Below are 106,831 nucleotides of genomic sequence, written 5' to 3'. Positions count from 1 at the left end.
GTTTTCAGGGAATTATCACTTACCTGTATGTGTAGTAAGTATGACCTTGCACTTTGCACTATTAAATTTAATCCCATTTCACTCCAGTTTCAAGGTCCTCCAGATCTTCTTTTACGATATTCTGCTTCTACTTTGTATTGGCAATACCTCCCAACTTTGTGTCAACTGCAAATTTTATTAGCACACTCCCACTTTTTGTGCCAACGTCATGAATGAAAATGTTAAATAAAATTGGTCCCAAGACTGATCCCTAAGGAGCTCCACAATTAACTTCCCTCCAGCCTGACAGTTCACCTTTTAGCATGACCCATTGTAGTCTCCCCTTTAAACAGTTCCTTATCCGCCTTTCAATTCTCATATAAATCCCCATCTTCTCCAATTTAACTACTGATTTCCCATGTGGAACTGTATCAAATGCCTTACTAAAATCCAGGTAGATTAGAGCTGCTACATTTCTTTTATCTAAAAATTCAGTTATCTTCTCAAAGAAAGAGATCAGATAGATCCGGCATGATTTACCTTTTGTAAAGCCATGTTGTATTTTATCCCAATTACCATTTATCTCTGCATGGGAAGTGCAGAGAACAAGCCAAATTGAAGAAGTGGCCAACTAATTGTATGAAAAGACTTGTCAGGAAATCTTTGCAGAGAATAGCTCTTAGGAAAGTGCTCATGCATTTGGGGAGGAACAGAAATATTGTGTGTAAGTGCAATGGTTCAAATTTATCCCTTGTGTAACTCTACTAAATTTACTGGAGTTACACTTGGAATTAATTTGACATATTATGTTTCTTCTATATGTTTGACAGTTTTCTTCTGGTAATAATTCGTATAAACTTAGAAAGACTAAATAAAAGGATTAAACACTCATAAGAACAGCATCTGCAGTGACAGAAGCATGGATGAGTATTATAAAGGTTCTCAGTCCTCATGCTTCAGCACATGAGCAGGTTGACATCTAGGTCAGGAAGAAACCCCTGCTTTCTCCCTGCACCTTCCCCCACTTCCTCATATACATGACATAGGCCACAAGCCTTCAAAAACTTACACACGTGCTTAAAGTTAAGCATGTTTGTACGTCTTGGCAGAACTGGGGCCAGAGCACATAGCACAAGTGGCCTGTGACACAATTCCATCCCAGTCTCAAGAACTCATGAGCCAATTACCACATTACAGCCAATTACCATGACCTAGACCTAGAGCCATGGTTTTCCATGGAGTTAATTCTGCTCTCAGTTAGACCTATATAGATCTAGACTAACTAACTGAAGTCTATGGAGTAACTTTGGATTTACACCGATCTAACAGAGAGCAGGATATGACCAAATGTCTCATGACATTATAAGTGCATTGTGAGCATTTTTGATAGGTATGAAATCAAAGAGACATTGGCTAAGCAGTTGGGAATTTTTACAAAATAGCCTCTTTTGACAGTGCCCGTTTTTGTAATTATTCACAATAGGGAGTGTGCTGCTGAAACACAAAAACAAACAAGAAGAAAACTGTGAGACATTCTCCAGACAAATATGCCAAAGACAAATATGTAATAATAACTAAATAATCAGTGGCATATTGAGAGGAGATGGTGTATGCACACCCATGGGTAAACAGTCCTATGCTTGGGCATTACCAATACCAGGCTGACCTTCAGAATGGTGCCGAATGGTCCAGTGGCTGCATCCACAACTCCGACTGAAGTCAAGGGAAGCTGTGGATGCTCAGCACCTTTGAAAATCAGGCCACAAGAGACTAGAGTAGACCAATGGGGACACCCGACTATGAAGAACCTTGAAGCTGAGGACAAGAAGCTTGCACTTGCTGGGTGAAGTGGAGGGATTTGCTATGAACTGGCTACGTGATGCCCAGACGGCACTGTTGATGGGAACTGAAGTGCACAGTGGGAGAAGTAGTGCAGGGGGGCATGTATGGAATAGCAGGGGAGCTGCAGGACAGGGGTGTACACGGGGAAGCCTGCACGTTTACCCATATTATGCCAGGGTTCAAGCCCAGTTTATGAACGCCAAATTGACCCTTTTATTAAATAAAAAGAATGAGTGGGGGGAAAACACCCATACAGCAACATCTGGTACATAGAGATAAGAGACAGCAATGCCTAATTATTGCTCTAGAGGCCCGTCCGATCAATTGAGCAACTTTCTTAGGTCACTTGAGAATAGGAGTCCTCCTTCCCATCCTCTACAGTTTTAATTCCTGGCTTGAGCATTGATTAAACCTGCTCTCTAGTGGTATTTCCTGTGCACCATAACAAACATGCCTGCAGGTCAGTTGTTAACCAGGAAGGCTGGTTAGGTGACTGCAATGACAGTAAGGCAAAGACATAGATCGGGGGCTTAATTCTCCACTCACTAACGCTGGTTTTGCTGTGAGTTAGTCCTGATTTACACTGGGGTAAAGGAGATCAGAATCAGGCCCCACATCCTAGGGAAAAAGGAAAGAAAATCCTAGATTTACTAGGGAAACTGTTGTATGAATACTGCCATGACAGGGACTGTAAATTCTGTTGGAGACTCGGCAGGGGAGGACAAGGTGAGTTAAGTACTTTCCTGTGTTTAATTTCTCTGGACACGATCCTGATCCCATTGAAGTCACTGATTGATTTGCTGCTGATGTCAGTGGCAGCAGATTCAGACCCACAGTGAAAATTCAAAGCTGCCATAAAAGTGACTTACAAAGGAGGAAAAATTGGGCTTGTGTAGTTTAAAGGTGTAGGGGGACAGCTTTAACTTAAAAAGAAAAGGAGTACTTGTGGCACCTTAGAGACTTTACAGGGACATTACAACAGTGAGGAATTGGGCAGAAGAGAACCTAGCTCTGCCATGCCCCCTCCTTTTCCCTCCCTACCATCTTCCTTCTCTGATGGTGGGCTGGGCAGTGCAATTAGTCTAGGAGTCCACATGGGGAATCTCTGGCTGGTTTACATTTACTTTGAGCTGCTTAGTGGATCAGAGAACGCAGCCCTAAGTGCTGATCCTATAAACATTTAAACACCGGCATAACTTTACTTGCTCATTGGCTTCACTGAGGCTACTCATGGGATTAAGTGTTTGTAGAATTGGGATTGAGGTTGTGAGGTTGCGGGGAGTGAGAGATATACTGGCACTAAAAGGGAATGAACCCCAGCCACAAAGAAGCAAGAATTATTTCCTGCTTTTATAACCAGAGGTTCATGGGTAGACCTATTTATCTACTGTACTTATTTGGCCCCCATTATCACAGTATCCGAGTACCTTTCTACCTTTAACGTATTCATTCTCACAACATCCCTGGGAAGCGAAAGTACTGTTATTCCTATTTTACAGATGGGGAACTGAGGCACAGAGAGACTAAGTAACTTGCCCAAGGTCACACATGAAGTCTGTAGCAGAGCAACAAATTGAACCCAGCTCCACCCTCAAGCACTAGGCTAACACCCTAACCGCTCAGCCATCCTTGCCTAACATCCTGACAAGTATTGTCTTATCACTTCCTTGTACTCATTGTCTCATTGTTTCCCCTTTGGTCTGTTTGTATCCATCCATTGTCTCTTGCCTTATACTTAACTTGTAAGCTCTTTGGGGCATGGACTGTCTGGTTCTGTATTTGCACAGTGCTTAGCACAATGGGGTCCTTGCCCATGACTGGAGCTCCTAGCTGTTACAATAAATAAATAAATTATCCTTCCATCCAGCTGTGTGCATTCCTCACCAGATATGGCTGCATTTCACTGATGGATTGAATGATTCTTGTGTATGTTTGTTAAAGACACACTCCAGCATGCTGAGTGTGCCTCGTGGGAGGGTGGAAGTGCAGATAAGGCAGTTGGGATTAAGGGTGCTCCACATCTTGTAGGAAGCACTCATGTGTGGGCCATCAATTTGTAAAGTTTTTTGAGAGCCACCATGACATAATGTGCTTTAGAAATATAAACTACATCGTGATTCTATAGTTAATGCTCTTTCCATTTCTTATGCTAGGAGAACTTCAAATCTTGTCACTAAAAAGAAATAAGGTATTAAAGGAGTACTTGTGGCACCTTAGAGACTAACAAATTTATGTGAGCATAAGCTTTCGTGAGCTACAGCTCACTTCATCACTTCATGAAGTGAGCTGTAGCTCACGAAAGCTTATGCTCAAATAAAGTGAGCTGTAGCTCATGAAAGCTTATGCTCAAATAAATTTGTTAGTCTATAACGTGCCACAAGTCCTCCTTTTCTTTTTGCAAATACAGACTAACACGGCTGCTACTCTGAAACCAGGTATTAAAGTGTAAAAGTAGCTGAATGCATCCGATGAAGTGAGCTGTAGCTCACGAAAGCTTATGCTCAAATAAATTGGTTAGTCTCTAAGGTGCCACAAGTCCTCCTTTTCTTTTTGCGAATACAGACTAACACGGCTGCTACTCTGAAACCTATCAAAAATAATGACTTTCCTACTGAGCAAGTCAAGGGCTGATTGGGAAACAAATACATCAACCATGCAGAAGCTCCAGCAGCCCTGAACTACTGCTTTAGTCAATGTCAGCCTGGCCAAAGGGGTCTGTTGGACAGCAGGGATGTGGAGGCTCATCTCTCTCCCTACCCTCTATGCCACACTGCCCCATCTTTCCAAGAATCTTACAGGACAAGTAATTTATTTTCTCTTTCGATTTAAAAAAAAAATAATTATTTCCAAAATATAAATTTTGCATGAAATGATGGAACATAGAAAACACACACAAGACTAGAGAATTACAAACCCAAGAAAGTACATATCATGGATTTTTAAGAAACAGTATTGTCCCAAGGCACCTTGGGATCATGCTGTTCCCAATTTTCAGGTGCTTTACAATGGACATAGGGTCCATTGAAGGAGCCGTGCAGAGGAGCATTTTTTAAATTGAGTGTATTCCCTCTTTTTGCTTCTTGATGACGTATAAAAGGGCCTGAAAGGTTGTTTTGTATATACTGAAATTTAAAAACTGGCAAATTCAAAACAGATAAAAGGAAATACTTTTTCATACAGCACTTAATTACACTGTGGAACTTATTGCCACTGGAAGTTGTTGTGGCCAAGAATTTAGCAAGATTCAGAAAGGGGTTGGACATCTGTATAGATAACAAGAATGTTTGGAGTGGTGATAAAAATTAGAAAGGGATGTTAAAACTAATGCTTCAGGCCTTAAGCTGATCTCTAACTCTTGTAGAGCAGGCTGAGAATAATGCGGGGAGCAGATTATCCTACATCTACTACTGCGCTGTTCTTACACTTCCTCTGAAGCCTCTGGTGTTGGCCACTATCAAAGACAGGACACTGGGCTAAATGGACGTCAGGTCTGACACAGTACAACAATTCTTATATTACAAACACACACTACACACTCATTATTTATGTTAGAAGTATCAGGAATTGAATATCAATCTGATCTTCCCTGGTTTTGCTATAGGACTTTCTTGTGGAAGGGGAAGCTGGGGTCAGAGATGTGTACTGTGAGCTCACACCTTAACTGAAGGAAAGAGGGTTGGATCCTTAACAAAGCCACCCTTTCTCTCAGGTTTCAGAGGAACAGCCGTGTTAGTCTGTATTCGCAAAAAGAAAAGGAGTACTTGTGGCACCTTAGAGACTAACCAATTTATTTGAGCATGAGCTTTCCTGAGCTACAGCTCACTTCATCAGATGTTTACCGTGGAAACTGCAGCAGACTTTATATACACACAGAAATCATGAAACAATACCTCCTCCCACCCCACTGTCCTGCTGGTAATAGCTTATCTAAAGTGATCAACAGGTGGGCCATTTCCAGCAATTGTTCACTAATCACTGGACTTCAGTAGGTGTTAACAGAAACAAACAGCAGACATTTAAAACAGTCTGAGGACTTGTGTACATGGGGAAATTTACCAGCAGAACCATACTGGTATAAGTATACCTCTATAGCTATACTGTATAAGTCCCCATGTGGACACATCTATTCTGGACTAAGGCCTTGTCTACACCGCCACTTTATAGCGCTGCAACGTTCTCGCTCAGGGAAACCCATCACGCTACAAGTTGGAGTGCTGTAAAGTGGCAGTGGAGACAGTGCACCTGTGCTGGGAGCCGCGCTCCCGCCGCTCGTAGTTACGCCCCTTGTGGAGGAGCCGCGACTACGCCGCTACGTTAAAGCGCTGCCATGGCGTGCGAAGACATGCCCTAAGGATGCCCGTTTTGGGAGTTATACAGGTATAACTACAGTGCTAGCACTATCCTAGTATAGTTTTGCTGGTAAATTTCCCCATGTAGACAAGCCTGGAGTAAAATCTTTTCCCCTCTCAATCGCCTGCTGTAAGTCTTGTATATTTAGACGTCATAATTCCAGTCACCATAACTGGGCTATCAAACAGACAGCCCAGGAGCTGGAGCTGACCTGCATGATGTATTTTTGTGGCCCTCATGACATACTCAGATTGTGCAAAATCAAGTTTCATTTTAAAAAATGTAAGCTTCCTCTTTTCCCAGACCTGAAGAAGAGTTTGGTGTAAGCTCGAAAGCTTGTCTCTTTCACCAACAGAAGTTGGTCAAATAAAAGACATTACCGCACCCACCTTATCTCTCTAATATCCTGGGACCAACACAGCCACAACAACAACGTTGCACACTTCTCATGACTGCAGCGATAACCTGACCTGATGTCGTGATATCTGCCTGAGCCTGCAAGCAGCCTGACACAATGAATTAGAGAGGTGAACTTCCTGATATCCTATTAATCTCTTTGGAGCCTCACCTGGAAAGCCCAATGAAGATCTATCAATGTCAATGTTAACTATTCCATTGCTGATCAGTTTACCAGATGGAATGGGGAATGGGGTGGGAATAAAGCCTCTGAAGGATGGGAATTGGGAATGGCTGCAGGGAAAGAAAAGCAGAGTGAACAAAACAGGAGATTCACAAAGGCGGAAAAGAGTGAGAAACAGTGAAAGGAAGGGAAATGAAGGGCAGAAATAGCAGTGGCTTAAAGAGGAGCCTACTTTCTCACTCAGACCTGACGTACACATTAAAGTTTTCATGGCATAGCCGTGTTGCTTAGGAGTGTGAAAAAATCATATCCTAATGTAGACACAGTTACCCTGGCAAAAAAGTCCTTTTGCTGGTATAGTTTATTTTGTTCGGGGAACTAGTATAAACTATACCGACAAAAGCTGTGTCTCCACTAGGAGCATTTGCTAACCCCTACTAGTGCAGACAAGGTCTGAGTGTGACAACAATATACTGAATAATAAATAATAAAAGTTGACTTTTAAAGAAGTGAGTTTTTTACCCATGAAAGCTTATGCCCAAATAAATCTGTTAGTCTTTAAGGTGACACTGGACTCCTCGTTGTTTTTGTAGATATAGACTAACACGGCTACCCCTCTGATACTTAATAAAAGTTGAGTTACTGCATGAAGGTTGTGGTCTCTTCTTGTTCTCTATTCAGACCTCCCTCTGACATCAGTGGGAGACCTGCTGTGTATTGAGAGGATATGAAGTCCTCAATATAAATCCTGGCCCATGGACCATAATTAAATATGGAATCTGGCCCTCTCCACCAAACGACTTTGACATCCCTGCCCCAGAGTCTTCCAAGGTAGATGAGACCTGAATTTCTAATGTAAAATATAAGCTGCAAATCAGTGGAGGAATGAGTGAGTCATGGGATGATTTGCAAAAAGAAAAGGAGTACTTGTGTATCAGTTTATTAGTTTTTATCAGTTTATCAGTTTATTAGTGATAAACACCCATTTTTTCATGGTTTGTGTGTATAAAAACATCTTCTGTATTTTCCACAGTATGCATCCGATGAAGTGAGCTGTAGCTCACAAAAGCTTATGCTCAAATAAATTGGTTAATCTCTAAAGTGCCACAAGTACTCCTTTTCTTTTTGCAAATACAGACTAACACGGCTGTTACTCTGAAACATGGGATGATTTGTTGTCCATTTGTGGGGGTGTGGACCAATAAAGGTTAACACAAGAACATAAGAATGGCCACACTGGGTCAGATCAATGGTTCATCTAGCCCAGTATCCTGTCTTCCAACAGTGGCTGCTGCCAGATGTTTTAGAAGGAATGGACAGAACAGGGCAATCACTGAGTGATCCATCCCTGTTATCCAGTCCCAGCTTCTGGCAGTCAGAGGCTTAGGGACATCTGAGCATGTGGTTGTGTCCCTGACCATCTTGGCTAATAGCTATTGATGGACTATGCTCCATGAACTTATCTAATTCTTTTTTGAACCCAGTTATAATTTTGGCCTTCACAACATCCACTGGCGATTAGTTCCACAGGCTGACGGTGCATTGTATGCAGAAGTACTTCCTTTAGCTTGTTTTAAACCTGCTGTCTATTCATTTAATTGGGTGACTCCTGGTTCATGTGTTATGTAGAGGGCTAAATAACATTCCCTTATTCATTTTCTTCACACCATTCATGATTTTATAGACCTGCATAACAATTAGCCTGGACTAGCTTCAGGTGTTTTAAACATGGATTTAGGTGCCTAACTATAGACACCCAAATTTACATATTTTGGCCACTGTCAACTAAAATTTTTATTATGTAAACAAACAAGTTCATTTTTTAAACTTACTGACAGTGTGATTTTTTAAAAACCCAGTGTACTTCTCACTGTTTATATTCTCCTTGTTTAGTTTTTGCATTTTTCTCTGGCTGGACAATGAAAATCATTGAAATCAATTTCCCTAATTTGTACTTACAGTCAGTTTCACTTTCAGGATCTTAGCACTGCCATATTTGTGTTGCAAACACTAAATGTTGGGATATTTTTAAAAAACAGCTGTTTTCTTTGGAATTAAAAAAAAAACGGTGGAAGGATTCCACAGGTTTTAGGTTTTATAAATGCATGCTTATACTGATTTTAAATTCTGGGCCAAATTCCGGTTGTCGGGTCCATCCATAGAATAATTCATCTGATGATAGACACCTGATCATTCCCACAGCAAAAAAAATATTACAGGATGATTGATGAAAATATGGTTGCTTTTCTTCCCTAGTTATTCACATAAGTCCACTCTCTAGTTCCTGCAGTGTTTTGGGGTAATGTGGCACAAGCAAATCAAATCCATCACAGATCTAGAAGTGAATAGCCCATCCTGGGCCGGCATGCCCGCAGAAAGTCCCTGTCACAAGACCTTATTGACAAAAATGCAGAAGGGCATCTGTTTGTGGAGGGAAAGCTAGAATATTTCCTTTTGAGTTCTGCTTCCTTCTTTCAATCCACCTCCCATCAGACACTTCCCGAGCATCTCTCTAGCAGGGAGACTGAAGCAGCTGCCTTTTTTTGTTTGCTAATCAGGGGAAGGTTGGGGGAAGGGGATGTTATTCAGTGACAAATCCAGCCCTGCAAATCTGGGAGGCGTGCGAGTGGGGAGTTTAAAGGTGAACTGCAAAGAAAAAAATTATGACCCTGCCATCACTCCTATGTTCGTGAGTATATGACTAAGCGCTTGCTGAATGCATTTCTTTTTTAAGCTTGGCTTCTGTCCTTTGCGTCTACTTTGTTTCCATGCTTGTTGTCGCTCCCCTTTGTCTTCAGTGCCTCAGGAGACCTTGATTAGTGTAGGCCCGTGACATCACTAGTGCCATGGAAATGCAAATCAGCATACTGTAATCTGAACTCCTGCTGTCCCCGCAGTCTGCCAGCTTCCTTCTCCCCACCAATGGTGCCCTGTGCTGGGAGGGTTCTGAGACAAAACAATGGTAACTGTGTAAAAGAAAAACAAACCTAGGCTGCTCCCTGCATTTAATTTCCTGCTTTCTCTCCTGGGCAGCCGCGGTACAAAGGTTGTGTCTACACTAGGTTTTTTTCTGAACTATTGCTCTCCATTGCTAACAATGATGCAGCCCCACCTGTGGGATGCAGGGCTCCAGGAGGCCACCAGCATTTTAAGCACCGTGTAATCTAAAACTACTATCTCAGAGCAAATCTAGAGACTGCCAGCACCTTGTCTACACTAGAGCGGCCACTGCAGCTACTCTGGTGGAGCTAGACAGGAGCAAAGGCTACAAGATCCATAGACAGTCTAAACTTCAGCTGCTAGGTCCCACGAGCTTCTGCCTAGGGGGACAGCCCTCATTCAGTCTTAGTTCCCCTTTCCCTGCTGCCATCCTCCTCAGAGCCTGTGAACACTGTCCTCTCCCCACATCCTATCACAGGCAGGAAGGCCCAGCCTCTGCGCATTGCTGTCCCCTCCTCTCAATGATCCGGTCCTGAGACCCCACAGTCCCTTGCTGGTGCCATCCCCGCCTGTGCTTGAAGGGTGAAATGACTGTGAATAGGTGCTTTCCCCTGCCAGGTGTGCCTCCCCAGCAATCCTCTTAGGTCAGGTCTTCACTGGAAATGTTAGTGATATAGTAATATGCATCCGATGAAGTGAGCTGTAGCTCATGAGAGCTTATGCTCAAATAAATCGGTTAGTCTCTAAGGTGCCACAAGTCCTCCTTTTCTTTTTGCGAATACAGACTAACACGGCTGCTACTCTGAAATAGTAATATCAGTTAGGGATATAGTATTTTGGTGACGTTTCTATACCAGCTAAAGTCCTAGTGCAGACACAGTTATACTGGCATAGAAGTGCTTTGGCTGGCATATCTTATTTCGCTTGCTGAACTAGTATAAGCTAGACTGGCAAAAGCACTCTGTGTACAAACTGTGTGTACACTAGGCGGGTTTGCATGTATAGCCAGGTTGGTATAGCTATACCAGCACATCTTTTCTAATGTAGACCTGGTACTTCATTCACCTCCCTCTCACTGGCAGAGCAAACCTTAGCTCCTCCCCACGCTCCCAACCCTCTCCTCCAGGTTCATTTGCAGACCCAATAATAGTTACAGATTTTTCCCTAACATTCACCCACTCCCTCCACCTGCTGCTATGCTGGAAGGAGAGGGGGGGCCAGGAATGCCAATCCCACAACCCATCGTGTTGCCTGAAAGGAGACAAAACAGTCCCAGGCTAACCCCCACATTTCCTACCCCAAGAGTTCCCTGCTGGTCTGTGGAGTGATGGTGGTTATTGAAACAATTGGACACTATGGCATGAATGGATCGAGTGGCTGCTGGCTGGTAGTGGGAGGAGTAAAGGTAGGGGAAATGCAGTGCTGTGAATAAAAAGAAGGCCTTGCGCAGGGTGGCAGGCTTGAGGAGAAGGAAAGAGATTGCACAGCTGAGCTGTCCTGTGAGTTGGTTCGGAAAGCAAACCAAATACCCGGTCAGGATGGTGTATTGTGTGTTTTCCTTTTGTACTAATGGGCAGAGTAGTGGCAAATTCTTTTACCACTTCCCTTCCAAGGGGAAAATGAGAGCAGCATGGACTGAGGTTCGCAGAAGGGAAATGAGCTGGAAGCCAAGTAAAAATAGCATGCTCTGTGAAGATCCCTTTGATGAATGTGATTTCTCAACGATGGCGGACATGGCATGATGCTGTGGATACAAAAGAAACCCTCTGAAGAAGGAAGCTGTCCCCAGACTGAGAATACGAGCAACTGCAGGGCTGGCAGCAGGGAGTAGAAGTCTGAGCTCCAATAGAAAGCATTTTTGTGTGGTAAGGGTGTATGTTCAGCGTGACAAGCCACATGGCAAAAATGGTTTAGGAATTATTTGTATTGCAGGCAAGACTCCAATGTAACATTTCTATATTGCATTTCCCAGTCATCCACGAATGCAGAGGTGGATCCAGCGCGTGCTGATGAGAATGCTAGTCCAGGTGTTTCCGAACTTTCTGGGGCAGATGTCAGGAATGTAAAGAGCACTGCAGTGCGAGGACAAGCAACAGTGAGTACAGCTGAGGAGGTATCTCTTTAAAGGGGATTCTCTCACACTTCGAGGTTTCCATAAAAGGGAAAATCAAAGTCACTATTTTTGCTATTAAAAACTATAGGGAAAAAAATGGGTTTGATATAAATAAGCAAAATGAAGCTGAACCCTCCCTATTAACACTGAACCTAAGAGACCGAACTCAAACATCCTTTCCAGATCACTCCAACAGGAGGTCACTAAAGGAAGGTCTTTGCTGAGCAACTTTTCTGTCTAATGTAATTTGTCTAGGTTTGTGTATCAGGCTCATCACCATCATATCGGAGTGCCTCTGTATTATATAAACTTGTGGGACAGGAGCTCTCTCAGCCACAGATTTCTCACTGGAACTGAGTGAATAATTGAGTTTTGGGTTTGGTGGCTGAACCAAAACTCTGGAAGAAAAAAAAAAGTGTTTCGACCTGAAATGAAGTTTTTTGTTTTATTGCTTACATTTCAAGGTTTTTTTTACACTTTGAATGTTGTTGTTTTTTTTTTTAAATATAGCTAAATTTAGAAAGGAAACATTGTTTCAGACAAAAAGTGAAAACGTTTCCTTGTGAAAATGTCAAAACAAACTATTTAGACTTTTAAAAAAAATTCAATTTTTTATTCAACCAAAACTATTCACCAAATTCATTCATCGTTTAATTGGCCCCAAAGCTGCATTTTTCAGTGTATAGACTATTTGACCAAAATTTTTCTCCCAGACCTATTTCTCATCCCTCGAAAATTGACCTGCTTGTTTGCTAATACAGCAGTAAATGTTTTATTCTATAGAGACGTACAGTTCTGTTAACTCCAAACTTCCATTTTTTGAAATCGCAGCTGTTCATATATTGTCCTATTAAGGTCCCAATGTTTCAAAACTGAGCTCCCAAAGTGTACACAGTGTGCTCCAGAGCCATGCTAGCCATGATTCTTCCAGGTAATCCCACAAAATAAAGCGAAGATGCTCACAGAATCTGCCTCTAAATTTGGAAGAAAACATTATTATTGTTATTTATTTGTATTGGATCAGGACAATTTAACACTTTTAAATGGTCCAAGTATTTGCAGCTGCAATTCTTTGAATCAAATTGAGTTAAAATAGAGGAAGGAGTGCATAGATAAGAATGTGCAATGCCGAGGGGTTTATTTGGATGATCCACACTCAGCTATTCATGTCTGCGGGTATGTGGAATGATCATGCATTCAATTCATTGAACTGCAGCCTGCACATGATTGGAATTTCACAATCACTTTTTTTAGAAATGTCAATAATTTAAAGACAAATGCTCTTAAACAGAGGTGTGCCATAGGCTATGGTTTGGGGTTTTTTTCCTGAAAATTAAAACCAATTATAAATCAGTATACAACTGAGCCCTCACATCTGTCTACCTGTCTAATCTACCTGTCTGTCTATGTTTTTTTTTCTCTATAGTGTCCATCACCACGTAATCTAAGTCCTGAAGTGGAGTGTTTATTTTCACACAGAAAAGTCATAGTTAAGTGGAGTTTCGCTATAACAGGAGAGAGCCTACCTGGTTATTGCTCCCACTTCCTCAGCCCAGGAACAGTGGCAAGGGCTTTCTTCACCCCTTGCATTTTCAGGGGGCATTATCAGTTTTGTGTGTTGTTGCTACCAGTGGGAAGCAGCTGTGGCAAGAGTAATCCAGTTCCTTTTCATTCCAGCCTAAAAACAGATGCACCAAGAGTGGGAGTCAGTGGATGCCATATTAGCCTTTTGCCATGGGATATTGTCTACTTCTCTTAACCCTCCTCTATCACCTAGGCCTGATCCAAATCCTATTTAACTTCCACAGGGTATGTCTACATAGCACACTAAGTCCAGGCTCTGATTCAGATTTGAGCCTAAGCTCCCATTCCATTCACACACAAAATCAGTCTAACTCGGGTCAGCAAGCATATAGGACCCGGGTTCTAGGATTCTCCTATTGTGTTGGGACAGAGCTTGAATCTCTCTGTGACTCAAGTCCAAGCCCTGTCATTTTGCAGTGTGGATACAGCTCAAGCCACAGACCTGAGTCACAAGGTCAGCCTACTTCAGTATGCATAGCATTACCATGGCTAAGAGACTCATATTCAGCAATTGTAAACCCAGATTTACAATGGAGTGTGGATGCTCAGGTCAGTGGTGCTGGAACAATTTTTATAGTGGGGGTGCTGAGAGCCAATGAACCAAACTGTAAACCCTGTATATAATCGAAACCTCTTAAAGCCAGCACCCCTAGTTCCAGCACCTATGGTTCACGTGTGGGCTTGGAAACACACTCTACAAGCACAGGTCTTATAGACCTGGGCTTACAATGCAATATGGACATACGCATAGATTCCCGTGTGCTGATCAGGCCCCTAGAGCAGGGGAGTGGACAGGTGGTAGTCTCTTTGGAATGCATCTATCTGGTATGTGGGAAATGCTGTACGCCAGGGGACTTAGCAGAGTGGCATCTGAGCACACTGGAGTGAAAAATTACTATTAATGGAGTGACGCTTCATTATAAGAAGATTGAAAGACCACAGAAATGTACTGATGTAATTTAGGACTTTCACTCTACTCCACTGGTAACAATCTTACCTATATGCTGCTGCACACGGTTAACTTAAGATGTGATTTTAAATGGATTTAATTAAACCAGTGCCCAAGGCTGTGTGGAAACCCTTATGTCAGTTGAAACGGCTTATTTCAGTTTATCTTAAATCAATTAGGAACAAGTCTAAGCTACATGAATCTAAGTCATTCTTAAACCAAAATAAGAGTGTCCACATGCGGGTTGGCACTGGGTTAATTAACCCAGTGCAAATCTTTGTGTAAGTAAAGCTAGAGTTTTACTATAGCTGAGCAGCGTGTCCTGCAGTATTTTTGGAAGAACAGAGTTATACACAATCTCATATACAAATTTTAATACAAACATGGTTAATGTTAGGTGCAAGATTAAGCCAAGTTGTGGCAACTTTGAAAATTTGTCCCATCAGTTTGCCTACTCCATTCTTAAGAGGGGCTAATGCAAGACTGGACTTTAGAATCTATGCTCCAAGGCTCTGCCTGATCTAGTTTTAAATGTCTCAAGTGACACGATTTTCCCCACTTCCAGTGGGAGATTATTCCACAAAATAATAAACCTCACTATCAGTAACACCGTACCAATACAAGAAAATCCTTTATCAGGCACACTTGTTAACAGCACATTGTCTTGTAACATTCAATTTGAATGACAGGGCCTATTGCTAACAAAAAATATTACTCAGTGTTCTGTGTGCATTTTCAGTATAGTGTCAGATCTGGGGGCTTATGCTGACATTTCCTCAGCTCCTCAGTTTACTTCTTTGATGAGAAAAACATAAGAAGAAAAAGCTTATTGTTCCTGTCGTTGTGCGCTGAACAACTCATAAAAAGTGTCACAGTACTCTACAGCATTGTTCCAGACACGACAGTGCGCAACATCAGTTTTGCAAACACTTGTGATTTCATTGAGCATCTGGGGATATTTCTTAAAGCCCCAGCTCCTCGAGTCATGTGATTACATAAAAATCTCAGCTTTCATTTCAAGCTCTAGCCCTAATGATTGTGTAGCAAAGTTTGAAGATGTGATCCCTATGCAACTTACAGGCTCAGCAACCAAAAGTCAAAGAAAAAGAACTTCACTTTTTTTTTAAATAATAATTTTTAAGACAACTTCATCGTATTCTAGGATTTGACAATATTGTTACTCCATTGTTTTGGGCCACTAATAAATATTTATACTTTGCACTTCCATCCATCCAAGAATATTAAGAGAACTTTATAAATATTAATTAAGTCTCACAACAAATTTATTGTTTATATTATATAGCACTTTTCATTGTGAAGGATTCCAAAGTACTTTAAGCTGTAACGAACTGATATATAAACTATTAAATAGTTAATTCATTTAAGGATGAAAAGTAAAGTATAATTAATAATTTATTAATAATTTATTAGGATACCGTTTATGCAGGGATCATTTCAACCATCACTGAAATGCAGCTATCTATGGCAAAGAATATGGCTATTGTTTAACAGCTGTTCAACAACAGTGCACATCAGATTAGGATAGGAAATGAATACTCTATTTAGTAAAAAAAATTAATTAACAATTAGATTATTTAACTAGTAAACAACTGGGATTATGTTGTTCATATTTATTATCCTTGGGTGCTGACAATATGTTTGACACTATACGAGGTAAAAGCTGATGACAGTCTCTAGCATGAAGGATTTACAGTCTTCATGTATTTTTGAAAGGCATATGCCCTGTTACTGGTGGGAGGTATCAAGGTGATGAACATCATTACAAAGCTTTAAAGATTTAAACCCTGCAAAGATTTAGATCCTGCAAAGATTTACATACAAGCTAAAGTTTAACTTAAAATCAGTGGGACTATTCATGTACTTAAAAATAAAAGGAGTACTTGTGGCACCTTAGAGACTAACCAATTTATTTGAGCATGAGTCTCTAAGGTGCCACAAGTACTCCTTTTCTTTTTGCAAAGACAGACTAACACGGCTGTTACTCTGAAACCTGTACTTAAAAATGAGACCTCTTGTGTGCGTAAAGTTAAACATGTGCAAATCTTTGCAGGATTGGGGGATTAGTTTCTGTAGAAACAGATCTTTGCTGAACCTATGACCAACAGAAATCTTTCTGCAAAATTGGGAAAGCTCCAATGAAAACAAATAAATTATCCTCCACATATTTGCAATCCAGGTATTGCACTGACAAAAAGTGAAATTAACTAGAAACTTACTATGGTATTATTATTAGTGAATGACATAGACCTGGACACTATAAACAAAAGCAAAACTGACTAATCTAGTTTCACTGGCCAGTCCAAGTGAAGGGCAAACAATAAATAGCTCATCAGGGTAGGGACTCTGTCTATTTTTGTCTCTAAAACAATGGGGTGCTGATCCCAGGATGGGAGAGATGCACCTCGGGGCTCTGTCATAGTATAAATATTAATAACAAAAATAGATTATCTCAGAGATGAAAGATAAACAACATCCTTTCAGTGCTAATTAACTCAGATGTCATGAGCAACATAGGGGAGGAAATTTGTTTGAAAGACTATATTATTTTTAACTTGCCGGCTTCCTTTAAATAAACAAATACATACTGCCTCCAAGAGTAATGTCATGACACCACGAGGTCACTTCAAGCATGGCTTTGATGGGGGCTTGTGAACAGCTTGGTCACCGGGACAAAGTTGCCTTATCCCATCTGGCAATCCCACAGAGGGTGGGGACCTGCAGCCAGTCTTCACTGAGGCCAGTTGGTCCCAGGTGCTAGAGGGGAGGGCACCATGGCATGAGGTGGGGATGTTGTGGTACGTGATGGAGGCAGGGGCTCTGGTATCATGGCCTAGCTGCCGCGATGTGAGGCCTACGGTGCGGGTGCCGGAGTGTGAAGTGTGAGCGTCACAGGGCGAGGGGGCGCTGTGGCAAGGTTGCCCGGGTGCTGCGGCGTGAGGCGGGGAGTGCGAAATGGGCGGCGGGCGTGCCAGAGGGCGAGGGGGGGTAGTGGGGCACCCGGGCGTGGGGCGCGAGGGTGGGGTACGGGAGCATGGGGGAGGCCACTGGGGCACTGTGCTGAGGCTGCAGGGGACGCCTTGGCACGAGGTGCCACGGTCCCCCTGCAGACAGGCCACAAGTGCTGCCTGGTGGAGTGCAACCCCTAACAAACCCCTCCCCCTCCCTTCAGAGCACAGAGCCCCTGGGTCTCCACTGAGGCTGCAGGCTCTGGTCCCCGCCCCCCCCAGCTCAGCCTAGAAATGGGCGCGGTGCCCTTTAAGAGGGAGCCAACCTGGACCTGAAGGAGCAAGGGGGGGGCAAGCGCGCATGCGCGGGGAGGGGGGGCGGGGGAAGCTGAGCCTCAGCGCATGCGCCTTGCGCATGCGCACTCGGCCACCCCCCCCGTGCTGGGGCTTGTCGTTGCAGCTTTAAGAGGTTGGCGGCTTGGAGGGTCCGACCAGCCTCCCCCCCTTCCGCCCCCCCGAGGGAGCGGCCTAGACCCCCCCCCTTCCCGGGGAGCCCGGTCGGAGCCCCCTCCCCCGCAGCAGGGCTCGGGGCCGACCCCCACCGCTCCGTGTCACCTCCTCCTCCGGGGGGGCGAGCGGCAGAGACCCCCCCCCCGGGGTGTGAGGGCTGCGGGGGCCCAACATGGCGGAGGCAAAGGAGGAGGGACCCAGAGCTCGTGCCAGGGTGAGCGGAGGGGGGGGCCCGGGGGGAGGGAGGCTGGGGAGGTCAAAGGGGAAGGGTCAGGGGCGGGTCAGGGGGAGGGGGCCTGTGGGAGGCGCCGGCCCGCCGAGGAGGGGGCCGCGCTCGCAGGCAGAGGGGCAGGGAGTGGGGCAGCCCGGGGGGGGGGGTATCCGGAGTGTGCTGAGCTGGTGGGAGGGACGCGCGCCCGCTCCCCTTTGTCCCTGTTAAAGGCATGGGGCAGCCCGTCTCCGCTGTTGGGGGGGCGCTGATCGGGACCTGGCCCGTGGAGGGAGGGGGAGCAGAAGCCACCTTTTAAAGTGGTCTTGAAAAGATGGCTGTCTGGAAACGATCCTTCTTTCTCTCCTCCCCCCCCCCCCCCCCCCAACCTCCCCTGCCAAAGCCTCGGCAGTCTGTGGCAGGAGGTCCTGACCGGGCTGGGGGCGAGATGCCACCATAAAGCCGGCTGGCGATGCCATGACCCAACAAGCGAAGTCCCCACTAATTGAGGGCATGGAATCCCGTAGCTAAGGTGCATTTCAAATGTTGGAAATTTTCTCGGTTTCCCTAAAATTTTCCAGTGCCAATCAGTTGAGCGATATGACCGCTGTAAAATTTTGTAAGGGAGTGTCAGTTGGTCCTCCGGGTGTCATCATTCGAACAACACAATTCAAGTTCATTAGGTTTCATCATTGGGATTTAATTGTCTGGCTTTCCCTTGTTTAAGCACACGCTAGTTGTTTTTAAAAAGTTATGTTCATTGTCCATGCCAAACCAAAGTGAGTTCTCAGCATGGCAGGCTCATCCAGTTCTTAGCTACTCGGACTGCAGCTACTATATGAGTCCTTCAGTTTCACAGTTAAGTCTGCATGAATATTAGGCATGTTATTTTACCACAGTGATAAGGGACCTCAGTCATAGATTTCTTATTCCCTGTGTTTAGTTGCCTGAAGCATAGCTTATAAAAATAAGTTTTAAAGCATTTTTCTAAATAAATGTGCAGCAAGTCAGTGGCTCTTTTCTGCACTTGTATAACTCCAGTTGAAAACTGTCAGTAATAAGTGAATCAATACTAACCTGGATTTGAGCTTCTGATTTAGAAAAGAAAGTTTGTATCCCATTACCATTCTTCTGAGCTGTCCCATTTCCATTGTCTGAAAGATGCTGTTTATGATGAAGTCCTTTCAAATTCTGGACCTTAGAGACAATGAGAACAGAAGTACTTGTGGCACCTTAGAGACTAACAAATTTATGTAGTTAGAGACAATGAGTATTCTCTACAAAACTTTTTGTTCGTACGTATAAAAGAAGATTAACTTAATTAATTTGTTTCAAATAACATGAACCTTGTGATTGCTTAGTTGTTAGGTAGCATATGTGAATCTTCTGGATGTAATTGGCAACACTGTCTAAGCAGTTTTATATTGCTCAAGACTACCACAGGGTCATGGAACATCAACATAATGTTGTCTTAGATCCCAATCCTTCAAACACTTATACATTTGTGTAGCTTTATACTCGGGAGCAGTCCCACTCAACTTGGTGCAACTCCCCACAAGTCTAAAGGTGTGTGTCAGTGACCAGGCTCTCAGATATTACCAAGGAGTTGGGAGGGTAAGGGACTTGATGAGAGAAATACATTAGAAAATACAAGGCAAAACTTCATTTCCACTCAATTCAGATGTTAGTAATATAGGTCTTCTGTGAACCTATCTTTCTCTTAGGTACATTATGCAGCGTTTATTGCCAAATGTATTCCATCTTTGAGAGGAGATGTTTGGGATACGCAGTGGTAATGTATTGTGAAAAGAGGAAAACCATGAATTCCTTTCCTTTCTGGATATCCTAATTACCTTTAAACTTTTTGGTAACCTGATAAGTTATAATGCTTGCATATTCAGAAATTGCTCTCATCTGTGTTAAGAACCTCCTCCACGCCCCCCCACCCCTCCCGGCCCCATACCTTTTGCAAGGACTGTCACTCCAGAGTGATAGTTCTGTACATGTTGAAATTGTCATCTTGCTAAATCCATTGGATGCAATCTTGCAACTTGATCCAGGAACATCTGCAAAGAATGAAGGAAAGATGAACTCTTTGCTATTGCAAAAAACAAAAAGCTGGCCTTCTATTTGCTTTTTAATAATATTCTGCAACTTTTAATATTAAAAAATCACTATAAAAGGAGATTAGTGTTCTCCCCAAAACAACACTGATACATTTTATAAGGAATATAAATAAACCTAGTTAAATTATTAGAAAACTACTTTTGTATTTATAAATGCTAAAGGTTTAAGTTGAAGGTTGTCCACTAATATATCTTCTACTAAGGAGTGAAATTCTTTTTTTTTTTTTTCAGTGCCTCAGATGTGCATGTCACTTTCCTCTTAGTTAACTGTAATGTCCCTCTCTTGAACAGATTACAATTTAAACAGGGCATGTATTTATTTAGGTTCTTATTCTGTCATCCTTACTAAAATCAGTGGGAATATTTGTGGAGTAAAGTACTAAGTGTGAGTAAAGTTAGGCAGCCTTGGGGCCATGGAAATTTAAATTAGCACTGATAGACAAGCAGGCATCTTACATCAATAAGGCAGATATCTTCAAACATTTGTTAATTTCAGTATGATTCTTGTGCCATTGAAAATAGAAGGAAATGTTCTCTCATTTGAGAATTGCTATTGCTGAACCTCCTTCAGTGGTACAAAGACATTATAAACAGCCTTTCATCTTGGCAGGGGGTTAGACTCGTGGTCCCTTCTAACCCTATGATTCTCAAAGGCATTTACTGTCACAGTCCATCTCTCAAAGAACATGTTGCTACCATTATCCTTCCACACTTGGCTGCTATATGTGAATGAAATGGGCCTGATTCTCTTATACATGAAGACCACTTTACATTGCCAGAGCAGTGTAAAGGGGTCTTCAAGTGGAAGTAAAATATACTTAAGCACACTTTAAGGCCCTTCACACAACTAGAGCTGTGTAAAGTGGCCTTGCAGTGAGAATCATGTCCAACGTTCTTGAAATGGACCTGTTTCCATCTTCACCTTCTAATAATGTCTAAATAATATTGTAGCTGATTCTGTTTACTGAATTTTCTTGAAGGACTCCTGTCAATAGCCCCCTCTATCCAGATGGCTGCTGTCTGTCCATTTTATAACGAGTTCCTAGCTGCATAGAAACAGAGCTATTGTAGCCCAGTCCTGTTCTTGCTGATAACAGCTGTGCTTTGTAATCATCTCTACCTGTTAAAGTAAGACTTCTCCAGTAGAAGACTTTTCATCAAGCCCTTGTCATTAGGGTGGCAGCTGCTCCTGCTTTCTAGTGTCTTAGCCTATTTTTTGCTTTCCGTTCTATAGTGAAAGCAACATCATGTCTCTACTGGTGAAAAAGGGAGACAGGCAGAGAAGAGCAACAGAAGTGCATTTTTTAATGTCAGATGTCTAAAGGGAACACAAAAAGGATGTGCAAGGATCCATATGGGGAATTTCCTGGAGCAGAAATTGAGCTGTGCCACAGGGAAGATTAAATGGATTATATCAGGAATGCAGTAGGAAGTCTGGCGAGTTGGCCTCTTGTGTGGAACTGGTTCCACCAGCAGGTAGTGTCTGCACTGCTAGCAGCATAGTTCACGCTGAAGCAAAGATCACATGACAGGTGAGTTTGAGAGAGATAGGAGGTCTGCTACCCTGATTTGCTGTTTAGCCATCTCAGGAAAAAGGACACCCATGTAAGCCATAAGAAAGGTTAGGGAATGGTGCTCCCCTTATAATTTAAATGTCATCTAGTTCTCTATTTACCCTTTCCTTGTTCTTAGTGCCATCTGTCTGCAAATGCTACTTTCCAGAAACTGCAAGGGAAACAAAAATAAAAGTAACTAGTTTTTTAAAGACGTCTTATCTGTAGCTTTGGAGTACGAAAATGTTCTTTGTTCAACAAATGCATGCTACTTACTGCCTTTTTTAGACCAGTTGAGAACTGGTAATGTTGTGAATACCATAGCTGCTTTGTATTTTCCATACATTTTTGCTATATATTAGAAAGCAATCTCAAATGTAATATTTGATTATCAGTGCAGAACTATTGCTTTTCTTTGGCTTTTGGCAAAAAATAAATTAGAAAGGTAAAATCACAGTTGGTCACCTATCAAAAATGTTTTTGGTTTTTCTTTTAGTTCCTCCAGAGAGAACTAGCAGTCAGATTGTAGGAATGCTTTGACAATAATATTGTCTCTAACTCAATAATACTGCAATGAAATTGCACATTTAGAAACTTTTAAGTGGCCTTTCAGAAGCATATAAAAATTGGAACACATTTTGAAGTTTCAAAGTGTCTATGTGTAACTCTTAATTTTCATTGAAAAATATATATGATATTCAAATATCATTGTAATTAAAACTTCCTTAACTGTGGTTTCAATTTTATGGAAATCATAGAATTTACCACTTGCTTCAAAAACATAAAATTCTAGCTGTCCAGCAGTTCCTCCCCCCTCCCCCCACCTCCTGTGAAAATCTCTTATTTAGGCCATGATTCATCAGACTGAGATTGGCAAAGTATAAGAACTTTGATAATTTTTCTGATTTGACAAGTGTTGCAGTCGTCTGTGTGTGCCAGTCCACAATGCAAGTGCTGAAATAACCTTTTCACACTATGTTGCACTGCAGGATTTTAAACACAGGAGCATAAGACCAGAGAATTTGGGCTGGATTCTCATTTATAACAGGGCCACTTTACACTACTCTGGCAAAGGAACTGAAAATGAGAGTAAATAATATCTATGCCAACTTTAAGTCTTGTATTGCATGTGGTACACAGAATATTGTGGCAGGCTGAACTCAGCTGAACAAAAAATTTCATAGAGCAGATGTTCCTGTATCTTTTGTTTAATTTTTTTATTGAAATTTATTCTGATTTTTTCAGTAAGTTATATAAGTTCTCCCTTTGATTCTTGAATATTTTCAAAGTTCCAACAAGTTAAAAAGTAAGTGGAAATTCTTTGCTTCTTCATTCTGGTACGTACTGAAATATTTCAGCTCATGATGAAGTATTGTTTAATTGATACTTGCTGTTAACATGAATGTTCATGAAATTTGATGTTGCCCTGTGAAAGTTGCCATGGTTCTTCATGAAAAACGATACTTTTTCCATGACAAAAAAAATGTAGCATTAGCTAGAAAATTGTTTAGGGAAATCACTAGGGTTTTAGTAAAAAACAAACAAAAAATATGTCTTTGGGAAGATTATATAATCAGCTTTTACTTCAGTCTTTAATACATTAATATTCAAAAGACTCTCATCTAAAGCTAAGTTAATAGCAAGTATACAGTGAAATATAGGTGGGAGAAATAATGTAGAAATATTCATCATGTAAATTAAAATAAATCAAGAAATGTTTAGGTACAAACAGTAACAAAAAGTAATTCCTGAAATTAGCATTTGAGACCGATTAAACATATACAGCATTCATAAAATTTCCCCCTTAGAGCTGTATCCATAATTATTCATAAATCACCAAGAGTGGAATCTCCAGTCATGCTCCAGAGACAGCGGAGGCTGGTCCAACTGAACACTGACAGTATAGCACAATGAAGTCTGGGATATGAACCACGAACAGCCTCATTATTCCTCAGGCCAAAGTACAATGCCTCTGTACTAAACACTCAGTAATAATAGAAAAATTAAACCCCAGTCTCTCTCAGTTCAGAATCAAACAATCCTTTTTAGAGCATCATTCAGAAAAAAGTCCCAATCAAACACTACAACAAACATCAGACCTATGCTTTTTCAGTTTAGATGGAAAAGCCAAAACAGAGTTCTACATATAAATTTAATTCTGTAACTAGAAAGCATAAAGTTCATCTACCTGTTTGAATTAAAAATATCTGAAATAATATATACAAATACTCAGGCTATTTATTAAAATTCCACACCAATGTTTATTAGGGCTGTCATGGGATTAAAAAAATTAATAGCGATTAATCGTGCGATTAAAAAATTAATTAATCACACTGTTAAACAACAATAGAATACCATTTATTTTTAAAAAATTTGGATGTTTACTACATTTCAAAATATTCATTTCAATTACAGCACAGAATACAAAGTGTACAATGCTCACTTTATATTTATTTTTGATTACAAATATTTGGACAGTAAAAAACAAAAACATTTTATTGTTCAATTCACCTCATACAAGTACTGTAGTGCAATCTCTTTATCATGAAAGTTGAACTTACAAATGTAGAATTATGTAAAAAAAAACTGCATTCAAAAATAAAACAGTGTAAAATTTTTGAGCCTACAAGTCCACTCAGTCCTACTTCTTGGTTAGCCAATCACTCAGACAAACAAGGTTGGTTACAATTTGCAGGAGATAATGCTGTCTGCTTCTTGTTCACAGTCTCACCTGAAAGTTAGAATAAGTGTTCGCATTGGCACTGTTGTAGCTGGCATTGCAAGATATTTACATTTCAGATGTGCTAAAGATACATATTTCCATTCACGCTTCAACCACCATTCCAGAGGTCATGATTCCATGCTGATGATGGGTTCTGCTTGATGATGATCCAGAGCAGTGCGGACATGTTCATTTTCATCATCTGAGTCAGATGCCACCAGCAGAAGGTTGATTTTCCTTTTTGGTGGTTTGTGTTCTGTAGTTTCCACATCAGTGTTGCTCTTTTAAGACTTCTAAAAGCATGCTCCACACCTCGTCCCTCTCAGATTTTGGACGGTGCTTCCGATTCTTAAACCTTGGGTCGAGTGCTGTAGCTATTTTTAGAAATCTCATATCAGTACCTTCTTTGCGTTTTGTCAAATCTGCTGTGAAAGTGTTATTAAAACGAACATGTGCTGGGTCATCATCCAAGACTGCTATAACATGAAATATATACAGACTGCAGGTAAAACAGAGCTGGAGATATACAGTTCTCCCCCAAGGAGTACAGTCACAAATTTAATTGACACGTTATTTTTTTAACGAGCATCATCAGCATGGAAGCATGTCCTCTGGAATGGTGGCTGAGGCACGGAAGGGCATACGAATGTTTAGCATATCTGGCATGTAAATACCTTGCAATGCCGGCTATAAAAGTGCCATGCGAATGCCTGTTCTTACTTTCAGGTGACATTGTAAATAAGAAGCAGTCAGCAGTATCTCCCGTCAATGTAAACAGACTTGTCTGTCTTAGCGATTGGCAGAATAAGATGTAGGCCTGAGTGGATTTGTAGGCTCTAAAGTTTGACAATGTTTTGTTTTTGAGTGAGCTTGAGATTGAGTTTAGTTTTAGCTTGTTTTCCAAAATATCTGCTCTGTAGACCAGCACCTTCTTATTTTTCTGTAAGGGCACTGGAGCATCATGTGCTTGCATTGTGGTATGAATTTCTATATCTTTTATGTCTCCTAAAATTGCTTCACTCCTGTCGACCATGGAGTGAGTTTTCTGGAAAGTATCACAATGGATGAAGAAGTTCTAGGCTGCTGGTAATAGTCATTTTGAATGCTGTCATAGGAGCCAAATGCTACAGAAGAAACAGTCTAATCTTTACCACTAGGGTCCTCATCTTGGATAGTTGTTTCCAGCATGTTTAATTTATGTTGGCTATTTTTACTGGGGCATCTTGTACAAACTGTCTTGTTTTTGTGCTCCCATTTATTTATGTGGTGCAACAATTCAAAACTGTCCTGTGGAGCATTTGCTGGTGGGTTACTGGGAGTTTTTGGGTCACATAATAATGTTTTTGGAGGTATCCAGATTATGTATAGCAGACATTGGAAACAAGGAGGAGCATCCAGTCTAGCTGCCTCTACTAAGAGCCACAACTATGTAGGAGGAGAAGAGGAAATAGGAGCCAGCCATGGGAACTAGAACCACAAGCTGGACTGGAATTTTAGCCACCAGCTGGAGGGGAATGTCCATGATTATGAGAGTAGGGGAAGGAGAGGATCAGGTGGCAAGGCACCATGTAAAAGAGAGAGGAGGAACAGGCAAAAGAAAGCATCAGCAGGGAAGATGAATTAAAGAGCTAAAGTCAATGTCCTGATTACATTGTTTCAGTAAGGACAAAACACATTGTAGTAGAGGTATCTAAAAACAAATAAAGGCTTTCCTGTCTTCCATGTAAGCAACTGTTGTAGTTGCCACAGGACAGTTTTGGGAAGGGAGGTAAAGACCACAGGTCTGTTATCTGGTCCACCAATCAATCTATTAACATAATGTCGACCACATGGTGAAAAAGTCTGAGAATCCCTGAAGTAATATTTCAGCAACCAGAGGATAGCCCATTCCTGTATTTTCTTAATTTATATGCAAAGCCCTCTTGTAGGTCTCTTATTTGGGGGTGGACTAGAGCCAAAACCAGAAGGAAACAGACTCTGTCTAGAGTTATCACTGTCTTCAAAGACTTATTGTCGTAAGTTTAATAAAACAACCTATGTTCTGTTTCAGAGTAGCAGCCCTGTTAGTCTGTATCCGCAAAAAGAAAAGGAGGACTTGTGGCACCTTAGAGACTAACCAATTTATTTGAGCCTAAGCTTTCGTGAGCTATAGCTCACTTCATCGGATGCATTCAGTGGAAAATACAGTGGGGAGATTTATATACACAGAGAACATGAAACAATGGGTGTTACCATACACACTAACCAGAGTGATCAGGTAAGGTGAGCTATTGCCAGCAGGAAGGCGGGGGGGGGGAGGCGGAAGCCTTTTGTAGTGATAATCAAGGTGGGCCATTTCCAGCAGTTGACAAGAATGTCTGAGGAACAGTGTGGGGGTGGGGGGCGGGAGAGAGGAATAAACATGTGGAAATAGTTTTACTTTGTGTTATGACCCATCCACTCCCAGTCTTTATTCAAGCCTAAGTTAATTGTATCCAGTTTGCAAATTAATTCCAATTCAGCAGTCTCTCGTTGGAGTTTGTTTTTGAAGTTTTTTTGTTGAAGAATTGCCACTTTTAGGTCTTTTTTGCCACTTTTAGGCTGTAATCGAGTGACCAAAGAGATTGAAGTGTTCTCTAACTGGTTTTTGAATGTTATAATTCTTGACGACTGATTTGTGTCCATTTATTCTTTTATGTAGAGACTGTCCAGTTTGGCCAATGTACATGGCAGAGGGGCATTGCTGGCACATGATGGCATATATCACATTGGTAGATGTGCGGGTGAATGAGCCCTGATAGGGTGGCTGATGTGATTAGGCCCTATGATGGTGTCCCCTGAATAGATATGTGGACGCAGTTGGCAACAGGCTTTGTTGCAAGGATAGGTTCCTGGGTTAGTGGTTCTGTTGTGTGGTATGTGGTTGCTGGTGAGTATTTACTTCAGGTTGGGAGGTGTCTGTAAGCAAGGACTGGCCTGTCTCCCAAGATCTGTGAGAGTGATGGGTTGTCCTTCAGGATAGGTTGTAGATCCTTGATGATGCATTGGAGAGGTTTTAGTTGGGGGCTGAAGGTGATGGCTAGTGGCGTTCTGTTATTTTCTTTGTTGGGCCTGTCCTGTAGTAGGTGACTTCTGGGTACTCTTCTGGCTCTGTCAATCTGTTTCTTCACTTCAGCAGGTGGGTATTGTAGTTGTAAGAACGCTTGAAAGAGATCTTGTAGGTGTTTGTCTCTGTCTGAGGGGTTGGAGCAAATGCGGTTTGTATCGTAGAGCTTTGCTGTAGACAATGGATCGTGTGGTGTGGTCTGGATGAAAGCTGGAGGCATGTAGGTAGGCATCGCGGTCAGTAGGTTTCCAGCATAGGGCGGTGTTTATGTGACCATCGCTTATTAGCACCGTAGTATCCAGGAAGTGGATCTCTTGTGTGGACTGGTCCAGGCTGAGGTTGATGGTGGGATGGAAATTGATGTTCTGTTAGTAATATAATTTCTGACAAAACAATTGTTAGTGTGGTTAACTAGTTAACCTCTTGGGAGATACACTGAGTAAAGGAAAGTGTGACTCTTAGATTCTGGTATGCTGGTCGTCTGGCCCCAAACAGTATATTTGTAGTCATCATTGTCAGTTGGCTGTATTAATTTAAACGCATAGTTTTTGTTTTTTTATAACGTGATCAAAACCTCAATCCTGTGAGTTACTGAGTGACCTCCTCAACTCACATTGAGTTAAATGGGAGCAAAGGGCTCTCCAGCACCTTGCAGGATAGAATCTGCTAACTGAGGAAATGTTAACTTTTTAGAAGCTGCGGACAAATTCTTCTAAGCATACACTTTCAGTCTGGAAAATACAAACATTCTAATGGGTTAATAAAATATGTAAAGTGAAACTTAGTTTGGAATATTTCATCTAATGAATATCGCATCAGTAACATTTGCTGCTAAAATGTATAGGTACTGATTTTGATTTCATCCTGGTTTTATACCATTGTAACTCTGACTTCAGTGAAGTTCCTCCTGATTTACACCGGTATAATTCTTCTAAAATTAAACGTGAGTTGCAGATGTGTTTCACCACAATCCATGGATTTGGGGGATGTGTGTATAATGACTTAAATGGCAGGAGGAGGAAGGATGTTCAGCATGTAACTGATGTAACCCCCCCAATTCCTCTCGCCCACTTCCCCCCACCCCCCTTTTTTTTTTGTTTTGTTTAAATGGTTGTAGGTTCCAGGCATCTAGATTGGCAGGCTTCCGCTCCATGTGCACCAGGCTGGTGGTTTTGCAACCAGCACAAAACTGCTGCAAACCACAGCCTTCCTATTGGGGGCCATTGGGCCAGGTAGGAAGGTTTCCCCCCATTATTGCATTTTTTTGGTGAGGATTTTTTTTATGGGAGTAGGAACCCCTTCTGCTTTTATTGGGTACAAACTACGAGTACCAAATAATTTTCAAAAATATGCAATAAAGTGTGTGTATGCATGTGAGGAAACCATTTGCCTGACCTCCTATAGCTTTGTTGCAATCTGCAACTGAGATTTCTGGGTGGGTGGGGGTGATGCCATCAGCATAATGCAGGGTTAGGCTTCATGTATAGTAGGAGCCTAGATGCTTGGGTAAAGATGCTAGCAACTCACTGTTAATCTATTAAGGATATTTTGAGAATTTTTATTTTGGTGCTTAGGTGGCCTATTAACCTTGGATGAAGTATAGCTTTACATTTTATCGTGAATAACAAGGTCAGAAGCAATATGAAACAGAAAAATGTCTTCCTTGGTATTTTTTAACATGTATGTAGAATTGTTAGGAATTGCCTATGCTTAAAAAGAAAAAAATAACTGTAATTAAAGGGACATTATCAAGGTTAGGCTAAAATCTTGATTTTAAAAAAATCTGGGCCCAATCCTATGAGTTGTTGAGTATTTACAGTCCCACTGATTTTAAAGGATACATCTCACAGTATTAGTACTTCTATGTACTTGGCAATTATTCTCTAAAATGTATGTTGTAATGCAGTTTCTTTGACTTAAAAAGTAGATTGACAAGTTCAGTGACAACCCATATATATTCCCCCCTCCCCCCCAATACATGTGGAGAAATGATAGGGTCTTGTTGATACTTCCCCATTATTAAATTTAAATTTAGTTGTATTTTTTTTTCTGTTTCAGAATAGATTTGTATCTAAAAATGCTTACAATGTAGTAGAAATTAAAATTCCAGAGACATGTTATAGCAAAACTTTTTTTCAACTATCTCCAGAAATAACACAGAAATACATTACACACCCACTGCAACTGAATGGCAGAAATAAGACGCTAGCTACAGGCAGCTGAAACTGCTGAAGCTGCTAGGGGGCTCTGTAGAATTAAATAGCAGTCTTTAATGCACTACTCTGTGGCTCTCTTATTCACAGATCTCTATGGCTCTTCTGACCTCTAGGGGTTCTCTTCCTGTTGAAGTGCTTCTTTTCCTGTAGCAGGTATTTGCAGCAGGCTGGCTCTTTGTTACCCTCTGCTCTCCTCACTCTCTAGGTGTTTGAAGGTATGAATCAATTGGTCTCTCTGTTATTCTGCAAAAGGAGCCCTAAGAATGGCCCACTGATTAATTTTAACTATTTGTATTGTACAGGTTTCAAATCTAGGAGGGGCAATGTGATTGGCTGAATGCCTAACAACCCTCCAGTGATGTCATGCACCAAGGGTCAGGGAGCACTTCCTGACCTCGTTATACCTGGGTTCAGGAATATTAATTACATTTTGAATGACCTTTTTTTAAAAAAAATTCTGTCTTCTGTAAAAGTTTTCTGTTTTCCAAAGCGATGTGGCTGTGGTGTGTGCGCACATGGGAAACTGCATAGGAGGTAGGAAACTGTGGAATCTGTGATTTAAAAAATATATATTACAGTTGACCTAGCATCCCTGCCTATAATCAGCCCTAAAACCTATGTGGTGAAAAACTGTGAAGGGAAAAAATATTTCAAGCTTCCAAGGGATTGTTACAAAGGAACAAGGGAGGGAACTTAATGGTTTGTTTTTAAAAAATGTTATACTTACCTGTTTTGCATAAAAAATGAAATTGCCAGCCTCAAGGCAGCCTTACTCTTTGTATTACACAAAAATAATTATTAGTTAAATGTTTGGTTTATGGATGTTGTTGCCATTTTGAATGACATTGTAATTATGAACAAGTTTTTAATTATTTCAAATTAAAGTGTTTAATACTAAACTACAGTTAATGCCCTTCTGTCACCTATGCCAGGCAAAAAAAGGGGCTAGTGGTGAGTTTTCTAGTGTCTAATAATTCTGATGTGCCTTGCAACTTGAGTAAAATACATTTTACACAGCAGTGTGGTTTTTTAGATGCTTAGGCTTAAAAGGAAGAATTAAACTAAAGCACAACATATCGGATTTACTTCAATTAATCTGACAATTCTGCTAAATATTTTGGTGCCCAGCTTATCAAAAGCCTTATTTTCTTTAGACAAGCTAACACCTAAGCAGGCTTCTTGTGTGCACAGCTGAAGAGCACTTTGGATATGCAGAATACAAGATAATGTAATCTTCAAACTTGAGAAAATACTTAAAATCCATATTCTTCTAAAACATCTCCATTATGAAAAATAGCAACACATAACTTTTGCTAGTTTCAGAATTTAGCTGTCATAAGCATACCTATCACACTAAGTGCACTTTATAGAAATGATGTGACATGAATACATAGCAAAATAAAACATCCTCACTTAGAAAAAAACTCTTTGGCTAGCAAAGTGGTGCAGTAATCCTATATCTTGCCTCAATTTATTAAGATCACTTTTGGAAATACACTTGGAACATCAGGCACAGACTATTGGAGCTTGGTGTGCTCCATCTTCTTCCAGGTCCTTCTAGCTATAACAAATGTGCATCATAAAGAAGTGTGGGTGATAGATACAGTACATGGAGCTCTGCCCTGCAATATGTGGGATACTTGTGATATGCAGAGTGCCCCCAATTCCCACCGACTTGAATAGGGGTTGAAGGTGCTCAGCAAGATCAGACCTATAAGCAGTAGGATCTGGTTTCCAAAATAATACTTGCTACTTATATAGAAACTTACATGTTTAAATAGCTTTACCGATATTAAGTGAGCCTCACAACATCTTCGTGAAGTACTGGCATCCTCACGCTAGTTTGGGAAACTGAGGTGCAATGTTCAAATTAACTTTCTCAGAGTAATGCAGTGGGTCAGCAGTTGAGCCATGATGAGAATTCCTGGACTCCAGTTCCGTACTTGGATCACTAAAACACATTGCCAGTGATATAAGGAGACCAAACTTAGGGCAAAGTGAAGGCAGTGTTCAGAAGAATTTAAAGTGGTATGGACTAACAATTTTCTCATGTTGACTGGAGCTGTAGATCTTACAGTAGAGCTACCGTGAAGTATTGTAGTCAGAGAGAGGATCAGAACATTGCCTTAAATGCAACGCAGCATTTTTTCCAGTATGTATACCATTTAAAGGGATAAGACTACATGCAGAAGCACCCAATAAGGCCTGTGGTAACTAGTGTGAGGGTATTATGATCCACTGGTAAGGAGTGTGTCAATTGTCCTGTTGTCTATTAAAACCTATGTGCAGTCAAGTCAGGAGTACAAAGTGATGTAGTAATGTGAGTAGCAAGAACACTCATTTATCTTATTTTATTGCTAATTTTTGCAGCTAGCTTCCTTAAACTCTGCTTTGGGACAGTGCTGGTCAAGCAGCTTTTTATGGGGAAAATCTTTCCTCCCGTCTCCTCTTGTTTGTTAATTGCAGTTGTTGTGAGTCTACTTATAATATCACACCAGAACATCTGTATTAGCATAATATGGTAATTTATAAAAACCCTGCTATTTTAGTGTCCCTATATTACTCAGTGCAACAACACTTTGGTTTTGGATATTGACTTTTTCTGTTTCCTATAAGATGGCTATGTTCTCATCCCCGTGTAGAGTAGCTGTGTACTGCTTCTTGTAATCAGTAGGATACTGTGCTGTGAGAAATTGCTCTGTACACTTACGTACTATTTTGTATATGAAAATAACCTCAAACTCTGAAGCTAGCTCTTTGTTCCAGTTATGCAACTATAGGACTATATTATTTTTCTCCTAAAATTTTCTAGAACGAAATTGTGCTCCACTCATCAGAGCTACACTAGTGGTAGAGCAGACACTTGAAGGGTGAGCCGCCTAAGATTGCACTATGACAAGCAAAACATCTGCCTTTTTTGAAAAAGCAATAGCCAATCTGCAGACTTATGTTTTTAGGTCTTGATGATGTGTGGTGCTCAGAACTCTCAACCTTCAGAGACTTCTGTGGGAGTTCATGTCACAGGGTTCTGCCCTTAGAAAACTAGGCAGTCTAGCCTCAACTTTGGAAGGTCAGAGGAGTTTTGAGGGATGGCTGAAAAGGGAAAAAGGAGAATGCAGGTGCTGTACTTGCTCGGTACTTATTCAGTGCAGAAAAAATGAAGGAAGTTGTCTTTTTATGCCCATAGGAAGAGGTAGGTACCTCTTCCGGAGACAATCTGAGCAATTTGAGCCCCTACCTCCAAATGGCTCTTGGGGTCTGTTCCTTCAACGCAACAGTGTGATGGTAAAGAAGAGCAGAAGCTTAGATAGACTTAAGGGAGATTGGATAGTTCAAGAACCAGGGCTGCTCCCCAACAAGTTGGGGCTACGCCATTATTAGGGTTTCCTTGGAAGTTCAGTGAAAATTTCTGTTCAATATTCAGGAGTGTTTTTTGTTTAAACTAAACAATATTGGGATGCATAAGGAATGGGATAGAAAAATATGTTTAATATCATTGTATAAGTCAAATATATATCCACACTTGGAATACTTTGTTCATTTCTTGGCACCTTCTAAAAGGCTAGAGCAGAATAAATAGAGGGCATTCAGAAATAGAGGACATTTGTTTGGGGCATGGAAAGACTTCCATGTGAGGAAATATTGGGACTTCTTAGAGAGATGACAATGAAGAGATAGAATGATAAAAGTATACAAAGTAAAGAAGGTATAGAGAAGGCCAGTTGGGCATTCTTATTTACCCTTTCTCGTAATACAAGAATGGGGGCGGGCACCCAAAGAAATTGAAAGCAACAAATTCAAAACTGCTAAAAGATAATTATTTGTTACAACAAAATGTATAAACATGGAAGTTACTTCCATGAGATAACATGGAGACATAGAGTTTAATGGGATTAAAAAATGGATTAGAAATATATATGAGTAGTGAGAATATCCACAGTTACATTAGTTAGAGGGGAAAAAAGGGATATAAACCCTCACCCTTCAGTGTATAATTAAACCACTGATTGATAGGGGATGTTTTCCCCAGTCGCAATAGGCTGGTCATTGAGTTGTCCATTTTGAGGATTTTTGCACCTGAGGGTTTCGGTGCTGGCCACTGTCAGAAACTGTATACCGGACTAGGTAGACTGATCAGGTATTATAGTCCCTATGTTCTGAAGCTTTATAGTTGGCCTTATTGGCAATAGGCAGAGAAGTTTCTCCAACACATCTAGACTTGGTACCTCTGTTCTCAGTTCTTGCTTCTGCCTTGACCTAAGTAGTTACACTCCAGTATGTCTTTCCCAGATCAATTACTCCTTGTTCCTGCTGTGGTTGAAGGCTCCTCCAAGTCTGCTAAGAGTCCCAAGAAGGGAACCTATCAAGAAGGATATTTAATTCTAAGGTGGATTGTGTGATATACTGTATATAAAACTAGGGCCTTCAATGGTTGCCAGCAGGGTAAAACAAAGTAGAAATAAAAACACACTAGTGATCTATTCATGTTTTCATGTATGCCTTGAATCCTGTAAAAAGAATAAATCCAAAAGGATCTACTAACGCCCAAGGAAAACGTACACATCACCTCTCATTCTGACAGCTCCATAGAGGAAAGAGACAAATCCAAAACAGGTTTTTCCTTCAAGAATAATCTGATGGTTGAAAATGTGGTAAACACTTTAAAGAGCCATTCCAAGCCGTCTAAATTGCAAATATTTTTCTGCCTGTTCAGAGAAAGAACATGGTATTGTATGTTGGCGCCTAAAGTCCCATAATGCTAGGTGCTGTACAAACACTTATTGTTTACAATCTAAGTTGAACCTCTCATTTCCCTGAATGAAGCAGTTAGTTTATTGAAGGGGCAAAACTTACAGGTGACAATTCACAGGATCTCTCAGTTTCTATAAAGTGACAAAGGATTGTACAGTACTATGTGAAAGTGCCCAAGTTAGAGAGGTCCTCTACAGGATAAATGTCTCTTTAACAGTGATTTCTTTCCAAAAGACTTCAAGGATGGAAAAATTGATGTGTTCTTGAGGTACAACTTTCCAGCTTCAGCATCCTCCATGTAGACTCCATTATCGTCTGATTCCTTGTCAAATTGATCATGGCAAAGTTTTGAATTCCATAAAGGACACATCCTGCAAATCTGCCATAAAGCAAATATCTCTCTGGCCCCTTCTTCATCTCTAACATTTTATGGTTCTGAATCCCCTCCACGGAGCAGAAGTAATTAGGGTTCTAACACTCTAGCCTCCAGGAACTACAGGACTTCAGCACTTTGCCAGCACGTATGGGACCTGGAGAGGAGGAAAAAGAGCTAGATTCTGAACACGTGTAAGATGACTACCAAAGGCTATGGTGGATCCTAAAAATTAGTTCTCAGAGCTGCTCAAGAATCACTTAAGATTTTAATGCAACTCAAGAAGGAGAATGAGTTTGATCTAATGTCTCACCTCCATTGGAAACTTAAAATGCCTCACTAGCAAGTTTTCTCTAGTATGTTCTTTGTCCTCATGAAGAAGAGTGAAAACATTGCTACTGGATCTGGATGTAGAACTGAACCTCTTACAGGAGACTTCCAGTATGGCTACATACCTGCACACCCTGAGGAAATGGCAGCAAGTGCCTACTGAGAATCTGCTACCAGGGATACTTCCAGTATTGCATCCTTCTCTCTTGAGTTCTCAATATCTAGGTACCAGCGTTAGGAAGAGTTCTGGATTTATAGATCCTGATTTTATTCTCACAGTGATTTTTACACTAATGTAACTCTGTTCACTTCAGTGGAAATACTCCTGATTTACACTAGTGTAATTGAGAAGAGAATTGGGCCCACAGACCAGCCTGAGATTTGCATCTCACCAGACTACCAAATTAATGCATCCAATGAAGTGAGCTGTAGCTCACGAAAGCTTGTGCTCAAATAAATTTGTTAGTCTCTAAGGTGCCACAAGTCCTCCTTTTTGCAACAGTAAGAAAGCTCAAACCTTCCAGGAGCTACACATTACCTAAGGGGATGTCTGTTTGTCTAATCTTATCTTCTGCTCCAGATGAGGAAGGCAAAGATTATTCTAGCCTCGATGGGAAGTTTAACTTCTTTACCTCTTACAGTTGCCTTCAGAAAGCAGATATGACTTAAAAAGGAAGCTTTACGATTTCCACTGAAAGGAAAGATATGTCACCAGAAGAAATAGTAATAATGCTGTTGAACATTCTGGTTCTCCTTGGTGGACATTCTTGCTTTGAAAAGCCTCAAAGGATGCTATCAATGTTAACATCTATCAGGGAATGTATAATGAAAACACATGTTCCGTACAATACATAAAAACAAGCACTTTTCAGTTCTGTCCCTTACTCTCATGCACTGTCAGAACTCTTGGGAAATAATGTGTTACATTATATGTGTGTTACGGAAAAGGGAAGATTCCTTGGCCAAATGGCAAGAGTATCCGTTATGGTTATGCAGCCCATAAGGTCAATGGAAGTTCTGTGTGCTGTGGTCTCTGTATTCATAGTGTGCTGGTCGCCTTAGTCTTTGGGTATGACAAAGGCTAATTTGGACTACATTAGGCCTTAGTTTCCGTTGGGTGGAATCCCTGATCTTTACTTATTTGGGTGTGTGGGTTTTTTTGTTGTTTTTTTTTTGGGGTGGGGTGGAGATTAAACTAAATTGGGGGGTTTTTTACCCTTAAGTGAGGCAGTATTATTTCTAAAACTCCATAGCTGTGCTTTTCTGTATACTACTAAAGCAGCTACAATAAATGTCACTTTGCAACTTCTAATCAGTTATATTGCAGAATAGGGTAATCCTAATTTACAAAATCTTGTATTGACAATTTTGGTGGTGGTGGGTTGTGAATTTTGTTGTAGGGTAAGTTACACCACAGTACATCACACTTGCCATGGATAATCATGTAATGCTTTCCTTCTTACAGTTTGAAGACAAATCTAATGCAGTTTTTGACATTACAGAGAAATGTAAGTGCTTCTTTTATTTATGTGTGTATTTATGAGTAAGCTAAAGTTTAATACTGTACGCATATTCTCTGTTAAACCCAAACATGGTGGTTTTTGAACACTCTTTTTCCTTATTCATAGGTGGTGATATTCTGGATGCAGAAATGTCTGAGGACACGGATCACAATTTAATACCTGCCCTTGAAAGCATATCCTATGAAATGCAGAATCGAACGGGATCTGAAAACTCACTGCTGGATGAAGATGATTATTTTCTGAACTCGGGAGATCTTGCAGGGATTCCAGTTGTTGGGAGTGACAATGAGGACGATCAAAATTTTACTCCAAAAGACAGTCTCCCTTCTACGATTCACACTGAAGATAACCTGGAGGATGGAAAGAGAGTTACAGAACACGAATTGGACAGTGAAAAAGAATTGCAAATACAAAATGCAATCCAAAAGGACATAACTTCATCATGTGACCAGGGCCCTATATTTAAACCCATTCGGAAGGATTTTAGCATAGCAAGAGATAATGGTAAAGAGACTTTTTCAACAAAAGAGAAAAGCAGAGAAGGACCTTTCCAAGAACGTGAAAAACGTTTGGAAAAAATTCCTAAAGAGTTGGATTCCAGATTGAAAAGCAGTTTCCTTGATAAAGCAGGTAACAGTTTAACCCACAGAAATAACAGCTCAGGAGAGGGGAAAAAGAGAACTAGATACAGACCACTCATAGAGTTAGTTAGGTAACTCATTATCTTGGGGAGGGTAATGTGTCCACTTGAATGCAGGGAAAGTATTTTACATTAAACCTTGAAATATGACAAATGCATATTTTATAAATTATGTATTTAGGCTCTTCTGAAAATTCTAGCCTTTAGGCATTGGGTGCTTGACTCCCTTAGCCTTCTTCGGAATATCTCAACCTAAACCCTGTTAATTGAGGCTTTATTAAGTGAGCTCAATGTCACCTTAAACTTTCTTACTGTGATTGTGATCATGTTCTTTGCAGTCTCTTTATACTTCCATTTTTCTCTTCCGTGATTTTTGTCTTTAAAAGTTTGTCAGTAATGCACTGATACTTCTGTGAAATGCATGCTATTAATATGTGTGCCGTTCAAGGAATGTGCCTTTCATAGTGGCAATGGGGGAAGGTTTATTAGAGCTACACTAGTGCCTTCAAGAAGTCAGCTAGAGAGCAGCTTTGAGACACTCTCTCTACTGGAACAAGGAATTTGCTTCTTGGACTCTCTCTCCAACCATCATGGACAGGGCCAAAGGGATGCCTGGGGATCCTCTCCTCAGTCAAGGGAGCCTGAAAGTGGTCTAGTGGTCCTGCTACCCATGCACCTATTTCAAACTTCCCAGGCTCTGGAAGCCTCAGTACAGTGTGGGATGCAAAGCTTGACAGTAACAAAACAAGCTGAAGTAACATACGATCTAATCATGTTCAGAAATCTCTGGGAATGGGGAGAAAGTAGGCTGTAAGACTGGTCCTGGAATGAGAGGTTTCTGATTGCTGCCTTTTAGTGTTCTGCACAATGTACATCTCGGGTATTTACTGCTGTGCATACCCAATCCTGCATTTTCAAAGGCTTGTAACTCTACAAGTATTTTAAAATCAATGTCTTACAATCTCAGTTTATGTCTGAATCACAAAATATTTCTGTCCCAGAGGGGCATATTTTGGAAAATTATGATGAGCTTAAAGTTGAAACTCTCAGAAACTCTTTTTGCAACCTTGAGTAAAGTGGCCACTAACTGTGACAACTATAATAAATGTTCACAAACTTGCTAGACTTATGTAACAAATGCAGTATCTTTGAACATTTTACGAAGAGCATGCACTGAATACATCTCATCATGTATTAGCTGCTAGTGCTTATGGAGTGAGGGAAAGGGGCAGAAAAGCAAGAAATAGATGAGTTGTTTTTGTTTCCTTGTTTTGAAAAAATCAATAGCCAGATATAAATGTAAATGCAGAAACATGGCAGGATCCTCAGAGTTCATTCGGATGCAAATAACCCACAGGGAGAATTCAGAATTTTATGACCATTTCACTGATGTGGGGAAATAAATTGTCTAATCGAAGAACAAAAATCTTAATTCTGCTTGAGCATTATATTTGACCTGCTTTGGGAAGGAAGAGAAGGAGAAGTTTGATTATAATACATTGGAGATATTCAGAGACCCAAGACAGATTTGAAGCAGTTTTGTCTAAGAATTGTATTCACTTTAATATACATTTTCCCCAGTTACTAATCAAGTAGAAGAAACGTTACGGACACAGTTAGCACCACAGATTCCAGAAACTAACTTCAGGGTAAGTTATGGATCTCTCAGGGGTGTTTTTTTTGGTATAGCAAAATGTATTTGTTTTGGGTATTTCCAAATAACTGTTTTATGTGTGAGTGTAACTTTAAAACTGAATTTTTAAAAAATATTTGCAGTTTGTCTCCATATACATTTTTACTACTTTGAAAGATCAAATGCAGATTATTTTAATTTTTCCCACCCTCTTTGGATGGGGGCCCTTGATAGTAAAGTTGCTGTACACATCATTTAGAGACCAACTACTACACAAGTGGTCCCTGTGTGGTGAGCTCTTCTGCAGTGCCCCGTGCCGTTTGCTCGAAGCTGGGACTAGCGATGGAAAGGATCACTTAATGATTACCTGTTCTGTTCGTTTCCTCTGGCTCACCTGGCATTGTCCGCTGTCGGAGGAGAGGGTACTGGGCCGATGGACCTTTGGTCTGACCGAGTACTGCCGTTCTTATGTGGAAAAACTGCTTAATAGATGAAATCCTGACCCTACTGAAGTCTGTGGGAGTTTTACCATTGACTTCAGCGAGGCTGTGATTTCATCCTAGATTTGTAGAGCCTGCCGGTTTTAAGTGTCTGTTGCTTTGTTCACAAGAGCCAAAGCATTTGAAGAGGGAAGGGAATAGTTACAGACATACAGGAAATGGTCATCTAAACGTTGGATATTGTGTCATTCTTTTCCATATTATTGTGCTTCAGGAGTCTAGCTACCTGTTTGCGAGTAAGGAATCCATTGGTCAGGAGCTGGGGAATTCCTTTGCATCAAATATTAGAATTAAGGAAGAGCCTTTGGATGATGAATATGATAAAGCGATAGCACCACAGCAGGGACTGTTAGACAAAATTAAAGACGAACCTGATAACGCTGAGGTAAGGCTGCCGCTACTTCTTATATTCTGGTTCCTTACACCCAGTCCTGTAAACTGGGTATGAATTAAATCTTGCGCTTGGTTGTTGGTTGAAGCTTAGTCCTACAGGCAGTACATCTTAGTGCAGGGATTCTCTGTCTTTTACTAGCCCCAGTCCCAAAACCAAACAGCTTTTTTCCTCCCATGACCCCGTATCCCAGAATGTTTCATACTGTTTGTTAGGTAAAAACAAAAATGCCGTAATACATAATTTTTTAAAACCATAGCACTGCATATAAGTTTATGATGTCATTTGTGGCTAAAGTAGACACTTCGGTCCAGCCCATGGCAATGTCATGTTTAAAAAATCTAAAGTATAATTCATGGTTTTTATTGACTATTTTGTGAATTGTCACACCTTAGCAGTATATAAAAATAGACTACATCTGCTGTTTACATCTGAAAGATTACCTTCATAAGCATAAAGGCTAGAAACAATTTTTTGGAAATAGAGCTTAGGGATTGTCTACATGGGGATAAAAAACCTGTGGGTGGCCCAGATCAGCTGGCTCAGGCTTGTGGGGCCCAATCCCAAACGTCTACATAGTAGTATTTTCAACCCCAGAGCCTGAGTCCAATGAGCCCAGGCCAGCTGCAGCTGTGCCCTGGGTCTTTTATCCCTGTGTAGACATACCCGTAGAGGCCTTGATTCACAAAAGCAATTAGCCACATGCTTAACTCCCATTGACTTGACTTCAGTTATAGGAACATTTAAGTGTATGCTTAAATGCTTTCTTGAACTTTATAGAAATTTTTGTGACCATACGGAAAAAAGTTGAATGATTCTAAGGTTGAGAACCATTGGTCTAATGCAATGGTGCCCAACCGACGGCCTGTGGGCCATACATGGCCCACCAGTGCATTTCCTAAGGCCCGCAGCCTGCTTCAGCACAATATACTAATGGCCGATTCATTAGCGTTTTGTCGTCATTTTAGTTTACACAAATGTATAAATAGGTTGTTTCTATATACAGTATTGTCGTTCTCAGTGGTTCCCAAACTTGTTCCGTTGCTTGTGCAGGGAAAGCCCCTGGCGGGCCAGGCTGGGCCAGTTTACCTGCCACGTCCACAGGTTCGGCTGATCGTGGCTCCCACTGGCCGCGGTTTGCTGCTGCGCCTGAAGCAACGAACCGCGACCACTGGGAACCGCGATTGGCCGAACCTGCGGACATGGCAGGTAAACAGCCCGGCCCGGCCCACCAGGGGCTTTCCCTGCACAAGCGGCGGAACAAGTTTGGGAACAACTAGTCTATCTAAATACATACGAAACAAACTGAACTTAAAATATAAATCAGTACAGGTGAGTTTAAATCTTATTAAAATATGTAGAATCTGTTTGGCCTCCCACACAAGACTGTGCTTAGGTTTATGTGGCCCTCCGTAGGTTTATGTGGCCCTCCTGTGTAATAAGTTGGGCACCACTGGGCTAGTGGATTGAATATGGTGGCAGGGGGGCATGGGCAGGATTTTAAAAGTTCTAACCTATCTTTGTCACTTGATCGTTTTGTGGCCTTAAGCAAATCATTTGATTTGACAATGCCTCAGTCTTCCTCATTCCTAATATTGGTATAATATCATCCTCATAGGGTAATTAGTGTTTGCCTAAGGCTTTTAAAAAGAGTGTGTGTGTGTGTGTGTGTGTGTGTGTGAGAATAATTATTCTCTAGGTAAGAGGAGAACAAGGTTAGGGTTTGTAAATACTGATAGTATTGACGCTGCTGCCTGTGTTTTGGTGGTTTTGTTTAGTGGTGGATTTTTTTGTTTTGTTCTTTCTGTACCTTTTTGTACTCTTTCTTCTCTATCTGCCCCTTTTAGTCTTTCCATTTATTTTTCTTTGAAAATCTTTATAAACTTGCACTATGGTGCCTTCTGGGTCCAAGTGAACAAAGATGTTATTCATAGATAAATGTAAAGAAGAAGTTTCCTGTGTACTGGTTAAAGCTGGAAATATCATTTGTAACAACTATTCATTCAAATTTCACCTCATTTTGTTTGTGCAAAGTTCATGAACATTTTGTGATTATTTTTTTTCTCAAGTGTATGTATTATTCCAAATTATTTGACAAAATATTTCATGAATCTCGTTTACTCTAGGACTTGTTAGTTGGTATCTGTGTCAGTGTTTGGTTGGAGAATACAACATTGATTTATTTTTTATTTATTTTGTTCACTGTAATTTAAACATTCATTCTTGTGTGTAATAATTTTCAGATTCTTATTTCAGGCTGTACGGTTTGGCTATGAAAGCAGAACTTAATGCAGGATATCCTTTGCTTATCAAAGGTCATATTGATCAATGTCAGTGAAGACTTGGAAACTAAGATATATGAAGTTTAAATTCTTAGACACACAAATCACTTGGGTAAAAGAACGCTATAGTATTCATCTTTATTTGTTACTGAGGATGTGGAAGCTGGTGAGGATTTTCTTAATTTGGCTTTGTTAAGTTGGGAATGTGTTTTTTCTTCAGTCTGAAATACACAGCAGACTTTGCTGCAAGTGATTTTCAAGGCTGATGCTTTCTAATTTTTAGCTCAATTGTATTGCTTTGAAATTTTGCTCTCTGAGAACCTAATCATACATGATGGACATCAGGATGTGATCCTGTTCCCATTACCAACAGTGCCTGCAGCTAACACTATAATTAAAGTTGTTAAAATGTCTGTTTACAGCTGATTTGTAAACCTTAAAAGCTGTAGTGGTTTTCAGTTGTTTTACAGTTGGTTTTTTTTTTTTATAGTTAAAAAAAAAAAAAAAAAAAGCTCTGTTCTGGTGCACACGGATAAAACTTCACTTTAAAAAGAGAAGAAACTTTAAATGTTGCAGTCCGTCAGTTCCCAAAGGGAACTAGTATCCCTGGGTGTTCTTGTGGGAAATTCTAAGAGACGTAACTCAGTTGTCTTAGTAAACAAGTTTGGAATTTCCTCCATCCCCAATAGAAATATTATAAAGCTTGACATTATACACAGTATGTGGATTTTACTGCCCCCACATGCCTGGAAATAGGATAAACTTTATCTGCCTTGTAGATTCCTTTATAGAACATTGAATGTGTTGTGTGTTTTGAAAATTGTTTAAACATTTATATAGTTCCATGAAACTATTGTTTTAGACTTTAGAATCTGCATATAGAATGTGCCTTGCTTCTGGGTGGTGGCTGCTGTTTGGTTTAAATGTCTGGAGAGAGCAAGTAGGGGTGCATGATCTGAATAGAAGACAGGAACACCTCATTTTAGTTCCCACATCTACTCCCTTTAAGTGACTTCCTCATGTCGTTAATCTCTGTTTTCTCATATGTAAATTGAGGACTGTACTTGCCTCTATTTTACAAGGCAAGGGCAAGAACAATAAGTTGCAACATGCTTTGTAACTGAAAAGCTCTCTAATAACTGCTAATTATTTGGGGAGAAGCATGGATTTGTTTTAAGACTTGGCCATCAAAGTGTCTTGAAAATATAACTGACGAAGGGGACATATAATTCATGCTATGAAATCTCCACACAGCACTACACAATTTGCATACACCAATGTGAGCTTTGAGAACGCAGTGGGTATATATATGGTTTTTGTATGCAACAATGTCTGGTATGTCTCTGGCCCTTGATTTTTGACATAGAAGTTTATGAAGAGTTCTCATTTTTTTTGGTTTCTTGGATCTTGTATTTAGTAGCACATTATGAAGGAATTGATGTCCTTTCATTTGTTTTAATGTCACTTTTTGTTAGGTTTGTTTATTTGGTCTCCTTTTCCCTTTGTTCAGGAGTACGGCCAGCAGCCAAAAACTCAGGAAGGGGAGCTGAAGATCAGTGCTGTATTTTCAGTCAGTGGCAGTCCTCTTGGTAAGGAACAGGAAAGACCAAATGTAATTAAATCTTCCACATGTTTCAACTTCAAAAAATGACGCCGTGGGTTAGCATGCTTTTCATTTGCTATCTAACTGCAGCAGAATGAAGTCTGGTTGAGCTTCTAGACACTCTGGACACTCTTCAGTTGGAACCTACAAAATGCTTGTATTTCAGAACCCAAGAGAGAATTAAATCTGGAAGGGGTGTAAAAGTATGTATTTAATTATAACAATGGGTGGAATTTGCTCCTGTGCAGAAGGCCAGGACAAGGCGCATATATACGTATGTATGGACAAAGCTTGTGCATTACTGAAATCCCAGTTAGTCCCTCAAATGCAGAGGCTGGCCTTCTGCACAGGGTGAATTTCACCCAGTACATACTGGCTGTTAATATATATTTCCTCTTGTTTTTCTAGCTCCACAGTTGACATCAGGTTTCCAGCCTGCTGTGGCATCCTCTGGCATGAGTAAAATGCTGCCTTCAGTTCCAACCACAGCCATTCGGGTTTCCTGTTCTGGCTGTAAAAAAATCCTCCAGAAGGGACAAACGGCGTACCAGAGGAAAGGCTCTACTCAGCTCTTCTGCTCCACACTGTGCCTCACTGGATACACTGTTCCAGCTTCTCGTCCACCAGCTTCTACAAAGAAGACGTGCTCAAGCTGCTCAAAGTAAAGCAGTGTTCTAGCTAGTTCTAGTAATAACTAACATTCAGATGAATAATTAAAGGCTTTGTTTGTGAAGAAAAGTTAGCTTGTTAGGGATCACTATTTTACATCCTCTCCTTCCTCCTCTGGCCCCCCAGTATCCACTTCTACCACCAGTCTTTCCTTTCAGAAATACATTTCATTCTCTGCCTCTGCTGATTGAGCTGTCTGCAAATGGTAGTGTGAACTGGGTTTTCTGTCACTGCAAATGGGCTGTTGTATGCAACTACATATATTTTTTAAAACGCTTACCCTGATATGCACACCTTCTTTTTTCCAGTTAAAATCGACAGGAAATAAAAGTTTGCCTCTCAAAAGGTACTTGGTCCCCTTCCCCCATTCTAAAAATAATCATATACAAAATTAGACTTCTTCAAGTTTTTAAATATATTTTGAGAATGCATTTAACAGATGCTCTTCAACTTAAAACAATTAAATTACTAAAGTCAATGAAGTAAAATCAAGTTTAGTAGTTGAATGTAATTGATAGCTTGTATTTCATGAGATTCCCTACAAATTCTAGCTCTCTAAGCTATTTATCAAACTTAGCAATAGGGGTAGTCTCTCCACTTTGCAAGGTAATGTTTTGTCCATTAAGTTTTTGACCAAAGAAGCCACCTGAGAGCACGCAGGTGGCACTTCATTATATAATATCTAACCCTTGCTGAGCTGAAGAAATGAAATTATTGAGCATGAAATAAGTTTCTAGTTATGGGGATATCATGACCTAAGTCAGATGCTCACAACTCCTGTCAGGTATGGAAAAAGAAACTTTGCCCTTTATAGGCATAATTTGAAAAACCTGTTCTGAATAAGAAAGTACCATTGAACCAGGATTTGTTGTCTACTGCTACAGAAGCAGTTTTAATGCCTATAAACCATATCTTCTTTTGTCTCCTTATCTCCAAACTAAACCAAGAGAAATTTTGGGTGTAGCTGTTCAAGCTTTCATCAATATGTAATATATACCATAATCTGAGGCAGATGAATAGCCTCTGAGCCTAATTGTGGCAGGATCTGATTATCAAGGAGAGTTATTCATATGTGGTATTTTTAGTTACAAAAGTCACTTTTCATAGTGAATGCTACTTTGTTTATATCACTGTGACTTCCTCAATAACAGATTTGTTACCTTCAGATTTACAAAGTCAGCAATTTGAGAGTAAGATTTTTAAACAAAGAAGTTTGTTTCAGTGTATTCTGCGGGTTTTATAGTTGAGAAAGGCTACTGTATTGAAATAAAGCCCATGGGAGTGAGAGAGTGTCACACTCTCTTACTACTGCACTACTGCTATTACAGAGAATGCGTTTGGTCTGCCAAGGGCCACAGATGTATCAAGCTGATCTGTCTTTTAATTTTTTTTTTTTTTAATTTAAATAGAGAGATCCTAAATCCAAAGGATGTGATCACTGCGCAGTTTGACAATACAAACTCCAGCAAGGATTTCTGCAGCCAGTCATGTCTTTCTACATATGAATTGAAAAGGAAACCTGTTGTTACTATTCATACTAACAGCATTTCAACCAAGTGCAGCATGTGCCAGAAGAATGCAGTGGTAATTTATATGTAACTTCTACTTTCTAGTTTGAATTTCCTGCAGATCAGAACAGTTTAATATCTCAGACACTAACTATTTTACTTTTTATTCTTTTAGATTAGACATGAAGTGAATTATCAGAATGTTGTACACAAACTCTGCAGTGATGCCTGCTTCTCCAAGTTCCGTTCTGCTAATAACCTGACTATGAACTGCTGTGAGAATTGCGGGGGCTACTGTTACAGTGGCTCTGGCCAATGCCACGTTCTTCAAATAGAAGGACAGTCAAAGAAGTTCTGCAGTTCAACATGTGTTACCGGGTACAAACAGGTACTTTTTTTTTGATACTCCTAAAACTTCATGTGCCCCATCGATTGAGAAGTTACTTTAATTGATAAGTGTAGACTTTAGAATAGACCAACTGAAGGCTTCTCATTAACTCTGTCCTGAATACATCTCTGCCCTTTAATTTCTCAAGCTCTGCTCAAACATGTCACTTTGTCTCCATACCTTTTTTCATGCTACCTTGCATGCCTAGAACGGCTACCAGCAGATGCTAAGCTTCCTCTGACTCCACCTCTGATAAACTAGAAATAGACCTGAACCAAAATCTCATATCCAGACATCACTAACTTTGGAGAAATTCAAATTGACATCCAAACTATATCTCAAGCCTGTCTCTAAGAGAACCCTATGTTGAACACTCAAGCTCTAATGGCTATCCCCCTTGTTTTGTTGTCTTTAGGTTGTAAGTCCTTAAGTGTAGGAACCAGTTACCTGTTTGACACCTGTTTGACACCTACCTACCACAGTATGGTGCCCTGTAGATTTGTAGCTCTGTATAGAAGATAAATAATAAGGCCCTGATATTTTAAATGTAACCTCCATTTTTGCATTGTCCATTCAGGTATCACCATTAAGATGTCAAGATACTTGACTCTGCCTGCAAATCAGGTACTTGGCTGATTAAATGGTGGCATTTGTATCTGCAGGTAATTGATGTGCAGATGCAAAAATGTACCTTCAAAAACAATGATCACTGCTGAAAATTGTAGCCTAAACCTGGATGAAAGAGCAAGGAACAGGTCTTAGATGGAAAGAAACTGGGAAAAGGGAGAAAAATGTATCTTTATGCAGTAGAAATCTGGGAAAGAATGATTTCAAATTTAAGTTTTATGTTGTATGTCATTGGAGAAACCCATTTGTACTGCATAAATGAGTTACGAACATGTATCTCAAACATTTTCATATGACAGTGAGTTGAGGGGCTTTGTTTCCTCTCTTCCCAACCCTGCTTGATTCACTGCCCTTTCTGATCCTTTTAACTAACTTTTTTTTTTAATAATAGCTGGCTAATTGTTGCTTTCTAATGTGAATAGTGAATATTTTATAGCTCTACAGCTAAAAGCCATTAGCTCTATGAAATAATTGTTTCAGTATCACTGGTATATATTTTGTTTTGACATTCCCAGAGAAAAATCTCCATTAACTGGTGTTACATTTTGGGAGTATATATCAATAACTGAAGGGTACAAAATCACAAGAATGTTTTTATCTCTAAAAAAGGAATGTGACTCCAAAAACTAGTTAAGGCTAAACTTAAGCAATCAAACAATTTAAAGAAATGTATAGCAAAGGCACCCACACAACTGTAACTGTCCTCTACTAATGTCAGCCTCCAGCCTTCCTTTTTTTATTCTTTTATTTCTTAGGTTCTGTTCCTGCAAACGATGCAAATAATCCCTCCCCCCTCACCTTCTCCCAGGACTTTAAGAAATTCAGTCTATGGCTGAGCATATTTTAAGTTTTGGTCACTTGCATCCTCCCTCTTTTTTTTTCTTTTTTTTCCTTCCCCTTAATTTTTTATCTCCCGTCTCCTTTTTAGAAGAAATTTTTAAGACAATGTAGTTGTACAGCTTGTACAGTTGCAAATCAGTGGTGGGACTTAGACTCCCTCTGCACCCTCCCATCTCTAACAAACCCACATCCCCACTCTCCTCTTCTGTTCCTCCAACTCCAGAAAGCAGTGTTGTGGGGAGCCAGTGGGAGTGGAGAGATGACTGTGTAAAGGGAGTTGGGTGAAGGGGAATGTGGGAGGGGACAATGATAGGGTCATTCATATCTCCCTATTCATTTATCTTTACCTCACGAAAGCTCATGCTCAAATAAATTGGTTAGTCTCTAAGGTGCCACAAGTACTCCTTTTCTTTTTGCGAATACAGACTAACACGGCTGTTCCTCTGAAACCTGATATTATAATGGTATCTCTTAAAGACACGAGCTTTTGATTTATAATTAAAACAAAAATGTTATGACAAATAGCATCTAAAAAAATTAATTATTTTAGAAAAAAATTCCCTCAACTGTAGCTAGAGTAAGCATGCAGTATGTAATTTGAAGAGCCTGCAGTTCCATTATTCAGATTACATAAGTCAGAAAAAGGGGATAAATTTCAAAATGATTTTTTTTAAGTGTTTGTTCTGGAAAAGTAGGAACATTTCATCCAGAAAATGACCTGGAAAATTAAATTGTCTTCCAAAGAGCTGTTGGGACAAATTAAGAAACCAAATTAATTAAACAGTGAAAAAAGGGATTTTAGTTCTGTTTGTACGAATCTCAGTATAACCTTAACTATGGAGACCTTACTGGCGCCACCATAATATTTACAAAGCTTATAAAAAAAAGAAAACGAAAGGTTAATAAATCTTTTATTGCTTGTATATAACTTATGCCCAAAATATATTTATCGCAACTGATAAACCAGTTCTAACCAACTGCTTGTCTTTGATGGACTATATACAATGTAAGCATTTAAACTATCTTTCCCTTGTGTCCTTCCACAAAATTCCAATATTACTTGATTACAGAACAAAATGCATTTTTAAGGATAGGAGATGGTAGTTGACTCTAGTCTCAGCCCTGCCACTGACTGTGTCCCATGGCAAGTAACTTCATCTGTCTGTGCCTTCATCTTTCCATCTGCAAAAATGGCAATATTGCGTACCTACTTCACTGGTGTGTTGAAAGTTAACGTTAGCAAAATATTTGAGACACTCCAACCAAAGCTACTAGATGAATGGAATTGTTGGTGTTGCAGCAGTGGCTAGAGGCCCCAGAACTATTATGCTAGGTACTATTTAAACACATAAAAAGACGGGCTTACAACCTAGACATAAAACACGGAGTACAAACAAACATGAGGGAGCATAAGGTTACAGTGAAGAAATACATTGTAAGTAATAAACACTGCAATAACTTCATAAGAAATCAAACTTCACATACACTGGCTCTCATATTTAATCACTCTAGTACATAAATGTGCAGGTTAGATACAAATTTTAAGCTCCAGATGAGTGACTTATTTTATTCTTTCCACAGAAATCAGCAAAAATCACACCCTGTGCACTGTGCAAGTCTTTGAGATCTTCAGCTGAGATGATAGAGAGCACAAATAATTTAGGAAAGACCGAACTCTTTTGCTCTGTTAACTGCTTGTCAGCCTACAGAGTTAAAATGGTTACATCTGCAGGTAACTGTATTCCTTTGTTTTTGTTTTACATCTGTAGTTCCATCTAGTTTTAGATCAAACTTAGTTCATCCTGAAAACAAAGCTTAAAAAATCATTAGAATAATAGGCTGAAATAAAAGCTATGTTTTTTCCTTGTTGTATACACAACTATTAACTTTGCAGTGCTTCCAGTTTAAATATTATCTTATTTTGCCAGGAAAAAAGAATAGAAGCTAAAGTTTTATCAACTTTTAGTTTACTACCTCTTTTTCTTTTTGTGTACTTGGGTGTAAACTTACTTGCATGCTTTGAATGCTGATAGCCCTAAAAGTGGATCTATCTGCTGTGTTGATATCGAATTCACATCCTGTTCCCTGTCTGCTAGAATAACAACCTGTGCAGAATTTCCTATGACTTCAGAGAGCAGGAAGATACCTGTAAATCTTAATGTACTTCCTCTTCACAAGCATGAAACAGACAGGTGTGGTGTGAGTGGCAGGGTGCACTACTCAAGTGCACCGTTTTGTCATGGGCATGCCTACAATTGCAATGAAATTGTACATAAATTATGGTTCTGAGGTGATAACCAGTGCATGGTTTGTTGGTTTGTTTGTTGGCCTTTGTTTGTAAAACACTCCAGTTCTTTGCAGGCCAAGTTCTTTCTCCGCCAGTTAATCATGGGATTTTATCAAGGAACATACATTCTTTTGCATTCTGCATACACCGTGTTCCAGTACTACAATTATAATTTTAAAAAATTATAGCTTTTCATATAGTCAAAAGCATTGGGAAGACTTTAATCACTCTAGTACTCTGCTTCCTGTATCTTGTACATAGGTCATCATGTTTCTGCCAAACCCTTCAAATGTATTATTGTTTAAACAGCAGGTTTTGTATTTTTATTTTTTGTTGTAAAAGGGTTGAGGGTTTTACGTGTCACAAATGACAGGTGAGGGCCTCGGAGCTTTTGCATTTTAACATTCCAGATTGACACTCATTCCCGCTTTGGCTTTAGCTTCTGTCCCTCTGATGCTTCGCTTGTAAAATGGGCAAATGTTTACTGACCTGCCAGCAATACTGTGAGCATTAATTAACAATAAAGTGCAATGCAGGAACTTATGTACCACCATTGCAGTGCTCATGTCAACATATCATAAAGTGCTCAGTCTACTCTGGCTGCTGCTTTTTCTATAGGATGTTGGTCATATTCTTTCTTAGATATATCTAACTTTGTCCTTCAGAATGCTTGGTGTTTTTTTGTATGCACAGCATAAAGCCATTTGCAATGCTTTTAATCATGGGTTTATTCACTATGTTTTCTTTTTTCATTGTTTTTCCATCAGGTGTCCAAGTTCAGTGTAACAGCTGTAAAACTTCAGCAATCCCTCAGTATCACCTGGCTATGTCAGATGGGAGTATACGCAATTTCTGCAGTTACAGCTGTGTTGTAGCTTTTCAGGTATCATGTCTAGACTTTCTTTCAAAGTTCAATTAATAGAATGGCAGACTAGTGCTATAATCTCCAAGACATGGGTTTCCTGTTGCAAAATATACCTTCCTCAATTGCTTTCCAACAGAACTTGTTCAACAAGCCTGCAGGAATGAACTCCTCCTCTGTGGTGCCCTTGTCGCAGGGTCAAGTCATTGTGAGCATTCCCTCTGGGGCAACGGTATCCGCATCAGGTGGCACTACCTCGACTGTCTCCCCCAGTCCCATGAGCAGCTCAGCTGCAGCTGGTCTCCAGAGGCTCGCTGCTCAGTCCCAGCAAGTCACTTTCGCCCGCACTGTTGTGAAACTCAAGTGTCAGCACTGTAACCGACTGTTTGCAACCAAACCTGAACTGCTTGACTACAAGGTAATAAAGATTAGAGCTTTGCATGCAGATCTTTCTGAATCAGAAACGGACACAAAACCCTAACGAGGGGCAATAACCTGGCAATAGTCCTTCGGTGTCTTGCTATGGCCAGCTATCCTGGGATTTGGGTAGTAGGTTCACTACAGCAAAACCACCATCAGAATTGGCATTGATTTGCTTCCTTTTTGATTGCCTCAGAAGAAAGGCAAAGGATTAAATGACTATGTAGGCAGCTTTCCTTCTTGCCTCTAGAGATGATCCCTTCGATCAGGAGTGAAGAACATTGATGGGTGCATCTGTGGGAACCTTTCCACTCCCATCTTGTGCTGCACCTGTTCTGCGGACTTTATTCTCCAGCATTATCAAATGGTGACTTTCACCAGCACTAGAAATCCCTTACATGTGTTTTTTTTTTGTTTTTTTTTGTTTTTTAACTATTTAAAAATACTGGTTTTGGAGGGAAAACAAGATTTTGCATAATTGCATTATTCTCATGTAATTACAGGGTAAAATGTTTCAGTTTTGTGGGAAGACGTGCTGTGATGAATATAAGAAGAGAAGTAGTGTAATGGCAATGTGTGCATACTGCAAAATTGAGAAGATTATCAAGGAGACAGTGCGATTCTCAGGAATAGACAAGCCATTCTGTAGTGAAGGTAAGAAAAGGCAGGCCTGTGTGTCAGGTAAATCCTATCAGAAAGCATTCTGCCATAAAATTAGGGCAAGAAAATGAGAAATCTCATCTGTTAACCTTCCTAGGTCTTTGTCCATACTTTACGATAATATATTAAAATAGATTATAAAAGTCACAATTAACTGCAAGAGCTAAATAAACACCTTAATTTGATATAAAAAAATTTTTTTTGTTCTTCCTTTGATGTCTTAGGTTGTAAACTGCTCTATAAACACGACTTGGCTAAACGTTGGGGAAACCACTGTAAAATGTGCAGTTACTGTTTACAGGCTTCCCCCAAACTGGTCCAGAATCACTTTGGGGGGAAGATGGAGGAGTTCTGCTCAGAAGAGTGCATGTCTAAATTTACGGTTTTGTTTTATCAGGTAAGTAGCTTTCATGCGACACTTTCTGAAATTTAAATGCCATAACAAAAGAACTTCTGAAGCCCAAGAGCTGCGTGAAACTGTCTACAGTGGATCTCTGCTTCCGTTAAAATTGTGCATATCTGTGGGAGCTGAATGAAAAAGAAGTCTTTGCTCTTTGGTGTTTTTCATTTACTGTCAGAATTAGTCAGGTTATTTGGGTCTTCAGCCCTGCTTGTTCTCTGACTCACTCTGGGGCACACTCAGCTCACCACCCTGTGCCTCTTTAATTATAAAATCCTGTTTATTGTCTTTGGTGCTGCTCCTAGGCTTTGCAGAGGAGATAGCCAAAGGTAGAAAGGGGAGTTGGGTGCCAGGTTCCCTTTGTGGCTTTGAATGCCCCCCACCCCCCACAAGTTGTGAACACCAGTTCTACATATAGAGGAACCTCGCAGGAGAACACCATATAATGCTCTCATTCCTTAGGCTGTTTTGTGGCAATGCCACTAAATGTTGCGGCTATTATAAAAGTAACCAGCATATAAGCTGAAAGCTTTTTTTGGAGGTAGGTGGGAAGGGGGTCACTTATATGCATGCATTGTTATCCTGGTATTTGAGTTTTTTAATTTTTTTCCCTGTGCTGTTTTTTTTTTAGATGGCAAAGTGTGATGGTTGTAAAAGACAAGGTAAACTCAGTGAGTCTATGAAATGGCAAGGGGAGATCAAACATTTTTGCAACCTGCTTTGTATTTTGATGTTCTGTAATCAGCAAACTGTGTCTGAACCCCCACCTCAGAACAACACAGGTAAAATAGGATGTGAATTAGAACATAAGAACAGAACAATTGCTTTGGATAATGCAGTATGTACATTTCGGGGGAAACTCAGTTCAGTGGATCTTTTCATAAATAATGTACGCACACACCCCCTACTGAGAGAATAGCCATTGGATGGACTCAGGTATATCCCGCATCTTGGCAGCGGGTTAGACTAGACCCTAGCAGTCCCTTCTAAATGATTCTATGATACAGGGCCATGTTTCTCAACCTTTCTGTGCTGGCAACCCGCTTTGGTCTTTTAAAAAAATAAATAAATATATTTTTTTACCCTCTACTAAACCAAAGCCTGAGCCCTGCTGCCCGGGGCTGAAGCATATAACTTAGCTTCACAGGCCCCCCTGTGGCATGAGGCCCCAGACAAGTGCCCTGCTTGCCACCCCCTAATGCTGGCCTTGCACTTGTGATCCCTCCTCACTCAGGTTGAGAAACACTGATATAGGGCTTTTCTGCCTCTTGTTACTTGAATCCTCTCTAGCGGAGAAACAAGATTTCTCTACGTGTTAAGTAGACATAAATGCTCAATGTAGAGAAAACGAGACAAATAAGAAATTATTTTTTGAGTGTCACTGTTCGCAAAAGCACATTCGATTAGAGTAATGTCCATTGAAGAGATATCAGGCATCTGGTTTTCTTGAAGCGGCCCACATGGCAGCATTATATTTGGCAGAATCTACGTATTAATTAAAAAAAATACATTTGTAAACCTCATGATTGCGAAGACAAACTTTCAAATGTGAACTCAGTTTAACCAGTGCTGGGTTGTCTTCCCAAATGTGCAGACATTTTGAAACAATGACTCCGAGCTCCAGTTTCGTTAGGTGTTGACTCTTAAAATATTAGTGTTAAGCTTGATGTAAGCTGTAGCTATTCCTCACTGATTATTTGAGCAGATGGAATGGGAAGGAGGGTGAAAGTTCATCCCAAAGGAATAGGAACTGTGAGTTGCTGTAGGGAATGAAGTGTTAGAGGGGAGGAAGACAGGAAGAGGTAGAGAAACAAAGGGGAGAAATAGTAGTGGTCCTAAAGAGGGGCATATTCTGCCAGTGAATGATAGTGACTGCAACACTGTAAATTACTCACCAAATAATAAATAATATTAAAGTGTATTGTATGCTTCCAGGCCATATTCTACCCTTGATCCTTGTGCAAATCTCCTATTGATAGCAGTGGGACTTTTGCTGTGGATTGAGGGTAATATGTAACTCAGTAATTTAATTTATACTCTCACACCGTCACTAAAACATTTGACACTCCTGGTGTAGTGTAAAGTTTGTCAGTTAGTGTGTTTTAAGTAGTAAGGATAGTGATAGGTACCATGGCCCTGATTTTCAGAAGTTCAGAGTACCTGCAACTTCATCTGAAACAGAAGTGCTACAGGTGTGCAATACTTCTGAAAATCTGGCCTCATGTCCGGATTAGTACCAGAGACTCCTAGGAACAGTACCTTTTGTGAAATATGGTAAACGTGGGGATTATGAATGTCAAGGACTTAAACAAACCTTTGATAGTGAAGAGTCTTGTAGGACATGGTTACAATTCGCCTGAGTTGTTTAGATTATAAGGATTTTGGGCATGGTCTGTCTCTTATACTACAGTTTGTACAGTTCCTAGCACAGTGCAGTCCCATTCTCAGTTGGCCCTATGGCACTTATGTAATAAAACATAATAATACAAATAGAAAGGTCCTTTCATGCTGTGATGAACATCTGAGATGTCCCACTGATTGGGTAGCATGGTTTGCATATGGAATTTAAAGAAACAGATTTTTTTTTAATCTAAATTGAAAACCTGCAGTTGACACTTACAACAAGCTTTTAACTATAAGAGTGTATATATTGGAGTGGAGGGTGGGTCTTGCATCATATGTTAGACTAGCTATGAATACGCCCTGTTATCAGTAATATTAATGCTTACACTGTATTTCTTCTGCTTTTTCTAAACAGCAAACCTTTCCATGACACCAACGTCTTCATCAGGCCCTCCTTCTCTAAGGAAGGATTCAACTCCAGTCATAGCAAACGTGGTATCCCTAGCAAGTGCCCCTGCTGCCCAGCCCACGGTTAATTCCAACACCGTCTTACAAGGTAGAATTCCTCAATACTCAATTTCAAAGTCTTTATATCTTTTTTTCCTTGGGCTTATATTTTGGTTGCTCATAGATCTGATAGGCAGCATTAGGTCCTGCTCTCACTGAAGATAACAGGCCCAGTTCTTCATTGCCCTGCACTTTGTGCCTTCACTTATACCACTGCAGAGCCAATGTAAAATGCTACCAGATTAGAATGGCGAGGGTTTCACATTCACTTTGCATAGGTGTAAATAACTATAATGTTAATTAAATTCAACAGAGAATTGGGCCCAGTGGGAATTAAGACTTGACCTCTGTAGGAAGAGGGCCCTGCTGTTAGGCAACACAGAAATTAAGTTTATGCTGTTCTAATTAACAGGTGCAGTTCCTACTGTGACAGCAAAGATCATTGGAGATGTAAGTTTTTTGCAAAAGAACCTTTACGCTTCCTCCTGCTCTCCCTCCCCCACGCTTTGCTCAGACACACTAATTTGTTAGAGATATTATCCAAACATCAAATATCTCTTTTCCATATGTAGTGTTACAGCAGTTATTTAAACTGATCTTTTTTCTGACAGTGACTGAGATTCAAAATACATCCAACGTGTTAACATCTTCATAGATAGCTAGAATTTTTACTGCACAGAGAAGTCTTTCTTCTGGTGTACACTGGTAAACTGCTGATTTGATGTTCTAAACTACGATATGCCCATTAATGCAAATATATGTTCCCTCCCCTTAGTGGAGTCTCTACTGTAATCTGATCATGCTATTGGAATAGATGATGAGAGAGAGAGAGATTCAGCACAGTGTGCAGGAAATTAGAAACAAAACTAATCAGTCTGCTTACAGTCAAAAAAGTGATCCTAAGATTGACGGGCTTGGTGTGTTCTACTTTTATATTTTTTCCCTTTTAGTGACTTCACGTGAATTTGCCTAGTTGATGGGATATTTCTAATTGCATTCCCCACATGGCATCTGAAAACTAAGCTGTGTTCTTTCTGGGTCTTAGATATTTGTTAAACAGTTAAGGTTTCAAATCAGAACTTAGCCAGCATTATTTGTTATCTAAAACAAGACACTCTTGCAGGTTTATTCTCAGCAGTGTTGACAGCAATAAACAAAACACCCTTTGCTTCACTGACAGAAATAAGAGAGAGATGTAAAGACACACGAGGAGCAAATAAGATACCATTTTTTAAAATTTTTTGTGGTTATCACACTTTAACAGTAAAGTATGTTGCATACCAAATTCTCCATTTTTTAAATTATATCTGTCTTATATTGCAGGAGGCTTGTATCTCATATTGTAACAAAATACCATAGCCAAATGTATTGAACTTAACATACTTTCTTTTCTGTATTTAAAACCAGGCTAGTACTCAGACAGATGCCCTGAAACTACCACCATCACAACCTCCAAGGCTTTTAAAAAACAAAGCATTATTGTGCAAGCCGATCACCCAGACCAAGGCCACATCTTGCAAACCTCATACCCAGAATAAGGAATGCCAGACTGGTACGTGTCAGGTTGCCTTCCTTTTTAAAAAAAGGCCTGTATTGCAGGTGAATGAGTAACAGTGTGTGTGACAAGGATTTCTAATATTAAAATAAAAGGGTTTTGCTTGATTGCATAGTGCTTTTAAGCATCATTTTCTGTTATAACTATATAAGAATCTCCATCTGCATTTCTTGAAGTGCATGAAAACTGCATGTGGAATGCATCTTGGAATCGTCTCTAACTTTCACAAGGGTGCCATCGTCATGTTATAGACATGGAAAGTGAAGCAGGGAGGTCAAGAGACATGCTGAAGGCTACGGAGGGACCTTGTGTTGCTCTAGGATTAGAATTAAGGAGTTTTTGGCTCCCAATTTGAGTACAAGACACAAGATCGCGCAGTCTAGTATTCATTTCAATCATCCTTCTTCTGATAGAACAGCATATGAAATACCTTTCTCCGCCATTGTTCATGTATATGGTCACAGTATTGTTTACATCTGAATTGTACACCTAACAGTTTCTAATAACAGCACTAAAGTTAAAAGTCACTTCCAAGGAAGATGCAGGGGATTTGCTAGAGTAAGTCCATAAAAAGAGTGGAGTGTCAAACTTAAACCCAGTGTGGGTGAATTAAATAGTTAGATATGGAGTAATCCACTTGGCATGTGTAGGTGCAGTTTTTCAATAAAATGCTGGCTTTTATTGATGCAGACAAAGGCACAAATTTGGCATCCTCTTTGAATACTTGCCCTAAACGTTTTAAGGCTATATTCCAATTCAAGTGAAATCAATCGTAAAACTCCCATTTGACCCTTTGTGACCAGGATTTAGCCCTTGCCATAAAAGGGGGTGGAAGCTAGTCCGGTGAAGAGTGGTCTAAGTCATAGCCCTTGACTTTCTGTGATACATACATTTATCTGTCTTGACAGGAATCCTGTCCTGTTTCAGGTAAATCTGTCTTATTACCTGGCATGTAATCCTCTGTTAAGAGCTAGGGGCAGGAGGTGTGCGCTCAGCTATGTAGACATGTCAGTCACTGGGATGAACGTACAAGGTTGTGCGTGGAGAGTTACAAGCAGAAGTCACTGTTAATGGAATTATTAATAATGATTCTCCATGGACCACTCTGAGATATTACTGAGTTGTCAGACGCTCCCTTGCCTCTGGGAACCAAACCACTTTTTTTTTTTTTTTTTTTTTTTTTTAATATGACAGAGGAAGATGAAGTTCGACCCCAAATCCTTGTGGTGCCTGTTCCTGTACCAGTGTTTGTGCCCGTGCCCCTTCACCTCTTCACCCAGTATACGCCAGTTCCACTTGGGGTCCCAGTACCTGTAAGTTACCCTTTAGCTCATCTGACAACTCATGGTTATGTTCTATGGCCTGCAGTTTACAGATTGGTCTCGCTAGAACAAAGAACAGTGAGGGTTATATTTGTTCTTACTCTGTCTAAACACATCCCAGTAGGCAGTATTCGGGGGAAAAGATGGTTGCAAGAGCTATAGTCATGTCCCATTGCCTTAGAGGTCACTTAAAATTTAATACCCATCCTCAAAGAGCTTCTCTGCTACTGTACCTTAAATTATAACCCAGGGGTCCCAACTTCATTATCAAAAGATTTGAATTAGATAGAGATTTCCTAAAATCTTCGGCCTGAGTCTCTCTTATCTATAACAAAATACCCGCTTATGTAGCGTTTCTACCACTGTCCCAGGGTGCTTTCAGAACCTCTAGCAATGTAAATACTGTAAACATCCTTTTAGGAAAAGAGTTAGCATAGGCTAATCCAATGTGAGAATCTTGGGTTCAGATTCAGATCCTGGGGTCTAGGTCCCAGAGTTTTCAGAGGCTGGAAGTGCCACAAAGGCCATGTGTTCAGACATTGAGCTCTTCTGGCACTCAAATCTCTGGTCAGTTATGGGGTTTAGAGGGAATCCCATCCAGTCCTCTTCCACTTGATTCGTTTTGGTCATTATGCAGAGTCATAAAGCTGGGCAGTAGGGGAAAGAGGTGGTGGTAAAAGGAATCGTTCCGGTTATTGCAGAGATACAGCAAGTTATCCCATCTGCAGATAGACTAAAGGGCAACACAGACTAAGAGCCAGAGGAAGAAAAATAGCTGGATCCTCTTCAATGCATTTGGTACACAAAAAACTACTTCATGTACAACAAAACAAGTCATTGCTCGGAAATCTAAACTTTCCTGTGTGTGTTTAGGTTCCAGTTCCCATGCTTATCCCAACTACTCTGGACAATGCTGATAAGATCATAGAGACTATTCAGGACATCAAGGAGAAGATTCCCACAAATCCATTTGAGGCTGATCTCCTTCAAATGGCAGAAATGATTGCAGAAGATGAAGAGAAGGAAAAAACGCACTCTCATGGAGGTATGTGATCATTTTAAAAAGGATATTAAAGGAAGCATTTCTGTGAAAGGTAGGTAAATGTCAGCTTTGCCTGCATTGGACCAGATGCCCCTGCCTCATGCTGTGATAAGCCTTCCTTTTGCCCCATCAGCAAGCTGCTATTTTATTTTCCCATGGGCAAATAGGTTTTTAAGGTCAGGCTTGACAAAGCCCTGGCTGGGATGATTTAACTGGGAATTGGTCCTGCTTTGAGCAGGGGGTTGGACTAGATGACCTTCTGGGGTCCCTTCCAACCCTGATATTCTATGATTCTATGATTCTAAATGCAGTGAAAATGGCCTTCCTCCATAAGGGATTTTGGTTACCCGTCTCTTAAAGCCAGGATGCTTCCTTGAATACTTTAAACGCATAGTCCATTCAGAAATAATTTTGCTTCCATATCCTGCCGTCTGTTTTTTTGTTGTTTATTTTGAGGGCATGTTTGTTTTTTCTTTAAAATTCATTTACGATTGCTGCTCGGTTCCCATTGCAGGTCCTGATCCCCTCACTCACAAGTAGCCACATGTGATTTTTTTCAGGGGTTTATGGGCTAGAACCTTGGGTATGGTTGAGCTGTACTTGTCAAAGGACCAGAGGAGGTACAGGGGGCCAGAGGTGGCAACGTGGCATTTTTACACTTCCCTGATCTTGGGGGAAGCCAGGGGCTGGTCTCACTTGCATTGGCAGTAAGAGACCCCAGGGGGTGCGGAGCTGTTGCCCCAGAACTTTGTGCATTTTCAGGTGGTGTGCACCAGGAGAGTAGCATAGAGCTGGTTATGCCACCCAAGTGCTTCCCAGCTGTCTAAGTCGGGTTTTCATCGACTGGACTGTAGAAGGGATTGGGGGGAGAAGGGGGAAATCTCCCCTTATGAAAGATGGGAAGCAACCTGAAAAGTCAAAACAAAGATCCTGTTTGTCTGCAAATGACCCCAGTAAATAGTGAGGTGAGGAAAAAAATTAAGAAAATGGTGTGTGAATGATGGGGGGTTTGGGTTTATTTTTCCATGAGATGACTGGAGCCCAGGTTAAGGTGTATTAGTAGAGTGATAGTGGGGAATATAGAATCTGCACGCCACCTGCCCGCACTATTCTTCGCCCAAGATTGACTGATTAGTCTCATAACCTTTTGGATCAATTATATGAGCTAAGAAATTCTGCATTTCAGCTGCTGTTTTAAATAAGTAAAATACTTCATGTCCATACGAATTCTAGTTGTATTTTTTTTTTCTCTTAAGGATCCCAAACATCTGAGCATGAGCTATTCCTGGACCCTAAGATATTTGAGAAAGGTTGGTATTTTATTTGCAGAGAGGACTTGGGTCCTACTGTACATCTCTTTTTCCGTTTGGTGCATTTGGTGTACATGGCTCCTCTTAATTGCAGATCAAGGCAGCACCTACAGTGGAGACCTAGAATCGGAAGCAGTGTCAACTCCACACAGCTGGGAGGACGAGCTGAATCACTATGCCTTACGATCAAATGCCATGCAGGATCCAGACCCCGAGCTGAGGCAGTTCTCTAAAGGGGACATGGAGCAGGACCTGGAGGCAGACTTTCCCTCAGGTTTGTGTAACATGTAGAAAAATGCACTGTCACGTATTAAAAAAAAAATCTACATGATTTGCTGGGAACTAGCCTTCCGTTATCTTTAATGCAAGAAGTTAATTTGCCCATGAAGGGCTTATGTTTGTTACTCAGTACAAATGCATGTTCTTAAAGCTGCAGTACATCTTCTCTAATAGAGATACTTGAACCCTATAACATAGAGCACGTGTTTGCTTACACTTTAAAAAAACATCGTTTAGAGGATTTGATAGAGAATAGTGGTTACTCTTCATTGACTGCTTGTGAATTTGACACCTCTCTGTCCTGGTGGGAGTCTTAATGAGTCTTTCATAAGTACAAAGGATATCAGTTTCTTATGTAGAGAAGCACATCAGTGTATTGGGGCTTTTCCCCCTACCCTGAGAATTCCATGTCCCTTACATAGGAGTCCTCCATCTCCGAGCTTCCTTCTAGCTGACAACCTCAACAGAGCTGCTTTACAAACTTAATACCACTGCTTAACTATCCAGTGGTAATGCAATAGGAATATCCAGATGTGGCATCTCGAATTTTAAGATAGTTAGTAATGTCTGAAACTCTCATTTCTAGATGGCCCCGTTAAATCATATAATTAATTTAACTTGTGCTGATGTTGTTTTGACTTTAGACTCATTTGACCCGCTCAGTAAAGGACTGGGTCTCCACTCACGTTCACGAGCAAGGCGGAGACATAGAGATGGCTTCCCACAGCCAAAAAGACGGGTAAGAAAGCATCCTTCCATCATATTAAAAACTCCATGTATCTAAGGTGCTAATCTTACGTACATATTTACTTTTCGTGAGTTTGAACAAACACAAAATAAGGAAACAAAGATCAGGATTGGAAATATTTTATCTACATTTTATGTTTATTCTATAAAATTAGATATTTTTGTTAGGAGGAATCAGTGTTCTTTTTATAGGGTAGCATTTAAAGAGTGTGTAGCATTTAAAAGCAACTTTTTTGGAGCCTATATTTTTATTTGTATAATAATGCACAGGAAACTATCAAGTTTTACTCGTTTATGCATTTTAATCATGGGCTGTGGCATTGCTGTCCAGGGATTAGGGCAGGAGACTAGAAGCAAGGAGACCTATGTTTTGTCTCTGTCATTGACTTGCTGTGTGTGCAGAACCTCCCTGTGCCTTAGTTGTCCCTTCTTTAAAATGAAGTTAATATTTCTCCACTCTTTATGAAGTCCTCTGTCACTCTGTTATAACAGGAGCTTCAGGAGTGTAAGCGTTTTCTAGCTGGTCAAAGTGTAATGCACTTTTCCTGTGAGATCAGGTTAAAAGGGGTCCGTAACTGGACACTGTTATATGAGCTTTTTTGGATTTCCTGCAGGGGAGGAAGAAGTCCATTGTTTCTGTGGAGCCTCGGAATCTTATGCAGGGTTCCTATCCAGGCTGCTCTGTTTCTGGGATGACCCTGAAGTACATGTATGGGGTAAATGCCTGGAGGAATTGGGTCCAATGGAAGAACGCACAGGAAGACCAAGGGGAACTAAAATTTGGAGGTAAACTTTTTTCTGTTGAAGCAAAACCTGCTACTTGGAGGACACCTGTTGTGATGTAGCTCTCAAGATGGAGTCAGAGGCGTGCCATTGATACTGAGGCCCAGGTCCCTAGGAGCAAGGATTTTAGGAAACGGGTCTCAAGTTTCATGGCTATTGGTTTTGGGTTTTTTTAAGCATCTTTTTTGTCTATTGTTTTTAATCTATTATGTCACCTATCGAAGCAGGACTCGAAATTTGGAAGTTGAACAGTATAAATATTACAATCACTCATGTCCCTACAAGTGTTTATTTTATGCACATTTGTACTTGATTTGAAGCACAGGTGTGTTTTATAGAGGTGCAGGGTTCTGACTGAGCTAGCATAGGGTATGACCCTGTACTGACCCTTGTGTTGTCCCCATCTGTTTCTCCAGAATTTAAGTATTCATATGCCAGTTTTGTAACTCTTCACTGGTTTTATAGTGAACGATGAAGCAGAGAATCAGACCCTTCATTTCTTGCCCTTACAGTTACATAGAAAAATCTTCCAAATGTTTCCCAATGCTATGCTACAGCTCAGAAAGGCACGAAGCATTCCTTTTATATCATTGGTACGTTGGCTCTAGAGCCTAATAATGATGTCTGAAATGTCAACATTGTTAACATTTTCACTGGTGGTGATTTTTAGCAGAAGCATCCAGTAATTCTGGGGTTCTGGCAGAGGCTGAGTCCAATGCCACTGCTTCCCTTTCCCTCTTCCCTAGTCTGACCTAGGAATACACCAAGAGTTTTATGGGCATGCTTTCTGAGGCGAACTGGATTAATAAATCCATTAATTTAGAAATAGTAGTTGAGAGTTGTGGAGGGGTTTGGTTGCAGAGAAGAGAACAAATGGATAGATTTTAAAATACTTTTGGGGAAATAAATTAAAAAAAAAAAAGTTTCTGAAACAGAATGGGAGGGGTTTATATCAGAAAGGAAAAATCTTCGGATTAGGAAGAGAACTTTTTCCCTGTGCTCCTTTGGAATTTTTTTGTTATATAAGAACAGCTGGTTGTAGGTTCCCACAGAAATGCAATCCATTCAGTTTTTGTCTATCCTATGTTTTGCGGGTGAGGGAACTCCACTCATCTTCCTGCATACTCCCAGGAGCTGCCTCCATACCCAAACTGACCCCACAAAGGCTTTCTGTCTAGTCTGCAGAAGCAACTTGCCTATGGGATGGAGGGAGCAAGCCCCGTGCATTCACTCAGAGTTCTCTGACCATTTATTCTGGAACCAACTCTTATGTTTGCTCTTCTTCCCACTCTCCATATCCTGACCCTTTAAACGCTTAATTCCTTCCTCCCTTTAAGTAAAGGAGTCAAACATACTGCACCCAATTCATTTCCGGAGCTACTAGGAAATGCTCAAGATCATTCTCCCACTCAAGATTCCCCTGAATCCAGCTATAGAAATGAAATTGATTTATGAAACCTACACTGCCAGCCTAAACTATAAGTCACTATTTCATGGGTTCAGTGATCACACTACTATACAGTCTTGCTCTGTTTTAAGTACCCATTTTCTTATTGCTCAGTTAAAATTTGTATTGGTTACATATGGTGGCAGTTAAGGATGTTACTAAATACTCAGAAAACAACAACTGCGTCATAATTGTTAACTAAGATGGGAAAGTGATGAACTGTTATTTTAGACGTGAGATGAGTTGTGTGTCGGAGATGGATGTTGTAACAACTTTGCTCATGTGATGTACGGGACCAGGAAGTACAGAAGGATAGACCTGCAGAATGGGGTCTTATGTCTCCTGTATTTCTATTCCCCACAGTTCGACCTGTGAAACTCAAGGAGGATATTCTGTCATGCACTTTTGCTGAGCTGAGTTTTGGCTTGTGCCAGTTTATCCAAGAGGTGCGGAGACCAAACGGTGAAAAATATGATCCCGACAGCATCTTATACTTGTGCCTTGGAATTCAGCAGGTAACTCATTGAACCACTGCATTGCCAAGTTTGTAAATAAGACTTTTTTAATGTAGTGTCTATAGTAATTGTTGGCTTTTGGGATTTTATTTTGGAGATGAGGGCCACTTGGTTACCCCATTTTTAAGGCTTATTCTTAACCCCTCACACAAACCTCAAAAACCTGTCTGGCAGCCAGGGCAGGCCCTATCATGAGTGGTTAAGGAACACCCTTCCTTAACATGCTAGCATATCTGGAAAAAGTCTTGGACTGCCATTGCTAGGCAGTTAGTTATCACAGATAAACCACTTAAAGAAATAATATCATGAGAACAATAAAATTAGAATTAACCAATAGGAAGAAAAAATGTAACTAGTTATTGTGGCCTGCTTGTTTACCGTTAGCTGAAACAATGACAAAAAAACCCCAGAACCTTATAACTAGCTCTTTAAAACGCAAACTGACTCAGTTCAAGGTGGGGCCAGTTTTTCCTTAGGTAGCATATTTGTTCACTCTCTCCAGTAACCATTCAGAGATTTAGGATCAAATGCTTTTCTGGGCATTAAACCTCATTTGGTTGGTTGGTTGACTTGTCACCTTAACATTTTTCACCAGACATGCTTGACAAAATGGAAGAAGAACTATAAATTTGGTTTGCCTGTGACCAGCATCCAGGAAGCATCAGAAATTTCTTTGGATTGCATTTCTTTTTCAAGCTAACTTCTTTTTTTTTTCCCCAAACTGCAGTAGAATGTTTGTATCCTAGTACATTAGCCATTAAAGGACAATACTTTCATGATGAAGATTGAACTCTTCCCCCCCCCACCACTTCCCCCCGTAAAGATTACTGAGAACAAGCCTGCCTGTGACATCATAATAAGTCTGTGGTTGTGCCCTTGGTAGGCTTAGGTGCTGTCTGTGTTGGCAAGAGACACTGTGTTAGCATATTTAAGCCCAGTTCATTAGAAAGAGGCTGAAATTATTACGCTGGCATCTGTAGACAGAGCCATGTTTGGGGATGTATTTTGTTGTGTTCAAGGATGGTAAATTTTCAGAACACTGCTCTAGATCTGCGCATTAATAATAATTCGTGCCTGCATCTCCCATTTAATAAGAGAGGCCACTGTCCCTGTGTTTATCATACTTGGGAAGCCAGTAGAGTGATTTGGAAATGCACATTCATTTTTAGCATAATTGTAAAAGGAAGGCAAAGAGAAATACCGTAGGAGAGAACCAAAATAAATCTGACACCCAGTAACCTGTCAGCACTCTTCTATGTAACTATGAATTGTATCTCTTCCTTTCTTTTCTCTTGTAGTACCTGTTTGAGAATGGTAGAATAGATAACATATTTACCGAGCCCTATTCCAGGTTTATGATTGAACTTACAAAACTATTGAAAATCTGGGAACCTACAATACTTCCAAATGGTAGGACAATTATTTTTCATATTGTGTTGTTTTTATATACATGCATGACAGTGAAACCCATCTTTATAAATGAATGAGTTCTCAAGGGTGCTCCTTACAGTACATGTCATCTGAAGAGTGCTGGGGCGAAAGAACAGCAGCACTGAACCACTCCATTAAGTCTACCATGATTAGGTGCGTGATCTGTACTGTGAGGTGCTATCCTCCTCCCCTCTCCACAACATGTAGTCATTTGTGAGAGACGGGAATCCTGGATTCCATATTCAACTCTGCCACTTACTTACTATGGGACCTTTAGCAAGACACACTTAACCATCTCTCTGCCTCAGGTTATGCCTCTGTAAAATGGGTATAACGCTTCCCTTAGCCATATGTCTTGAAGCTTCATGAATTAATTTTTGAATGCTCTTCATCTAGCATCTTTTATGGGAGGCTTTCAAAGTCTTGTTATAAATCCTCCCTCTGTTTCCTGCAGAGTTGGCTGGTTGGTATACTTGAGGGGCGCTGAATGAGACAAAGGTGGTAATTTTATAAATACAACTAAAACAGCTGAACACTTTTTTTTTTTTAAACACTGTAATTTGGATAGAGGAGCTTGGTTTCAGGGTACCAAAGAACCTTTAGTGATTGTGGTGACTGCATACCTGGATCCATGACCATCTTTCTGTGTATTTCTTTTAATAAAAAAACAAAAGAAAACCCATGCATTTACATGGTGCTACATCCACCAAGACCTCTGGTTACCTAACACATCTGTGATTAGAAAAGGAGTACTTATAGCACCTTAGAGACTAACAAATTTATTTGAGCATAAGGTTTCGTGGGCTAAAACCCATTTCATCAGGTGCATTCAGTGGAAAAAACTGAATGCATCCGATGAAGTGAGCTGTAAGTCACGAAAGCTTATGCTCAGATAAATTTGTTAGTCTGTAAGGTGCCACAAGTACTCCTTTTCTTTTTGTGAATAGAGACTAACACGGCTGCTACTCTGAAACCTGACATCTGTGATTAACCTCCATAAATTCCTTTTCTTTACCTGCTCTCAAGTTCACTATGTCACAGCAGTGTATCTCCAAATGGAGGTATCACGTCACTATCCATGCTCCACGACCAAGAAGTGTTAATGTGTAAGGAGTTGATTGGGCTACATAACATGAACGTGTGCTGAGGTCTTACTGAGATAAATAATGGCTGCTTTAGACCCTTATTTCCATTTGCTTTTGAAAAGTCTCACTGATCAATAGCTTGGTCTTCCTCATGCTTGATGGGTCATATTTATCCCTTGTGTAAGTGTATGCAGTTCTGTTGATTTCAGTCAAGTTAAATGTACTTACTGTAGGTCTGAGTTTGACCTGATGTACAAGTCATTGATGCATCAGGTTGTCTGGGAGGATTTGATTTATATTATAATTTGTCTGGCAGGACCTGGCTTTTTCGTGCAACTCCTCCCCCATCCAACAGGGGTTTATTGCTTTCCTTAAACCTATGAAAATCTTCAAGGATCACATTGTGCCCCCCAGGTCACTGCTGAAACTGCTTACTCATATCTGAGAGCAGAGAGTTGCCCTTACAATGAGATAGTTGTTTAGTAAAGAGCTGATTTTTCCTTTTCCTTTACCCATTATCCTCAGGTTACATGTTCTCGAGAATTGAAGAGGAACATTTATGGGAATGTAAACAGCTCGGTGCATATTCCCCTATAGTCTTATTGAACACGCTTCTGTTCTTCAATACCAAATACTTCCAACTAAAGAATGTCAGTGAGCATCTGAAGCTGTCCTTTGCCCACGTTATGAGACGCACCCGGACTCTGAAATACAACACCAAGATGACGTACCTGCGTTTTTTCCCACCTTTTCAAAAACAAGAGGTAGAATCAGGTGTGTTGCTGCTTTCTAATGACTTGAGTGGTTTTAATTTGGATTTTTGTAGCCCCAACACCATTGCCAATGCTTCATTTTAAAACGGGGGAAAAAATGTAGTCGTGCATTTTGCACATTTACTAATATTTGGGATTCTGCTGATACTTTAACTTCCCTCCCCTTGTCCTCCCACCCCCTTTTCTTTTGGACTTCCAGCTGGGTTTAAACCAAAATTCTGTATGAGCCCCGACAGCTGATAGAAACCTGTGAATGAGATGCCCAGAATATTTGACAGCTTTTCACTAATCATTTTTAGAGCAGCAAAAGCACATCCAGCAATGCAAACCTAGAATAAGATTCATTCCCTTCCTGAAGAGCTGATAGCACGAAGGACCAGGCTCCTTAAGGTGCTGAGCACCTTTAGCCCCCATTGAAGTCAGGGGCACTTGAAGTTAGTCTGCTTAGTTAGGATCTGCTTTGTAGCATACACACCCTAAGACAGAGCAGCCGGAGGACACATAAAGCCAAGCCAGCCAGAGCTGTTGACACACATGAAATGCAGGAGGAGGGAGTGGAAACTGTCCTTTTGCAGGCCCCAGACATAGAGAGAGAATGCAGCTTTCCTTCGCTGCAGTAGTGGTTTACAGCTCATGGGTAAGCTGGGAAATGCTAAAGCTAAATCTGATTCTGTGAGGGGTGGCAATGAGCCCTGGGAGAGGAGCTGTTGGTGGGATGGTGATGTTTGACTTGTTTGTGAATTGAAAACTTGGTGGAAGCATGCTGACTGCCACTGATCAGAGACTTTGTAAGGACAGCAGGCAGGATCATCATGCTACTGGCTACTTTAGTTAATTTTGATAAGCGATGAATTCTCTCTATTAAGATAGTTGCTATTGTTGGTCCGCTTTTGCTTGGTGCTAGGTCTTCTTAACTTCTCCAGAAGGGGAGTAACACATCTACTTTTCCCTCCTAGAGTTGAAGTCCTTGATAAGATTGATAACATGCACTACTTATTTTCTAAATGAGTGACCACAAAGTCTCTTTTAAATGCCTGTCAGGTGGTTTCTGCTATTATGCCATTTTATTATTCATAGCATCTTTCACAGGGGAGGTACTTTGTAATATGTCTGGTCTGATTGTTCGATGGGCTCTGGAGGATACTGGGCCAATTTCTACATTGACTTACACCATGTGTAGCTCCATGGATTCCAATAGTGTTACAGGTCCATACAGAATTGGGCCACTATGTCTTAGGCTATGACTACACTACAGCCTATGTTGGCAAAACTTAGTTGCTCAGGGGTGTGAATATTCCACCCCCCTGAGCAACATAGGTTACAGCGACATAGCACTGTTTACATGAACACTTAGGTTGGTGGGAGAGCTCTCTTCCATCGCCATCGAGCATCTTCACCACATGTGCCACAGCTGTATAGATACAGGTGCTGTACATAGAGACCTATCCTTCGTTTCGGAACTTACCCAAAATTCATTCTGGGTCCTGGCAAAGGTCATTTGCCTAAGCAAGATATACTGTGTGGTCGATCTTTATTTCATTTTTATATAACTACTATTAAAAGCAGTGGGGGTGTCTGCTCTGAAGGTGCAGCAGAAGGAGATGGGGGAGAAAAGGATAGCGGCTGGTAAGTGGATCTGTCTTTGAAAGGATGTATACACTCTGAGGTAGATGGGGAACAGGCACACCGAGGATGACCGTGCACGGGTACGATGGTGTTCTAGCACTTGAGCTGTGGATGGGGGCAAGGGCTCTTATCAGTCCCTATAAACCAGCATTAACAAGGTGAAACTAAATATTGTTTAAGCCATTACATTATCCTGATCCAGCATTTAAATCTGTGTAGAAACAGATCCTTTCTATTATGTTGGGCTCCTTTTTAACGGTCAGCGACACAAGTGATGGCATTCATTTGACAAAGTTGTTTCCAGTGTTTGACTTGGCAGTGTCAGTTTGTGTGAAAAGCGAGCCTATCAAACAGCACGTCATGTATGCGCTGCTCAAAGCCCCATCAGGGTGCAGAACTAAACCAGACAGCTTCAGCTTACTCTCACAGAGGAGGACTGTTCTCCACTGAGCTCATGTGGTGTCGTTTTCCTGTATCCAGATAAGTTATCTGTAGGAAAAAGGAAACGGAGTGAGGACGAGGAGGTTCCAACAGCAGTGGAAATGGCTGAAAACACAGATAACCCTCTGAGATGTCCAGTCCGACTCTATGAGTTTTACTTGTCAAAATGGTGAGTGATTGGCACAGCCTAATTTTGGATTATACTTGAACCAGATTGTGCCCTCCTGCAAGGAAACTTGAGGTGGGGTAGGGCAACTCTGCGGCTCCTCTTGGGGAGTTTTCTCCAAACACCGCACAAGAAGGGGGTTCCACGCATGCAGTTACCCTGCAAAGAAGCAAGGAAATGATCCATCCGCAAATCTCTGTCGAGTTCCTCAGGACCAGGGTCACCCAGCCCTTTGCCTCTGCACAGGCTCGGAGGCTCCCTACTCCTCCTCAACAACATCACAGCTCAAATGGAGCCAGGCACCAGCAGGTTCCCCAAGGTTCAACCGGTGATGGGGAAATGCTATTGCATGGTAATACAGCTGTGGTTTGCATTAACTTTTCCAAGAGTTCCCCGGGCTAGGTGGAGGAGAGGGGCAGAGGAGGATGCAGTAACCCCTGCCATTCCTTTGCCCTCACGCTCACGGATCCTGGACCCTGCAGAATGACTGTAATTTGGCCCCTTGCTCCAAGAAGTAGAGCCAAGCTCTACAATGCAGTAATCTGTTGCTCAAGATAAGCAGCATCTCAGTAGCACTTTCCTCATAAAGTAGGGTGGAAAAATATGATTTAGAGGTAACAGCAAGAGATGTTTCAGAGTAGCAGCCGTGTTAGTGTGTATCTGCAAAAAGAAAAGGAGGACTTGTAGCACCTTAGAGACTTACAGATTTATTTGAGCATAAGCTTTCGTGAGCTACAGCTCAGTTCATCTGATGCATGCAGTGGAAAATACGTTTTCCACTGCATGTGTCCGATGAAGTAAACTAGAGATGCTGACATTTACTTGCTGAAAGATGAGATTAACTTTACTCCAGGAGTCACAAAGGAAGCTGCAGAACAAGGATGAACGTATAAATCATTCAGTCTCTCCCCCACTCTCCACTTAAGATCATTGAGCAATGGAGTTCAGTATTATTCTCTCTCAAAAGAACATACATGCCAGAGAGCGACATCTCATTAGTGCCTGCTAATAGCCCTGTAAATCATTATTTGAAACACACACACAGCCAAATTAGTGCAAAATAGCCCTGCTCAGGCAAAGCCATGTCCAGCAACTCTCTCCACTCCTTGCTCCTTTCGCACTTTCCTTGTGTTCACTCTCATACTGTCAGAAGGTGTCATTCTGAGCTATCACACATTTGCTGCACCACCTCATATGACATCATAGTTCAGCCTCTGCAGAATTGGCAGTGAAAAGCCTCTTTCACTTTCTGGATTTTAATGTGACAATTGTAAAGCCCAGCAGGGAGCAGAATCCTTTCTGCCGAGGGCTTTACTCTTCTTGCTAGGCAAGACTGCAAGGCACTCTCTCCGATTCTTAAGGCCAGTCTTTCAAGTGGATGGGTTCACCATTCTGCTATCACTAACAGGCAGGCTAGGCTCTGGTACTCTCAGTATCCCAAAGGCGGCTTCAAAAGTTATCCAGTGTCCTGGGAAATATCAGTAATGCAGTTAGTCTGCATATACTTACCAGGAGCTCCCATGTTGCCTAGAACACGAGAACCAGTTTTATTCTGAGATTGAACGTTAATTATGTTAAGACGGTGATATCATGTAATGGGATGAAACTGCAACTGAAGAACCACCTCCGTAAGGAGACGCAGCTGTTCTGTTTGGTTCTATAAACAGCTAATGCCCTTTAAACTGGAGACGGATTGTCAGCTCACTGCAGTGAAGGGCGGAGATTGAGTCACTAGAATGGAGATCCAAATTTTACTGTTTAAATTGTAGTGATTCTGTCTCAAGGTAACATCAGGTAATAGGGCTGAGCTACTTTCCCTTTGTCTCTTGAACTGTGTTGTAAACAGGACTGATAATGCTGCCTTCTGATATACAGTCTTCCTTTCTTTACACTAACAGTTCTGAAAGCGTGAAGCAGAGAAGTGATGTGTTTTACCTTCAACCTGAGCGGTCTTGTGTACCTAATAGCCCTATGTGGTACTCCACGTTGCCAATAGACCCCGGGACCTTGGACATCATGTTAACACGTATTCTTATGGTGAGGGAGGTACACGAAGAACTTGCCAAAGTCAGATCAGAGGACTCTGATATTGAATTGTCAGACTAACTGAAGTGGGGTATTTTCCTTTCAATACCCGTTGCAAGTACCAAACTGTGAACACATCCAGCCTTCAGAAAATGTTGTGTATCAAATAAGCCAAGTTAACAACACTACACAGGCATATTTTGAACCACAATGGATGTGCAAACTGGAATCAGAAGGAAGCAAACTACTTTAAGCTGCAAGAAACGCCAGTGTCCAATGCAGTGATAAATCCTCTAAACAAACTCAAGATTAATTAACCTGTTCAAGCGGTGCATAAATCCTTCATTTGTTTGGGATTAAAACAAAATTGTGAAATATTTTTAAGCAAAACTGTTGTATAAATTCTACCATAGTAACCATGGGCATAGAGAACTAGACTGTGGCTCACATGACTTTGCAGCCCAATGGCTGGCAGCCATTGCTGCCAAAGAGCCTGTGGAGATCCTAGAGATCTCCATGTGGACAGGAGACAAAGTACAGTGAGGTCTAGACAAATAGACACCTTCCGTTATGTATACACACACTTTTTTAGTTTTATTTTATTTTTTACTGGGATCAAAGATTAAGAAAGATATTAAGCCAGAAGTCAATGTTATATCTGCCAGATTACTACCCTAGTGGATGATTACCTGGGCTGCGTTCAAACAGTCACATGACCCCAGAGTCTAGCTCTTAGTCCATGCTAGTAACTACGACTCTGTTGGATCTCTGATGTGTGGGAGATGCTGTAAGTCAAGCATCAGAGCAATCACGTTATGGGACAAAAATCTCTGGAATACATATAGGAGAGCGAGGGTCTAGGGCTATGTGCAGAAAATCCCCTGAATAGCCTCTGCAATCTGTTGATGTAATCTAGCAAATGCTGTGGTGCGCAAAAATAGTTGTTTTGGAGGGAGTTGTTTTGGTTTGGGTTTTTTTTGTCATACGGCAGCTTTCCTTCCCTTTTTCTCCCATTCCCCCCTAATTCTTTGTTTTTATACCGTGCAAGTCTGGAGGGCCTTGTCATTTCAAAGTGAAGATACTCTCTCCACCCTTGCAACAGTGCAGTATTACTTTTGACAACAGAACTGTGGTAGAAAAGTACCTTGTGTGTTTTTTTACCCCACCCTACCCAAAGAAATTTAGTGATAGTGTTGGAAATTGAAATATTTTTTTCAATGGCTTGGCTGTTACTGTATCTTTTAAAAGGGGAATCTCCCATACTGTATCCAGAGGACAGGACACTGATTAGATAACATCTGTCTCTCCATTTTCTCAAGCTTAAGATGCTCATTTCTGAGGACAACAGGTCATAAATACAAGACTATTTTTAAAGAGAATTGTACTTTTTCTTTTTTTTTTTTTAAATCAGTAGTTGCAGCCAGTTGCCCAACTTCTGTAGCAGGGTTTTGATATCTGACCCTCTCACTGCAGTTTCAGGAGTTGAAAATCAACAGCCTTGAATTAAATTTGTTTTTTTAATTTTCTTTACTTTTAGCAGTAACAAAGGTAATTTAAACAATAAAATTGGAAAGTAGTCTCTTGACGTTGTGTACTCGGTAGTCCTGTCCCTGCCTGTAACAGATTTCACTGATGTATTTTTTAATACAGAAAACTGTGTGAAAAGTAAACCTGCCCCTGATTCTGTATGATCCAAGTCCATCTGTGTCTGTCATTTCTGATCAGAGACTGTTTATTTCACATCTTGTCCTAAAGCTGTGGGGGAAAATACCCTGGCCATTATTACCCTACCAATAAACTGCCCAGAGGCTTGGAGGCTTAATGATCTCAATTACATTAATTTTACAGTGTTTAAATACTAACCTTCTCCCTATAGTAATATTAAAAGTAGGTAGATAGCAAACACACAGCTTGTGTTCGAACAGCTGATGTTTTTTTAAGAAGAAAAAATATCCCCATGCCTTTAACTGACGACGACAGATACTGTATGGTTGGAAAAAACAAAAACCCACAACTCCATTGCCCCGACAGAACAAGTAGTGTCTCAGTTGCATGCAGGTCTACCCAGAACCTCACATCACAGGAGAAATCCATGAATTATTGTAATTCTTGGACATTGCTCATGAGGGCAGCTATAATGTCTTTGTCAGGTTGTTTTTTCACCCCTTTCTATTAGAGAGTTGTGTGAAATTTTTTCAATGAATAAGCAAGGGAAACAGTCAAGACATCCTGTTAGGTTTGTTTTTAAACAAAAATTTCTGCTTTTCCCTGGATAGAAGTTACAGAAATTTTCCCGTAGAATAAAATCGTATCTTTGTATATGATGGGTGACTTACTCATTTTTCTTTCTGGTTCTGGAGAACGTCACTCTTGGCTGTCTATGGAACTACAGGATGTCAGTTTGTTCCAGGTTCTTGGAATGAAAAATAATTACCCCTCATATCCTCTTAGCAAACAAATCTATACTACTTTAGCCTGACTGACACAGCAATGTTGATGAATGTTGTATTTGTCTATTTAATTTTTTGTATGATAAACAGTTCATTGCCGTTTTGGTTCTTTTTGTCCCATTAACAGGACCGTAGTTTAGTTTTTCCCAGTGTAACAACTGCTGCTTGGTGGCTCTTTGTAAGAGACAATATGCATTTCCTTGATATTCCAGTGCTGCCTCAGCCTCTCAGATCTGTCGTCATTTTGATTGGACTCAACACTGGGGCAAGACCTGTTGCCTCGAAGAGTTCAAGAGATATTAACTACACACACAGTTTCAAAGTTACTGGGTTTCCTGAAACTCTTACTTTATTTTTATTATAAATAGTTTTATCTGTACTGCTCGCTGCCCGGGCAATACTGCTCGTAACTTGAAATGTTCTATTTAAGGAGAAAATAAATAACTTTTTTAGTCTGCACTTGGCAAAGAAAGGACAGTGGTGAATGCAAGCAGGACAAACAGAAGGTGCTGCTTTCTGCCAGTAGGGTTTCTTTGCTTATTTTTAGGCCTCCTAACCCAATGACACGATTTTCAAGTGTTTCTTTTCTGGGCACAGATAGGACAGCATAGCTGTTAAGATTGTTTAGCTTGAGGGCCTGGAAGCCAGGCTGCCTGGTTCCATATTACAGAGTATATTACATAGTGAATTACAGCCAGAGCCAGTAATTTGAGACTGTCGATTTTGCAAAGATTTTAAAAATGCCTTTTTGGGGCCTGGTTGTCCTCTGCACAATTCTGACATTTTCTAGTGGGATGTATCCTGAAATATGCTGAGCACACTGTATGTGCTGATCTCCATCAGCTTCCATTGACTTTGGAATCCAGCACAAAGGAAAGATGCATGTTGCATTAATTATTCCATTGACCTCATTAGCCACTGATCTAAAAAAATCTGCATTCATCTGGCAACAGTCTCCAGTTCAGTAATGTCACCTCACAAGCTTAAAATAAAATGGCATCAGTGGTATCGGTTTCTTACTTCCTAAGGGTACAGTAATATAATGGCCAAGCAGTACTGAGGGAGCTTTACAGCCAGGGTTATGAACTGTTGCCTTACAAAACAGCTACTGTGGATAAGACCTTGTATACTGTGCTCCTCTTTTCATCTTCAGTCTCCATGCTTTAAGTGTAAAATGAGGGCATTTGGAGTTTGGCTGGCCTCAACAAAGCATGGTTGCATTCTCTTGTTGCTTTGTGTGTTCTCCTATTTAACATTCTTGATCAACCCAGTGGATTCAGAATCTGGATTTGCTCTCCTCCCCTGCTTAGCTGCTGCTCTACAGTACGTTCCAAATAGAAGGGAACATCTCTGCAGGCTCGTTTGCAGGCCTGAAAGAAGCAGGTAGCTTTGAGCAGCCAACTTAGCAGACAAGTAGCAGAGAACTGATAGAATCGACCTATCTTCACTGTATATACTGGGTATACACACCTCAACCACTACAGTGGCACCAGCCGTGCAGTTAGACGCTACCTATGCTGATGGGAGGGGCTCTCCCTTCATAAGTAGGGAGTAGCTACGTCAACAGAAGAATTCTTCCATCAACCTAGCACTGTGACACCTTGGGGATTAAGTTGGCATAGTTACATTGCTCAGAGGTGTGGATTTTGAGAGCCGTAGGTATGCCAATGTAAATTCCCAGCGTAGACCAGCCCACTGTAAATCTTTTTTGAAGTTGCAAAACTTTTTAATTCCCAGGACAAATCCTTACAAACAGTCAAAGCCTACCAAATCCTTCTCTAGTTGTCAGTTGCATCATTTGTCCAGAGAGCAACATGAATCAGGCTTTTCTCAGTTCTCAAGTGACAGACCACCTGCTGGTTTCTTATTTCATGTACTGTGGATGAGAATTTTACCTTTCTTCTGCAGTAGTAAAGCTGAACCATGGAATCCAGTTTTTCCCTTAAGAGCTGCAACCTTAGAGCCAAAAAGCCTGCTTGCATTACACAAGTATTACCAGTGCAGTAAAATTTGCACTTGTCAGGGCTCATCTACATTGGGAACGGACGCTGGCATAGTGATGTCTGTCTCCGGGTTGTGAAAAATCCGCACCCCCGAGAGAGATTGTTAAACTGACCTACCCCGGCCGTAGAGAGCTCTGGAGTGGCAGAAAAATTCTTCCATCAACCAAACCACTGCGTCTCAGAGAGGTGGATTACCTGTGTCTACACTGAAGCATTACGGCTGTTTAATTGTAGGTATATGCAAAGATAAGCAGTCTATTGCCATTTTATGTCCCTGCTCATAGATGCCTTGAAAGATGACCGAGAAAGACGAGATTTTACACCATTGCAATCCCTCAGTCTGTTATGGTCAGTACCTTGAGAACCATCTGTAGCTCAGTAAAGCCAAGGAAAGCACGTCCATGAATTAGCCCTAGCCATACATGTACCAGAAATAGTCATATATTTTTGCTCAGGGAAAATTGACCTGGAAAATGGAGGTACACATGTTTTGTGCACAATAGGGCTGGATTTATGACTGTTTGGAGTAGTTGGCTTTTAAAGCTGGGATTGCCAGCTGTAAATCTCAGAGATAATAATCTAAAAGGGAACATGATGATCATCTAGTCCAGGGATCAGCAACCTTTGGCCCACAGCCCGCCAGGGGGCTTACCGCATGTCAAAGGTTGCCAATCCCGGATCTAGTCTGACCACCTACTTTAATACAGCCCATAGAATTTCACCCAGCAATTCTCCCCAAGCCTACAGTGTCTGGTTGAGCATGCGTAAAATCTTGTGTGTTATTTTCAACAAAGAGTCTCTTAATGCTCTTTGGGTGTTTTTGTGTTGCCTTAGAAGGAAGTTCTTTTGCACTTGCCAAGGGGTAATGGAATATTTAAATAAAAGTGGAGAACCTGCAGCGGCTGCACTGTGTTCCCAAGAGCTCTGCATTGCAAATACTTTATCATGTTTGGCTTTGGGGTCAGTTTATGTGGACAAGTGATTTTTGTATAGCAGGTGAATAACGTTAGATGGACTTAAGGTGTATGCATCCCATCATTCTGCATGCAATGTTTCTTCTTCAAAGGTGGTCCAACCTAATCAACCACATGATGCACGTATGCACTTACAGCAGAGATGGGACAAGTCTATGGTAGCCCTAATTTAGACGTTCATAGGTCGAGAAGTCCAAGCTCTGTCTTTTTTTTTTTTTTGCTATTTAGATTTGAGGAAGAGGGCTATGATGGTGTTCTGGCCAGCGATTTTTTTTTTTTTTTAAATTTATAAAAGTTAGAGGCCACATCTATTGAAATCAACAGAACTACACTTATTTATACCAGCTCTAGATCTGGCCCAACATGCTGAAAAATTCTAGAACGGTTTTAAAAGTTTTAACCGTTTCATAAAATCCAGACCCCTTGGATTCTCTGATGCCTAGTTCTTAAACACCGATAAGATGGTAACATTCGGTTAAAGATTTTCAGGGCTAATTGGTGGAGGTTTGTGTTTAACAACTGGAATTTCCCAACCTCACTCTTGACTGGGGGGGGGGGGGGGGAATAAAATGCAGAGAGCAGCTCTTGAAAAGTGGTCAAGTTTTAAAAAATTTAAAATCAGATCATCATAAAGGTACAGTCCATTTCATTGACCAAAATCCAGTCTGCATTCTTGGTGTCCAGACGATCTGTGTCCAGCAGCTGGATTGGGTATGGAATGGATGGCTCTCATTGCTTATTCACAAATGAACAGACTATCTTGGGTGGAACTGCTTCACATTTTAGTATTGCCTATATGTGTTTATAACCCTAACAACCAGAATACACCAAAGGGCAGTCTGGATCTGTTGGGCAGCTAGTGTCCTTAACAAAATTCTTTAGATGTTAGACAAAAGGATTGAGACAGGACTCCTCCGTTCTATTCCCAGCAATGCAATTGGCTCATCATGTAGCCCTAGACCTAACATACATTATAAAAACTACTCCTATAATGTAGATGAAAGCCTTATTTGAGTCACTTGCCCCTCTGTACCTCAGTTTCCCCATCTGTAAATTGGATATACTTTCCTACCTCATGGGTGTTATGAGATTAAATTCTGTAAAGTGCCTTGCAGTCCTCTGAAAGGTGCTATGCAACTGTAAAGTATTACTTTAAAAGGCCTAAATGGGTAGATAGTGAATAAATACCTCTTCTAAAAATCAGCTTTTTAAAAAAGTGGAGATTGGTGTAGTTAAATGTGAGACACCTAAAGGACAGGTTATTCCCCCGCCAGATGGGCTGGCCGGGTAAGGATGTTCTTTGTTGATCAGCAATATCTGTATTCTGGAAAAATGACTAAACATTTTTCAACCTGGCTGAAAGGTTAAATCCTTGTTTCGCAAATAATGGCAGGATACCAGTTTAAAGCTTATACCTTGTAACCTGTTTTTATTTTTAAAAAATCCAAAGTTTAAGCTCTTCAGGGCAAGGACCATGTTTTCCTATGTGTTTTGTACAGGACCTAGCACAATGGGACCCCATCCTGGTTGATGTCTGAGTGCTACCGTAATTATATAGAGACACTTCCAAAGTTGTGGCACACACCAGCAAAAGCTGCGGGGGGGAAAAGGTCACTTTGTCCCCCTATTCTTCTATAACTATGTGCCACTAAGCCCAAGTCCTAGTTTTCCTTTTCTATTTCCCTGCTTTACAAGAGCATTTTCATATACATCCTATTAGAACAATTTGTAACGTCTGCCCCTGAAGGCTTTGGGGATCTTTACACTACTTATGTGGACAGATTTACAAAAGAACCAAGCGACCTGCCATAGTAATAAGCCATCCATCACTTTGCTTGATGGTAACGGTAAAAATAAAGTTGCTGAGGATATAAGTGCAGCTGCTGTGTGAGAGCACAATTGGCATTACCCATCTGCTGCTACGAATGTCATGTAATAATTCTTAACAGCCAGCTCGATTCCTTGGTACAGGACAACTTAGTTTAGCTGTTGCCCCTGAAAATCCACAGCTAAAGTTTATCCTGATCATTTAGCTGTTTGCCAGAAGCTGGGAACGGGCGACAGGGGATGCATCACTTGAGATGACCTGTTCTGTTCACTCCCTGTGGGGGCACCTGCCATTGGCCACTGTCAGAAGACGGGAGACTGGGCTAGATGGACCTTTGGTCTGACCCAGTGTGGCTGTTCTTACGTTCTTATGTTAACATCACTTTAGCTGGGGGGGGGGGGGGGAATCAATCCAAAATGCGGTTTATGCCCTCTAATAGGTACAGTGAAATTCTCCAGTTTTTCTAATTAAAGATCCACATTTCTCCTTTGTATTTAGACACATTGGGTGTGGGAGGTGAGTGGGAGTGTTTTTAAGGCCCTGATTCTGCCAAAACTTGCGTGTACTTAACCTGAAACACATGAATAGTCCCGTACTGACCCACATGAGTACACGTAAGCATGTGTATAAGTGGTTGCAGGATTGGGACCTAAGTGGTACATTTGCAGCCTACTAGCAACCCTTCCTCGTTCACAGAAAGCATCTTAAAGTCGAATGACTGTTCAATTTAAACTTGCTGAACACGACTAAGTGCTGGAAAAGGTAAGAGAAATGATACAGCACTGGTCACATTTCTGTTTAGACAAAGAGATAAATTTATAATAGTGCAGTTAACATTTGCCACACCAAATAACTGTCCTGAGAGATTTCAGAGGAGCAGCCATGTTAGTCTGTGTCCGCAAAAAGAAAAGGAGGACTTGTGGCACCTTAGAGACTAACAAATTTATTTGACCATAAGCTTTTGTGGGCTACAGCTCACTTCATCGGATGCACAGAATGGAACATAGAAGAAGAAGATATATACACACATACAGAGAACATGAAAAGGTGGAGTCAGAGGCTAATTAATTAAGATGAGCTATTATCAGCCGGAGATAAAAACTTTTGTAGTGATAATCAAGCTAGCCCATTTAGACCGTTGACAAGAAGGTGTGAGGATACTTAACATGGGGAAATAGATTCAATACGTGTAATGACCCAGCCACTCCCAGTCTCTATTCAAACCCAAGTTAATGGGATCTAGTTTGCATATTAATTCAAGCTCAGCAGTTTCTCAGAGTCTGTTTTAGAAGCTTTTCTGTGGGAGAGTATGTGTAGTATTTACACACACACACTTTTTTTTTTAAGTACTAAATATTGCACTAATACTGTTTAGTGATAAACTACTGAACCACATGGGTTTCCTCTAGGTAGACCAAAGAGTGACCAGATATTTTAGGCCCACTTCCAAAGCTGTAACCTGGGTTCTTATGAAGCCAAATCTATCAAGACAAGTTATGGAAGCTCTGTATGATTTTTTTTTGGTATCTTTGTAGCATCATTGTAAGGGAGCCAGACATAAGCATTAACAGCTGGTGTTCACTTAAGGAGACAGACATGGTTAAACCAAGACTTTTATTAAAAACAATGGCATGTGTTTTGAAAAGGTCGTAGCAAAACTATGGGAATGGCAGCTCGATGACCAATCCCCTTGGTTAATGCATTTATCCCAGGTAGATTATTGTAGAAGATCTAGTAACTGGAATACAAATGTTAGAAATAGAAAGCCTTGTACACTAATGTAGTATAAGTGTATAACACTGGATAAGGCTCCCTTTTTATACATGCTTCAAAATACAAAAAAGTGGAGTTTTGTTGTTTTTTTTTGGGGGGGGGGGGTTAAAGAAAAACCCTGTGCTTGCTGCACCTGGACACTAGGGAGGGCATCGTATTGGTGCAAAGGAAGAGAAACACAGTCCTGACCTCGGAGGCAGAACTTCTCTGAACTCTATTTCAAAGGGAACACAAGGGACATTTTTTGGCCCCAGGGAAAAGTCTCACATTAATATAAAAAGAATTTAAGATACTTTAGCAAGTCCATTCGAGTAGTACATTTTTATTGTTGCTCTTGCAATGATATTTTTCTTTTCCCCACGATTTAGGCTCAAATCCCAGAGATACTCACGGCCTTAACTTTAAACTTGTGAATAGAAGCCTAGACATGAATGAGACTATTCTTGTGCTTGAAGTGGAGCATGAGCATAAGCGTTTACAGAGTCAGGGCCTTAATTATATACAAACAGGATTTAAGCATTAGTCTACTTCCTTTATAACAAAGTGTTTAGTCAATTAACAAATGATAAATCCACAGAAGTTCTTGGGCTGGTCCATATTATTGCAATGATTTTTTTTTTTTTTAAATAACCAACAGTTGTAGGTCTGGCCTTTGCTCTCTGTGCGTGTAGTGGCTATGTTCTGAGGAATCGCAGTGGGGTAGGGAGGTTTTGGAGAAAGTGGCAGGTTTAAGTGTGTGTGTATATATATATTAAACACCTACGGCATTTGTGGGGGTTTTTTTTTATATTGTTCTGATAAAAAGTTCTCATTTCACGTATCAGTCCAGTCGGTCATCTGTCACCCTGTACAATTTGAATTAAACACTGTTTATAATAAAACTACCTACATCTTTGTCGGTGTCTCATCTGTGTGTGTGGAAACAAAGGGCTGGTCAGATTCTGCTCTTACACCAGTATGAATCCTGAGGCATTCAGGATTTACACTGGTGTAACTAAGTGCAGAACCTGGCCCCAAGTATTCTTCCCCATTTATCCTGCATGTTTAACGTGTGTCCAGCCACCCATCTCTCCCTACCCATTCTACCCCCAAAGCTGGGTCTGATGGACTCATGCAGATCACTCCCGAATTAGCGTATAGAGGTTGCATGGAGAGTGCTCTGTACAAGTTAACATTCATTTGTTCGTCAGCCCTATGTTGACTTAGTCTGGTTAGGAAAAGAGGAAAGAGCCTTTTCTTAAGCCCACCTGAAAGGAATTAGTTTCTATATGGTGCTTAGGTAGCCTTTACGTCTCCACCAGGTGCCTTATATTAGCGTGCGAGCTTTGGAGGTGCTCAGAGGAGGTTTCAGGGGGAGGTCAGCCTTTTTAGGAACAGTAACAAAGGGAGAACTTTATATTCTGCAGCCTGTAAAGCTTTGCTGCTTGGAAAAGGTGACCTTTGCCAATATGAAGGTCAAGCCAGCAGGCGCGCTGGAGAGACCCTACTGCTAGCGTGACACGCTGGACCTGCCGCTTGCATAGCCCAGGGAAGCTGCCTGGGCTTGTGTGAACAGGGTGAGGTAAGATTGTCCTGCTTGGAGATTCTTTACATCAGGTGTCACGTGAATATGCTTAACTGTGCAACAAGGCTCAGACGGGGACCCATGTGCTCTCTACTGTTGGGGTGAAAGCCAACAGGGTAATAAAGATGAGGTGTATCCCACACAGAGGCAGGGGGTTGCAGCCTGGGGTTGCTGGAGAGGAACCTGGGGTCCTTTTAGCCCCCCAGAGCTGTGGAGTCTGGAAGTAAACTTGTTTTTTCTCTGCATCAGAGTATTGTGCTACCTTTCATCAGCACATTGACCAATGAGAAGTTATCTTCTGCAGGCTTCATCTAGAAGTTTAGCATTGAAATCTGGTCCCATACCAGTTTGCTGCTGTAACAGAGTTGGTCTGCAAGGTTGTTCTTTGATTTTGGAGGGTCGCTTGGGAGCTGAGTGTGCCAATACTGCTTTGTTAACATCACACGGCTGGTTGAAAGGCTGTCTTTTTAAGAATTAAAAAGGGTGGGGGGAGATTTGGCATGGGGGCAGATGAGTGAGCAAAGTACCTTCCGCTGAAAATGTGGGAAGGTTCCCCGAGCCTTTTTATATATATTTTTACACCCACCCATCCCTTGTTTGCAGAACAAAAACTACTGCCCCTTCACTCCCTTCCTTCTCAGACTTGTCTCCCCGGCAAGGAGTCTGACAATAAGGGGTCGGGGTGAGAAGGGAAGAAGCTGATGTGCAGGCTTGTTTATAGGGCGTGAAAGAAGGCAACACTGGCAACGAACTATAGGCCTTCCCAGCGCTGCTGCAGGAGCGGGCTAAACTCAGCTGCCCTCTTGAATGCAGTATAGCATGCACCCACGGGCCAGTTTACCATGAGTGGCTGGGAGTGCCCTAAAGCTTTAAATCGGCAGCCACCCTAATCCAAGCACGTGGTAAAGTGACAGCCTCCCTGCTCTGTCCTGCCCCTCTGGGGTCCCAGAGACTAACTCTTGTGGACACCTGTGCATCAGGAACCTCCTGATCTTGTTAGCTCATTGCTCAGAGACTGCTGATAATGACTTCTGGTCAGTGGTGACGCAGGCTGGATTCTAAATAAGCTGTTTGGGCCAGGACCTGCCTTTCCATTATGTCCGTACAGTGCCAAGCACAATGAAGCCCTGATCTCTGTTTGGAATCATCGAAGAGCTGCCCTAATGCAAGTGACCCAAAATAACAACAGTGCCGACTGCCCTGTGCCATCAGTCTGTCCCCTGGCTCTCTACACACCTAACTGTGCAACCAGCTGCACTAAGTCAGCCTTTAACTTGGCTAGTGGCCTCTGTAGGTGTAGTGAGCAGTGAGACCTGGGGAAGCTGCGTGGTCTCTCCAGGATACTGGGTAAGGCTTGAGGGGCTGATCTTCTTGAAGACCAGGAGGAGACTAGGTCCTAGGCTATTTTCTCTCCATGGAGAAGATTTTCTGGATATTGAAATTAAGGGAGAGTTAGGCTCATTCTATTGCTCCTACATCTATCCCTGGCGCGTAGGGCGCTTTATGGAGCCATTACTGGGCAAACCCTGCTAAGCATTGTAAGGTGTAAAGAACAGAGTTTGACTTTTTGGTGGTTTTGAAATACGTAGGTAAAGCACTAGGCTGACGGCTGCTGCTTCCAAATCAGAAGAGTGGAGATTCTCCGGCAGAAACAGTGGGCTATGGGCTGAACTCATGGATTAGAGCAGATTAGGGGATTCCTGGCATCTGGCCACCAGTTAACTATTGTCCTCCTCCTGTTTTTGAATAAATTATGGTAAAGAACAGATGTTCCATTTTCACACAATCATGCAAAGCTGTATATTCAGAAAAACACACACCCCACAATTTCCCTTGTTTTAAAATAGCTCCAGTTACTTGGGGTAGCTTTGTGACTATGAAAGTTGGCATCAAACTTTTTAAAAGTGAATTGGTCACACACAGTGAAGTAAAGGATGAATAGCAGGTTGGGGAGGTGTCATGCTGCTGACCCTCTTGGCTGGGTAATTTGCTTGTGCGTAAGCAAATGTGGGACACAGTGAATGACAGACCCCATGAGAGAGACATGAAAATGTATCCATGCAGGACCCTCAAAGCGCGGCAGGGATGCCTTCCTTTACAGGAAGGGCTATTGCCACCTCCAGCCGTCTCATGATTCTACAGGGCAGACGCAAATAACTTTCAGTGCTAAGAGTGAGAACACACCAACTCTGCATGGAGTAATTTGACAAAAAAACCAAACGAGCGACATCCCGTAAAACGAGGGACAGTCGAGCGGTGTCTCTGAGCAACGCTGGTCTTAAAGCCTGAACAGGTGCTGGGCTCTCTTCTCTCCCCACCCCCTCTCATCCTCCAGTGGGGAGCGCTGCCAGCAGAAGGAAACCCTGGATCCCTTTAAAAAGTGCCGGCATGACCTTGCTGGAATTAATCAGGGGAGTAGTTTGAGTCAGCATGTTTCCACACTTGGGGCACAAAATGCAACCAAGACTTATGCAAATATTAGCAACTGTATGGGAGAGAGAATCTCTCACTGGCCACAAACCAGCTTTGAGCGCACGCAGGAGGCCCTGATACTTCTCCCTCAGCTCTGAAGTGAGACAGGGCAGGGTTCCCCCATCATTGCAATGCTCGGCCATTAAATAGCAGCGATTAACATATATGCATTTAAAGAACATCCTTCTCTCCAACCCTTCCCCTCCCCCCCACCATAAGCTACTTGTCTTCCCTTTCAAGCCCTTGACAGCCTCTCCCCATCCCACCCGTCATCAGGCCTTTGCTACAGGGATGTCAGCTCTGCCTCCATTGCCCATGTGTTACATTTTCAAACAAGCCCCTTTGTACTTCCACACCCCCCCCCCCGACTCCCACTGTCCCTCAGGTTTGGAGTTGCTCCTCCTGAATATAAACAGCGCTACCATTGTTGACCTTGAGTTCCTCCCTTAAAACTCTCCTTTTCTGTGATGCCTATGAAAAAAACCCTTACATTCAATCACTGGTGTGCTGAGATCACTGCTCATCATGCAGCCCAATATTATCTCCTCATATCTGTCTGTACCCACATGTTGTCTCTTGTTGCTCTCTGGGGCAGGGACCCTCACGGTGTTCTGATTGTACAGTGCCTAGCACAGAGGGGTTCGGTATGCAGTAATGCAAGTAACAAGGTTTTGCACCAAAACAGTAGTTCCTGCTTTCCTAAACACAGGTTATCACCAGGCACCAATGTCCATCAAAGGTCAAAGAGATGAAATGGCATGGGCCAGCTCCTCAGCTGGTGTAGATCAGACTGCTGTCATTCACTTCTGATTACACCAGCTGAGGATCTGGTTCTGGTCCCAGGCTGGTAGCTTTGTGCATACATTGGAGAACTAGGCTCTGATACTTTACAAGTAGACAGGTGACTGATCGGTGTTCTGCAGCATCAGGAAACCTATCAGTTCCCTTGGGAAGGGCAGCTGACTGGTCACTTCTCTGTATTTGGGGAGGGTGCTTACCAGAGACCCTCTCTATAGATGGAGTCTGCCTGAAGTAAAACCCAAATACCCAGGGTGCTGTGGAGGCAGCATGTTCGATCTCTCGGCAAGAGCTAAACGATAGGAGGCCAGGGGCTAACCTTGAGTGGACTCCCAGCAGAGCTGCTGGCTTGCTCGCTGTTTGAAATGCATCTTTAAAGTCACTGCATGGAATGCTAGTTACAGAACAGCGAGCAGCGGGAGCCACTGACCCACAGAATAACCACAGGCAACAAGGGGAAAAATGCTCTTCTTGTATACACGGAAAAAGGGGATTTCTGCAAAACTGGCCTTTTGGGGTCCTAGGTAGTCAGTCGACCAGACTCAGACTAAATGTGGTCAGGCGGCAAGTTAAAGAGATGCCTTTATCTAACTTCCAGCCCTGCAAACACCACCCCCCCCAGATCAGAGAGTGGAGCTGGGGGGCTTTCCTTATGTGCCTTCACCTGCAAGAGGTTTTAGAGGCCAAATTCCACGCACAGCGACACCTCTGCAGTCACACGCAGGCCTGGAGCCTGGTGCGCAGTTCTGCTGAGGACGCATCAGAAGGAGCTGAAGCCTGCTCATGCATCTGCAGCTAGGCTGGGGATGCAGAGCTCAGCGTAAAAGCCACATAAAGCTACTGGGTCACCACAGCAAGTGCACGCGACTCTGACCTCACACCGGGAGCTAAGGTGGGGAAGGGAGCCATGTTGGGATAAAACAGCAGGTACAAGTGTGACTCACCAGCCAGCCCAGCCCCAGGGAGCTGCTCATGGGACACAGGCTCTCCTTCTGCATCCCTTGCTGAAGGCACCGGGGCCCTGGTCTGCTTCTTCTTGCAGCTCGGTCCTCTGGCTGGGTCACGCATAGTCCCACTCCTTCCACGGTAAACCAATGGTCCGACAAGCAGTCCACCAACCTCACAGTGGGCTTTGGGTCTCACGCCAGTCTCACTAGTCCTTACACGTAGCATCAGGGGACTTCATCAGTCCTCCCCCCTTGTTGCGGGGTTTCTGCTCCACCTTCCTCAGTGCGCAGATAGGGACCCTTGAATCAGCAGCCAAGGCCTGACTACGCAGACCCCTTGCTGTCTCTGTGGAATCTCTTCCTACTTGCTGTGTCTTAGGCCTCTCTCGCAGCCTTTTCCCAGGCTCTTGGTGTATCAGGGCCACTCCCTCCAAGCCTCTTCCCCAGGCTCCCTGCAGAGCTTCCTGCTGGCCAGCTGATTCTGCAGGAGGGAAGTTCTCTCTCTCTGGAAGGGTAGTCTCTGATCCAGCATGCAGCCCTGGGCAGACTCACTCCCTGCCACTTCCCTTCCCAATTGCCTTGGGCTCCCTGTTGCAGGCCTAGCTACCTTCAGGGAGACCCTGTCTGCCAGCAGAGCTCCTAGCTCCGGCCAAGCTTCCCTACTTGAGTGAGAGCCAAGCACTTGCTCTCCCTCATAGCCAGCCACACCTGTACCAGGTTCAGCCCTTTAATGCCTCCCTCTGGGCTTGACACGCATGGCAGGTGTAGCAGGGCAGGGGCGATTGAGCTCCTCCAGGCTCTCACTGACCCCTTCTGGCCCCAGGTGGGGTTGGTACACCTCATCACCCTCCACTGAACTGGCCTTGTTTACGGAAACCTGCAGTAACCGTTCACTTTTCTGTGCACACCACCAGGGCCAGCTGCCTGAGCTGATCAAACTCAGCCTCTGTGCCAGAGGCTAATGGTCACCACGTTAGTGTAGATTAATCTCTCTCTGAGAAAGCTGGTGGAGAGTATTTTTATATGATGGTAGAATTAGTTTTTACCTTTGCATCAGATCTCCGGTCCCCCATAGCAGCTCCTTAGCGTCTTTGGTATTTGCTGAGCCAATAAGCACTGGCTCAACTCAAGGTAACAGATACCAGGAGCTGTTTCACGTGAGCATTAAGCTCTCAGACAGTTCGATCTCGTCCGGCTACACGCAAAGATCGGTAGTGTCAGCATTTCAGCAAAGGGGGGTGTAAGTCAGGCAGCGGCTTCTGATTCAGCTGCAGCAAGGGAACGCGCAAGATGTAGACGACCAGAATTGGTGATCAGATTACGCTTTGTTCCCATGGGGCGGCAGGTGAATAGTGCTCAGCACAGGGGCTGGAATTAAGAGCGCAGGGGTTGCTGGTGCACCCCCCGGCTTAACGTGGTTTCCATCATATCCAGGGTTTACAGTGTGGTTCAATGGCTCCCACGCTACACATTGTTCCAGCCCCCCAGCAATCAGGATGTGAAATAGTTTTTGTGCCATTGGGCTAGCTGGAGACGCCAGCACACTGGCCTGGACGCAGGGGACCATTTGTGATCTCCACTCCAGAGGGGCCTTATTGGCAGACACTAGTTCTTGTTGGAGCTTTCCCCTTTTGGGGCTTTGCACACAGCTGGACTGCATTGAGCAACAGAAAAGATCCCTACGAGACCGGAAAGAGAGGTAGCATCGTGCTCCCCAGCACCCTGCCCCTGAGTTAGGAATGGACACGAGCTGGAACCCCAAATGCCCTGCAACGCCCTCTTCTGGGAAGGTGCTGGGCATGAGCAGACTCCAACTGATCGTGGCTGTGGTCACGCTCAGCGAGTGTGTGTGTGTGGCATGCATGCACAAACGCCGTGGTCAGCTTCCACTCTGCCACACACTCAACAGCTGTCAGCTCTGTAACAACATTTAAATCAGCAAAAGGCTTTTATTGTTTTCTCACATTTCAGCCAGCAGGAATAACTCAGTCACCAGCCAAACCAACTGTAAAGGCTGTTTGTGGAGAAGGCAGAAGAAGCAAGCGGCAGGCTGCAGTGGTTGTTTCTGCAGGAGGAAGAACAGTCATAGCTTTCACTTTGGAAAGAAGTATGCAAGTGCTCCCCCAGCAGCTGCCAGGATACCTTTTGTAGCAAGAGAAAGTCCTGCAGCACCTGAGAGGAAACAGAGGAAATGTTACCCCAGTTCCTGAGCTCTCCAAGCAGGCCAGTTAACCCCTGCCTGTGGTACATCAATTTCCAGCAAAGCTCCTGCCGACACAGTCTGACGGGGGGCACAACAAAACAAATAACCCTCCTTCGTTTTTGGCATGGATCTAATGGATTACGTTCTTAAATCGGCCTGCCGTCACCAGGACGAGCAAGACAGCCGTGTGCTTTGTTCCCCTGTCTTCACAGAACACACTGGAATCTGCATTCCTCTAGCTTGGGTCATTTGTGTCTAATGCAGAATAATGAGTGAGCCCAGTCCACAGCTAGAGTGGAGTTAATCACGTCTGGCTTCCTTTTGCCCTCGCCTTTAAGGGCCTTCTGTGGATTTATATGAGTAACAGCAGCTACTTTCTAAGCTCTTCCCCTTCCCCTCACTCCCTTCTCCTGGGCACTTAGAAAACCAAAACACTTTCTTTCAAGCATCTGCTTGTTTGTGTTCCTCTGCAGTGGAGTGGCAGCCGAGTGTAATTGCATATACACCCGGTTCGGTGCTGGGATAAGGCTAGCGTCCCTGGCTTAATTTCTCCTGGCTGGCTAGAGCTGTGAGATTGAGGAAGCATCCCCCCTGGCAATGTGGAATTCCACCTCTTGCCTGACAGCATTTGCAGCTACAGGTCCTGCATCTGACTGTTTCCCCTTTGCAAGAAGATCGTGAACAGGATCCTAGGTGAGTGCAGGATAAGGCCAGTGCTAGTTAGGCAGTGAGCCCAGGTCCCCACTAGCGAGACCACTGATAACAGGATAGCATGGAGGACCATACGAACAGGGAGGAGCAGAGCTCATTTGCCAAGACAGTGGAGGGACAGTTCTTTACATGCAAGAGAAGTGAGAGCAAATGTGGAAATACTAAGATCATCCTTCACTGCAGAATTGTTTGCCAGATCAGACACTGATGCATATGAACGAAGCTCAGCTCCTAATGCCTGCTAGACTTACCTATGGATTGCAGGGTTGCCACAGCACTTCCAGCGGCTACCCCTCCTCCATTGGCTACAGCCGCTGCTGACATCATTTTGGCAGCAGGTGTCCCAACTGCAATGCCTGCTCCAGTAAAGCCTGCTGCCCCGAGCGCTGCTGGGACAACAACGGTGGCAACTCCTGCATGACAAAAAGTGCTGCAAAATGGGATCCCAGAGCACTGCATCTCCAGCTTCGGTCCCCAGAGCCACCCCCAGACCGGATCCCTCACTGCTTCAATTGCTCATGCTCTGAAGCACCACCCATGGCTCCATTTTTGCAGTGGCAAAATTCAATACAGGGCTTGTACATTTTCAAGCCCCCGTCCTGACTCCACCCCTTCCACGAGACCCCGCCCCTGCCCCACCCCCATTCCAACCCGTTCCCCAAAGTTCCCGCCCTAACTCCGCCCCCTCCCTGCCCCTACTCCGACTCCCTCTCCAAATCCCCGCCCCGGCCCCGGCTCTTCCCTTCCTCCTCCCATGAGTACGCCACGTTCCCGCTCCTCCCTCCCCTCCCGGAGAGGCCAAACAGCTGTTTGGCGGCAGCCGGGCGGGCAGCGCTGGGAGGTAGGTGGAGGAGCGCGGACACGGCGCTCTCAGGGGAGGAGGAGGTGGTGTGGGAGGAGGGGAGCTTGGCTGCCGGTGGGTGCCGAGCACCCACTAATTTTTCCCCGTGGGTGCTGCAGCCCTGGCGCACCCACGGAGTCGGCGCCTATGTCTCCAGCCCCTCTCCCTGCTCTCCTGTGAGCGCCTGCAGCTTCGCATGGCTTGGGGCAGGCATCAGACAGCCAAGTGCTGCAGCATTCTGCTCCACACGGGTCATAAGGGCCAACACGTTCTCAGTAGGCGAGACCCCTGTGCTTTGGGAGAACAGATGAGCCAAGTAAACCCAAGGCGCAATAAATCTCAGTTACAATCTCAAGTATTTTGCAATATTGACCCACTGTCCTGAGCTTGCAACTTACCTAATCCAACAGTTGCTCCCACAGCAATGCGGATAAATCCTAGGAAAGGAGATGTTTATACTAGTGAGCCATCAAAGACTTCAGCAGATGATCAGCAGGTCAGAATAGAAATGGGGAGAGGCCTGTGATGCTGGTTAGCGTGAGTGACCTGGATTTTGTTTGAACGTTCCCTGTCTCTAAACATGCTGGATTCCACTTTGCCGTCATCTTTGAGCATTTCTACTCGATAATGAGCTATGTACTCAGGGCTCCAGTCTCTGAAAGGCTTGCTCATTCTCTTGATTCAAGAGCACTGACCAGCCCCAGGCCTCCTGGTAGGGTGACCAGACAGCGAGTCTGAAAAATCGGGCCGGGGGTGGGGGGTAATAGGTGCCTATATAAGACAAAGCCCCCAAAATCTGGACTGTCCCTATAAAATCAGGACCTCTGGTCACCCTAGCTCCCGGTGAGGCCAGCAACGCTGGGAAGATGGCTTCTGGGATCCTCGGGGCCGGGTAGGCGCAGCAGTGAAAAGGGAAATAAAGGGATATTTTAAAAGGGATGCTCCAAAAGGGATATTTTAAAAGGATCAAATAAAGGAGAACCAAGGGACCAGTGAGATCAGTGGAATGACTCCCGATTTACACTGCTGTAGCTCACCAGAATCTGGCCCCCTCCCAGTCTTTCCAAGCTAATGCTTGTCACAGTAAGCCTTTCTCTGCCTTAGTTCAATGGCAAATAGATCCTCATGCAAGCCGTGCTGTATGAACAGACCACTGGGCTGCATTAGAAGAGCAAGTTTCCCAGGCCTGCCCATGTACATAGGAATTGCCAAACTGGATCAGACCCGAGGTCCATCTCCATCCAGTTTCCGGTCTCTTACAGGGGCCAGAGCCAGATGCAAGAACCCCTGTTCTGGGCTTGCGGGGTTACTGGCTGCCTGCACGATACCCTGACGCATTCGTGTTGCCTGGGACGGAGACCGTTCCTGGTCAAAGCTCAGTTCGTGAAAGAGAAGGACCTTACCAACCATGACTCAGACTCTGACCCACACGCCCTGATGACTGGGATAGCAGCTCCGCTTCGTCAGCCCTGAGCAAAAAGCCAAACATACACTTAGACCAGGTCTGAGACTCCGCCCACGCCCCATGCCTCGGGCAGGTGCCAGAGGCCTGGGGTTACGTCGGCAACAGCATAGGGCAACTCCCTCCTAGCAACGCCCAGTGCAGCTCTGGGGAGGTGTCCCAGAGCCACTAACACAAGCGAGCCTCAGCACAGGCCTCTTCCTTTGCGGAGCCTGCGCTAATAGCTGGGGTAACCCATCCTCCTCCTGCATAGCTGAGCCCCACATGGAGGGTGTGGGACCTTGTCACGGACAAGTGAACTCCTAGCTGCAAGGAGTCATGCCCAGTGCACGTGTGGGGAGCACAGCTCTGTTGGGAAGCTGCACACGTATCAAGAAATTCTAGGGTAACAACCACGGCCCAGCTCCTCCTCTGCTCTTCCCTTCCCCTGCCTGGACTGCCACCACCTCAGCATAGGGTTGACTTTGTCCCTGTCTCCTTCCCTTGGCGTGTGCAAATTCCTCCCTTTCTATAGCAGCTGCAGTGTAAGCTGGGATGTGGCTTCTAAAAACCATGTAATGAGCCAGCTGGGGTAAAAGCCCGGCTGGTCCCTCGGTGGGTGAAGCCAGACAATTGCTGCGCTCTCGAATGGACTCACATGAAAATGATAAAAGACAAAATGTGCTCTCACCCGGGGGGCGAACGCTTCTCGCCAAAGGCTCACTCTGTTGTGAGCTCTTACGCTCAGGCCTTGTCCTCAAAGGAAACTGGCACCCTCAAAAGGCAATCCTGGGAGCTTAAATTCATAATTTTGCTAGCCACTAAAAATCTTGGGCTTCGTAAAGACGCTGGGTTTCGGGCGTATGACAAAAATCGGTAACCCATTCACCTCTTTGTCCTGCGGCCACAGGGGCATTAAAGGGGCCACATCACCTGGACTGGTCCCGTACCCTAGGTGTCAACTCCATATTCTAAACAATCTGTGCGACCTTGCATTTAGCTGTGACACCCGGAGTCCCTGTCCCAGACCTGACGAAGAGCCCTGTGTAGCTTGAAAGCTCATCTCTCACACCAACAGGAGTTGGTCCAGGAAGAGCTATTACCTCACCCACCTCGTCTCCCCTAAAAGCTGGTAGAAGATGGAGATTCAGAAGCTTTGAAGAAGCATTTGCCCCCCTCTCGGCTGTAGCTATGCAAGCTCTAACAGGACCATGTTCTCAGGGCTTCTCTACGCTGATTGGCCCAAACAGAAGGCCTGCTTACAGCTTTGTGCGCAAACAACACAGGAAACGAAACTGATTTCTTAGATTTCTATTTTCCAGCCCAAGTTGGACTTTATTCACCCTGGAAGAATCTTTCTTCCAAAGCCTGAATGAGGAATGATGGGTGTTTAAAGTAGGATTTCATTTAAAGGCATCATTCACTTCCCCGGCAGTTCGTCTTTCAGGAATTGTGTATAAACGACATAACACAGTTTGGTGATTTTTGCCAAGACCCACTGACCCATCCACCCCTTGTAACACTGAAACAAACAAGCAAAATTAAGCCCCACGCCCACCCCCACAATGCTTTATGTAATTTATAGGCATCCCTTCACTTCTCCTTGAATCATCACCCACTGCACGCAGATTCCCTAGCCCTGGACAGAGTTAGAAGTGGCAGGTCAGGGCTATTAGAATGAAGGGTCTCTTACCCTCAGAGCAGCAACTTACCTCCAGCACCGGGTGAGCAGAATGAATTGATTGCTGTGCAATGCAGCTGTATCAGGAACTCAGTTTCCAGGCGTCTGCTACTGCATGGGTATGTGTGTCGAGAGGACAAAGCATCCTGCACCAACAGCAGGGATGGCAAGATCCCACGCCCTGCTCCCCTTGAACCTCCCTGCCGCCGGACACCCGGATGCTGGAGGATTTGCATGTTAACATTTGTAGGGCACAAACAGAGAAAACCACTTGCAGTGCCTCCCCTTGTGATCCAGACCCAAATGGTACAGTCCTTCTATGCCAAGACAGTAAACCCCATCCTTGCCACATCCTAGCCGGGCCGGGTACCACCTCCCCATCTCCTTGCCCAAGAAACATTCTGTAGATACAAGCTGCAAAACAACTGCCCCCCTGGGGTTCCACCCTCTTCTGTGCGGCTGTAGAGTGGCTAGAGGGGACCTCTGTGGTTTAAAATTCTGCTTGGTTGGGTTTTTTTTGCTTGTTACATTAGCCTAGAAGATTCAGTGGTCAAGGCGAACTAGTGAAATGGTGACGTCACAAGAGGCTGAAAGGTGAGTAATTGGGGGAGGGGGATTTTTAGTGACATGGCCCAAAACTCTGTTTTCTGTTTGATTTTAATACCCACGTAACTCTAATGTCTGGACTAGACAGAGAATGGTTTCATCCTGGTTTGAGACTGTCACAGTAATGTGGGATTGGAGGACCAGCTGCATCAATCCACTCCACAAGGCCCTAGTAGCAGGGGTGCTCTTCTTAGAGCTTTCCCATCTCACCGTATTGCGTGTCCTGGGGCTGAGTCATCAAGAAACAATAAGGAACAATACTCCACTGAGTAACCCGCCACTGAGCTAGGAATGGCTAGACATAGCCACATTGAGTGGCCACAAGATTAAACCCCAGATTTATTGCAAAGCCGGCTCTGGATAGATCTATCTCTGGCAGAGGTCTAGAGCTTCTAGCTCTTTTTTCCACTTTGACAACACTTTGTTTTGGTCCTGGCAATCCAGTGGCATGAAGGTGTGTGTGCACATTCGGTGAGCTATTTTTCCACTGACACACAATCAACAATTTTCAACCATAACAACTCAGGGCATTTAAATTTGCAAAAGTTTATTGATTTCTCACATTTCAGCCAACACCAATAATTCAGCCATAATCCCAACAGAACTTGACGTCTGTTGTGGAGAAGGTAGAACAAGCGACAGATGTGCGGGAGCTGTTTCTACAGGCCACTTGTTTTTGCATTCAACTACAGAGCCATTTCTCTAACTTGCTACTTGATGCATAAGCCTAATGGTGCCATTGAGAAACTGCCAGCAGACGAGTCAGTGCGTCTTCCAGAGCATAAAGGAGCCGTTGGAGCTTTCAGAATAAGGCACTGGCTGCTGCCCCAACACCTACTATCGCAGCTTTGGCAGCTACAGGGAGGCCTGCAGCACCTGAGAGGAAACAGAGAATCAGCTAGTCAGTATCACGACGTTATACTAGCAGGCCAGTTATCCCCTTCCCACATCCGGGCACTACAGAAGTCATGACTCTTTGTGCTTTCTGTATGGATGCAATAGGTTACACTGTTGCTTGGCAGAGTCCCTTTTACCAGGAGCCAAGAGGCCGGTTCTGTACTTTGCTGACCAGTCTTGTTGGTGCAGCCTTGAACAGGAGTGGGATTTTCAAACACTCAAACACTGACACTATTCCCCTTAAAGTCAATGGGGCGCATCCCCAGCGAGAACAGAGTTAAGTGAGTGAACCCTGAGCACCTCTGAAGATCCCATCTGTTCCTCTACAGCAATGGAAGCGAGCAATGGTACGGAGTGAGCACCTAGTGAACAGAGAAGCTAGAGCATGTTGCATCTAAGTGCTTAGCAGTTTATTAGCAGGATCTGTGGGGAGCAGGTTTGGCCAGTCAGGGGAGAGACTCATTCCTCATTACATGCAAGAGAAGTCAGAACCACCGCAGAAATGCCAGACTCTCTCCATGAAGAGTTGTTCATAGGGCAGGAGTGCACTACCAGACACACGTGCATTTCAGTGACAGGTTAGCTCCCCATTACTTACCAATGGATTGCAGGGTTGCCACAGCACTCCCAGCGGCTACCCCTCCTCCACTGGCTATGGCCGCTGCGGACATCATCTTGGCAGCAATGGACCCAGCTGCAATGCCTGCTCCAGTAAAGCCGACTGCCCCGACTACTACTGGGATTCCAACGAATGCCACGCCTACGTTCATGACACAGTGATGATAAGCAAAGTCCAGGCTCCTACAGCAATTGCTTCTGCAGCAGAGCCAGCCCTCCATGGACCTGCACCCATCCACCCCCCAAGCTCCTCTCCTGGGTGGTCCAATGGATCGTGTGGTTAGCAACCAGGGAGGGCAACAGGGTCAGAGTGATATGGGGTGAACTGAACTGAACTTTCGCTAATCTGCAAAGCAAGCCCTAGCAGGGTGCACAAGTGGAGCTCAGAAGCAGCATCTTGCCTTCCTATCTCTGCTCAGCAGAGTGCATTGATGCTACAGGCCTTGCCGTACCCCTCTGGGGCCGGTTGCCCCTGGAAGGACAGCACCAGGGCAATAGCTGGGGATGGAGCTCTCACCAAGGGCACGTACTGTATAAGGAAGGCCTAGGCCCGGTATAGCCCAGTGGGTACAGGCTCTCCATTTTCACACCAGCAAAATGAACGGTGGGCTTGCAGGGTTTCAAAGGTATTGTCTCCAGCCCCTGACCCTGCTCCCACAGCGACCCTGCGGCCTCATGTGGGCTGGGGAAGAAGTCAAGCCGACAGGCAGAGTTCTTGTTCCCCACCAGTCTATAACATTGGATGCCTGACTCTCCTGAGGTTCATTCGCACTAGGAGGGATCCCTGCACTGCTGGGGCAGCTGGTGAGCCAGGAGAGTCCCGGGCCGAATAAGTCTTTGATAAGTACAGATGTCAAGTGTCAACCAGCCAGTGCCAGGGGTTAGCCCCTTACCTGCTCCAATTCCTGCTCCAACCAAAGTAACAAGACTGTCTAGGGAATGAGAATCTGATGTTAGTGACCCAGCAAAGACATTCACGTGCTATAAACATGTAATCATGTAAAGCTGGGGAGGTCTGTGCCATTAGTGAGCACCAGGATATTTTTTTTATTTGAACCTCTGTATCTAAAGCAGCTGGAGGGCCTGTTTCCAATGTGAAGTGTTTGATAAGGAGAGTGATGCCTCCTCAGCCTGGGGAATTACCTGATGGGTTCCCTGTCTCTGTCAAGCAGCATCTCACTGGCCAGGAGGCTGCAGCCAAGGCCGGGGAAGCCATGAAGAGCCTCAGCCCAATGTAACCGAGGCTCAGCATAGCAGAACAAGAGGGAAGGGATTTGGGGATGCTCCAGTCTGTTGCAAAAGGAACATTTAAAAAAGAAGAACTGAAATGGCTCTGAAGTCTCCACCCCATCCTAGCCCCAGCCCGGCCGCCCATGGGAGCAGGGCCACTCAGGAGGCTGTTTGCCCTATGGTGGTGATGAGCCTCAGTCTGGCCAGCGCCAGGTAGAAGGAACCCAGCCAGTGGGGCTAGTTCTGAATTGTTCTCTTCACTACAAGGGCAGACACTTCCTCACGCACGCGCCACTGCAGGAAGGGAGCACTGGGGCTGCACTGGAAGTGTCCAGGGCCTCCCCCTGTTCTGGGTTTCAAGGGGTGGCTGGCTGCTAGCACAGCGTGGTGACTCCGTCGGGGGGCAATTCTTGTTCCAGGCACAGGTAAATAAAAGGCTCTTACCAAGCATGTTTGCTGCGTGTGGCTCTGAGTCTGTCACCTGGGTATCGTTGGCCCTGCACAGAAAGTGGGAAATGCAGTTAGTCCGGTTCTGAGCATCCTCCCAAATACAGCCCCTGGGGGCCAGTGCCACAGGTGTGGGGCTACACCACTGGCCGCACAAGCCAGCACACGTGTACTTGCTGGTGTTTGTACATGCCCCAGTGTCACTAACTAGCCCTCAGCTTCTTACCCACATGCAGCCTGAGCTAGTGTCCAGGGGTAACCCATTCTCGCAGCTGGTCTGCAAGATGTCTCGCCAAACCCCATCGCCCACCTAGCCAACCCCAGGGCTCGGCTCTCGTGCGTGCTTAGCACCCCTCCGATTGCACGTGGGGGATGCGTGGCTCTGTGCTACCACCCATCCAGCCTCGCTCCCTGCCCAAACTGTCCCCACCCATGCAGGACCTCCCTGCGCCATGCGAAGGGGGTTGTCTCTCACCCCTTTCATTCTTGGGCAGATTGTAGTTTAAATTCTTGCTGAACATTTCCCCTCCAGCTGGGGGTGCAAGCTCTGGGGCTGGGAATGAGGAGTTTGGGGTGTAGGAGGGTGCTCTGGGCTGGGACCGAGGGGTTTGGAGGGCGGGAGGGGGATTGTGTCAGGGGGTTGGGCTGTGGGAAGGGGTGCAGGCTCTGGGTAGGGCTGGGGATGAAAGGTTTGGAGTGCAGGAGGGTGCGTTGGGCTGGGATTGAGGGGTTCGGAGGGCGGGAGGGGAATCAAGGCCGGGGCAGGGGGTTGGAGTGTGAAGAGAGGCTCAGGGGTGCAGGCTCTGGGTGGCACTTACCTCAAGAAGTTCCTGGAAGCATGTCCCTTCTCCAGCTCCTATGCAGAGACATGGCCAGGTGGCTCTGCACGCTGCTCCATCCACAGGCACTGCCCCTGCAGCTCCCGTTGGAGCGCTGGAGGGGGGCCATTGGAGCGCATAGGAGCCAGAGGGGGGCCATGCCGCGGCTTCTGGGAGCCTCGTGGAGCAGCCCCGACTCTGCTCCCCGATTGGAGTGCTGGAGCGGAGCAAGCCCCAGACCCCGCTCCCCAGGGGGAGCTCGAGGGCCGGCTTAAAACGGCTGACGGATTTGGCCCGCGGGCCATAGGTTGCCCACCCGTGCCCTAACTGCCCTGCAATTTTGTTGTACTAGCCTCCTCCATCCCTGCTCTCCCCCCGCTATACATTAGTGAGAGCCTCAAAGGAAACAGCTTTCAGAGCCACCTGCCTTGAACCCTTCCAGAATATTTTTTAAAACAGTGTTGTTCACTGTCCCCACCTGGTTCCAGAAGATTGTCTGAGACCGACTCAAATGCATCCACTAAGAATCTCAAAGCTCTCTGCAGAAAAGTTAGACTCGGGGGGCTTTTCAAGGGGTACTCACTTGAAATTTGGTCCACAATCAAAGACAACCCTTCCCTTCTCCCTGCCCCCCCTCCAAAAAAACAACCACCCAACCCAAACCTCACAATTCAAGAGCATTAGAGAAGTTTGCATAATCACTGATGACAAGCAGGTGAAAGAGGAGCCCTAGGTTTCAATTTCCCAGCCCAAGCTGCGAGAAATGAAAAGGAGAAACGAAAGTAAAAGCAAACTCGGACTTAAAAAATACAGTAGAACCTCAGAGTTCCGAACTGCCGGGAATGGAGGTTGTGCCTAAAGCTGAAATGTTCGTATCGCTGAACTAAACGTTATGGCTGGTCTTTCAAAAGTTTACAACTGAACATTGACTTAATACAGCTTTGAAACTTCACAATGCAGAAGAGAATTGCTGCTTTTAACCATCTCAATTTAAATGAAACAAGCACAGAAAGAGTTTCCTGAGCTTGTCAAATCTTTTTCTTTTAAACTTTCCCTTTTTTTTTAGTAGTTTACATGTAACACAGCACTGTGCTGTACTTGCTTTCGTTTGTCTCTGCTACGGCCTGATTCTGGTTCCAAATGAGGTGTGTGGCTGACTGGTCAGCTCCTAACTCGGAGTTTCTACTGTACTAGGTTTCTTAATTAGAAGTGTGGCTACGCATGGGAAAGAAATCAGATTAAAAAGGCTCTTGCTAATGGGGAAGTTACTTGGTTGGAAGCCGTCTTTCCGCATCTGTTGTAAATATCGTCTGCTCCAGGGAGAGCCTCACAGAGATAAGGTTGGCAGAATTACATTTTTTAAAATAAATTAACAGATACTGTTGTCTTTAAAAATGTGTCTATTTAAATGGTCACAGTGTGGGGTTTAAGCATTTTTATAGATTTAAATTTTCACCATTGCAGGAAATTATTGGGGATGGGCAGGCAACGGGGTAAGGGTGTGTGTGAATAATTATTTAATGGCAGAAGACCTTGTTATTCAAAAAGTTAAAGCCTTATAACCTTTACGATGAATTGTCAACATCACATATCCAAATATCCAAAGTAAATAAATATCCTTCATTCAAACTCTAAGTTCTCTAGCAGCATTTGTCTTACTTTGCCTATCCATAAACTTCAATTATTGGAAATATTCTTTTGTGGGTGTGTGTGTATGCAGCAATCCACGTTTACCAATAAAAATCTAACCTTTGCAACCCTAATCAGAAGGTACCTGAAGCCCAGGCAAAGTTAAAAATGTTACTTATGTTATGGGGGGGGGGGAGTAAAATTTATGGCGCTGCAGGTTCCTGTCATTTTCAATGTGTTTGTTTTTAGCACCATTGCAAGGTAAAATTCTCTTATCAACAGAGCAGCAACTTACCTTCAGCCTTGGGGCAGAATGGTCCACCCTCTGAGGAATGTCGCTATATATAGGGAGCACTGGACCCAGCTATATACAGTAAACCAGCTCTTGCGTGGGTCTGTCTAGACCACAGGACACGCAGCCCACCCCAAAGGCAGGGAAAATGCCAGGGTCCGCTCGCTCCCTTTTAAACACAGGATTAGGGAGGATTCGCTTGTGAGCAGCCAAAGTGTGCTCAACCCCCCCTCCCTGCCCCCAACCCTAGCCCCTGCGATTCAGAGCCAGATGGCACCTGCTTTTAGGTACGCCGATCATTTCCTCCCCCTCCCCCTGCTTTCCTTACACTTCAGCCCTGCAGGGAGAGTCTAACGCAGTGGCTCTCAAACTTTTTTTACTGGTGACCCTTTTCACATCGCAAGCCTCTGAGTGCGACCCCCCTTATGAATTAAAAACACTTGTTTATGTATTTAACACCATTATAAATGCTGGAGACAAAGTGGAGTTTGGGGTGGAGGCTGACAGCTTGTGACCCCCCCATGCAATAACCTCGCAATCCCCTGAGGGGTCCAGACCCCCAATTTGAGAACCCCTGGTCTAATGCTTGTCCAGCCCGTGTGCAGCATGGTGGCTTGTTTTGGTGGGGAGGGGGGTTTGAGGTTTTTTGAAATATGAACACACCTACTGACTAGGGCTGGCCAGAAAACATTTCCACTTCATAACTAGCATAAGACCCTTCCTGAGCATGTGTGTGTTCCCGAACAACCCTGGGGTCAGGGCGCTCACCTGTTTGTCTGCTCGGAATGAGGCACGGCAGGACCTGGAAGCCAGGACTCCCACAGCCCAGGGGAGGTGTCAAACCAGCGGGCTATCGGCAATCCCAAGAGCGTTCTCTTTGGCAGAGCAGAAGTTCCCCCCGAACTGAGTAACCTGCCCAGCAGGAGGTTTGTTTTTGACCAACCGGCATTTTTCAATTGGAAACCATTTTGTTGAAAGTTTCTGGTCCTGCTCTACTGCTCATGGGTCTGCCTGCCTGACAAACGTTATCCAAAGGAGGCCCAGAGCAAACCCCATTCCGGTTCTGCCTCTTTATTTATTTTTGCTGCTTCCTGATGGATAACCAAGGGCCTGAAACCCTTTTCAAAAGATTATTCTATGTTGGTGTGACTCCTCCCCGGCCTCACGGGGAGAGGTTTGATGAGATTTCCTTCGTTGGTTTGCAAGTTGACTGGAGATCCTCAAGAGAAATGCAGCAGAATTAAAACAGAAACTTTCCCGAGTTTCCCTGAATAGTTGTGTTCCCCACCCCCCTTCCCCTGACAGGAAAAGGGGCTCTTTGTAAAAAGGCAGGTTAGTGGCTTGGCAGCTCTGGATTGGAAGCTGTCCTCACATAGCAGGCCCTCTGCCCACAGGGCTGGGCTGGAGGGAGAGGGAAGCTCAGTCTGAGGTCCAGTCAGCCCTTTGTTTCTCTGCTGCAACTACCCCCAAAGGGTAGGGATAGGAGCAAGTTAAACGAGGTTGCGGGATGCAGGGAATTGTCCACTGGGATCTACACTGAAACCAAAACTCACTGTATATTGGGCACTAAAGCCAGCCAAAGGCAAGGCACTAGCATTGAGAGGCTGAGCCAGGCGCTTCTTCCTCGGGAGTTACAGCACAGACAGCTGCTTTACTGCGCAGCAACGTGCCAGTGTAGACAGGGCCCCACCAGCGTAACAGCATTCGCTCCTCACCGGCTTTGGATGGGATGCCTTGGGCATCCTCACCAGCAGCTGCTGCCGCGGGCGGCATTCTGCCCTCAGTGGCACTGGGCAGCCGTCTGTCTTCAGCGGGTTTCCTATAGGCAACTGTTTGGAGCTCAGTAAGCAAGCCTGTGGATGATGCACAAGGTGGAAATGGAATCTAGCTCCTTCTCCCATTGCTGCATGGGGCTGTCGGACGAGTGGGAATGAAGCCAAAACGAAGCAAGCGGCGGTGGCTGGTCATTGACACCACTTCCCCGTGTGCAAGGATCCACTTCCACGTCGTTCAGCACTGAACTCATTGTAACTATACCATTTCTTTTGCCAAGTTGGGCAGCTGCAGGAGGGAACCCACAGTTTGTGCTTCCGAGGAAGGGTTCTCTCGTCAGCCAAGATAAACGCAGCTGGCAAGGGCTGCTTACATCGCAGAACTAACTTCTGCCTTTGAATCAGATCTCTTCTCCACGGGGCTAGTGCGTCTCTTCTCTCATGCCAATGCCCAAGAAGCTAGAGGCTTCTGGCTCAGCCAGTTAGGGTGCCCAGACAGCAAGTGTGAAAAATCAGGACGGGGTTGGGGGGTAATAGGTGCCTATATCAGACAAAGCCTCAAATATCGGGACTGTCCCTATAAAATCAGGACATCTACAGCCAGTCCAACAGGGGCTGGGAGCAGGTTTCAGGCACTCAGATTGATTTGATCTTCGCAGGCTACTGACAAGAACAGTGTTATCAGCATTTCAGAAGGAGGGTTAAATAGCTGACTCAATTGCAGCCAGAGAGTAAAATTGATAGCAAGTCCTAAACCCAGGAGGGCGACTGAAGGCCTGGCTGAGAGCGAGGCATAGGGCTAGCTAGAGATTGCGTTGTCACTTAGCCTGGGCAGGTGGGATTGGCAGCATCCACACTCAGGAGCAGACAATGCGTCTGGTGTGAGATTTCTCTATTCAGCCTATTGTGTCTTCTCAAAAACCCCACAGGGGACAGGCATGTGTGTGCTTCAGGGAAAAGATACAGGGAGGATCAGCTGATACAGCAACCTGCCACCCAGGCAGGATTGGACACAGAATTCACTCCATAAGCATCTCGCTTGGAGAGGCTTTCACAACCTCTGATGCTCCCAAGGGTTTTGACTCTCCCCACATCAATTTCAAACCAACAAGTTTGTCCATTTAAAACCAGCTTTATTGTTTTCACACACCCCTCCCGCACCATAATCAGAGCAGCTCAGCAACGGTCAAAGAGAAGGCAGAACAAGTGACACCTTTGCAGTAGCTTTTCCCAGGCAACAACAAAGTAACTGCCACACCCCACATGCTGTTCTGGCCCAGCTTTGCAGTTTAAGGGTTTCCAGGACTGGTCAGTGTCTACTTCTGAGGTGGGATTGGGGGTGCAGGGCTTGCACGGCTTTCATTCATTTCATTCATTGGCTCAGAACCAGAAGCCAACAGCTGCACCTACAGATCCAAGTGCAGTGCCCAGCCCAACTTTAGCACCTACTGAGAGTCCTACAGCGCCTGCAAAGAATCAGAGGAACAGCTAGTCAGTATCACTACATTGCACTAGTCCGTTGACTCTCTTAGAGGAGTGACGTCTGCTCTTAGTAGTGTAAATCCAGAGAGACTCCAGAGATCAGTGGAGTCACTCTGGACTTGCACGAGCATAACTGAGAATAGAATCTAGCCCAGAGCCACTAGCTAACCCCTGCCGCTGGCCTCTGCGGATAAGGGATAGACTGCCAGTGAAATCTGAGAATTAACCCTTAATGCTTTCTGCACTGACATAATGGACTCTGCTATTTTAAGGCTGCTGGCTGCAGTCTTCTTTCTTACCAAGAGCTGCAAGACACTTGTGGGTTGAACACCTGTTGATCTGTGCACCTCTGCCTTGGCTCACTTGCATCATCCATTATTGGATGAGTCCCTGATCAGAGGTACGGTGAACCCAGTACTGTATTTATTCCTAACCTGCCAGGGTTTTAGCTCTCATCTCTCCCCCTCACAACTCCTTCCTAGAGGAAATAAATCCTTTGAGCGTCTAAACCCAAACATGTGGGTTAGTTCTTGTTCCTGCAGTGAGCTGAGCATGCACCCCAGTGCAATAGCTCATGCAATGTTGGGACACGTACAGCATCCTTGCCTCAATTTCTGATGGCTTAAGCTGTGGATTCAAGGAAGCACCTCCCTCCCATCCCACCCCCATGGTAATCGGGACCTCCACCTTTAGATGCAAATGCTGGAAGGCACAGAGCACCAGGGACTGGCCTGACAGTTTAACCGAAGTTAAAAAGCTATACTTGGTAAGATACTGAATACACAACATGATTAATGCTACTTATTTCGATGAGGTCAGGCCCAAGCTAGCCAGACCACCACCATCACCAGCATACTGTTGAATGTTTGCAGCGCTGCCCCTGCAGGTCACGTTTGCAAGGTCAGTTAGCAACACATTTGGTCAAACAATATAGAGACGTTGCTCTTCCTTCTAAAGGAAAATCAGAGCTTGTCTGGAAGTGGCAGGATCACTTTTCCATGGTGAGTTCTTCGCAAGGCAGGAGAGCACTGGACATGTGTCTGAATGAGGCATCACCTCCTGATGCCCCGTAGGCTTACCAGCTGATTGCAGGGCTGCCACAAGACTCCCAGCAGCCACTCCTCCTCCATTGGCTATGGCCGCTGCTGACATCATATTGGCAGCAAGGGACCCAGCTGCAATGCCTGCTCCAGTAAAGCCTGCTGCCCAGATTGCTACTGGGGCCCCAATGACCGCAACTCCTGCATTAGAGACACTGCAGTGTTAAGCACAGCATCGGCTGTTAGGCCAGGTCTATGCTACATACGCTTACAATCAGTGTAACTACATCCCCTAGGGGTGTGAAAAATTCACACCCTGAGCAACGTAGTTCTACTGACCTAGCCCCCCAGTGTAGACAGCCAGGGCCGCATTAGACTTGCTAGGGCCCCAGGCAGAAGCGAAGGAGCTGAAGCCCGAGTTCTGCCATGTGGGGATGAAGTTACCCGATCACGTAACTTAGCTTTGCGGGGGCCCCTGTGGCGTGGGGCCCCAGGCAACTGCCCTGCTTGCTGCCCCCTAACGCCAGCTCTGCAGACAGCACTATGTCAAGAGGGGAGCGTCTCCCATCGACACAGCTCCTGCCTCTGGCAGAGGCGGATGAACTACGGCGATGGGAGCAGCTCTCCCGTCGGTGTAGTAGCACCTTCACGAAAGTGCTACAGCAGCACCGGTGTACGTGTCGACAAGCCCTTCGACTGGCTCCAGCCAGAAGAACGTCCGTGAACCAGCTCCCACCCACAGCTCCCACAGAGCTGCATGCCTTGACCTAGACTGCCAGGAAGGGCTACAGGGAGAGTCATCCCAGGCAAGGCAGATCATTGGAACAACCAGGGCTAGGACACCCCATGCCTGGAGGGCCGTCCAGTTCTGCAAAATAGGCTCAGCCCCCCATGGGCACACACATGAGTTCAAATGCAGATTTCTGCTCCCCAGGCCAGTGACCCCATTCTTCCTCTGGAGCCGCTGCCGACTCACTGGGACACAGTCAAGCAGCCAATGAGGTGTCCCTGCTCCCTACAGGCCAGCATGTTCACTCATCTGGAGTCTCTTTGCCACCACTCAGCATGACACCTGCACTGTCTGCAGGGGGAGAAGCTGTGCCACAAAAAACTCTGGATGAATTAAGTGCTTTGAATTAGCCCCTTACCTATTCCGACAGTTGCCCCGATTGCTGCTTTCATGGCTTTGCTGCTGGACTCTAGGGAAGGAGAAGATTGGCATCACTACAATGAGATCAGCAAATTTTAAACACATAGACATGGAGGAGGAAGCCAGCTCCTGGTGCAGACACCTCCATGGTCCAGGCTTGTTTCTAAATCGCTGTCTAAATTTGCTGGATTTTGCTCTGCTGCAATGATCAGTAAGTACTTCCACACAAAGGAGGCACTTGCCAACAGGACACATTTACCCAGCAGATCCACTTTCTGAAGGGTTCCTTTGTCCTCTTCGTTCAGGAAGGTCTCTGACCAGCCCAGAGGAGGAGACTGGAGCAGCAGGAGTGAGAAGATTGTACTGCACTGGCATTCCAGAAATGGTGGTCCAGGTAAGAGCAGCAGAGAGAAGAGGCAGAGCGTTTCAGATGCTACAGAAAATACATTACCAGTAGCACTGGATACTAACCCACACTGAGCACACGCTTCATGAACTTCACTCGGAGCGGAGGCCCTCTGTCCTTACACACGTAAAGCAGATTTGCCTCAGTATTGTTTGCTCTGAGGGGTGAAGTAATCATCCACTTAGACCAGCTTAGAATGTTTTTATTTCCAGCTGTCCCAACAAATTTGGGGGGCGGGATAGCTCAGTGGTTTGAGCATTGGCCTGCTAAACCCAGGGTTGTGAGTTCAAGCCTTGAGGGGGCCATTTAGGGATCTGGGTCAAAAATTGGGGATTGGTCCTGCTTTGAGTAGGGGGTTGGACTAGATGACCTCCTGAGGTCCCTTCCAACCCTGATAGTCTATGATTCTATGACATTCACCCCACCACTGGTTTCTGCTGTGGAAGTGTGTCTACTCTACAGAGCTGCCTTGATTGACCCTATCTCAGCAAACTTCTCCTGATTCAGGCTAACATGCGACAGCATGACCTTGCCGTAAGTCAACAAGTGTGTGCTGCTGCGGTGGGCTGTGACTCCCTGTGTCCGCACTAACACTGCATCCGGTTGTGTTACACTAAGGCTTCTGGGAACGTGTCCCAGGGTTCACAGCATCACTACAAACTGCACCACTCTCCCTAGGCATCATGGGAGAACTCTGCTCCCTGCCAGGGCGGATCTGAGACTGCAAAGATCTAAAACCTGGAAACTCCCACAGTCCACCTCGTTCCAGGAAGCCAGCGGGTGTGGTGGCATGGAGCCCGCACACAGCAGTGACACACTGTTGCTAGTAGCCGTTTCTATAGAGCTACTGATGTCTTGGCAAGAGAAGCAGGTACAGCAGAAAGCAGCAGTAAGTGTCCCAGCAGCAGCCTTGCCCAGAGAATGGCAAGGTGTGATGTTGACAGGAGAAT

General features: G+C 43.2%; 3 protein-coding genes and 1 long non-coding RNA gene across 23 annotated transcripts in view; 2 read left to right on the top strand and 2 right to left on the bottom strand.

Moving 5' to 3' along the window:
- Positions 1-9,331: 9,331 nt before the first annotated feature.
- Positions 9,332-15,673, top strand: LOC140900355 (uncharacterized). Of its 2 annotated transcripts, XR_012155610.1 has the most exons (4): positions 9,332-9,440; positions 11,305-11,556; positions 11,664-11,786; positions 13,231-15,673. It is a non-coding gene; the product is annotated as an uncharacterized lncRNA (long non-coding RNA). The 2 variants fall into 2 exon arrangements; XR_012155609.1 differs by lacking the exon at positions 11,305-11,556.
- Positions 15,674-17,725: 2,052 nt separating this feature from the next.
- On the top strand, positions 17,726-73,499 carry LOC140900495 (zinc finger MYM-type protein 4). 10 transcript variants are annotated; one of them, XM_073317856.1, is made up of 30 exons: positions 17,726-18,027; positions 34,014-34,110; positions 36,644-36,686; positions 36,807-37,331; positions 38,923-38,990; positions 39,689-39,859; positions 43,658-43,736; positions 44,159-44,411; positions 45,829-46,003; positions 46,103-46,315; positions 49,364-49,514; positions 50,837-50,952; positions 51,071-51,349; positions 51,855-52,005; positions 52,236-52,408; positions 53,043-53,193; positions 55,170-55,310; positions 55,674-55,711; positions 56,669-56,813; positions 58,011-58,129; positions 59,012-59,183; positions 60,437-60,490; positions 60,585-60,764; positions 61,414-61,508; positions 62,131-62,302; positions 64,110-64,261; positions 65,560-65,671; positions 67,303-67,551; positions 69,657-69,786; positions 71,682-73,499. In XM_073317856.1, exons 4-30 carry the CDS (start codon positions 36,830-36,832, stop codon positions 71,887-71,889), a joined length of 4,449 nt encoding a protein of 1,482 aa, XP_073173957.1. In that variant the 5' UTR covers positions 17,726-18,027; positions 34,014-34,110; positions 36,644-36,686; positions 36,807-36,829; the 3' UTR covers positions 71,890-73,499. The 10 variants fall into 10 exon arrangements, with proteins under 10 accessions (XP_073173957.1, XP_073173959.1, XP_073173960.1 ...); XM_073317858.1 differs by lacking the exon at positions 34,014-34,110 and adding an exon at positions 21,382-21,679; XM_073317859.1 differs by lacking the exon at positions 34,014-34,110 and adding an exon at positions 18,425-18,553.
- Positions 73,500-94,630: 21,131 nt separating this feature from the next.
- On the bottom strand, positions 94,631-100,282 carry LOC140900348 (interferon alpha-inducible protein 27-like protein 2A). Of its 4 annotated transcripts, none has more exons than XM_073317541.1 (5): positions 100,035-100,282; positions 97,290-97,342; positions 96,509-96,547; positions 95,596-95,757; positions 94,631-94,976 (listed from the first exon to the last, which is right to left on the bottom strand). In XM_073317541.1, exons 2-5 carry the CDS (start codon positions 97,294-97,296, stop codon positions 94,903-94,905), a joined length of 282 nt encoding a protein of 93 aa, XP_073173642.1. In that variant the 5' UTR covers positions 97,297-97,342; positions 100,035-100,282; the 3' UTR covers positions 94,631-94,902. The 4 variants fall into 4 exon arrangements, with proteins under 4 accessions (XP_073173642.1, XP_073173640.1, XP_073173641.1 ...); XM_073317539.1 differs by lacking the exon at positions 100,035-100,282 and adding an exon at positions 98,694-99,939; XM_073317540.1 differs by lacking the exon at positions 100,035-100,282 and adding an exon at positions 98,589-99,935.
- Positions 100,283-102,924: 2,642 nt separating this feature from the next.
- Positions 102,925-106,831, bottom strand: part of LOC140900347 (interferon alpha-inducible protein 27-like protein 2A) — a 25,640-nt gene continuing 21,733 nt past the window's right edge. For 6 of the 7 annotated variants that reach the window (XM_073317532.1, XM_073317537.1, XM_073317533.1 and 3 more), the window contains 3 exons: positions 105,474-105,524; positions 104,365-104,526; positions 102,925-103,269 (listed from right to left, as the gene is read on the bottom strand). In XM_073317532.1, coding sequence (XP_073173633.1) covers positions 103,184-103,269; positions 104,365-104,526; positions 105,474-105,524 — 299 coding nt within the window. In that variant the 3' untranslated portion in view covers positions 102,925-103,183. The remainder of the gene's footprint in view (positions 103,270-104,364; positions 104,527-105,473; positions 105,525-106,831) is intronic. The other variant, XM_073317538.1, reaches the window with a different exon arrangement.

This window comes from Lepidochelys kempii, chromosome 19 (genome assembly GCF_965140265.1).
Source record: "Lepidochelys kempii isolate rLepKem1 chromosome 19, rLepKem1.hap2, whole genome shotgun sequence".
Taxonomy (NCBI): domain Eukaryota; kingdom Metazoa; phylum Chordata; order Testudines; family Cheloniidae; genus Lepidochelys; species Lepidochelys kempii.
Note: the sequence above shows the minus strand (reverse complement) of the source record. Positions and strands in the feature narration are given on the sequence as shown.

Coding starts and splice junctions, on each gene's coding strand:
- LOC140900495 (XM_073317852.1), top strand. CDS start 17,986: ATGGCGGAGGCAAAGGAGGAGGGACCCAGAGCTCGTGCCAGG. Junction 50,953..51,070: donor GCTGTGTTGTAGCTTTTCAG/GTATCATGTCTA, acceptor GCTTTCCAACAG/AACTTGTTCAACAAGCCTGC. Junction 52,006..52,235: donor CAAGCCATTCTGTAGTGAAG/GTAAGAAAAGGC, acceptor TTGATGTCTTAG/GTTGTAAACTGCTCTATAAA.
- LOC140900348 (XM_073317539.1), bottom strand. CDS start 98,806: ATGCAAACTTCTCTAATGCTCTTGAATTGTGAGGTTTGGGTTGGGTGG. Junction 97,343..98,693: donor GATTGTGGACCAAATTTCAA/GTGAGTACCCCT, acceptor CTTTCTGTGCAG/GGCCAACGATACCCAGGTGA. Junction 95,758..96,508: donor TGGAGCAGGAATTGGAGCAG/GTAAGGGGCTAA, acceptor TCATGAACGTAG/GCGTGGCATTCGTTGGAATC.